Here is a 143,668-nt window from a genome sequence, read left to right as displayed (position 1 = left end):
CATTATTTTACATGTGGGGGTTTTCTGCACTATTTTGAAAATGAAAGGTTATTCAGCATCAATGATCGTGACTGAAAGTGATGAAAATTCTTTACAATAACGTTTTCAAGAATATTTCAAAATAGATCACTTTTTAGGGAGACAATTGAAGTTTATATTTTCCCATTCCATTTTCAAATGCTATGAATAAAGCCAGACGTGCTTCATGATTCATCGCAACTGGATAAAGGCTGGTGTGTGCTGCTCTAGAGAGAGGTGAGAGGAGGGGGTGCAGGGCTAAGTGTTTCATGGGGGAGGGGGATTCGTCCTGGGAGGGAGGGAACTAGGGGTGTGGAGCACCGAGTTTAAAAAGCCAGGCAGCGTTGCACCACTCACTCATACTGCCTGTGCTCTCCTCCAGTGACTGATGGGGACCATTCCTTAAATGTGACTTTTTCTCTAGTTTTCAGTGTTGACATTTGGTTTGTTTGAATTTTACTGAACCAGCTCTGGACTGTACAGAAAGGATTTTAAAAGTTTGAAATTATTTTCCATTTCATACTCATGACTTGGAACATGGATCCCACTGTGGAGTATAGAGATACCTATGATTATGATTATGGTGACAACGAAACTATGTGTGACTACTCTGAGTGGGAGCCATCCTACTCCCTTATCCCTGTCCTCTACATGCTCATCTTCATCCTGGGCCTATCTGGGAATGGAGTGGTCATCTTCACCGTCTGGAGGTCCAAGTCCAAGCGCCGAGCAGCAGATGTCTACATAGGCAACCTGGCCCTGGCTGACCTCACCTTTGTGATCACTCTGCCCCTCTGGGCCGTGTACACAGCACTGGGCTACCACTGGCCCTTTGGTGTGGCCCTGTGTAAGATCAGCAGCTACGTGGTGCTGGTCAACATGTACGCCAGTGTCTTCTGCCTTACCTGCCTGAGCTTTGACCGTTACCTGGCTATCGTCCACTCTCTGTCCAGCAGCCGGCTGCGGTCGCGGGGCACAATGCTGGCCTCCCTGGGGGCCATCTGGCTCCTCTCAGGCCTGCTGGCTGTGCCCACTTTGCTGTTCCGCACCACCGTGGACGACATCAACAGCAACCGCACCACCTGTGCCATGGACTTCAGCCTGGTCACCCAAAACGAGAGGCATGAGTCCCTGTGGATCGCAGGACTCAGCCTGTCGTCCTCTGCCCTGGGCTTCCTCCTGCCATTCCTGGCCATGACCATCTTCTACTGCTTCATCGGCTGCACCGTCACGCGTCACTTTAACAACCTGCGCAAGGAGGACCAAAAGAAGCGTCGTCTGCTGAAGATCATCACCACCCTGGTGGTTGTATTTGCTATCTGCTGGACCCCATTCCACTTGCTGAAGAGCATGGACGCCCTCTCCTACCTGAACCTGTCTCCCAGCTCCTGTGGGTTTGAGCGCTTCCTCCTGGTGGCCCATCCTTATGCTACCTGCCTGGCTTACGTTAACAGCTGCCTCAACCCCTTCCTGTACGCCTTCTTCGACCTGCGCTTCCGCTCCCAATGCCTGTGCCTGCTCAACCTGAAGAAGGCCATGCATGGACAGATGAGCTCCATGTCCTCCACGCTCAGCGCCCAGACACAGAAGTCAGAGATACAGTCTCTGGCCACCAAAGTGTAAAGAGAGGGGAGGGATAGGTGGAGTGGGACTGCTGGCTGGTTCCCTGCTGCCACCACAGGAACACTGACTTGTAAACACACAGTTTTTTGGTGTCCGTTACTCAAAAGCTTTTAAGGCGTAACAGACATTGAACAATGACTTTGTTTTCCGAAACATGGGTTTGCATATACAGTATGTTTTCATTCTTGTGTATATGTACATTTCTCACCCATTTCAACCCAACGGGTGCTTCAGTGGGTAGGGGAGAAGCCCAGGGAGTCCTCAGCCCTACAAAGGTTCTCTCTAACCCCTGGACTGTACTCTGGATCTGGGGAGAGTTGGCTGAGCTCCATATAGCTGCTTTTTCCCCCCACAACGTCTCAGAAAGGTAAATATACTTTTCAGACGGACTCTATTTTTCCTCTTCTCCCTTTCAACCGTTATTCTTTACTGTATAAGGGACCAGAACCCTGAACAAAAAGACAGATGGTCATTGAGGTTTTTATTCTGTTGTTGTTATGTATATCACATGCAAACCTGTTTACACTGGGTAAATCACAAATGTACAGTATTTTCATACTTTTGCTGTTTCAGATGTGTTGATATTTTGTTTTATTACAAGCACTTGTTAAATGAATGAAATGTAAAAGAGGGGAAAATGTGTTTGCAAAGAGACCATATCTTCTTCAGGTTGTTGTTTGTGAAGGTAGGAGACTGGGCAGAGGAGGGGGGGGGGGGGGGGTGTAAGAGGAGGGGGGGGGGGGGGTGTAAGAGGAGGAAAGGTGTTGCAGCTTAATTACAGAGTTTGAGGAGGAGACAGGGGCAGACAGGCAGATGGCAGCTGACAAATGTTGTCAGGGAAGTGGGTGGGGGCTTTACAGTGCCCTCTGGTGCCGGGGAGGAAAGGGGACTTCATGAATTTTTTATTGTATTGCATATATGTTTTCGACATCTGTGTAACTAACTACTGTATTAAAGAAATATGATCTATGAAATGGATCTCCTTGTTGATCTTTATGTGGAATTTTATCTCAAGGAATAGGGGTATGTGTATTCTCTTTAACTTTGATCCTGTTTGAAGTAACACACAAAGTTCAGTCTTTGAGGAATTAATCCATAATTAATCGTTATGGTGTGTTAATGCTTCATTCATTCTGCACATGTGAACTTTCACATTAGTTTCATCAGAGAGTATAGGATTTCAACATCATCCTGTTTTTTCAGTGATAAGGATGCCCAGAGGGCTGCAGCTCTGCCATGAATGTCTTCCTCTTGGTTTACAGCCCTGCACCAAACACTAGACCCTATTCAATCAAAACCAATATACAGATCTGCCATGAATGTCTTCCTCTTGGTTTACAGCCCTGCACCAAACACTATACCCTATTCAATCAAAACCAATATACAGATCTGAAAGATAAGGAAAAAACCTTTCTCCTGCGAATGTATATTCCATGCAGTGGTTTGAAAAAAAGTGTAGTACTTAACGGTGTCTAGAGATTATTACATCAAATACATTGTTTGTCACTTGCTTCGTAAACAACAGGTGTAGACTAACAGTGAAATGCTTAATTACTTGTCCTTTTCCAACAATGCAGAGTAAAAACAATTTTTTTATCATATATATATATATATATACAGTACCAGTCAAAAGTTTGGACACACCTACTCATTCAAGGGTTTTTCTTTATTTTTACTATTTTCTACATTGTAGAATAAGGCCTGATTTGCGCAGTCCCCTCTGAACAGTTGATTTCGAGATGCGTCTGCTACTTGAACTCTATAAAGCATTTATTTGGGCTGCAATCTGAGCTAAAGTTAACTCTAAATAATTTATCCTTTGCTGCAGCAGAGGTAACTCTGGGCTCCCGAGTGGCACAGCGGTCTAAGGCACTCAGTGCTAGGGGTGTCACTACAGACCCTGATTCAATTCCAGGCTATATCACAACAGGCTGTGATTGGGAGTCCCGTAGGGCGGTGAATAATTGGCCAGTGTCGTCCGGTTTAGGGTTTGGCTGGGGTAGGCCGTCATTGTAAATAACAATTTATTCTTAACTGGCTTACCTAGTTAAATAAAGGTTCAATAAAAAAATCGAATTCCTGTGGCGGTCCTCATGAGAGCCAGTTTCATCATAGCGCTTGATGGTTTTTGCGACTGCACTTGAAGAAACTTTAAAAGTTCTTGAAATTTTCTGGATTGACTGACCTTCATGTCTTAAAGTAATGATAGACTGTCGTTTCTCTTTGCTTATTTGAGCTGTTCTTGCTACAATATCTTTTACCAATAGGGATATCTTCTGTATACCACCCCTACCTTTTCACAACACGACTGATGGCTCAAACGCATTAAGAAGAAAATACATTGCATTCCAGGTGACTACCTCATGAAGCTGGTTGAGAGAATGCCAAGATCACACAAAGCTGTCATCAAGGCAAAGGGTGACTACTTTGAGGAATCTCAAATATAAAATATTTTTGATTTAACGTTATTTCATAGTTTTGACAACTTCACTATTATTCTACAATGTAGAAAAGTAAAAAATAAATAAAGAACAACCCTGGAATGAGTAGGTGTGTCCAAACATTTGACTGGTACTGTATATATGGTGACATGAGGAATAAATACACAGTAAATAACGAATAACAAAAAATACATACAGGGACCACATGTATCATGCCATACAAATAGAAACAAATATTGTCACATCGTGAATCACTGTCTACCCCATAGCACCAGTAGGGGAACCTCTAGTTCCAGTTCTACTGGACTGGGCTGTATTCACTGAGCAGTTTGCAGGCCAAGCCCCCACATGTTGGCTGAATAATGGGGTAATTACCAATGAGTGACTCCTCTAAGGGGCCCTTTGATTTGACAGTAATGAGCTCTGTTGGACATAATCACTAAGTTTAGATTGGATGGAAGGGGGGGTCTAGGTTCCTAATCCTGGCAGAAGTTGGGCTGCAGGACAAGTCAATGTTTGTCCCTATTGACAAGCGATTGCAGTTAGAAGCACTGAGTGGGGAGGAGGTGGGGGGAGGAGTGGGGTGTCTGCAGATGCTCAAACCAACAGACGCCGGTGATAAGAGCGGAGGACTCTTCCTGGGGTGATCAGAGGGGGAGACAGACAGAGAGATAGAGAGTTATTGGAAAGGATCATATATTTACAGTTTTGTCATATTTTATCCTTTAACACAGCCAAAACAAACTACATATGTGAAATAGTGAGAGAGAGAAGTAATTCATATTTTTGTGTGTGTGAGAGATCATATTACCCGTTTACCATCTGGGGAAATGGAAAATATTTGACAATGATAAAGCATGAAATAAATCACATATGATTGTTATTCTGTCCTTATGCCATAACCTCATCCCTTAAAGGACACAAGTAAATTCAAGCATTTAAGTTTGACAGACTAAGCATATTGATCATTACACCTGATTAGCTGATTATAAACAAATGACTGGTAAGGGATAATGTAATAAAAGATAGGGTGTAGTGAATCTTGCACATGGAAGACTGGCCAGACCTGTTGTTGTTATTTCGACGAATTGGACTGACAGCTTGTCTGATGGTGTTAGCCAGTAAGGCCCCTTTGGAATAACTCACCCAGAATACAAGCTGACCAAGGCAGCGTGGGGATATGAACGCTAAAGCCAGTGACAAAAACACAAATGTTAGCTCTTTAAAAGCACAGACATGCTTGCTGTGATTGCGTGTGCGTGAGCACATGCGTGTGTGCCTGAGTGAGTGTGTGTGTGTTTAGGTGCATCATACATGTTTACATTTATTTTGTATTTTAAAAAATAAAAAAATGTAACCTTTATTTAACTAGGCAAGTCAGTTAAGAACAAATTCTTATTTTCAATGACGGCCTAGGAACAGTGGGTTAACTGCCGGTTAAGGGGCAGAACGACACATTTGTCTGTGTTCTAAATGAAATCCTTCATGTTTTGTTGTTGTTCAACCTTTTTTTCAGTGTTCAAGACCCCAACCCAATGAATAACAGAAACGCCTCATCAGGGTGGGGGCTTGCTTGGGAGGACGGTTGTGTTTATATTCAACGGTCACACAGCTGTCACCTGTCACCTTGCCAAAATGGAGAAAACCCTGCAGCATATACCCTGCTTAATCGATGTTCACCACCAGTCCAACAGTTGTCTGTCTCCGAGTGGTGTCATCAGTGTGAGCTGCCACACCCAAATGGAGCATCTGAGCACCCCACAACTAAACACAACACAGACAGGCCGCTACTCCGGACCTTCCCTCAGATCTCCCTGCTTTCCTATCCCACCCACACTGTGACAATTGCACACACATTTCGAGCACACCCAAGTGCACAGAAACACAAAGTAATTCATGTGTGCGTGTAAACAGAGATGTGACACGTTCGACAGCCTGTCAACACTGTGCCTACATCCCCCCTAGCATCTGTCCACCTGTCTCATGAACATACATGCACACACAGTATCATATGTCAAAATAAAGTTCTAAAAAACACACTGAGATCAGAGAATATAGCCCATAACACATTTACACACATACATAGGCATATCAAAATACAAACAGTTCCTCAAATACTCAAATTTTCATTTTAAAAAAGCACTTCCCAAAGGCATGTCTGTACACACTAAGACTTACATCACAAAACCCATTAGTGAAGTTACCATAGAGAATGGAACAAGCTCCACCCACAACCGTAAGGCTCTCCAGAGGGTAGTGAGGTCTGCACAACGTATCACCGGGGGCAAACTACCTGCCCTCCAGGACACCTACACCACCCAATGTCACAGGAAGGCCATAAAGATCAACAACCACCCGAGCCACTGCCTGTTCACCCCGCTATCATCCAGAAGGCGAGGTCAGTACAGGTGCATCAAAGCAGGGACCGAGAGACTGAAAAACAGCTTCTATCTCAAGGCCATCAGACTGTTAAACAGCCACCACTAACATTGAGTGGCTGCTGCCAACATACAGACTCAACTCCAGCTCACTTTAATAATGGAAATTGATGTAAAAAAATGTATCACTAGCAACTATAAACAATGACACTTAATATAATGTTTACATACCCTACATTACTCATCTCATATGTATATGTATATACTGTACTCTATCATCTACTGCATCTTGCCATCTTTACGTAATACATGTATCACTAGCCACTTTAAACTATGCCACTTTTATATGTTTACATACCCTACATTACTCATCTCATATGTATATACTGTACTCGATACCATCTACTGCATCTTGCCTATGCCGTTCTGTACCATCACTCATTCATATATCTTTATGTACATATTCTTTATCCCTTTACACTTGTGTGTATAAGGTAGTAGTTGTGGAATTGTTAGGTTAGATTACTCGTTGGTTATTACTGCATTGTCGGAACTAGAAGCACAAGCATTTCGCTACACTCGCATTAACATCTGCTAACCATGTGTATGTGACAAATAACATTTGATTTGATTTGATTTAAAGTGAGCTGTGAGGACAGAGGTTTAGGGACCCCTCACCTCCCCCACTCTATCCACAGATCAAAGAGGCCTGGGGTGTCATCATGCTTAGCACAGGGTGAGGAGTACCTGTGAGCTGGAACACCCTGGATCTACTGTAGCCCACGATCAGGGGATCAAGTTAGGGGGACTTTAATGGAACACAATTTGGTCCCACTTGGGAGGGAAAGAAAAAGAGGGATAGATAGAAAGAATGAAAGGACAGGATATCTATCTAATGGAAAGTTAATATAAGCTAAATGTAGAATGACAGAGTGTGTCAGATTCAACAGATTCAACAAGATTTGAGTGACCATTTCAAAAATACAACCAACATCAGATATCAACATAAGCCACAGGTTTGATGTGAAGCGTGATGTAATTGGATGTACAGTATATTGACTGTGATCTCTAGCACAAGCAGTGTGTTATTGGTGATTATATAAATGTATGCTAGCTAATGATAAAAACAGGTTGAGTGGAGACTGTGGGCTTGTGGGGGGACTGATGTCTGCTTGTCCTTGAGGGGAAACCCTATCTGGCTGGAGGATTAGGACTCACACATCACTGTTAATAACTTAATGTGTCTGTGTATGGGCTCCACGCTAGTCTAGACAATAGAGCCTCTGATCCATCAAAACAAGTGGGCTCGCCATGACCAAGTCTGAGCTCTGGAAGAGGACCCCAGAAAGTAGCAGGTACACCTTTCCTGTCTGGGTGGGTTAAACTGTCTGATTTCATCTCTAGAAGATTGAGTTAGCTTTATCCTCTATAAGGACATATTGGTAATTCATTAGAAGTGCTTGTACAGCCTATATTTCAAGTTATTTGCAGTTGACCAAACCTTTAAACACACCCCTCCACTCTGTGGGTTGTCTCTCTCTTCTCTCACAGAGGTGCCCCCAAAGTGAGATCCTTTGATATTTTAGATATCCCCCCCCCCCCACCCCACCCAACCCTGCTTCTCTACTGTAACGAGCAGAAAGCCCCTTAAATTAAATTGAATAGAATAGAGAAAAGTACATTAGCTGAGGTTAAACACTTTAACAACACAGGAACCTACTCAACCAATGTCAACAATCTCCAACTTTACCCCAGTTCAAAGGAGCTGTCTATCCTTCTGTAAACGAGAGCAGACAGTGTCACAGTGTAATAAATATTCAAAGAGCTTACAAAGATAAAGTAAATAACTGACACTGAGAACAGTTCATCTTTTGGAACCTCAAAGTTCAATATCCTAATATCTCCTCTCAGATTTAAACCTCGGCTTGAGTCTTCATGATTACATTTCATCATTTTCCTCTAATTTCATGACATATACCTTTACACATTCTGGAAAATTCATTTGGCATTTTCCAAGGCAAGCTTCCATTGCAGTGCTTGAACAATTGTTCAGCTATGTCCGACGCACTTCAGCCTTACCAGCTGCCTTGTGTTGTGTGGAAACATCATTCTCTGTTGCATGCATTCTGATCACTCTCCCCCGTTCTTAACGTACGTGAAGCACTCACTCTGCACACATGCTCCCACCAGAGCCCTGACTCTGATACACAACCAGCATTCTCACCTGTGTGTGGCATATCCCAAGAAAATGCTGGTTGTGAGTGTATGAAAAGAGGAGAAACATAGATGAGCAAAACACAGATTGAGAAAATTCAGATTTCATTTGGTATTTTTCAACCCTCAGCAAAAGGGCAGGCAGGTGGGGATCCCGTTAATCCACCTGGCTGGTTCCAATCTGTTGGGATCAAAGGGCAGAACCCCTATACAGTCTGACAGTCCACGTCCACTCTGTCAGGACCCCCTCATAATAATTTTATGACTGCAGCACAAACCTTAACTAATTTCACGAGAGCAGATCCATCCACAGAGCTATCAGGGCAGATCTCCTCTATCCTCTGTTTGGACTCGATTCTCTACACTCTGAAAGGTCAGAGAGGACAAAAGGAACACCAGGCATAGATTATCACTGTTGATCAATACCGCAAGTTTATCTCAACACTCCTGTCGCTTATTTGAAGATTAGGTTTTTCATATGACCCAATGTTTCGTTTATAGATGTCACTATAGTTTTGAAATCGGTTTGCAGAGCAAAACATTAACACAAAGCTCCATTGATAATGATCGATAGGAATAACTATTCTTAAATAATACTGTCATGGTACTATCTGTCTTCTCTGTGAGACACTCGTGCTTTGATGAATGGGGACTAAAATAACAACCATAATGGACAATGGATGTTGAAAAATGAAGAGAGTGTAATTTATTAGAGGATGGGGGAGAATTAAAAAAATCACAACATGTCCAGCAAATTGTCAACTATCACTCAATGATTGGGATTTAAACCCAAACAAAGATGGCAATTAAAGATCCGGTACTCTAAGCTAATTGAAAAATGCAGGTCTTTCTGCATTACAATGGAACGGAGGGCCACTGGATGGCCAATACACACACATGATGTTACAGTCTAGAACCATTCTCTTCCCTTCTCCTCCCTCCCTCTCTGTCTCTCTCGATCTCTCACTCTCTCTCTCTATTTGTTTGTTTTTCTCTGTCGTACACTGTACTGTGTTTCTTTCTAGAAGTGTAATGTAAGAAGTTATTTTTCCAGATAGTCTCTGTGCCCCAAGGCTGTGTGTTGAGTAGTGATCCATTACAGAATCACCTGTCCTGCTCGACCAGGAAGTGCCCTGCCCTCACTAACCTGTTACACCAACACATTTTACAATACAGGTGAGATGGTCAAGACATGTGTACTGTTTACAGTAAGGCCGTAGCATTGGAATGATAATGGTAGTTTGGCCGTTTGGGCCTTCACTGGGTGGGAGATCTGAAAATTCACAAACAGGTATCTAATTAAAGCTGATTCTCTGAATGGACCGACATTGTTTTGACTTCTTGTTTTGTTCAGGCCCAGGACCACACCTTATTCCACCCAGTATCATACAGGTCTGTTTGGGTGAGAAGGATTTCAGTCAGTTCGACGAGTGCATAAGAGGATATAAACCATGAAGACTAAGACCCTTTCAAGTTATAATACAATAAGTGAAGCATAAAACACTAACTGTAAATAAGAAGGTATGGCTGCACCTCTAGAAGAATTCTGATGATGGACATTTTACAGGAAACTAGAATACTCTACATTTTAAGCAGCGTCATAAACTCAGCAATAATACGACCTATCTCAGTCAAATATGACAAGGTTTTTCTACACAACAGAAAGTACAACATGTGTATTCCTGAGAGACAGCTGTGTTGTAGAAGAGACTGATATAAACACAGAGGGTGACACTGATTGACCTCAAAATGGGGGACTTCCTTCCTCATTGTCCTTCTAATGGGTTGAGCTGTTAATAGGACCTGATCGTCCATTGGTGGTGTGGGTGTATGATAATTAGTAAAGCCCAAATTAGATATGCATAGAATAAAGCTTGACTCATTGATGATCTGTGTTCTTTGCTGATAATTTGATATATTTGTCACTTTTCAAATATGATTGAGAAGGTAAAAATCATGCCCCATTAAAAAAAGCTTCAGGGGGATCTTTTTTTAAAAGAAAGCAACTCTTGTATGAAGGAAGGGAGCAGTAAAATCACTCTTCTCCCATGTCAATACAACACGTCAACACCAACACAACACCAATAACTTTGTCATCAGTTTTAACTTTGCAATAAACATCAATAAGCAGTTAAAAAGGTTCAAAAAGGAGGAAGTGCATATGTGGTTTGAGGGAAATGAACAATGGGGAAGCGGGGTAATACGGATGGACAGACACGGTGCCGCCTGGATCCCTCATCCTGTCAGTTAATGACCATGTGGTCTTCAGTGAGCTTTCCTGTTTTTACACCTTGGTTTTCAAAATCATTGGGCAGGGATGGATGAAAAATCAACCTGGTCATAAAAATATTTTTTTAATGTTTGAAGCCCTGCTGACTTCTATTATTACTGAACTATACTGAGTGATGACTGAGTGATGACTGAGTGATGACTAGATTCCTTATAATATTAAGAAATGTCAAATAACCAAGGCATACAGATGTTAATTAGCATTGCTTTGGATGGACATCGTTAGCAGAGATGCGATGCTTCCGATGACAGCGCGCCTTGGCCAGAACTGAATGTGCTCGGCTCATGGTCCCCCGGATTTGGGCGTTCAGAGCTCATCCTCCCTGGGGTACAAAGCTCCTCTTCACAACATCTTCTATCCCATCCATTGTGAGAGAGGGGTGCCTCTGGGCACACGGCCCCCCATGCCCGTTACAGACTTAAATGCATCTCCTGTCATTGCCCATACCCAGTGCCAGTTCAGCTGGATGCATTCAGGTGCTCGGATCATGCAAAAATATTCAAAAAAGGAGAACTCTTGAATTTTTTTTACTTTAAACCAATTGTCTCCAAACTCAAATGATAAGTTCTGATATATACGAATTGGACTCATTCAGGAGATTTAGATAGTCTCACATGGCCAGCCTTCCATATCTCGTCTCGTTGAAGCGAAAAGCCTGGGCTTCCGAGGCTATGACTTAGATAGGTCATTATAATATATATCTGTGTTCTTCCATATTTCTCACCATGTCTCACCCAGTAGACCTCAAACGACACCATTAACATTATTGTCTCGAACTCTTGCCAGGTGCCCTTGACAGTTTCCTCGATTTGAGCAGATATCAATAGGGGCCATTGCTACACAAATATAACAGAACAAAGCTGCCTCAGTTATTACTTGGTGTGATGCTATGCTCTGTCTACACCTCCTTCCTCTCACATGCACCCTTCCATTCTCCTGCATCGTGAATCCTAGGGCCTGTAGAGACAACAAACCACCGCCATATAGCCCCTTCCCCCATCCTTTCTTCCTGACAGGTGCCCCAATGTAAGTTAGCTTCATGTGCGAGCTAAGGCAAGCAGGGAGCTTGGGACATATGGGGAAAGGGGGGATACCTAGTCAGTTGTACAACTGAATGCCTTCAACTGAAATGTGTCTTCCGCATTTAACACAACCCTCTCTGAATCAGAGAGGTGCGGGGGGCTGCCTAAATCGCATCCAGTTTGGGCATGGTGTTAATCGATATCCACATCTTCGGTGCCTGAGGAACAGTGGGTTGACTGCCTTGCTCTGGGGCAGAACGACAGATTTGTACCTTGTCAGCTCGGGGATTCGATATAAAGTATAAAGTAGTATAAAGTCATTACTTCAAGTTTATTTGATCTTTATTTAACTAGGCAAGTCAGTTAAGAACAAATTCTTATTTTCAATGACAGCCTAGGAACAGTGGGTTAACTGCCTGTTCAGGGGCAGAACGACAGATTTGTACTTTGTCAGCTCGGGGGTTTGAACTTGTAACCTTGCAGGTTACTAGTCCAACTCTCTAACCACTAGGCTACCCTGCCACCCCAAGTTGCAAATACAAACTACAAATTGCAAACACCTACTCCAATTACATTTCCAGCAGAAACTTTTCTGTTGATGAAAATACATGTATTTTATGAAGCTGCCATCTGCTGACCAAAAAGAGGTAACAGAGCAGTTTGCAAATCCCAACTTTAGTCAGCAGATGGCAGCAGAAGTTGAAGAAAGAAATCCTCCTGCACCCTCAGCGCGAGCCGCGAAACCATTTGAACCAATCAACGTCAATTTCCAGATTCCGACTGCGGTTAAACACCGTTGTACCACAGATGAGACGAGACAGAACGATGAGACAGAAATTTCACTGGATGTATAAATGTGAAACATCCGCTTGGTGTTTCCCCTCACTACCAAATATGGTAGTGAAAAGGAAGCCCACTGGTGGGGCAGAGGGGAGAACCTGGAACGAGATGCATTTTGTCCGACATTATGCACATTTTCTCATCGATGAAACATTTGATCTCAATACAGTTTTCTGTTCCCAAACTAAAATCTGTTATGAACAGAGTCGACTAAGGTTTGAAGACTTTACCCTACCCTAATATTCTTATTGTTTAGAAGGAGTGCAAAGGTGAATTGAGTCGTCGCACACGCAAACTTCACAGAGTAGGCGTTCCCTAACGGAAATATGTAAATGATGCTAGAACGCGCCAATAGGATCTCACTAGCTCGTGCTACCCCCCTTCTTGCTTGTTCTACCACTATGGCTCGTTTGTTCCCATTGGAAACGACAGGCTTTGTTCTATCTTGGTTCAGTTATAGAAAACTTTGGTAGTACAGTACGAAATATGTTAATTTACTTTCCGTTATGATAATTAGGTATTGGTTAGGAAAAGGGTGAGCTAAAATTCAACTGACTGAAATTATTTAAATATATAGCCCACCCATAATCCTGAAATGAGAGGATGACTCAGCAACAGTTTTCACATGCCACATCAACAGAATTTTAAAGGTGCAGCCTTGTACTTTTGGAAATCGGTTATTGATGGGTAAAATACATGTATTTGTCATTTTAGTAACCTAACCACTGAATGTGTATGCTAACTTGCATTGTCACTGATACCCAATTTTAAGCTATTTTAACAATTTATATTTGCCTTCTAAGTTTTATTGACTGTTTCAAGTAAAAGATTTGACAAGAAAAATATAGTAAATAAAGGAAATTCCTGAAAACCATTAGACAAGACAACTGACAACAGCTGTCTATGGTAAAGACAGCTGATGGAGACCAGTCAGTTTCGCTAATATGGTTGAGTTGTGACACGTGAAATTGCACATGAAAACAAGGATGTAAAGCAGAGTGAGCAATGGGTTGTTTTTAATGGCTGTTTTGAACAATATATCCGTGTTTATTGTTCACCTTGTGAAGTGTTTTGTGCTAATGATATTAAACTGTTAGCAGCAGCTACTCTTCCTGGGGTCCAGCAACGTTAAGGCAGTTACAGTGGGGAGAACAAGTATTTGATACACTGCTGATTTTGCAGGTTTTCCTACTTACAAAGCATGTAGAGGTCTGTCATTTTTATCATCGGTACACTTCAACAACTGTGAGAGACGGAATCTAAAACAAAAATCCAGAAAATCACATTGTATGATCTTTAAGTAATTAATTTGCATTTTATTGCATGACATAAGTATTTGATCACCTACCAACCAGTAAGAATTCCGGCTCTCACAGACTTGTTAGTTTTTCTTTAAGAAGCCCTCCTGTTCTCCACTCAATACCTGTATTAACTGCGCCAATTTGAACTTGTTACCTGTATAAAAGACACCTGTCCACACACTCAATCAAACAGACTCCAACCTCTCCACAATGGCCAAGACCAGAGAGCTATGTAAGGACATCAGGGATAAAATTGTAGACCTGCACAAGGCTGGGATGGGCTACAGGAAAATAGGCAAGCAGCTTGGTGAGAAGGCAACAACTGTTGCCACAATTATTTGAAAATGGAAGAAGTTCAAGATGACGGTCAATCCCCCTCAGTCTGGGGCTCCATGCAAGATCTCACCTCGTGGGGCATCAATGATCATGAGGAAGGTGAGGGATCAGCCCAGAACTACACGGCAGGACCTGGTCAATGACCTGAAGAGAGCTGGGACCACAGTCCCAAAGAAAACCATTAGTAACACACTACGCCGTCATGGATTAAAATCCTGCAGCGCACGCAAGGTCCCCCCTGCTCGAGCCAGCGCATGTCCAGGTCCGTCTGAAGTTTGCCAATGACCATCTGGATGATCCAGAGGAGGAATGGGAGAAGGTCATGTGGTCTGATGAGACAAAAATAGAGCTTTTTGGTCTAAACTCCACTCGCCGTGTTTGGAGGAAGAAGAAGGATGAGTTCAACCCCAAGAACACTATCCCAACCGTGAAGCATGGAGGTGGAAACATCATTCTTTGGGGATGCTTTTCTGCAAAGGGGACAGGACGACTGCACCGTATTGAGGGGAGGATGGATGGGGCTATGTATCGGGAGATCTTGGCCAACAACCTCCTTCCCTCAGTAAGAGCATTGAAGATGGGTCGTGGCTAGGTCTTCCAGCATGACAACGACCCGAAACACACAGCCAGGGCAACTAAGGAGTGGCTCCGCAAGAAGCATCTCAAGGTCCTGGAGTGGCCTAGCCAGTCTCCAGACCTGAACCCAATAGAAAATCTTTGGAGGGAGCTGAAAGTCCGTATTGCCCAGCGACAGCCCCAAAACCTGAAGGATCTGGAGAAGGTCTGTATGGAGGAGTGGGCCAAAATCCCTGCTGCAGTGTGTGCAAACCTGGTCAAGAACTACGGGAAACGTATGATCTCTGTCATTGCAAACAAAGGTTTCTGTACCAAATATTAAGTTCTGCTTTTCTGATGTATCAAATACTTATGTCATGCAATAAAATTCAAATTAATTAGTTAAAAATCATACAATGTGATTTTCTGGATTTTTGTTTTAGATTCCGTCTCTCACAGTTGAAGTGTACCTATGATAAAAATGACAGACCTCTACATGCTTTGTAAGTAGGAAAACCTGCAAAATCGGCAGTGTATCAAATACTTGTTCTCCCCACTGTATATGCAATTTAAAATATTACATGACATTACATTTCATAACACTTTTCACAACACATTCAAGCCACTACTCTATTATCACATATCTATATTTCAAAATCCATGTATACGTGTGTGTCTTATCATATGTATGTCTGTCTGTGCCTGTGTGTGTGTCTCTTCACAGTCCCCGCTGTTCCATAAGGTGTATTTTTACCTTTTTTTTCACATCTGATTCTACTGCCTGCATCAGTTACCTGATGTGGAATAGAGTTCCATGTAATCGTGGCTCTATGTAGTATCCTGCATCTCCCATAGTCTGTTCTTGACTTGGGGATTGTGAAGAGACCTGTGGTGTCTTGTGGGGTATGCATGGGTGTCTGAGCTGTGTGCTAGTAGTTTAAACAGACAACTCATGCATTCAGCATGTCAACACCTCTTACAAAATCAAGTAGTGATGAAGTCAATCTCTCCTCCACTTTGAGCCATGAGAGATTGACATGTAAATTATTAATGTTAGCTCTCCGTGTACATTTAAGGGCCAGCCGTGCTGCCCTGTTCTGAGACCATTTTTATTTTCTGAGGTCCCTCTTTGTGGTAGGTGCAACAAAATGAGGGCCTGTAGGACCTGCCTTGTTGTTAGTGTTGTTAAAAAGGCATAGCTGTGCTTTATTATGGACATACTTCTCCTGATCTTAGCTACTGTTGTATCAATATGTTTTGACCATGACAGTTTACAATCCAGGGTAACTCCAAGCAGTCATTCAAATTCAATCAATCAAATGTATTTATAAAGTCCTTCTTACATCAGCTAATGTCACAAAGTGCTATACAGAAACGCAGCCTAAAACTCCAAACAGCAAGCAATGCAGATGTAGAAGCACAGTGGTTAGGAAAAACTTCCTAGAAAGGCAGGAACCTAGGAATAAACCTATAGAGGAAACAGGCTCTGCAGGTGGCCAGTCCTCTTCTAGCTGTGCCTAGTAGAGATTATATTAGTACATGGCCACGATGTTCAAATGTTCATAGATGACCAGCAGGGTCAAATAATAATAATCACAGTGGTTGTAGAGGGTGCAACAGGTCAGCACCTCAGGAGTAAATGTCAGTTGGCTTTTCATAGCTGAGCATTCAGAATTAGAGACAGCAGGTGTGGTAGAAAGAGAGAGGGTTGAAAACAGCAGGTCCAGGACAAGGTAGCATGCCTGGTGAACAGGTCAGGGTTCCATAGCCGCAGGCAGAACAGTTGAAACTGGAGCAGCAGCACGAGCAGGTGGACTGAGGACAGCAAGGAGTCATCAGGCCAGGTAGTCCTGAGGCATGGTCCCAGGGCTGTCCTCCAGGAGGGGAGGGAGAGAGAATTAGAGGGTGCATACTTAAATTCACACAGGACACAGGATAAGACAGGAGAAATACTCCAGGCATAACAGACTGACCCTAGCTCCCCTACACATAAGCTATTGCAGCATAAATACTGGAGGCTGAGGCAGGAGGGGTCGGGAGACTAAACCTTAACCTCTGTAAATTTCCACATTGATTTATTACATTTATTATTCATTTAGTTAAGGTTTAGGGTTTAGTTAATGATTTGTCCCAAATACAATGCTTTTAGTTTTTGAAATATTTAGGACTAACTTTTTTCTTGCTATCCATTCTGAAACTAACTGCAGGTCTTTGTGTGTTGCAGTGATTTCACTCTCTGTAATAGCTGACATGTATAGTGTTGAGTCATCTGCATACTTAGACACACTGGCTTTACTCAAATGCCGTTAGTGAAGATTGAAAAAAGTAAGGGGCCTAGACAGCTGCCCTGGGGAATTCCCGTTCTACCTGGGTTATGTTGGAGAGGCTTCCATTAAAGAACACCCTCTGTGTTCTGTTAGACAAGCCACTCTTTATCCACAATATAGCAGGAGGTGTATAGCCAGTACACATACCTTTTTCCATCAGCAGACTATGATCAATAATGTGAAAAGCCGCAATGAAGTCTAACAAAACAGCTCCCACAATCTTTTTATAAATGTCATTTGTGTAAGTGCCGTGCTTGTTTAATGTCCTTCCCTATAAGCTTGCTGAAAGCTGTTTTTGTTTACAGTAAAATAGCATGTTTCTGGTCAAACACAATTTCTTCCAAAAGTTTACTAAGGGTTGGTTGGTCGGCTATTTGAGCCGACCAACCAACGGAGCGGAATTACTTTTGCTCCCCTCCAGGCTTGAGGGCACACACTTTCTATTAGGCTTAGATTGAAGATATGGCAAATAGGGGTGGCAATATCATCCGCTATTATCCTCAGTAATTTTCCATCCAAGTTGTCAGACCCCGGTGCTTTGAATCAATTAATGATTCAAAGCTTCTTACTATCATTCTTTATGTCATTTATCTTTGTTTCATAGTGTAGTTTCTTCTTCATTTTATTCAGTTTAGTCACATGATTTCTCAATTTGCAGTACATTTGCCAATCAGTTGTGCAGCCAGACATATTTGCCATTCCTTTTGCCTCATCCCTCTCAACCATATAATTTGTCCATTCCTCATTAATCCATGGGGATTTAACCGTTTTCACAGTCATTTTCACTTAATTGGTGCATGCTTATTAGTAACTGGAATTAGCCATTTATTAAATGTGTCAAGTGCAGTGTCTGGTTGCTACTCTTTACACACCCTTTAAGGTTGACTGATAACCTGAACCAGGTTGCAGACACTGGTTACAGTTTGAAGCTTTTTCTTGAGTGGCAACCTGATGAAAGCCAGTCAATAGTTAAATCACCCAGAAAATATAACTCTATGTTGATATCACATACATTATCAAGCATTTCACACATGTTATCCAGACACTGACTGTTAACGTGTGGTGGTCTATAGCAATGTCAAAAATAGCTTTAGGTAAGGCAGATTAACCTGTAGCCATATTACTTCAACAGTATTTAACATGAGATCCTCTCTAAGCTTCACAGACCTGTGGTTCTGAATATAAACAGCAACACCTCCGCCATTGGCATTTCTTTATTTTCTGTAGACGTTTATATGCAACCTAATATGCAACATTTATTTGCAACATAAGTGAAAGTACTATTTCACTTATAGTGAAAATATAATGTAAACAACTGCATCCCACCTGATGTTGAGCCCACCAACTCAACAGGTCTGTGTGGCTGGCTGCACTGACATCAGATAAGGCAGCTTATGAGAAGGGCAGGTAGGGGTAGAGGTCCACAGGACTGATGTGTTGTAATGGGGTCCTGTGTGTAGCTGGTGAAGAGAGTCAGGCACAGGACAGCTGACATGAGTAATCAAAGTACTTTACTCAAAATTCAAAAATACAAGCCAAATATACGAGCCCACAATAACGGACCGATTTACAAAGAACAATCACTCACAAACAAACATGGGGAACAGAGGGTTAAATAATGAACAGGTAATTGGGTGAGTGAAACCAGGTGTGTAAGACTAAGACAAAACAAGTGGAAAATGAAAAGTGGATCGGCGGTGGCAGGTGACGTCGACCGCCGAACGCAGCCCGAACAAGGAGAGGGACCGAATTTCCGCGGAAGTCGTGACAGGTGTTCAGAGATAGAAGAACAAAGAAGTCTGGATCCTTGAGGAGAAGCAGAGTACTGTTCTCCATGGAGGAGATCAAGGTCTCTGATTTAGAGCATGGCAAGAGGACAATCGGGGGACATGTCTTGGGGGTGAGATTTGTCGTGGTTCTGCTCAGAACTCTGGTCTTACCAGGGCTCAGTAAGGGTGCTGCTGGAAACTTCTTCTTCTCAAGACTTCTGGTCTCTGACTGTTCTGCTTGATACACAGTACACTGTGGGAGTATGTTTGCCTGTTCTGCACCTTGAACTCCAGACCCTTCAGAATCTGGCCTGTGTAGACTTGAATTCTATCTAGTTGAGTTATCTGCTCTTTAAACTCACCCCTCATTACCTCTTTACTGGTCTCCAGCTCCTGTTGAAAAAACGCTATAAGCTCCTCCCTTTTGACATCCATCTCACCTGTACACTCGTCTTCCAAAATTCTGTACCTGCCTTCTCAGTGTCATTGGGGCCGTTCACCTATGACATCTCCAGCTCTCTGTCATAGGAATACACTGCAATCTGCCTTATATTCAGTTATATGAATAGTTCTCACAAACCTGGAATTTGTCACAGGACTTTGTGTTTAAAGTGAACAATCACATTTGTATTTTTTAATAGTTTGGATACTTTAGACTTAGAAATAATAACAGCATTTGTAACACAGTCTAATTGATTAACTAGGCTAAGTCCCAATTCACTAAGTCACTGGACCGTCATACAGATACTGTACCTCACCCGATGTCACAGGAAGGCCGAAAAGATCATCAAGGACAACAATCACCCGAACCACTGCCTGTTCACCCCGCTATCATCCAGAAGACGAGGTCAGTACAGGTGCATCAAAGCAGGGACAGAGAGACTGAAAAACAGCTTCTATCTAAAGGCCATCAGACTGTTAAATAGCCGTAACTAGCACATTAGAGGCTGCTGCCTATATATATAGACTTGAAATCACTGGCCACTTTAATAATGGAACACTAATCACTTTAATAATGTTTACATACATGTATTTTGCATTACTCATCTCATATGTATATACTGTATTCTATACTACTGTATCTTAGTCTATGCCGCTCTGACATTGCTCATCCATATATTTATATATTTTTAATTTCATCCCTTTACTTAGATTTGTGAACATTGTGTGTATTGTTGTGAAATTGTTAGATATTACTTGTTAGATATTACTGCACTGCTGGATCTAGAAACACAAGCATTTCGCTACGCCCGCAATAACACCTGCTAAACACGTGTATGTGACCAATACAATTTGATTTGATACTTTCAGGAGCCATGGGGGATCCAAGTGATCCATTGACTTAGACATGAGGGAACAGGAGGAAGAACACTACTCTTATAGGCCAATTTCTATTTTGCCCTGTTTATCAAAAGTGTTAATCAACTGACTAGCTTTCTTGATGTCTATAGTATTCTCTCTGGTAATAAATATGGTTCCTGCTCAGGTTATGGATGTGTCACTGCAATCATAAATGTTGTCAAGGATGTCACTATTGCCCTTGATTCTAAGCAATGTTGTGCTGCTATTTTTATTGACTTGGCCAAAGCTTTTGATACGGTAGACCATTCCATTCTTGTGGGCCGGCTAAGGTGTATTGGTGTCTCTGAGGGGTCTTTGGCCTGGTTTGCTAACTACCTCTGTCAAAGAGTGCAGTGTATAAAGTCAGAACATCTGCTGTCTCAGCCACTGCCTGTCGCCAAGGGAGTACCCCAAGGCTCGATCCTAGGCCCCAAGCTCTTCTCAATTTACATCAATAATATAGCTCAGGCTGTAGGAAGCTCTCTCATCCATTTATATGCAGATGATACAGTCTTGTACTGAGCTGGCCTCTCCCCGGAGTTTGTGTTAAACTCTCTACAACAAAGCTTTCTTAGTGTCCAACAAGCTTTCTCTGCCCTTAACCTTGTTCTGAACACCTCCAAAACAAAGGTAATGTGGTTTGGTAAGAAGAATGCCCCTCTCCCCACAGGTGTGATTACTACCTCTGAGGGTTTAGAGCTTGAGTTAGTCACCTCATACAAGTACTTGGGAGTATGGCTAGACTCTACACTGTCCTTCTTTCAGCACATATCAAAGCTGCAGGCTAAGATTAAATCTAGACTTGGTTTCCTCTATCATAATTGCTCCTCTTTCACCCCAGCTGCCAAACTAACCCTGATTCAGATGACCATCCTACCCATGCTAGATTGCGGAAACATAATTTATAGATCGGCAGGTAAGTGTGCTCTTGAGCGGCTAGATGTTCATTACCATTCAGCCATCAGATTTGCCACCAATGCTCCTTATAGGACACATCACTGCACTCTATACTCCTCTGTAAACTGGTCATCTCTGTATACCCGTTCCAAGACCCACTGGTGGATGCTTATTTATAAAACCCTCTTAGGCCTCACTCCCCCCTATCTGAGATGCCTGCTGCAGCCCTCATCCTCCACATACAACACCCGTTCTGCCAGTCACATTCTCACAGTTTTGTCTCCATCTCTTCATTCAAAGATTACCATGCTGTGTTGTCATGTGTTGCTGCCATGCCTCAGTGCCTTGCAAAAGTATTCACCCCCTTGGCATTTTTCCTATTTTGTTGCATTACAACCTGTAATTGAAATGGATTTTTATTTGGATATCATGTAATGGACATACACAAAATAGTCCAAATTGGTGAAGTGAAATTTAAAAAATGTATTGTTTAAAAAAATTATAAAAAACAAAACATTTAAAAGTGGTGCTTGCATATGTATTCATCCATTTGCTATGAAGCCCCTAAATAAGATCTGGTGCAACCTTCAGAAGTCACATAATTAGTTAAATAAAGTCCACCTGTGTGCAATCTAAGTGTCACATGATCTGTCACATGATCTCAGTATATATACACCTGTTCCCCACAGTGAAGCATGGTGGTGGCGGCATCATCGGGGTTTTTCATCGGCAGGGACTGGGAAACTGGTCAGAATTTAAGAAATGATGGATGGCGCTAAATACAGAGAAATTCTTGAGGGAAACCTGTTTCAGTCTTCCAGAGATTTGAGACTGGGACGGGGGTTCATCTTCCAGCAGGACAATGACCCTAAGCATACTGCTAAAGCAACACTCGAGTGGTTTAAGGAGAAACATTTAAATGTCTTGGAATGGCCTAGTCAAAGCGAAGACCTCAATCCAATTGAGAATCTGTGGTATGACCTACAGATTGCTGCACACCAGAGGAACGCATCCAACTTGAAGGAGCTGGAGAAGTTTTGCATTGAAGAATGGGCAAACATCAGAGTAGCTAGATGTGCCAAGCTTATATAGACATACCCCAAGAGACTTGCAGCTATAATTGCTGCAAAAGGTGGCTCTGGGGGGGGGGGGGGGATGAATAGTTACGCACGCTCAAGGTTTCACTTTTTTAAATCTTATTTCTTGTTTGTTTCACAAAAAAAATATTTTGCATCTTCAAAGTGGTAGGCATGTTCTGTAAATCAAATAATACAAACCCCACAAAAAATATATTTTATTCCATGTTGTTAGGCAATAAAATAGGAAAAATGCCAAAGGGGGTGAATATTTTCGCAAGCCACTGTATGTTGTTGTCTTAGGTCTCTCTTCATGTAGTGTTGTGGTGTCTCTCTTGTCGTGATGTGTGTTTTGTCCTATATTTTCTATTTCTTTATTTTTTAAATCCCAGACTCATCCCCGCAGTTGGCCTTTTGCCTTCTGGTAGGCCGTCATTGTGAATAAGAATTTGTTCTTAACTGACTTGCCTAATTAAATAAAGGTTAAATAAAATGTGAGCATTTCACGCCCAATTGTCTCATTCTCATTCATTTTTGCAAATGACCCAAGCTATCAAACTGATGTTAATACAGTTGAAGTCGGAAGTTTACATACACTTAGGTTGGAGTCATTTTCAACCACTCCACAAATTTCTTGTTAACAAACTAGAGTTTTGGCAAGTTGGTAAGGACATCTACTTTGTGCATAACGCAAGTAATTTTTCCAACAATTGTTTACAGGCAGATTATTTAACTTATAATTCATTGTATCACAATTCCAGTGGGTCAGAAGTTTACATACACTAAGTTGACTGTGCCTTTAAACAGCTTGGAAAATTCCAGAAAATTATGTCATGGCTTTAGAAGCTTCTGATAGGCTAATTGACATCATTTGAGTCAATTGGAGGTGTACCTGAAGGCTTACCTTCAAACTTAGTGCGTCTTTGCTTGACATCATGGCAAAATCAAAAAATATCAGCCAAGACCTCAGAAAATAAATTGTAGACCTCCACAAGTCTTGTTCGTCCCTGGGAGCAATTTCCAAACGCCTGAAGGTACCACGCAAGTATAAGTACCATGGGACCACGTAGCCGTCATACCGCTCAGGAAGGAGATGCGTTCTGTCTCCTAGAGATGAACGTACTTTGGTACAAACAGGTACAAAAGTATCTATATCCACAGTAAAACGAGTCCTATATCAACATAACCTGAAAGGCCGCTCAGCAAGGAAGAAGCCACTGCTCCAAAACCCCCATAAAAACGCCAGACCACGGTTTGCAACTGCCCATGGGGACAAAGAGTGTGCTTTTTGGAGAAATGTCCTCTGGTCTGATGAAACAAAAATAGAACTGTTTGGCCATAATGACCACCATTATGTTTGGAGGAAAAAGGGGGAGGCTTGCAAGCCGAAGAATACCATCCCAACTGTGAAGCACGGTGGTGGCAGCATCATGCTGTGGGGGGGTACTTTGCTGCAGGAGGGACTGGTGCACCTCACAAAATAGATGGCATCATGAGGCAGGAAAATTATGTGGATATATTGAGGCAACATCTCAAGACATCAGTCAGGAAGTTAAAGCTTGGTCGCAAATGGGTCTTCCAAATGGACAATGACCCCAAGCATACTTTCAAAGTTGTGGCAAAATGGCTTAAGGACAACAAAGTCAAGGTATTGGAGTGGCCATCACAAAGCCCTGACCTCAATCCTATAGAAAATATGTGGGCAGAACTGAAAAAGCGTGTGCAAGCAAAGAGGCCTACGAACCTGACTCAGTTACACCAGCTCTGTCAGGAGGAATGGGCCAAAATTCACCCAACTTATTGTGGGAAGCTAGTGGAAGGCTACCCGACACGTTTGACCCAAGTTAAACAATTTAAAGGCAATGCTACCAAATACTAATTGAGTGTATGTAAACTTCTGACCCACTGGGAATGTGATGAAAGAAATAAAAAGGAAATCAGTAGGCATTGTGTCTAAACCATGAACAATCCTTCTTTATTTTAAAGGCATGCTCCATAACTTTAGTGACTAAACCTCCCGCTTTGGGCTAGGTGTGTCAATTTGTAGTTAATACATGCATTATCTATGAGCAGAATTACTGTTTGACTTCAATTAGCCTTGAAATCCCTAGCTGTGCAGTGCCATTTTCCCTACATTTTCCCCTAAGTGGGCCATCCCCCCAGCAATTCAAGTTCCAGCCAATGAGCTTCAGCCCCTCGCCATTTGAGTGACAGCTAGCAAGATGCACACACAGCAGTGCGAGAGAGAGAGTGCAATGATGTGGTGCACATATCTGCAAATATTTTTGACGAAGTACGCAAATTTCGGGGACCACCTTTTGCTCGTGAGCACTAGTTTTAGAATTTCTGGCTAAAAAGTATACAAAAGTACCAGAGAATCTCTTTAATGTACAGAATATGAAGAGTAACCATCTACCACTCCAACATCACACTGTTGTGTAAGCAGCACCATAATCATTTACTGTCTCTAATTGCATCTCTTGACAGCAAAAGGCCTCCTGGTATTAGTAAGAAAAACCAACCACATCAGGGACAGTTGCAGAGGGAGGGTGTCAAATGCTAATTAGTGTGACATTGGACTTTCATTCATCAAATCAAATCAAATTGCATTTATCACATGCTGAACACAACAGGTGTAGACTTTACTGTGAAATGCTTACTTACTAGCCCTTTCCCAGCAATGCAGAGTTAAAAAGTAAGAAACATTTGCTACACATAAAAAAGGTTACACAATAGTTACAGAATAAAAGAACAGTAAAGAGACTATATACAAGGAGGATCTGTACCGAGTCAATGTACAGGGGTATGAGGTATGAGGTCGTTGAGGTAATTGAGGTAATATTTACATATAGGTTGGGCTAAAAGTAACTAGGCAATCAGAATAGATCATAAACAGAGGAGCAGCAGCGTATATGAAGAGTGTGAAAGTGTGTGTGTGTTGGGTGTCAGTGTAGTATGTGTGAGTGTGTGTGTAGATTCCAGTGAGTATGCATAGAGCCAGTGCAAGAGAGTAAGTGCAAATAAAAAGGGGGTCAACGCAAATAGTCGTGACCAGCCTTTCAATGCATTTCATGGCTACAAATGTGAGTGCATGGGGCGATAGTCATTTAGACAGGTTACCTTGCCATTCTTGAGCACAGGAACATGCTTGAAACATGTAGATATTACAGACTGGATCAGGGATAGGTTGAAAATGTCAGTGAAGACACTTGCCAGTTGTTCAGTGCATGCTCTTGAGTATGCGTCCTGGTAATCCATCTGGCCCTGCGGCCTTGTGAATGTTGACCTGTTTAAAGGTCTTCCTCACATCGGGTACATATTGGGTACATATTGTTACACCAGAGAGCTTGCACGGTCAAATGTCAAATAGGGGTTGCTTATATTCCTCACCACTCTGGTTCAGAGGGGTTGAGTTAAATGCGGAAGACACATTTTAGTTGAAGACATTCCGTTGTACAACTGGCTAGGTATCCCCCTTTCCCTTTCCCTATATTTGTCTTGTTTCACACATGTACATGTGTATAACCTGTATAAGTGTGTTGGGGGGAAATGGTCATTAGTTTTTTGCATATACCACTCGCCCTGGGACTGGGGTCACGGACAGAGATCAGCCATTATTGATGGCAACCCTGGAGCAATCAAGTTTAAGTGCCTTGCTCAAGGGCAGATTGACAGATTTCACCTAGTCAGCTCGGGATTCTAACTAGCAACCTTTTGGTAACTGGCCCAACATTCTGGCCACCTGTCGGATAGTGTCACTTATTTCTCGAAAATTGAGTCCTATGAATACAAGGGGTCAGTCAGTGTAATGACCCTATGCTTGAAGGGAATTACAGAGTTATGAAATGCATTGTTTCATTGATGTATTTAATCCTTTTCACCCCCATTGGGACATAAAGCCAGATGGCTGTAAAAAAAAAAAACTACAATATAATAATCACTATGACAAGGTGCAACCTCTTGTTGTGTCGATCTGGTTGACTGAAACTTAAGCTGCTCACTATCTAGGAAACAATGAATAGCTCGATCGGTGTCTATTTCTGCTGTAGTGAAATTTGACAATCTGTCAAGTGTCATCTTCTGTAGGAATAATACATTTTTCAGCAGCCATCCCATTACATGTCCACACTAGGGTTACATGGTGTCCCCATTTATGCAGGAATTTAAACAATTTATTCCCATCACATTTTGAGACTATTTGGTCACTTGAGGAGAAGAACTGTAGTGTTGTAGTGTATCATATTCACTACTAAGTAAATCAGTTGTGCGGGCTGTCAATATTGGCACATTGGGAAAATGTACATTGTATTCACACACACAAATAGATCAATGAACATTTATGGAAGAACCATTTTCATACACATGTTGATGATAAAGGATTTATAAAGAATGATGCAAGAGGTATAAAACACTTTCTCATACATACTAATTAATTAACAGATTAGGCCACTGATTGTGAAAAGGGGAGGGGGGCTTATTGTAGCCTACCAATAGTAATTACTGCAATGGTCCACAATAACCATAAACTTGTTTCATGTCAAAATTGTGGATAACTGACTCCAACATACTTCCCAACGAACAGCCAATAGGAAACCTCAATGAGTGAACCTCCTCTCGAGACTAAATACAAACACATGGCCGGGCCTGACTGTTGAAATATAACATAAGTAGAGAAGGTAAGTGTGTTTGAGTAGAGAAGTGTGTTTGAGTAGAGAAGGTAAGTGCGTGCTTTTCTGATATTATATGTGAAGTACACACCTATAAGTTATGTGATTCACCCAATATAAACGTTTGGTATAAAATGTCTTCAAAGCTCTATGCAGAGTCAACGTTCGATAACTATGATTTGTTTATGTAAATTATGATGCGACATGATTGTGTAACCTAAAGTGAGCATCACTGTTATTCTCTCTATCTTTCTGTCTGTCTTTCTCCCTCGCTCCCACTCTCCTCCTCCTCGAAGACCGGGGGCGTGGAAGTTCAAACTTGATTCTGAACGTTTAAACACGCGACTTTATTGTACCGATTTTCTTTTCAAGCAGTTGAAAGGCTAAGGGTACAGGATGGTAAGATAAAATATATATTTACTCGAAAATTGTCTTATTCAATGTCTTATTTCAATTTCGCATTACAATATTTTTGAGCTATTGAAAGAATGGTCTTTAACGTTAATGCTGATGTGTAATGTTTTGTATCTATCTATTTAGACTACCTACATGGACAGAGGTGAAAAGGTTAGTTTTTTAATTACTAATATTTTTGAATTGCCCATAGACATTTAAATGAACACATAATTATTATTAGGACTTTCAACTGGTTCAAAGTATGATTCAGTAGTTGAGAAACTTAAACATTTATTTAAAATGTGTAATAAGCCTACCAAGATGTTTAAATGTACAATACTATTTATCTTACATCTAAGAATTTCTAATTGCTATGTCATAAATGAATGAATGGGCTGATGCTAAGTGTTTCCCCCCCTTACACACCGGTATTAAATTGTCCTGGAGTTGTTCATAGCACGACCACGGCAAGTTCGTCTGTTTCGACCACATCACATTCTGGGTTGGAAATGCCAAACAGGTATGAGAATCATGTGCCATTATAGTTGTTTTTCACTCTTTTTGCAGGTGGTAAATATTTTCCTGAACTTTCTCCAAGTTAAAGGAGTATTCACTGAGGGGTGGCTATTGGCTCTCTTAAGGGGTGGGGGAAATAGGCATGCAACCTCAGAGTAGACCCCATCATTCTTCCTGCTCTTAATTTGATCCAGAAGCCGTAGGTTTTCCACACCATCACCAGGAGGTGGCGCCCCCACCACAGTCCTTTACAGTTCACAACACACTATTATTACGTTTTTTTTCCTGATAGTAAATGTACAAATATTGTATTGCTTGGGGATTGATTGTGAGTGGCAATAGTGTTTTTTCTTCTGTTTCAACAGGCAGCATCTTACTATTGTAACAAGCTTGGATTTGAACCGTTGGCCTATCGGGGTTTAGAGACAGGCTGCCGGGATGTGGTGTCCCATGTGGTCAAACAAGACAAGGTGAGGAGAGTGGTGTCATTCTGAATTCATTATGGCACATATTTATAATAGCGAGGTAACTTGATACAAGTGATGGAGGTCCTTGGTTGTCCACCATGTAACTTTTTGGCTCTTTTTCTTTCACAGATTATTTATGTATTCGCATCCGCTCTCAATCCTGGAAACAAAGGTACAGTATGACACAAAAATGTCATCCTTCATGTGGTTAGATATGATGAGATTGGCTGTCACTGACTAGTGTGCTACTTCACTCACTCCGATTTGAGTATACTTTTGGCCACCTCTTTTATTCAGAAATGGGGGAGCATTTGGTCAAACATGGGGATGGAGCCAAGGACATTGCATTCACTGTGGAGAACTGTGATTACCTTGTGCAGGTACCATAGCAGGCTTACCATTTAAACCAATGTCACTGCTCTTTCTGGAATGAGGAGAATGCCTCTTTCCTAATGAGATGGGTTAAAATATTCTGTTGGATTGCAATCGTTTTCATTGATTTTATTGAAAATATTATTATTTTTGAATCTTCCTGGATCTTCATCGCATGCATATGTTTATCTGTCTATTATACTCTTCAGAAAGCCAGAGAGCGTGGTGCCATCATAGTGAAAGAGCCGTATGTACTGGAGGACAAATATGGCAGGGTAAAACTAGCTGTTCTCCAGACGGTAAGACGATCAATATCTGGTGAATCTGAGTGCCGAAAAGGAGATTTACAGTATGCTCAAGATTTGGGATGTTCTCTTATATCTCTATAGTATGGGGACACCACACACACATTTGTGGAGAGGACTGCCTACAATGGGCTGTTCCTCCCAGGGTTCCATACTCCTCTCCACCGGGACCCCTTGTTGGCCAAGCTGTGAGTATGAACTATTTTATCTGGTGTTAGAGATGAGAGTGCTCTTTACAGACCATTGTAAACAAGACAGAATTTGAGTGACTGTTTCAGTTAAACAGTTGACATCACTGTGAGGCCTTATCTAACGTTACAGACCCAGTGGATTACTGAACTTCATTGACCATGTTGTGGGGAACCAGCCGGATGATGAGATGGTGCCTGTAGTGGAATGGTAAGGCATTGTGGTAAGGGCATAGGGATGTATTAACAAACACACTGGCCTGTACATTTTATTCCAGACAAAAACATCCATGAACATCAGATGCTACTATGACTTAGCAGTTTTTGAGCTGGGTCACTGGGGTTCTGCACATCTGGAGTCAGTTAGAGCTCCACCATGCAGCTCTGAGATAAAAAAAAAAACAGGGATGGGTTTGATCTCTGAAGGGAAGTGCCAGGGAAGAGGGCTGTGGGATAGATATATTGTGGTCTTTCACCTGTCCATCCAACACACAGAGGTTCCTGAGGAGTAGGTTTTGTTTCCATAGGTACCAGAAAAACCTGCTCTTCCACCGGTTCTGGTCAGTAGACGACAAGCAGCTGCAGACAGACTTCAGTGCGCTGCGCTCCATTGTTGTGGCCAATTATGAAGAGACAGTGAAGATGCCCATTAATGAGCCAGCCATGGGTAAACGCAAGTCCCAGATCCAGGCAAGTCATCGCCATGTTATTCAATATAAAATATATTAACTATGTAAAGAGGTGTTTACCCAACGTAACAAAGTCATGCCATTGTCATCCATACACGTATTCAGTACCGTACCTTTAAAAAACACAGCATTACAAAAAGTAATGAGTAGAACTTGTACCTCGCTAAACTCACTGGACTTAGCAGGAGTATGTGGAGTACTATGGTGGCCCAGGTGTCCAGCACATCGCCATGAACACATCAGACATCATCACCGCAGTAAGTCTTTTCACACATAAAGGCTAAGCTCAACCCGGTTACTTTTACATACACATTAATGGAAGATTGAAAGATTGGTGTGGTTAGTATATTCTCTTTGTTGTAGATCCGTAACCTGAAGGAGCGTGGCATGGAGTTCATGTGTGTGCCAGACACCTACTACCAGCTGCTGAGAAAGAATCTCCAACAATCGCAGGTCAGGGTCACTGAGGACCTGGACATTCTGGAGGTCAGAGACACAACTTTCTCTGATGTTTTAATAAATGTTTCAATGATTTGTTATATTTCAATTATCTAAATACCTGATAGTTATTTGCATTATAATGATAATTCAGTTCATTTGAACTTCTATGGTAGGTTCTTAGCTACACAGCCTGACAAGCACTCTTATGTCCTGTTGCTCTGACAGGAGCTGAAGATCTTAGTGGATTTTGATGACAATGGCTACCTGCTCCAGATCTTCACCAAGCCTGTTCAGGACCGTCCCACAGTGTTCCTGGAGGTCATTCAGAGACACAACCATCAGGTGAGAGGAGCATGAGATTTCAGAGAGCCTTACCAATGAAACATTATATAACCAGATAGATTTTTAGGACTTTGTTAGTGTATTGAAAACAATTTAAAGTATGTAATGTTGATAAAGATTGATGTCCCGATCTACATTTAGACTGAAAACTATGTGAAAACATGTCTTTGTACTCTTCCTAGGGCTTTGGTGCAGGCAACTTCAAGGCTCTTTTCGAGGCCATCGAGGCAGACCAGAACGCTAGAGGAAACTTGACTATCCTGAAACCTAATGGAGTGTCTAACCAAATTTGAAGTACCGCTCTGATTTACACGATTGATATAATGTCCATCATCTCTGAAGCTTACATTTAATTTAGAACTATTGAAAATAAATAACCAGAATCTAGTTGAATGACTTTGATGGATAAATTGCTGCTCTATGCACACACTATTCAAATTTAAATTATGATTGACATGCCTTCTGGAGTCAAACATAGGAATGATTGTTACTTATTCAAATAATATAGTGATGCTAAAATAACATAAAAATATATTTGACTTGATGCCAATTTTAAATACAGTGATTTCAGAAAGTTTTCATACCCCTTGACTTATTCCACATTTTGTTGTGTTACAGCCTGAATTCCAAATGGATTAAAAAAATAATAATTGTCACCCGTCATATGAAGAGTGGTACTCAGTGATGTGTTGGATTTGCCCCAAACATAACGCTTTGTATTCAGGATATAAAGTACATTTCTTTGCTATATTTTTTTTTGTTCTACTTTAGTGCTTCATTGCAAACAGGATGCATGTTTTGGAATATTATATTTTGTACAGGCTTCCTTCTTTTCACTCTGTCCTTTAGGTTAGTATTGTGGAGTAACTACAATGTTGTTGATCCATCCTCAGTTTTCTCCTATCACAGCCATTCAACTCTGTAACTGTTTTAAGTCTCCATTGGCCTCATGGTGAAATCCCTGAGCGGTTTCCTTCCTCTCCGGCAACTGAGTTAGGAAAGACGCCTGTATCTTTGTAGTGACTGGGTGTATTGCTACAACATCCAAAGTGTAATTAATAACTTCACCATGCTCAAAGGGACATTCAATGTCTGCTTCTTTTTGTTTTGTTTTTACCCATCTACCAATAGGTGCCCTTCTTTGTGACACATTGGAAAACCTCCCTGGTCTTTGTGGTTGAATCTGTGTTTGAAATTCACTGCTCGACTGAGGAACCTTACAATTATCTGTATGTGAGAGATGAGGTAGTCATTTAAAAGTTAAACACTATTATTGCACAAAGACTGAGGCCATGCAACTTACTATGTGACTTCTTAAGCAAATTTCTACTCCTGGACATATTTAGGCTTGCCATGACAAATGGGTTGAATACTGATTGACTCAAGACATTTCAGCTTGACATTTTTAATACATTTGTAAACATTTCTAAAAACATAATTCCACTTTGACATTATGGGGTATTGTGTGTGGCCAAAATCTCAATGTAATAAATTCAGGCTGTAATGCAAAATAATATGGAAAAAGTCAAGGAGTGTGACAACTTTCCGAAGGCTGTGTGTTTGTTTTTGGCTTAGAAAACACATTTTTGTGACAATCAAAGTATGATCAAATATGTTGATGTACAATTCAAAGTAACAGAAAAAGAGCAGACATCATCATTAGATTTGAGCCAGCTATGTTATCAAATCTGGTATTAACAAGCAATTTTTAAGTATGACATTAACTCTGTTGTCTTAGCTTCACATTGTCTTATTTGCCTTACTTCTGGAAAAAAATCATATTTAAGTGGAAGGAAGTAATAAACCACAACATATGACTCAATAAGATGCACAATGACAACATGTCAGTTTATTGTATCCTTTCCATGAACTAAAAGTATTTTTTACACTTCACTTGTTCATTTTGATTCCCCCAATTGCTTTCGTAAACCTTTTTACTTTGGATACTTTCATACATTTTTAAGTGCATGTAATAAAAATACAACTGCATTGTGACTCCTTCCTCATTCACAGTGTTTGTGTGTGCGAGAGAGAACTTGTGAAAAAGACATAATGAACCAAATGATTTATAAATATAGTGACCACTCTGCCTAAAACAACCAACCTGAGAGAACAATTACCAAAATAACTTAATAAAATGCTTGACACAAGCTGAATACATCTTCATTAGCTCTCATGAATGAAAACATTTAACTTGTCATGTACACATTTGCACAAGAAATCACCTCTACAGGGCAAGGCAATATCATACCCCATCCTGTATCGTAATTTTAAGGGAGAGGAGAACAGCGCCCATCCCTGGTGCAGGGGGTGTGTGTTTTTTCCACAAACTGTTTTAACAATAAATAACTTTTTTTAAAGGAACTTCAATTGTCTGCCCAAGAGTTGCTGAACATCTTTGAATCTTCAGCTTGCTCCACTCTTCATGAACCTTGGTTGGAAACGGAGGTATTATTATTCCTATGTCAGGAACTGTAAGGCAGCAGGACAGTCAGGAATGCTTGAGAGGGGGGCTGGAGACAAGGGTTCAGAGTTCAGTTGAGGGAGCCCTGGCAGTTCTCTGCTCCACACAGACAGGGAATCTTCTCATCCTCAATGGGGAACTTGTAATCATACGTGATCTCCTCATTGACACTGATGGGCTGCCGGGAGTAGATCACTATCTTCTTCTGGGATTTCACTGTGATTATTTTTGCATAGCAATTAGGCTGAAGAGAGAAAATGTATTACTAAGTCATCAGTGTGATTAGAGTTGCAAAGCTACCGGTAATTTACCATAGTTAAAGTAATATTCAATCATTTTGGTAATTAACAGAAAATATATGGCAATCTATTATAACTTTGGTAATTTATACTTGAATAACTTTTGAAAAATGTAATAATGTGTACTATTCATTTTTTATATCTATGTCCATATTGTAAATGTGTATGTAGTAGATATAACATATGGCTAAAGAGAAAATATCCTAATTAATGAAAAAAGCATCTAATCAACAATGGCATTATTATCAATGAACTCTAAAACTCTTTCAACTATTAACTTTTTCACAACTGCCAGCAGTTTGACGCCAAAACATTTACAACAAACACATATTGACATAGTAAAATAAATAAGTCTGTAAAAAATATAAAGGATATTTCATGCTGAAAACTTTATATTAAACACCAATGGTATTAACTAAGTTGATGGTAAATATTTAGGATAATGTTTTACAGCACTCATCTTATTTAATCAATTATTTAATTAATTGAACACACAGAGGACCAGAGATAATTCAAATGCACTGAAAAGATTTGGCATGGGTCCTCAGATCCTCAGAAGGTTCTACAGCTGCACCATCGAGAGCACTGGTTGTTCACTGCCTGGTATGGCAACTGCTCGGCCTCTGACCGCAAGGCACTACAGAGGGTAGTGTGAATGGCCCAGTACATCATTGGGGCCAAGCTTCCTGCCATCCAGGTCCTCATTACCAGGCGGTGTCAGAGGAAGGCTCTAAAAATTGTCAAAGACTCCAGCCACCCTAGTCATAGACTGTTCTCTCTGCTACCGCACCGCAAGCGGTACCCAGAGCGCTAAGTCTAGGTCCAAGAGGCTTCTAAACAGCTTCTACCCCCAAGCCATAAGACTCCTGAACATCTAATCAAATGGCTACCCAGACTATTTGCATTGCCCCCCCCCCCCCACACACACTTTACACCGCTGCTACTCTCTGTTGTTGTCATCTATGCATAGTCACTTCAATAACTCTACCTACATGTACATATTACATCAACTAACTGGTGCCCCCACACATTGACTCTGTACCGGTACCCCCCATTATATAGTCTCGCTATTGTTGTTTTACTGCTGCTCTTTAATTACTTGCTACTTTTATTTCTTATTTTTATCCGTATTTTTGGAAACTGCATTGTTGGTTGGGGGCTCGTAAGTAAGCATTTCACTGTAAGGTCTACACCTGTTCGATTCGGTGCATATGACTAATACAATTTGATTTGATTTGAATTAGACACCTGTAATAATCTGAAGTATCCAAAAAGTGCCACTAGGTGTCTTGTGCTAGATTGAAAGATGCCCACAAAAATCTGGTATTTTAACGTTTCCAGTAATATACCCGCCATTTGCAACCCCTATGTGTGATAGTCTGACCATTGTATCTGTTTACAAAATGTTTCATAAATGATCAGTACTATAAATCAAACCATTTACAACACATAATAGTTCTGAAATGCAAAACATTTCCATAGACCATAATCCACTCACATTGCAGCTGTGGTTGATAAATCTGGCCAAGTTCCCATATTTAGTGGCGTCGATGATGGTATCCTGATCGACCCGGAACAGGTAGCTGCTCCCAATCCCCTCATCTTCATAGCGCTTCTCCCGCATATCTGCAATCACCTAAGGAGAGGGGTGGCGTGTCCATTCACACAAGTCACTAAGTTAAGAAATAGCTCTAGATGAATTGTACATGTAAATGAATATGTATCCAAATGTTACACCAGTCTGCTGTGCCCCTTACTTCATGTCCCTTATTGTCCTACCTATTTACTGGGTACTGTGGCCCAGTCTGTGTCTCACCTGTCTGATGCACTGGCCCACATACTCAATCACCATCTCATCTGCTGCTATGGGCTCCAGGGCAAACAGGCCCCAGTCATGGATGTGACTGCGGCAGAAACGAATCCTCTTCTTGCGGAACTGAAACACAGGAATATCGTCTGTGACTAAAGCCTCATGTCGTCTGCAGAGAGATACACTGAACTGTACTGTCTGTCTGGGCACAGATGAGTGGTTGACTGACCTTAAGCTGGTTAAACCTGAGCAGGTCACTGTCACAGCTGAAGGAGGAGAGCAGACGGCGTTGTTCAGACCTGAACTCAGACCCAGACCGCAGGGAAGGGTGCGGCTGGCTTGAAAGACCTACCCCCTGCAGAAATTAAATATTGTCCATTATCAAAGGAGTCAATTATCAGGTATGGCATACATTAACATGGGGGAAGAGCTGTTCCTCTCTGAATACCTGGGTGTCTGCAGAGGGCTGGTCTGTATTCAAACACGTGCTGTTGAGGTATTTTATTTTGTCATTCTTGCTGATTTTGTAAAAGCCCTCGCTACGGGCAGATCCTGTCACATGGTCCCACATCCAATCATTGAGCTCCTTCCTCTTCTCCGTCAAGACTCTGGTGAGTGCAAAGGGGTCAAGGGAACTAGACAATAATTCACTGATGTATAGAGGAATATGTATGCAATTCTTAATTCATTTCAATTTGCAACAGTTAGTCTATAAGAAATGAATTCTAAAACATACACAATAACAGTTGAGATCCCATTAGTGTATCAGTGTCCAGTGACAGTATGGTAATAACAGCTCTGTAGTAAAGGATATGAGGGTGGGGGACCCAGAGAGTGTCACTGAGCCAGCTGAAGCCATTGTCCTGCTGTAGCAGCCTGTCATAGGTGACCTGCAGCAGCTTGGAATCCTCCTCATCCAGGCCCTCCTTCCAGACACTGTGGAGGACAGTCATCTCCTCACTTCGTGACCGACGACAGGGACTGGCCGAGAAGACAGAGGGCATGGCTCTCTGCACTGACCTCATCCTTTGCCATCGCCTCATCCTCCGCCTCATCTTCCGCCTCATCTTCCGCCTCATCTTCCGCCTCATTCTTGGTTGTACCCTCCTCCAGGAGCACTTCTCCATCTCTCTCTGGTTCTCCACATCCGCCAGCCCTGACCAGTTCTCCAGGCCCTGCAGGGGTAACTTCCTCTGGGAACCAGGATTAGGATTAAGCCACACATACCCATGGCCAGAAGTCTCTGCTGATGACTCAGACAGGCTGCTAGGAGAAGAAGCTAAAACAGGTGCGTCTGTAAGCATTTCATCACAGGATAAAGGAGCACCATTAGTCCTCTGTGAAGAGGCCAACATAACGGTGGTATTCCTGTGTGTTCTCTTGGTTGGGATGAAGTCCCTCCCAGGAGTTTGTGGGGTCCTGATGTAGAGGCCGGTGCACAGGGAGGGGAGGGGGAAAGGGTTACAGGGAGTGGGACTAAACCCTGGGCCTCCCTCTGTGAGGCCTGACTCTCTGCCCGGTGTCACTGGCACCCTCCAGGGGGTAAGGGGATTCCATAGACCCCTCTCATCTCTCCCTGGTGTTTTGGGCATGTCCTCGTATGTTGGGTACGAGGCTAAGGCAGGGGGATGAGTGGGGCGGCTCTGGGACAAAGGCTCACTGTCTGTGGGGGAAAAGGAGAGGAGGTGGTCCATAGAGTCCTCCTCACTCTCAAGGAGGGCCTCTGCTCCCCGACCAGGAGTGTGTGGCAGTTCCACCTCCTCCACAGCAGGGGGGGTTGGTTTGCTCTTGAACAGTAGGTCTGAGTCGCTGTCCCCCAGAGAGCCAGTGGGGGTGAGAGGCCGGAGGTTCTCCACGTTATCTGGTGACTCAACGCTCCATTCAGGGCTATCTATCTCCACTGCAAAGTCAGGCTCCACCACTGCTGGTAGAGGAAAATAAACACTCTGTTTTGTTGAATCTAATCCCTGTAATTGCTGTCAGGCTTTAAATGCATACATAAGAGTTGTTTGAATGTTATTGAATAGCACTTTTATTATTATTTACCAATACATGCATGTATTTAAAATCTACCTGGCAGTCCTATGGGTGAGGGGGCCTGGAGATCATGGTGGTGCTCACTGGACAGGAGCTCCATCCCTGGGTCAGGTCGGCTTGTGCAGCTGGTGCGCCCAAAGACATCTCGAGTCAGACAGACTGAGTGCTTCTCCTCCCAAGGCTGATCCCTCAGGACCGGCTCTGACCCATCCAGTAGGTCCAGCTCTGTGCCTGGGGTAAGAGGGGCTGAGGGTGTGGCCGGGGGCTCCAGATCCATCTCCTCCTCATCTGATGACAACACCACACACTCTACCTCCCTGTTGACCTCATCAGCATCTTCATCTGTCTCCTCCTCTTCCTCTGTCTCCTGGTCAGAACTGGAGTCATAGTCTGAGAAGTCTTCACTTTCCTCAAAGGAGGAGTCAGAGGAGTCAGACTCTGAGAGGTATTCACTGTCTTCTGAGGAGTAAGACTCTACCTCTGAGAGGCTTACCCTGGCAACTTCTAGTAAATGAGAAAACAATAATGTGCATTTCAGTATGTGTAACAGATTTATTGAAGTAGATTTATTAAGCAACTATTAAAACCCCTTAAGACAAAAACTCAAAGCTTCCTAAACATTACCCTCATTCGGAGACTGTAATCCTCTTGTAACTTTAGAGAAGACCACATCTTCATCATCATCTTCATCATCATCATCATCTTCATCCTCGTCCACTTCTTCCTCTTTTTGTTCACTGTCATCATTTTCATCCCTCTGCTGAAAAAATATAAAAATAAACTGGTTAATGCAACTTAAACATATAATTTGATTAAATACATTTGGCATTTCGGTATTGCTGTTGATTGACAGCTGGAAACCTCTGTGTACCTGGCGTTGAGGAACCTTGTCTGCTTCCACAGTATCCTCCTCTTTGTCTCTTGTTGGCTCCCCCTCTTTCTCTCTGCTCTCCTCTTCCCCCTCACTGTCCAGCTCCAGTGGCCTTGCATGTCTTCGCCTCACAGCTGGAATAGTTCCAGTTTTTGGGGACCTGTCCAATGTGTGATTCGTTATATTACTCTCCAGCTCTAAGGGGAAAGAGAAAGAAAGCGTGCTAAGCATTCACAATATTGTCATTGTAAAACCAATTGAAATCATACTGGGGAGTAAATATGTTGCCTTGTCCGAATGCACAGCACTAACCGGCACTCTCATGTGCATCATTAACAGGTGTGTAGGGACACTTTCTTTTGGGGTCCTCTGAGGCAGTCGATTCGTCGGACTCTTTCTTCTTTACCTACACATGAACACAAGTCACGATCATCATGATAATCACCTCCACAGACACAGTCACACTGTATCTTGTTTGAGCTCCTTCATGATACGTTTAGTAGTAGCAGCAGAAGCCTACCTTGAAGGAAGGCAGGTTGGTGGCACCACGCGGGCCAATGTTCTGTCTTAGGGAGTCTCTTGGTTTGGCCCTCACCTCCACTCTACCCTCTCTGGCATTCACAAGACTTACAGCAATCTGAAAAATGATGAAATGAAGAAATGAAGAAGCATTATGAACATTATAGCAACAAACCACAAGTATCAAAACAGATAATTTGCTGTGGTGTAGAAGAGTTCTGTATCTTCAAGTATACTGAACTTCAACTAGGTAGTAGCTCACCTTAGCTTTCTGCTCCTGGCCATCCCACCACTCATCAAACGCCCTGAAGGCTACCCCCTCAACCATTTTACGGTTGATGTCTCTCTTCACGATGGACTTAAGCTCCTCCGTAATGACAGCCAGCACCTTTTCCACTGTGGCCTTATGATGGTACTCCTGCAGAGGCAGGTAGCCTGGCGGGGGCACAGAGGGGTTGAAGGTGGGCATGAAGGGAGGCAGGGGCCAGGGTTGCCCAGTAAAAGACACTGGCACACTCCCACACCCAGGCAGACCATTCACCTTGTCCATATGCACAGTGTGCAGCGTATTCAAGGGATATGGGTAAACTGGATGTAGGATAGAGGGAGGGGCTGCCATGGTTGGAGGAGGCCCAAGGATAGTGAAAGGGGGAGGAATGTGTGGAGGAAGCAGATGGAATCCTGGAGGTGGGATTGGAATAGAAAGAGGAGCAGAAATGGGATGGATGGAAGGGTGGATTTGAGGGTGAGGGTTGGAGGGAGAGAATCGAATGAGGAGGTTGGAGTGGGTGATTGATGGGGGAGGATTGGAAGAGGGAACTGAAGAGTGAGGACTGTAGGGAGGGATTGGAGCAGGGTGATTGAGAGAGGAGATTGGAAGAGGCTGTCGCAAGGAGGGAATGAAGGAGTTGACTGTGATGCTCCTGGAACAATGGCTTTTGAGATTCGACATTCCAGATTGCCCCACATTTGAGATGTCCTTGTCTTCCCCTGGCAAATGGAGACCCTGTGAAAGAAATGATAAATGAATAGATTGTAACCCCTCTCCCCAATGTGCAATGCAAGAAATCTATCCCTAATTCTTTATCTGTGATGTTGTTTGGTAAATCTGGTTAAACATATCAATGTGTTCATACTCTCTATTTTCTCCAATACCTGAGAAAATGATAAGGAATGGAGTGCCCGTCCCATATACTTTTCACTAGAGGTTGACTGATCTGCATGGTCCATCTCTGTTCCTTTACTTCTCTCCCTTTGAGTGAGAGAGAGCGTCCCAGGAGGCCAGGGGGGCTGTGAGGTCCATATTAGAGAAGGCATCACTGGAAGGGACTCGTCTCCTTCCCACTCAGGGAGGGGAGTGGGACTGACATCCTCCAGACCATCACTGGTGGTGGGGTGGGTACAGTTCACAGGAGATCCACTACGGGCTAGGGTGTGGTCAGACTCAGGAGAGTACATCGAGACAGGGGAGAATGGGGAAACAGGGCTGTCCTGAGAGTGCACTTCAGCATCCAAACCCCTTTCACCATGTAGAGGGAGGCAGGAACTCTGAGTCTTGCTGAGAAGCATCTCAATGCGTGAGTCCAGGCTGTGGCTCTCTGCCTCTGGGATGAGGCTTCCATGAGAGTTATTAGGAGGGGAAGGGGGCGGTTCTATAAGGCCCGCATCGGGTCCAGAAGGGGGAGACTGGGGTCTCTCCCTCAGAGGTACCACGTTCATACTTGTGGCACTGGCAGAGCTGCTGCTCAGAGGGAAAGCCTCAAAGGCAGGAGGTCGAGAGGGCACTCTCCAGGACTCCTGTTCAGGAAGGGAGAGGTGGAGGGGAGGCTCTGTGGCAGGGTTATCATCAGCCGAGGGCAGGCGGTTCTGATACCAGAAGACGGAAGATTTGTAGCTGCCGCTAGCAACCTGGGTTTGGGGCTGGAGAGGACGGTGATGTTGGAGGTGTTTGAGGAGAGAGCTCAGCTCTGAGCTCTGATGGTGGGATCTCATATAAGGTCTCCCTGGTTGACGATAGCAGACATCGCGCCTCAAGCGTCTGTGAGCACCGTATGAGGAGTGTTCACCCTGAGTGACTTGGTGGACTGGGGTGGTATGCTGGCTAGAGTAGCAAGAGTCCTGAGAGAGGGGGGTCCCAGACAGGCAGGGGGTATGAGGGGTGCCCTGAGAGAGGGGTGTCTGCCCAAAGCTACCCGGTGTGTCCTGCCAGATACTGGAGTAGGCTGTGTCTAGGGAGAGAGGTGTAGCCACGCTGGTGGGACTGGAAATAGACCTTGTCAATGATGAACTCCCATCAGTCAGTTTCTGCAGAGGTTTGCTGTCCTGAAGATGGAGGAAACAAAACAGAGTGGCTAAAATGAAGCAACAAAGCATCTCACATCGCTTCAGCCGAGTCTACTCACATCACCATAACCAAAAACAACTTAGAGAAGTTGTTTTTGAGCTATTGCTCAAGCTATTGCTCGCCTGAGGTAGAGTATCTCATGATAAGCTGTAGACCACACTATATACCTAGAGAGTTCTCATCTGTATTGTTCGTAGCTGTTTACATAACACCACAGACTAAGACAGAATTGAATGAGCTGTATTCAGCCATGAGCAAACAAGAAAACGCTCACCCAGAGGCCGCGCTTCTAGTAGCCGGGGACTTTAATGCTGGGAAACTTAAATCCGTTTTACCTCATTTTTATCAGCATGTTAAATGTGCAACCAGAGGGAGAAAAAAAACTTTGGACCACCTTTACTCCGCACACAAAGAGACATACAAAGCTCTTCCTCGCCCCCAATTTGGCAAATCTGACCATAATTCTATCCTCCTGATTCCTGCTTACAAACCAAAATTAAAGCAGGAAGCACCAGTGACTAGATCAATAAAAAAGCGGTCAGATGAGGCAGATGCTAAACTACAGGACTGTTTTGCTAGCACAGACTGGAATATGTTCCGGGATTCCTCCGATGGCATTGAGGAGTACACCAGATCAGTCATTGGCTTCATCAATAAGTGCATCGATGACATCGTCCCCACAGTGACCGTACGTACATACCCCAACCAGAAGCCATGGATTACAGGCAACATCAGCACTGAGCTAAAGGCTAGAGCTGCCGCTTTCAAGGAGCGGGACTCTAACCCGGAAGCTTATAAGAAATCCCGCTATGCCCTCCGACGAACCATCAAACAGGCAAAGTGTCAAAACAGGACTAAGATCTAATCGTACTACACCGGCACTGACACTTGTCGGATGTGGCAGGGCTTGCAAACCATTACAGACAACAAAGGGAAACACAGCTGAGAGCTGCCCAGTGACACGAGCCTACCAGATGAGCTAAACTACTTCTATGCTCGCTTCGAGGCAAATAACACTGAAACATGCATGAGAGCACGAGCTGTTCTAGAAGACTGTGTGATCGTGCTCTCCGCAGCCGATGTGAGTAAGACCTTTAAACAGGTCAACATTCACAAGGCTGCAGGGCCAGACGGATTACCAGGACATGTACTGCAAGCATGCGCTGACCAACTGTCAAGTGTCTTCACTGACATTTTCAACCTCTCCCTATTCAAGTCTGTAATACCAACATGTTTTAAGCAGACCACCATAGTGCTTGTGCCCAAGAACACTAAGGTAACCTGCCTAAATGACTACCGACCCGTAGCACTCACATCTGTAGCCATGAAGTGCTTTGACAGGCTGGTCATGGCTCACATCAACACCATTATCCCAGAAACCCTAGACCCACCCAATTTGCATACCGCCCCAACAGATCCACAGATGATGCCATCTCTATTGCACTCCACACTGCCCTTTCCCACCTGGACAAAAGCTCAGCGCTCAACACCATAGTGCCCTCAAAGCTCATCAATAAGCTAAGGACCCTGGGACAAAACACCTCCCTCTGCAATTGGATCCTTGACTTCCTGACGGGCCACCCCCAGGTGGTAAGGGTAGGTAACAACATATCTTCAACACGCTGATCCTCAACACAATGGCCCCCCAGAGGTGCATGCTCAGTCCCCTCCTGTACTCCCTGTTCATTCATGACTGCACGGCCAGGCACAACTCCAATACCATCATTAAGTTTGCAGATGACACAACAGTGGTAGGCCTGATCACCGACACCAACGAGACAGCCTATAGGGAGGAGGTCAGAGACCTGGCCGTGTGGTGCCAGGGCAACAACCTCTCCCTCAACGTGATCAAGACAAAGGAGATCCTCGGATGGGTCCACAGTGTCTCCTGACCCCTCCTGTCTCAGCCTCCAGTATTTATGCTGCAGTAGTTTATGTGTCGGGGGGCTAGGGTCAGTGTGTTATATCTGGAGTACTTCTCCTGTCCTATTCGGTGTTCTATGTGAATCTAAGTGTGCGTTCTCTAATTCTCTCCTTCTCTCTCTCGGAGGACCTGAGCCCTAGGACCATGCCCCAGGATTACCTGACATGATGACTCCTTGCTGTCCCCAGTCCACCTGGCCGTGCTGCTGCTCCAGTTTCAACTGTTCTGCCTTCTTATTATTCGAACATGCTGATCATTTATGAACATCTTGGCCATGTTCTGTTTTAATCTCCACCCGGCACAGCCAGAAGAGGACTGGCCACCCCACATATGCTCTCTCTAATTCTCTCTTTTTTTCTCTCTCTCTCGGAGGACCTGAGCCCTAGGACCATGCCCCAGGACTACCTGACATGATGACTCCTTGCTGTCCCCAGTCCATCTGACTGTGCTGCTGCTCCAGTTTCAACTGTTCTGCCTTATTATTATACGACCATGCTGGTCATTTATGAACATTTGAACATCTTGGCCATGTTCTGTTATAATCTCCACCCGGCACAGCCAGAAGAGGACTGGCCACCCCACATAGCCTGGTTCCTCTCTAGGTTTCTTCCTAGGTTTTGGCCTTTCTAGGGAGTTTTTTCTAGCCACCCACTGTTTGGGGTTTTAGGCTGGGTTTCTGTACAGCACTTTGAGATATCAGCTGATGTACGAAGGGCTATATATATAAAAAATATATATCATTTTTTTTGATTTGATCATTGTGGACTACAGGAAAAACAAGCCTGAGCACAGCCCCATTCTCATCGATGGGGCTGCAGTGGAGCTGGTTGAGAGCTTCAAGTTCCTTGGTGTCCACATCACACTAATAAACCATTGTTCCTGTTCCCAAGAAAGCTAAGGTAACTGAGCTAAACGAATACCACCCTGTAGCACTCACTTCCGTCATCATGAAGTGTTTTGAGTGGCTAGTCAAGGACCATATCACCTCCACCCTACCTGACACCCTAGACCCACTCCAATTTGCTTACCGCCCCAATAGGTCCACAGACGACGCAATCGCAACCACACTGCACTAACCCATCTGGACAAGAGGAATACCTATGTGAGAATGCTGTTCATCGACTACAGCTCAGCATTTAACACCATATTACCCTCCAAACTCGTCATCAAGCTCGAGATCCTGGGTCTCGACCCCGCCCTGTGCAACTGGGTACTGGACTTCCTGACGGGCCACCCCCAGGTGATGAGGGTAGGTAACAACATCTCTACCCCGCTGATCCTCAACACTGGGGCCCCACAAGGGTGCATTCTGAGCCCTCTCCTGTACTCCCTGTTCACCCACGACTGCATGACCATGAACGCCTCCAACTCAATCATCAAGTTTGCAGACGACACTACAGATGTAGGCTTGATTACCACAACGACGAGACAGCCTACAGGGAGGAGGTGAGGACCCTCGGAGTGTTGTGTCAGGAAAATAACCTCGCACTCAACGTCAACAAAACAAAGGAGATGATCGTGGACTTCAGGAAAAAGCAGAGAGAGCACCCCCCTATCCACATCGACGGGACAGTAGTGGAGAGGGTAGTAAGTTTTAAGTTCCTCGGTGTACACATCACGGACAAACTGAATTGGTCCACCCACACAGACAGCGTGGTGAAGAAGGCATATCAGCGCAAATTTGTCTTGTCACCAAAAGCACTCACAAACTTTTACAGATGCACAATCGAGGGCATCCTGTCAGGCTGTATCACCGCCTGGTACGTTAACTGCTCCGCCCACAACCGTAAGGCTCTTCAGAGGGTAGTGAGGTCTGCACAATGCATCACCGGGGGCAAACTACCAGCCCTCCGGGACACCTACACCACCAGATATCACAGGAAGGCCATAAAGATCATTGAGGACAACAACCACCTAAGCCACTGCCTGTTCACCCCGCTATCATCCAGAAGGCGAGGTCAGTACAGGTACGTCAAAGCAGGGACCGAGAGACTGAAAAACAGCTTCTATCTCAAGGCCATCAGACTGTTAAACAGCCACCACTAACATTGAGTGGCTGCTGCCAACATACTGACTCAACTCCAGCCACTTTAATATTGTAAAAATGTATGTAAAAAATGTATCACTAGCCACTTTAAACAATGCCACTTAATATACTGTTTACATACCCTACATTACTCATCTCATATGTATACACTGTACTCTATACCATCTACTGCGTCTTGCCATCTTTATGTAATACATGTATCACTAGCCACTTTAAACAATGCCACTTTTATATGTTTACATACCCTACATTTCTCATCTCATATGTATATACTGTACTCAATACCATCTACTGCATCTTGCCTATTCCGTTCTGTACCATCACTCATTCATATATTTTAATGTACATATTCTTCATCCCTTTTCACTTGTGTGTATAAGGTAGTTGTTGTGAAATTGTTAGGTTAGATTACTCGTTGGTTATTACTGCATTGTCGGAACTAGAAGCACAAGCATTTCGCTACACTCGCATTAACATCTGCTAACCATGTGTATGTGACACATGCATTTGATTTGATTTGAAAACTAACATGGTCCAAGCACACCAACACCAAACCTTATCCCCCCCAGGAGACTGAAAAGATTTGGCATTGGTCCTCAGATCATGGGTCCTGTAGAACCCTCAAAAGGTTCTACAGCTGCACCATCGAGAGCATCCTGACTGGTTGCATCACTGCCTGGTATGGCAACTGCAAGGCAGAGGGTAGTACGAACGGCCCAGTACATCACTGGGGCCAAGCTTCCTGCCATCCAGGACCTCTATACAAGGCAGTGTCAGAGGAAGGCCTTAAAAATTGTCAAAGACTCCAGCCACCCTATTCATAGACTGTTCTCTCTGCTACTGCACGGCAAGCGGTACCGGAGTGCCAAGTCTAGGTCCAAGAGGCTTCTAAACAGCTTCTACTCCCAAGCCTTAAGACTCCAGAACATCTAATCAAATGGCTACCCAGACTATTTGCATTGCCCCCCTCCCCTTTACACCGCTGCTACTCTCTGTTGTTATCATCTATGCATAGTCACTTCAATAACTCTAGCTACATGTACATATTACCTCAACTAACCAGTGCCCCCACACATTGACTCTGTACCGGTACCCCCCTGTATATAGTCTCGCTATTGTTATTTTACTGCTGCTCTTTAATTACTTGTTAACTTTATTTATTATTCTTATCTGTATTTTTTTAAACTGCATTGTTGGTTAGGGGCTCATAAGTAAGCATTTCACTATAAGGACTACACCTGTTGTATTTGGCGCATGTGACTAATACAATTTGATTTGATTTTAATGAGCAGTAATAAACATAAGATTGAATTCTGTCTGTCAAAGAACTATAAATGGAACACATTAGAACAGTAGAGCAGTAAAACTCTATTACCTGCAATCTCTCAGTTAGGCGTTGGAGGGTGTGCTCATCACTGCCCAGTGGCAATGTCGAAGGGGTGTAGAGTCCACTAACAAGAAGATGGAAGTACCGCATTCTGTTTTTACCTATAAAAGGATTAGAGTCAGATGGATCACTACCCAAAAGCCAATTGAAAATCATAAATCATAATCTATTACCACATTTATTGACATTAGTTATGTATGTGTAATTAAGCCTATTTTCAATGATCAATCAATTATATTAACCTACCCTTTGGATCAAGTTCCACGTGGATAATGTTCCCCATGACAGAGGTGTCATGAAGGTGTTCCACAGTGTCCTTTGCAGCCTTGACTGTGTCGAAGATGACTTTAGCAATTCCTAAATGCTTCTTGTTTTTAGGATTATACAAGATTTCCACTTCCTCAATCTGTCCGTACTTTATGCACATGTCAGTCAAGAAACCCTCCCTTACGTTGTCATTTAACCTGGCAAATGTCACTTCCTTGGGTGGGCCGACATAGCATTCATCAATCTATAAACATTAATCAGATAACAGATTGTCAGCTGGTAAACAATTATTATTATCCATCTAAGATTGCATTTCACATGACGTCATCACAGAAAATGAGGTGTTACCTTAAATTTGGGGACCAGCAGGTCAGTGTCTCTGAATTTGGTCCAAAGACGACAGATTCTGGGATCCCGGACAGTATCCACAGGAAATGCCCCTAAGTCCTGAACCTGATATAGCATACATCAAGGAGATAAGAACACTCATGTGGGAACAGAAAAAAAGTGTGTTGTCAAAAGAAGGTTTAGGTCAAGGGCAACAGTATCTGTAATAACATACAACAAGTAGCCTAACACAACTAGATGTAAAAATCTAAAATTAAATTTACTCACTGGCATGTTGAAATGATGCCCATCGTAACGATACACTTTATAAATCCCATTCTTCAACGCAGGGTCTACGATCAACTTGCAGCTCCTCCAGTGCTGAGGATGTTTTTCTCCGTGATTTACCTGATGGTTGATTTCCATTACATTCACCACACCTGAAAACGTAAACAGTAACATACGGCATACGCAATAGCCTATATTACACGCCATGTTTAAAATATTTATATAACAACATGTAAAACAAAAAAACATTGTTCTATGCGACACGATAAAATGCACAAATGTGATGGTAGACTGACTACTCGTTAGAGATTTTATCATCTGGTCCAAGCCATTGAAACACGCCCTGACAGGTGATGGAGAGATGGCGATTCACCTGTAGCTACCAATACAATGTTATTGTAATTCGTGATCTTTTACATGTTTTGCTAGTCTTGAGCACCTTTTTATCGCGCTTTTCTTTTAATCGAGAATAGGTTGCAATGTTTTTTATTTTCTCTTACCTGCACCGAAAGCTGCCTCCCACGGACCTACATTGTGCACCTGTTGTCATAGCACTTTTTTCCTTCCAGTTTACAGTATTGGGGACTGGGGACGGGAGCCTATTTATGAATCACTCCGCACATTCGATACTTTGAACTGAAGAAAATAATGTCAAGCTTCTGTCAATAAAATAGGCCTACATTAAAATATAAAAGGTTTACTATATGTAAGGTTATATAAATATGGAGAGTGTAGGATCTAGACGACGAATTGTTGGAGAAAGTACCTAAATCTACAATCATTCATCAGGAGGATAAAAAACCCAGTACAGGTCACCCACCTCAGTTACTGATCACTGTGTTTAATTAAATCATTTTTATAAAATATAAATTATTCAATTATTTTTGGATTCTACCTACGGTATATGGATTCTACAAACAAGCAGAGTATTCGTACATAAATTATCTACTATCTGATTGATGTACATACTTTAGCATTTGATCCACTAGGTGGCATATATATTTAATCTGTTTTGAAAGGGTGGAACAGCACCAATTGCAACAGACAGCCATAATACTAAAGGGTCTATTTCCATGACCCATATTAAAGCATTTCCATTTGTTCACTCTCCTGCAAAAGGTTGATTTTGTTCTGGAGCTAATGAACAAGGGCTTTCCAGGTTCTTTTGATTGTATCTCTTCTGGCTTTCATGTGTTCGTTGACAGGGTTGGTGAGTAACGGATTACATGTAATCTGTTACAAGTAAGGGATTACAAAAACCGATAACTGTAATCCGTTACGTTACCAGCAAAAGTATTGTAATCAGATTACAGATACTTTTCAAAAACTAGATGATTACTTGAGGATTACTTTTAAATTCAGAAAGGATGTTTTCTCAATGACATTCAAATCAACATTGAAAAAGGTGCAAATGTAAGTTTGTTCCACCTCAGCGAGTCTGACTGCAAGTCAGAGACCACTATGATGACACACCGAATGTGTTTTATGGATCGACTTTTGTAGGCTACAGTCCAAGCTATGTCTTCCAATGGTGCATCCAAATTTATCCAATTTGACTAAAAGTTTAGCTTGGGGGTATCAGGATGACAGCAATAGTGTAGTCTACTGTGATACGGATATCACGTATTATTGATATCTACATAGCGCATTGATGTGATCTGCTGCTCTCTCATTGAGCTATTTGAGCTTTATAGATTGTGGTTGTTGTGGATAGCTGTTCACAAATCTAAAAGTGTATTTGAACACACTACTGCTTATCAATCGTTGTTTTTGAAACCAGTGGACAGCCAGTGAAAATGCATTCTTGCAACAGCCACGTCGTGCGTACACCTGGCTGACCAGGGTGCTGGCATTGGAACTTAGAGATGAGGTCTGGGCCCAGGTTGTCCCTAGCGGGGACCCAGCAACTCTCCTCCGGGCCATAACCAATCCCAGTCAACCAGGTACTGGAATCCCCTGCCCCAAGGTCGAACCTTCAGGAGACGCCTCACCGTATACGCCGGTTGCCCATCGATGAGCCGGGGAAGAGGGGTGGGTCTGGAAACAGGAGACAAAGGGCTGTGAGACATGGGTTTGATTTTATACACATGAAAGTGAGATGTATATGGAGGGTATGGGGCAACAGAAGGTGAACAGCAGAGGGGCTAATGACCTCGGAGATGGGGAAGGGGCGGATAAACCTCGGGGACAGTTTGCAAGACTCCACCTGGAGGGGCAGATCCCAGGTTGACAGTCATACCATCTGCCCAAGACTATACCGGGGAGCCGGGGTCCGGTGGCAGTCTGCTTGTGGTTGATACCTGGAGCTGTTCTTCAGCGGCGGACAAACATCTGGTCCGAAGGTACGACAACATCTTCCTCTTATTAAGGGAAGAGCAGAGGCTGATAGCCCAGGGAACACTCAAAGGGCGAGAGACCCGTGGCAGAGCAAGGAATGGTGTTGCAGGCATATTCGACCCACACCAGTTGCTGACTCCAGGTGGTGGGGTTGGCAGAGACCAGGCAGCAAAGGGTCGTCTCCAAGTCTTGGTTGGCTCGCTGTGACTGGCCATTGGACTGGGGGTGGAATCTGGAGAACAGGCTGGCCGACGAACCAATGAGCATGCAGAACACCTTCCAAAACCGGGACAAGAACTGAGGACCCCAATCAGAGACCATGTCCACCGGGAGTCCATGGATCCGGAAGACGTGCTGCATGGCTGGGCCGTCTCTTTGGCCGAGGGTAGCTTGGGGAGAGGGATGAAGTTGGCGGCCTTGGAAAACAGGTCGACTACTGTCAGGATGGGGGTGTTGCCATCAGACGGGGGAAGACTCGTGACAAAGTCCAGTGATATGTGAGACCAGGGATGGTGAGGAACAGGCAATGGTTGAAGAAGACCAGCCGGAGCTTGCCGAGGAGTCTTGTTCTGTGCACAAACCGTGCATGATCTCAGTATATATACACCTGTTCTGAAAGTCCCCAGAGTCTGCAACACCACGAAGCAAGGGGCAGCACCAAGCAAGCGGCACCATGAAGACCAAGGAGCTCTCCAAACAGGTCAGGGACAAAGTTGTGGAAAAGTACAGATCAGCGTACTTTTCCTTTAAATCTATTATAAAAAAACTGAACGAATATGGCACCACAACAAACCTGCCACGAGAGGGCCGCCCACCAAAACTCACAGACTAGGCAAGGAGGGCATTAATCAGAGAGGCAGCAAAGAGACCAAAGATAACCCTGAATGAGCTGCAAAGCTCCACGGCGGAGATTGGAGTATCTGTCCATGGGACCACTTTAAGCCGTACACTCCACACAGCTGGGCTTTACGGAAGAGTGGCCAGAAAAAATTTGAATAGATATGCATGCTCAAGTATTCTGTTTTTTTTGTCTTATTTCTTGTTTGTTTCACAATAAAAAATATTTTTGCATCTTCAAAATGGTAGGCATGTTATGTAAATGAAATGATACAAACCCCACAAAATATTTATTTTAATTCCAGGTTGTAAGGCAATAAAATAGGAAAAATGCCAAGGGGGGTGAATACTTTCACAAGCCACTGTAGCTTAAGGTCCAGGGTTGAACGCTGGGACAGGACCGCCCCCACTCCTACATCAGAAGCATCTGCCTCCACCACAAACTGACGGGAATGGTCAGGATGAACCAAGATGGGAGCAGTGGCGAAGCAATGTTTGAGGTCCCAGAACTCCCGGTCAGCAGCAGGGGACCACGTGAACGGAACCTTGGGAGAGGTGAGTGCTGACAGGGGGGAAGCCAGTGTGCTGTAATCCCAGATAAAGTGGTGATACAAGTTGGAGAACACCAGGAAATGTTGCAGCTGCACCTTGGACGTAGACCACCTTGGACGTAGACCACCTCTCTCACCTTCCCGGGATCCATTTGGCCACTCCCAGCAGAGATGATGTAACCCAGAAAGGGGATGGTGGAGCGATGAAACTCACACTTCTATGCTTTTACAAACTAATGATTCTCCAGGAGGCGTTGAAGAACCTGTCGAACGTGGAGCACGTGTTTTTGGTGGGAGACGGAGAAGACGAGGATGTCATCAATGTAGACGAAGACGAACTGGTTCAACATGTCGCAGAGAACATCACTTTCCAGAGACTGGAACACAGCAGGGGCGTTGGTAAGGCCAAATGGCATGACAAAAATACTCGTAGTGGCCGCTGGTCGTGTTGAAAGCGGTCTTCCACTCATCCCCCTCTCCTATCGGCAGCAGGTGTTAGGCGTTCCGTAGATCTAGCTTGGAAAACATGTTGGCCCCCTGGAGCGGCTCGAAGGCCGAGGAGATGAGTGTTAGCAGGTAGCGGTTCTTCACAATTATGTCATTGAGTCCCCAGCACAGGCACAGGGTCTTGTGCTTCTTCTCCACACAGAAGAACCCTGCGCCGGCAGAGAGGAAGAAGGACGGATAAATGGTATTGTGGGTGACCCGACCAATAGAGCACCCATCCAGCGCTCTAACGTCCATGGGAATGGAGAGGGGCTGAGTGGGGATATCCAGCTCGGACGCCAGGGTAGTGTACAAAGAGCTCTCATCGGCCCCAGAGTCGACGAGGACCTGGAGAGATTTCGACTGGTTTCCCCACAGCAGAATGGAATGAAATGGAGTGCGATTAAGGGAAGCAGAAAAGTTCTCAATATGGCCCACCAGAGTACTCGCTCCTAAAGCTGAGCATGGTCTTTTAACGAACAAGAGGACACAAAATGACCACGAGTGCCGCAATTCAGGCAACTCTTAGTGTTGAACCTGTGTAGCTGTTCTGCTGGAAACAACCCAGCATCTTGTGAAACAGCGACTCAGTTGTCTTTGGCGACTCTCGGGGAACCTCTGGTAGCCTCTGGTTCTTTCCGCAATGGGGCCGTCGGGGACTTCCGGGAGGCTTCGGAGGCGAGGTGGAATCCTTGTACGGGCGAGCCAAATCTAATCTCCTCTCCCTCCGTTGTTCCCATAGTCGCCCATCCATCCTGATGGTCAAGGTGATGAGGGAATCGATATCCATTGGTAATTCCCGGGCTGCAAGATCACCCTTGACCTCCTCCGAGACTCCATGTAGAAACATGTCGAACAGCGCTTCCTGGTTCCAGGCACTCAGCAGCCAACGTGCGGAAATCCATTGCATAGTCTGCCACACTTCGGGAGTCCTGCCGAAGCTGGAGTAGCTTCCGGCAGCCTCTCTTTGAGAAAATGGGGCTTCAAACACCTTCTTAACCTCTCCCACGAACTCCTCCAGACTTACGCATATGGCCGGCTATTGCTCCCATACAGCTGTAGCTCAGGCGAGTGCCCTCCCGGACATCAGCGTGACAAGGTACGCTATCTTAGAGCGATCCGAGGGGAAGGAGGTGGGCTGAAGCTCGAAGATGAGGCCACACCGAGCTAGAAATGGCCGACAGGTGCCCGGCTCTCCATTGAAGCATTCCGGGGAGGTAAGCGGGGCTCCCGGGAAAGCGGAGGGGCCGGTGAGGTGGCGCTGCTAACAGCCGAGTTACGGAGGGGCTGTGAGGTTACCATCACAGTAGGCTGCCTCCCAGCCAACCAGCGGAATTGCTCCAGCAAGATGTCCAACGCCCGGTCATGGTGTTCAGCAAAGGTGTGGACCCCTTCCAATAGGCCACGAAGCAATTCCTCATGCCTACCAATGGTGGCTCCTTTGGAGATGGTGTTGCGCAGCTGGTCAGAGTCCACTGGGTCAGTCATGGCCAGTTCGTACTATCACGCCTCATGTAAGACCCACAACATCGAAGGAACAACAGTTTATTAATTGAACAGGGGAAGGCAACAAACAGGTCAAGGGCAGGCAGAGGTCAGTAATCCAGATAGGTGGGGCAAAGGTACAGGACGGCAAGCAGGGTCAGGGTCAGGGCAGGCAGAGGTTAGTAATCCAGATAGGTGTGGCGAAGGTACAGGACGGCAGACAGGGCCAGGGTCAGGGCAGGCAGAGGTCAGTAATCCAGATAGGTGGGGCAAAGGTAAAGGACGGCAGGCAGGGTCAGGGCAGGCAGAATGGTCAACACTGGGAAAACTAGGAAACTGGAACAATCAAGAGACAGGAGCAGAGGGAAAAACGCTGGTAGGCTTGATGAAACAAAACGAACTGGCAACAGACAAACAGAGAACACGGGTATTAATACACTGGAGATGATGGGGAAGATGGGTGACACCTGGAGTGAGGTGGAGACAATCACAAAGACAGGTGAAACAGATTAGGGTGTGACATTGAGAGTGGTTAACTTCTCCAGACACATCCCTCAGCTTTTTACCAAAACAGAGTGACTGGAATTCTGATTTTAATGTAAAGATATAATTGTATTATTATATGTAGTAGAAAGTGAATGGTTAGAAAAAGCCTACATAACCAACCCATTAAGTAAAATGTAATATCCATATATGGCCAGCTATGTAATCTTTAACATTGATTTATCCTGCAATAGATGTCGTTCAATTGGTAATACATTTGGTCTTCTTCTAATGCCTCTTAAGGGGAAAGCAATCGAAAAGTAACTGAATGCAATCAGATTACATTACTGAGTTTGGGTAATCCAAAAGTTACGTTACTGATAAAAATTATGGACAGGTAACTAGTAACTGTAACGGATTACATTTAGAAAGTAATCTACCCAACCCTATTCCTGGATAAGGCATTGGTGATGTGCCCATTCATTAATAAATGGGTGGGGTGGGGCAGAGAAAAGGGGAGGTCCTACTTTTCTGTCGTGGGAGGGGTAAGTACTCAACCAAGAGGAGCTATTCACACTACGTTAAGCTAGTTTTCTCACTCAGGGTTTGTTGTCATTTATTCTTATCTCAAGTGTCTGCGGACATTATCCAGATAACCAAATCTTCTTCAACAAGAGGAGGCTCTTTGCCACATTTTCATCTAGCTTCTCAGAAAGAGGCATGCCACAGAACATGTCAGGCATGAGCAGTGGGCATACCAGGCGGCGAGAGGAGTTGAAGGTTGTGATAGTAGGTGATGGTGGATGTGGGAAAACCTCCCTCCTCATGGTTTATACTAAAAAAAGACTTTCCAGAGGTAAGACAATTGACAAAGCCAGCTCATCATCTGGCTGCTCCTCTTCTCTTTCTACACTTGCTTTAATTAAGTGAAAAGTGTCTATCTATTTTTATTCGTTTTTCAGCACTATTTTTACTCTGCATGTAAGCAAATTATAGTGAGAAGTGCTTGACTGTATGTGACAAAAATAATATGTACATATCCAGAGAAAATGACGAAAAGAGCAAAGTTAATTTCAACCTTTTTAGCTATCATATCTGAAATAAAAATAAATAAATACAGGACTTCATGGCAGAATAAAAATGCACATCCATCTGTTTCTGTGTATTTCAGGTCGAGAGGACTATGACCGATTACGGCACCTGTCCTATCCGAATGCCAACCTGCTATTGATCTGCTATGATGTAAGTTGCCCCTCAAGTTATGACAATGTCCTAATAAAGGTACTGCACTGCCTTCTCTTCATACTTTACTGCTTGTTTGTCTGTTTAAATCCCCAGAATGAGGAAGAAACCTTATTAACATACATGCCATATAAAGTTTTATGACATTTACAACAGAATTAATGTCGCTGAAGATGTCAGTATCATACATGAATATGATATACAAGTATGTATATGAAGATATGTCAGTACCAGAAATATATTTGAATACTTGCTCAAGCAAGTATTTATCAGGTTCATGGTGAATTATTTTTGTACGGTAGATGCAGTCACTCTCACAAGAATGCATGACGTAGAATGTTTATAATATCTAACTCTGTTTACATATATTTCAGTGGTACCCCGAGGTGCATCACTTCTGCCATGGCGTGCCCATTATCCTGGTAGAATGCAAAACAGATCTGCGGAAAGACAAGGCCTTGGCAAGGAAACTGTGGTCCTCAGACCAGAACCCCATCACATACATCCAGGTAGATTTCATACATAGCCATACATTATGTATGTATAACTTATATATATTGAATGTACATTTGCCATGCCACTTGCATAATAATAAGTCATTAGTATTGGGTTTATTGAAAATGTGGTTGAATTAGGGTTGTGTGATTGGAATGGGAGACTGATCAGAAGTGTTTGAACAAAAACATTTTCAAAAGATCAAGAGCATTGATGATGTTAGGTTTGTGACAGTAATTACAAGACAAATCCCCACATTTGTGAGTGGTAATTCAATTTCTGAATAACCCCTTTACATGGACTCAATTTATATATCTGCCAATTGCTTTTTGACAACAGAACTAGTTCATGTCAGAGAGGGAATTTTTGTCATACAATATTTTTCTTATAAACAGCATGAGCTGGCGCATACCCAGGGAACATTATTTAGTGTAGAGGTGCTGACTAACAGAGAATAAACTGTAAGTTATAAAAACAGAGAGTCGCAGACTCCATATATATAACCTCCCAGTTATTTACTGGTTCAAAAAACACCAATGTTTCAGCATCACTGTGCCTTCAGGTTTTTTTTCTAAAAACACCTAACAGGAAGAGTTACCTCAGAGTAGGACAAGGTTTATGTTTTTTTGGCCTCTCAATTAGGAATATCACAACTTTTTTCATAATCTGAGCAGGGTGAAGAGACCAAAAGGAAGATCAAAGCTGAGCTCTACTTGGAGTGTTCAAGTAATACAAGGAGAATGTGGAGGACATATTCAGAGAGGCTACCAAACAAGCCCTTGCAGCAACAAGGAAATCCAGAAAGGCAAAGAGGAACGGATTCTGTGCCCTTCTGTGACCCAAGAGATAATGCTATCCACCACCGTGAGCTCCTGATACAGACAATACTCTAGCCCTACTCAGGGAAAACACAGATGATGACAGACTACTTCTCCCTACGAGTCCTCTTATAATATTGTTGCTGCATTTTACCCTTCTGCTAACCGACTTCCTTTGTTGTTCCTTCCTGCTAATTCTTGACACATTGTCAAAATGTGTTTCTTTAATAGAAATGAACAACGCCCTCAAGTTATAGAACCACAAATGGGGACATTTGGTCTTAGAAAGTTAAGGAGGCATGAGGAAGAAGTTGAAGGTACCATTGTATAATAATTGAAGGTTCCATTGTATTTTTCATTTTGATATATCCAAATCTTTTAATTTATACAAAAGAGAAGGTTGACTCAAACAGTAATTCACATAGTACTATCTCATAGATGTAAAAAAAAAAAAAAACATGATTAAATGAAGCAACATAAATCTGGATTAGCTTGTAGAATTCATTCTTCCATAAGCCTAGGGTTGTTATGCATAATAACAACTGCACTTTGACTCCAGTCCTTCTAATGACAATGAATGTAATCAGATATGACATACAAAATATGTATAATGTATTTCAGAAATGTTAATGATGGCCTAATAAAGAGGTTTTCTCAATCCAATTCACTTACCTTTGGGGAGACTCAGCACATTGTAACAGATTTACAGTATACGACTATAAAACTATTCAACCCCTTGGATTTGGCAACAGACACAAGGCAGTAGTCAGAGTAAACATAATTAAGTGGAGCTTAATAAGCCCTCAAACAGAACATCTTAAAAACATCAAATGGCATTTAAAGGGGATGTTTTAAAAAAGGCATCAACCATCATCCAATATACTGACGCATAAAATAATTAAAAAACGCAAATAATCATGCCATTATTTTATTAAAGTAATATGTGCACTTGGATCACATTCAAAGGTTGACGATAAAGATCTGAAGTTTTGCCTCCATTTAAATTAATTTAGAAGTAGCTACTTGTGACTTCACATAAATGCAAAACAATCAGTGCTTTACAGTATTGTTAAAAGGAAGTACATTATGTTGAGGACAATATTTCAGCCTAATATTTTCACAACCACAGTATAAGAGTTCACCTATCATGTAACAACAGTATGAGGAGTGTGCTTAAAATGCATTAACTTATCAAAAAACCATCAGAGCATATATTTAATTATCAATAATGTTGAGTTTAAAAAGTTGAAATATAAATACTCCAACCCTGATGGACAGATTAAGGTCACCTGACTAAAAAATATCTGAATTCTGCACTTCGCTTGCACCATAACTATTACAGCAGTTAATACATGTTATACTCTCCTGAGGAGTTTTACTTTCATGGAAATTGGCCGGTTATCATTTGTAAATGAATAATTCTAGCTACTTCACAAAATGTTCATCCCACACTTTTAGTGTTCCCCAGCCGCCATAGACAAAACTTTGTGATATAAATACAAATATCATCTATTTAATGAAGATATCCAAAAATATTCAACTACAAATTTCACACTCACATTCAGATCTGTTTCTGAACACATAAGGAAGACAATAGACATGCAGCAAAGTAATAAAAAAATAAAAAAAGTTGCTTGAGTCCAATCGAATGAACAATACAAAGCTAATTCTCCTGACCTCTCCACAACCATTTTAGCAAATAGAAAAGGCCTAGAGCAGTCCAAATCCCAATACAAAACATCTGTAGAAATGATATATTATTATATAAAGTATCCTTTCTCATGGTGCTCATGCAAATAGATAAAAAAAAAAAAGCTTCATTATAGATTTCTTACAGCTGTCTAATTCCCGTTAGGGGAAGTGGACAGAGGAGGGCTGCAGACTGGTCGTCTCTGCCCTGTGGTCCAGCTGGTTCTGCAGCCGGGTGATATTGGACAGCTCCTCCAGCTCCTGAAACTGACGGTCAGTTTTGTGACTGACCAGAGAGCGGTAGAAGTGCACAGCGAAGACGATAAACACCAGTCCAAATGGCACCATGATGGAGGTGGAGGCAATGGCTGCCGCCTCACCAGAACTGATGGTGCCATTATCAGTTGGGCGCCTGAGGGGCAGGAACTTGACCCAGCACAGCAGAACCACCTCGGTCAGGAAGAGCAGGGTACCAATAACAGTGGAGAAGGCCCAGGCCAGCTCAATGTGGCGGTGCATGCGCTCATGGGGTGACTCGTTGACCGAGTTCAAGTTGTGAACGTTGCTGACGGCCTCCAGGTTTGGCAGGATACAGGTGCTGATCATCAGGGCGAAGAGGTGCACTGCCACTAGGACAGTGGTGCAGGCGCTGAAGGCTATCAGCAGCCCTGGGGGATACACATGATCTGGCTCCAGCTGCACCTCCACCATAGCCACCTGAAATACAGAGAGGCATTTTAACACGAAACACTGACCGAGAGAGCAACGACCAGGATTTGATTCAGAACAATTTGAACAGAGACAATTATCTATTTTATAGCTCAACCACTGCAAGTGACAATTCCATGTTTTTCTCTGTTGGGTGCCGGCTGTACAGAAAGATGTAGCCTAACCCCTGTGGCCAGGTGACATTTGTACTGGGTCTAACTGTCTGTTGGGTGAGTGACTGTCAGATTAAATGTTATTGGCTTGTATGGTACGGTAGGATATTCTGTAGTTAATTTGTGGTAGGTTAAGGTTTAGATAGAACTCTGACTCACTAATGGCATCCTTACTTTGTATCTGGCCTTGCATAGAGGTTTAAACTTGCAGAAACATTTCAATGCATTCAACGATGCCCCAAATCTATGCGTCACAAATTGCAATGTATCCGGTTTCATACAGATGTATTTAAATTTTATAATTGTATCGTTAAATCTGTCCACCGGTTATTTTCAATCAAAAAGTTGTGGTTTATCCAGCATTATAAACCAGGTAGCTTGGGTCCAACATTCCAGCCATGTGTAAATCAGAAACTAGTTGTTTACTATTATATTTATGTTGGTATCCTGTTTATAATAGCAACAGGCACCTCTGGAGTTTGTGATTTATGGCCAATACGACACTGTTAAGGGTTGTATCCAGGCACTCTGCTTCTCCTCATACTTAATAACAGCCCTTAACTGTGGTATATTGGCCATATACCACAACCCTTGTGCCTTATTGCTTAAATATAATATGTCTGTTCTTAAGCATGACGCAACGCGGAGTATCTGGATACAACCCTTAGTCGTGGTATATTGGCCATATATCACAAACCCCCGAGGTGCCTTATTGCTATTATAAACTGGTTACCAATGTAATTAGAGCAGTAAAAATAAATGTTGTCATACCCGTTGTATATGGTCTGATATACCACGGCTGTTAGCCAATCAGCATTCAGCACTCGAACCACCCAGTTTATAATGGCCATGACAAATCAGGTGGTTAAAGCCCTGAATGCTAAAAACAAGATCAAATCATTCAGGTCTAGAAAGATGCCTGAGTTTCCGACTTGTATGATCCATCAAATGGCTTTTTCTTGAATGCACTGTAGTCTGAGATTTCCAAGTTCCCAGTTGATTTGAATGAGACATCATCCCTGAGCCCCGACTTCTCCCACATGCTGACCTCTGACTTCACCTACTAAGGGAATGACCTCGATAACATTTTCAGCAGATATATTTAACAACAAAATATTATTTATAAAAACGAATCTATTAATTATGGTTTTTGAACACTATAATTTGTTTATAGACATGATAGCTGTGAGCCCACTTTCAGTTTATGGTTGACACGGCTTGTTGGCCATTACATTATCCAATCGGCGTTTCTCAACAAGTTCAAAGCACTTGAATTGGTATTTACAACTGGTAATTACTACCTTCCCACTCGGTTACGAACGCTACATTATTATATAGTCAAATAGGCCGGTAGGTGTCATGTGTCAAGAAATTGTGCGTCATATAACTCAATTTTGGCAAAGTTGCCAGAATCCTCTCCAATCTCTGAGTCCAGTACTCACCATCGCGAAACCCGACAGGAGAGCTGAAGTTCTGCTCGTAGCCTTCAGCTTTGCTCGACTCAAGTAAAGTTTTCTCCATGACAGAGCTTGCAAAGAGTGTTCGTTCAAACTCATTGCTGGCTACCGTTATAACTTTTCAAGCAGTCAACCTGTAGTTCTACACAAGATGCGGTCTCATGCGAATTGACATATAATTGAACTTCTAAACTAAAGAAAAAAAACGTTATTTCTATAAACGTTAACCTTCTGCTACGTTTGCCATAACTAATTCAGGAAACACAAGATATTATTTTACCCACAATCCAATGCTGTTTCTGTGTGCGGCGCAGTTTACTGCTTGCGGTAGTTGTAGTGCGCCTATGAACATTCCTGTAGATTTCCTCGGTGGGGTTGTATGTCTAGATCTGTGGGTGCACTTTTGAATAGGTCACATCAACTTCGCCTTAAGAATGCAAACAACGTGTTGAATACCGTGGGATGATTATATTTAAATGTGTGTGTCCATAGCCTATAGTATTGCATAAATGCTACCATACTTTTTCACTTGCATTTCAGCCATATAATATTGACAATATTCTAGTACCAGAATTCCATCTGTAATAATTCGATGCATCTGTGACATTGAACGTGTTGGTAAACTATATGTGCAATATGTGCTGTTGGATGGTCGCATTCTTTAAGGCAAACTAGTACGTTTTTATGGATTAATTATCCAATTAATGGATATGATGGAAGACGTGCTATTGAGCAGCCATCTTTGACTGACACCTAGTGGATGCCATAGGCTATTATGACAACTCGATGAAGCCCTGAGAATAAAGGCCTAGAAATAATTTTGTAGGCGAGTGCTTGTTATCAATTATTTTCATGTGTTTAACTTCTTTATTGGTATCCCTTTTAATCTATTTGATGAACATTTTCTACTAGTACAATATGTTTTGCCCTTTTTATTGCTCTGATTTTATGTGCGCTGGATCTCAATACTTGTCTCTTCCCTCACACACAGGTGCTGCTGGCTTTGAGTATCTGCACTGTGAAACTTCTCATTGGTCTTGGGAGCAGGTTTCTGCACTGACCAGGTATTAAAGACAAGGTAGGTGAGGACACAATCATGTACTATGTCCCTGATGTCAGAGAACATTTCACTGCATTTCACTGTCTACACCTGTTGTATTTGGCACATGTGACAAATAACATTTTATTTTTGATTTGAACAAGGCCCATCTGGGCATGTAGAACATTCTAATCACAACTGTTAATGCCAGTTGTGACCAGATTATACTGCCCCCAAGAAAATCCCGTAAATCTTTCTTACCTCTTACCTAAACACACTCTTTAGAGGTTTGTAGAATTGTTGTCCAGTATAATGCATATTATACAGAGTATACCAAATATTAAGAACACCTTCTCTTCCTATTACATAGACTGACCAGGTGAAACTAAGTATCCGTTACTGAGGTCACTTGTTAAATCCACTTCAATCAGTGTAGATGAAGGGGGGGACAGGTTAAAGAAGGATTTTTAAGCCTTGAGACATGGATTGTGTATGTGTGCCATTCAGAGGGTGAATGGGCAAGAAAAAAAATTATGTGTCTTTTGAACTGGGTATGGTAGTAGGTGCCAGGCACACCGGTTTGTGTCAAAAACTGCAACGCCACTGGGTTTTTCCATGCTCAACAGTATCCCGTGTGCATCAAGAATGGTCCACCACCCATAAAACATCCAGCCAACTTGACACAACTGTGGGAAGCATTGGAATCAACATGGGCCAGCATCCCTGTGGAATGCTTTCAACAGCTTGTAGAGTCCATGCCCCAACAAATGAAGGGTGGTGGTGGTGGGGGGAAGGAGTGTGCAGCTGACTCTTTGTCCATCATATGTTAATCTAACAATTGTATTAGAATCTCCTACTGTGTAATCTGTTCATATGCATAGATGCAAGAATTTCACAAAATGTCAACAAGAACAAATAGGGTTCTGGACATTATTAGATCAGACTTAAACATTATAATGATGGTCATGATGACACTCTTGTTAAATTGGTAATACTTGTGCAGAAATGAGATGTAAATCTTCCAATGAAAGTACTCAATAATGTCCTACATGAGTATTTTAGTTACTGACAATTCATTATTTCTGCTTTGAACTACCAAGAAATCATGAGTTGGGTACTTTGTCATCTAGCGGTAGACATTAAGGGCAGAGCAATCAAACCCAGAGCAGCTGATTGCTTCCTGTGTCTGTCGCAGTTTAGAGTTTTTCTTCATGAATCTTGTTCTGGAGGCAGCTCTGCAGAGTGGTCACTAGCTGGCACAGCCACTGTCATAACATCTGATTTTAAACCTACTCTTAACCACACTGCTAACCCTAACCTTAAATTAACACCAAGAAGCATATGTTTTGTTTTCATGAATTTTTACAATAGAGCCAATTTGGATTTTGCAGCAGGCCTATCTAAAGGGAAATCACTCAATTCTGCCTCCAGGACAAGACTTATAACAATAAACGTCAACCTGCGTATCTGTCACTGTAGTAAAGTGAAACATGTCCTCAATCATTCAGATTTTTTTTGTGTGATAACATGCCACTCCCTTTATTCCCAAGGAGCCAGATGTCTTCACATTGCCCATCTGTACTATTCTTGACCATTCCCTCCCTACCACCCTCCAGTCCCACTCTGACTCTGGGTGCCCTTTGTAAGCAACCCTGTAAGCAAATGCAATCTGCCTCTCCATTGGCTTTGCCTGCCCCCTGTCTCTCCTGACCTTTCCTGTGCATATTCATGAGGCTTCCTGTCGCCGTGTGTGTGCCTGTACAGCTGCTTGGTTCTGAACTGTGTGTGGAGAGAGGGAGGGAGAGAGACGGAGAAAGGGGGACGAGTGAGCAGGGAACAGCAGCAGGGCTGGAGGCTTCAGCCATGTCAGTTTTCTCTACAACGCTGGACAGACGATGAGAAGAGAGGAACCATGGCCTTGTCACTGAGTGCAGACGAAGAGGATTATGATTCAGAATCTGAACAGGTCAGAGAACAGAACATTAGCCACGTTGGGTTTCTAATCTGCATGCTGTTTTGTCTTTCTCGGGGGGGGCTTTAGACCAGTAATCCTGTGAGTAGAATGTATTTTCTCTCCCTGCCTTCTATCTCTTTCTTTTCTCTATCCCCACTCACTCAGTACCATAAGCAGGAATAGGATAATCATTTGACTAGGGAATGGATGGAAAAGGGAAACATGGTTTGTTGTTTTGGTAAGATAACTAATCCACTGGGCAAGAGAGAGCTATTTAAGTGGTCATACAGACACCTTCTCCTGTCCCTGGCTCATGTTGTTGTATCCAGATGACCTATCTCAGACACTAGCAAGAAAAGAATGAGCTGCTCACCAAAGTAGTTAGTTGATCCCAATAATTGCTTGGCTTTAAATGTGATTCAGAATCCTCTCACCTTTGGAACACACCTTTCTCAACAAAAACCCTGAAGAGGACACAATGAATATACATTGTCCCCCTCTGTTGTCTACCAGCTATTTGTCACACACTGACCTGTCAGATTGTGTTCTTGGTCAAGTTACTGTGATCATGGAAGAGGATCGTCATTGTGACTGGTATTTTTGTGTGAACAGTCAGGGTGTGGGAGAGTAGTGTAGCATGACTATACATGTGAGGCCTTTCACTACACTTCACCTGAGGCTCAGTGTTGACTTTTTCTAAAACTAAAGTAAATAGATTACGCTAAATCAGACCATGCCTGATGTAGCACCATTGTCACATTCAGGTCTAGCTCTCTGGACAGACATACTTATTCCTTCCGTGTTTAACTGCTCATACTCACACCTAACCATGCTCTGTGCCTTTAAGAGGGCTGGAGGCAATGTTATTTTGCAGGAACTGAACTGGGGAGGGGGATGGGGAGAGGGAACAATGAGCTGCTCTTACAGCGGTTGACCGCTCTTGCCTGTTTGGAGACTTTTAGTTGTACATTACGCGACAATAGTGTTGAATGATTAACCGATATGTCGTTTTTTTCGGTTATTAAACAACAAATTGAGCGACATTGGTTCAGTTACTTGAATTCAATTTAGTTATGTTTATTGTGAGCCCATGGTGTCTTCTCAAGGGAAATAAAATAATTTACGAGAGAATTCAAGTCAAGAACTATGCGGGACGCTGGGTTGAAGGGAGTTGTAGTTTTCATGAAGCAAATAATCAACATAGTTTAGCGTATAAACATGGTATTTAACTACACACAGTAGCTAGGTTTCCATCCAATTTGCGACAGATTTAAATGCGAATATTCTAATATTCAGTATGCACATTTTCCCACCAGAGATGTTTATATCAAACGGACTTTTTGCGGATAAGAGGCTGGGCGTCATGACGTAGCGCACATACAAATAATTTACCATCAGTCCTATGTACCGAATGAAAAAGTTAAATGGGTTTGCATCGCATTTTCAACTCTGAGGGCTTTTTCAAAACTGTTATTATATAGCAAATGTGACCACTCTTGTCTTGGCATATGCGCTCTAGCTAACATCTCGCAGATACAGTGCGTGTAGGCGACCTACATTGAGATTATTATGGATGAGCGCTATTATTTGTATTTGTCAAACGGCAGCCAAGCATCGATCATCATGTCACCAGGATAAGACCCTAGATATTTATTGTAAAGAAGCATCAAGCTCATCACCTTGCACATTTACTACCCTGTGAAGTTCATAATGTGTCGACGCCTTTCTGTGTTTACAAACATTGCCGTTTGTGGCAGAACAAGGGAGAGTTCTAGAACGCCGCAAAAAAAGCCTTTATTTACATCTTGTTTGAGTGCATTTCATAATACAATCAAGAACCAAAACTTAATTGGAAGGGTATGAGAAACCCCCCCAAAATATTTTGTTTAGAAGTAATAACATAAATGTATGTTGAATGGGTGCAGATGGAGATGGTTTCTTACTGCCGCCAAGAGTCACATGCATCTGTGTACTGGAAAAGTGTATATTATTCCAGCTGTAGCCTAATAAACTGCATCCTTTCCCGAGTCGTAATGGGAGGACCACACATCATCACGAGACTCCAAGTTTATTTCCATGTGATGGTTGTTATATCAATATTTGCGCATAAAGGCGTTTCCACCGACATTTCTCAGTGTCAGATAACTTTAACGCCTGCTACAGGTTTGATACACACAGACCGCATAGACTTTGAGAGAGGAAAGTACACAATAGGATGATGAGAGGGACAAACATTTCGTGAAAGTATGTGTAACAGTATAACTTTAGTCCGTCCCCACGCCCGAACCAGGGACCCTCTGCACACATCAACAACAGTCACCCACGAAGCATCGTTACCCATCGCTCCACAAAATCCGCGGCCCTTGCAGAGCAAGGGGAACCACTACTTCAAGGTCTCAGAGCAAGTGACGTCACCAATTGAAACGCTATTTAGCGCGCACCACCGCTAACTAGCTAGCCGTTTCACATCCGTTACATATGCCTCATCTATTTGATGAACAAGTCTAATTATTTGTCAGACAGCTCTGCAGCATAGTTAGGCATGCAACCTAGCTAAGGGTTAGTTCGAATTTTACCCCCCCCCCCCCCCCTCAGAATGAACTCAAAATAATATTTATGACCACAAATAACAATATCGATCCTGTGTTTATAAACGTGGATATCGACTATGCCACTTCAGCATGCTCACAGTTGATGGCACACAGGGTTATGGGCCAATGCGCCAAACAACCAATAAACTGAGTATACTGACCATGTGTGCTTCAATATCATGGTTTGTGTTGTCAGCACCAAAATACATTATTGATCATATCGATAGTATGCTGATGGAAAAACGTATGTTATGGCTTTACACCCCCTGCTGTATTGTCGATAAAGGGTTACCTGTTTAACAGAACACAGATGGTGTTCTTTAATGGAAGCGCCTCTAACATAATCCAGGAAGACTCAGGTATTCCCCAGGGCAGATGTTTAGGCCCCTTTACTTTTTTCAATCTTTACTAACAACATGCAAGTGTGTTGTATGCGGATGACTCAACACTATATACGTCAGCTACTACATTGAGTGATATGACTGCAACACTTAACAAAGAGCTGCATTTAGTTTCAGAATGGATGGCAAGGAATAATTTAGTCCTAAATATTTCAAAAAATAAAATCAATTGTATTTGGGACAAATCATTCACCAAACCTGAACTAAATCTTGTAATGAATAATGTGGAAAATGAGCAAGTTGAGGTGAATAAACTGCTTGAAGTAACCCTGGATTGTAAACCTGCATGGTCAAAACCTATTGATACAACAGTGGCTAAACTGGGGAGAAGTCTGTTCAAAATAAAGCACAGCTCTGCCTTCTTAACAACACTATCAACAAGGCAGGTCCTACAGGCCTTAGTTTTGTCACACCTGATTATTGTTCAGTAGTGTGGTCAGGTGCTGCAAAGAGGGAATTAGGAAAATTACAATTGGCTCAGAACAGGGCAGCACAGCTTCCCCTTAAATGTACACGGGGAGCTAACATCAATGATATGCATATCAGTCTCTCATGGCTCGAAGTGGAGGAGAGATTGACTTCATCACGACTTGTTTTTGTAAGAGGTGTTGACAAGCTGAATGTACCGAGCTGTCTGTTTAAACTACTAACACACAGTTCGGACACCCATGCATACCCCACAAGACACCAAAGGTCTCTTCACAATCCCCAAGTCAAGAACAGACTATGAGAGGCGCACAGTACTACATAGAGCCACGATTACATGGAACTCTATTCCACATCAGGTAACTTATGCAAGCAGTATAATCAGATGTAAAAAAAACAACGGGTAAAAATACACCTTGTGGAACAGCGGGGACTGTGAATAGAGACAAAAAGGTACAGACACGCATACGCACACAAGCGCTAGCACACGCCCTCTACACACACGTACATTGTAATGTTGTTGTATGGTGGTATTATACATATTGTAGATATGTAGTGGTGTAATAATGTTATAATGTACAGTTTATCTTATGTTTTATATGTAATGTAAGTGCCTAAATGTGTTTGGACCCCAGGAAGAATAGGCAGCAGCTAATGGGGATCCCTAATTAAAACAAATAAAAAGACTGTCATTCTCGACAAACAGAACATTTATCCCACCCTACCTTGAAGGCCTACCCAGTATCGAAGGATTGGCTTGACAATCTCTGAATATCATTAAACATTTTGGTGTTTTTTAACAGATGTTTATTGCCATTCATCAAATGATCGTGATGCACAATTTGGATTGATTAGTATTTTATTTGCTAGTAAAAAATAAAAATGCACAATACAGAGTACAACTATTTTTTAAAGTGACTGGGATTACACCATAAAGTCGGGGCTTATTTCCATTGTGGTCCCTATTTGTTTTCACATAGACACATTACAGACATTCTACTGTTCACACATAAGCCAGCTTTTGACATTCTTTTAAAAAGTGGTTATGGTTGCTATGACTTTGAGTTCCTGTGGTAGTTTGTTCCACTCAACAGTGCCAGTATATACAAATGTGTTCTTACCAGTTAGACTCTTACATTTAAAACAGTGAATATTAGTGTCTCTGGCTCTAGTATTATGCTGATGGACATCTCTGACAAATTTAAACATTTTTGGTTAGTACCAGGGGGCTGGGTCTGATAATTCTGTGGACCAGACCAAGTTGAATTAATTATACTATTTCTTTCTACAGATAGCCAGCCTAGCTGCTTGAAATGCTCAACCTCCAGATGGGGGGAGGGGGAGTTTAAGTACAATTCTTACATGCTTGTTTTGGCTGGTCTGTATCTTATTCTTTAGATGTTTGGGGCTGCTGGTGAACCATGATGTTGCAGGCATTATCAACGCGACACTAGACTAGCGCACTTGGCAGAGTCTTTAGGGTGTCTATAGCTAGGGCTCCATCCAATTGGCAGCAGATTTTCATGCGAATATTCAAAAATCTGCATAAAAACAATATGCACATTTTCAGAGTTGTTTCCATCAAATTGACTTGTTGCAGATAAAAGTCTGTGCGTAAATACATAGTGCACATGAAAATTCCTTTTGCGGTTACATTCCCATGTACGGTTAAAATTAAATAGGTTTCCATCGCATTTGTCACAAAAAAATGTGTCGGTATAGCAAATGTGCCCAGCCTGGTATTGGCACTTTGTATTTGCCAACCATTGATCATCATGTCACCAGAATAAGACCCTAGATATTTTTGAGCATCATGCTCATCCCGTGAACTTTCACCACCCTGTGAAGTTCATCATTTATTTAATCTGTAGTCTAATAAATTACAACCGTTCCCAAATCATAGTGGGAGGACCACACAACATACCATCACGTGACTCCAAGTTTACTTGTATAATATGATAAAATAATCATGTCTAATCCTGTATAAACCTTGCTGTCTGTCTCTCCAACAATTTGCTACATTGTTTCAATATTCAAATTCGATCTCCAGCTGTCCAAAAGTAATGAACTCAGGAGTCGGGACTAGACAAGGCAGGCAGCGTTTCTTAGCTAGTCAAATTCATGAATCAGCTGGCATAATTTTTATGGATATATACAAAGAAATGTCAATTGTAAAAAAGTCCAACGAAAGGAAGTGCAGCTAGTTTGCAGTCTTTCCAGCTTCAGTTTGGAGTGATTTTGTTATCTGTGTTGGTTAGCTGTTGTTGGCTAGCTCCTCTGAACAACAGTGTCCTGACGAGTGAGCACATTTTCTATGCAATGCAAAATTGTGCCTCATTAGCTCATTGTTATGGATGTATCCATATAAATATTGGCACAGTTAGCAAAATGGCTTGACAAAATGTAATTCTAGCATCCTCAAAATGGCTTCAGATTAACCAGGTTTCCATCCAATATTTGTATGCGAGTCAAGTACATGCCGGATATAAAATGGCACGACAGTCCTGATGGAAGCAGCAAATGTCAGTATTTTGTTGACAAAACAAAATATGCTAGACAAGGTGGGATCTTTTTGTGTCAGTAAAATGTGTTATGTGCAAAATAGTGGTTATTTAAGTGATAATTCCCAAAAAGACATGTTTGGAGGATATATTGGCATGGGTGTTGCAAACCGCTTGCCTACATTAGACTTTTGAAGCAGCCTAATCAGATTAAAACATTGACTGGTTGTGTGTTTATGCCACACACAAAAGGTAATACATTTAAAAGGTAAATTACAAATATTTAGCTTATTTTGAAGCATTAGGTTCTAGGTGTGCTAGGAGTAGGTGCTCGTATTGGAGGAGGCAGAGTGCACGTTATGCTTCCGACAGGCCCAGTTATTCAGATACCATGCTGACCACACCGCCTGCGTCTCGTGCGTTGCAAAATAAATGTACACATACATGTTAATCAATCATTGCACCCACACTTCTCGCGCGTTTCAATAAGCGTCTGCGTAGCCAGGCACTTAAATAGAACTTGGTTCTATTTGTGATGCTTGACGTGTTGCAAGTCACACCTCTCCCATCTCCTCATTGGTTTTTATTATACATTATACCCACGTGGGTGATTGAAAGATGAACTGCGGTTCACACTCCAGTCCAGTTGGTGATGGTAATGCACCTTGCCAACCGCCATATAAAGTCAGAAGAAGAAGCCTGGCTGTGTCAGTCAATTGTAAGTTAAACTTAGGCATCACACTACCCATGAAGGAATACCTAAGACACATTTTTACTGTCAGTCATTAGCGTCCATTTTGAATCTATGTTCCTTTTTTGTCGGAATAAAACAGGATATGATGAGGACTAGATAAAATATGTCTTGCATGTAATGGACATAAACTGGTCTTGTATGTGTATATAGTTGAAGTCGGAACTTTACATACACCTTAGCCAAATACATTTAAATTCAGTTTTTCACAATTCCTGACATTTATTCCTAGTAAAAATTTCCTTTCTTAGGTTAGTTAGGATCACCACTTTATTTTAAGAATGTGAAATGTCAGAATAATAATAGAGAGTGATCTATTTCAGCTTTTATTTATTTCATCACATTCCCAGTGGGTCAGAAGTTTACATACACTCAGTTAGTATTTGATAGCATTGCCTTTTAAATGGTTCAACTTGGGTCAAACTTTTCGGGTAGCCTTCCACAAGCTTCCCACAATAAGTTGGGTGAATTTTGGCCCATTCCTGCTGACAGAGCTTGTGTAACTGTGTTAGGTTTGTAGGCCTCCTTGCTCGCACATGCTTTTTCTGTTCTGCCGACAAATGTTCTATAGGGTTGAGGTCAGGGCTTTGTGATGGCCACTCCAATACCTTGACTTTGTTGTCCTTAAGCCATTTTGCCACAACTTTGGAAGTATGCTTGGGGTCATTGTCCATTGGGAAGACCCATTTGCGACCAAGCATTAACTCAATCAATCCCAGAACAGCAGCAAAGGATACCACAGACACTGATGTCTTGAGATGTTGCTTCAATATATCCACATCATTTTCCTATCTCATGATCTCTATTTTGTGAAGTGCACCAGTGCCTCCTGCACCCCCACAACATTATGCTGCCACCCCCGTGCTTCACAGTTGGGATGATGTTCTTCGGCTTGCAAGCCTCCCCCTTTTTCCTCCAAACATAACGATGGTCATTATGGCCAAACAGTTCTGTTTTTGTTTCATCAGACCAGAGGACATTCAAAAAGTACGATCTTTGTCCCCATGTGCAGTTGCAAACCATAGTCTGGCTTTTTTATGTCGGTTTTGGAGCAGTGGCTTCCTTGCTAAGCGGCCTTTCAGGTTATGTCGATATAGGACTCGTTTTACTGTGGATATAGATACCTTTGTACCTGTTTCCTGCATCTTCACAAGGTCCTTTGCTGTTGTTCTGAGATTGATTTGCACTTTTCGCACCAGAGTACGTTCATCTCTAGGAGACAGAACGTGTCTCCTTTCTGAGCGGTATGACGGCTGCGTGGTCCCATGGTATTTATATTTGCTTACTATTGTTTGTACAGATGAATGTGGTACCTTCAGGCGTTTGGAAATTGCTCCCAAGGATGAACCAGACTTGCGGAGGACTATAATTTTTTTCTGAGGTCTTGGCTGATTTCTTTTGATTTTCACATGATGTCAAACAAAGATGCACTGAGTTTGAAGGTAGGCCTTGAAATACATCCACAGGTACACATCCAATTGACTCAAATGATGTCAATTAGCCTGTCAGAACCTTGTAAAGCCATGACACCATTTTCTGGAATTTTTCAAGCTGTTTAAAGGCACAGTCAACTTAGTGTATGTAAACTTCTGACCCACTGGAGTTGTGAAATAATCAGTCTGTAAACAATTGTTGGAGAAATTACTTGTGCCATGCACAAAGTAGATGCCCTAACCGACTTGTCAAAACTATAGTTTGTTAACAAGAAACTTGTGGAGTGGTTGAAAAACGAGTTTTAATGACTCCAACCTAAGTGTATGTAAACTTCCGACTTCAAGGTCCTAAACGATATCATAACCGCCATCGATTAGAGACATTACTGTGCAGCCGTATTCATCGACCTGGCCAAGGCTTTCGATTCTGTCAATCACCACATTCTTATCGGCAGACTCAACATCCTTGGTTACTCAAATGACTGCCTCTCCAGGTTCACCAACTACTTCTCTGATAGAGTTCAGTGTGTCAAATCAGAGGGCCTGTTGTCCGGACCTCTGGCAGTCTCTATGGGGGTGCCACAGGGTTCAATTCTCGGGCAGACTCTCTTCTCTGTATACATCAATGATGTCGCTCTTGCTGCTGGTGATTCTCTGATCCAACTCTACGCAGACGACACCATTCTGTGTACTTCTGGCCCTTCTTTGGACACTGTGTTAACTAACCTTCAGACGCGCTTCAATGCCGTACAACACTCCTTCCGTGGTCTACAACTGCTCTTAAATGCAAGTAAAACTAAATTCATGCTCTTCAACCGATCGCTGCCAGCACCTGCCCGCCCGTCCAGCATCACTACTCTGGACGGTTCTGACTTAGAATATGTGGACAACTACAAATACCTAGGTGTCTGGTTAGACTTTAACCTCTCCTTTCAGTCTCACATTAAGCATCTCCAATCCAAAATTACATCTAGAATCGGCTTCCTATTTCGCAACAAAGCCTCCTTCACTCATACTGCCACACATACCCTCGTAAAACTGACCATCCTACCTATCCTCGACTTCAGCGATAGCCCCCAACACTCTACTCAACAAATTGGATGCAGTCTATCACAGTGCCATCCGTTTTGTCACCATAGCCCCATATACTACACACCACTGCGACCTGTACGCTCTAGTTGGCTGGCCCTCGCTTCATACTCATCGCCAAACCCACTGGCTCCAGGTCATCTACAAGTCTCTGCTTGGTAAACCCCCGCCTTATCTCAGCTCACTGGTCACCATAGCAGCACCCACCCATAGCACACGCTCCAGCAGATCTATCTTACTAGTCACCCCCCAAAGCCAATTCCTCCTTTGGCCGCCTATCCTTCCAGTTCTCTGCTGCCAATGACTGGAACGAACTGCAAAAATTACTGAAGCTGGAGACTCATATCTCCCTCACTAGCTTTAAGAGCCAGCTGTCAGAGCAGCTCACAGATCACTGCACCTGTACATAGCCCATCTGTAATATAGCCCATCGAACTACCTCATCCCCATACTGTATTTATTTATTAATCTTGCTCCTTTGCACCCCAGTATCTCTACTTGCACATTCATCTTCTGCACATCAATCACTCCAGTGTTTAATTGGTATATTGTAATTACTTTGCCACCATGGCCTATTTATTGCCTTACCTCCCTTATCTTACCTCATTTGCACACACTGTATATACATTTTTTTCTACGGTGTTATTGACTGTATGTTTGCTTATTCCATGTGTAACTCTGTTGTTGTATGTGTTGAACTGCTTTGGTTTATTCTTGGCCAGGTTGCAGTTGAACTTGTTCTCAACTAGCCTACCTGGTTAAATAAAGGTGAAATACAAAATGAAAACCACACACCAACTCAGTCAATGTTTATGAAGTGGGTTATTTTAATGTTATTCTTTTGGCGCAGTTGTGGAGATGTCATGGACTTCCCTCCCTTTTGTGTGCATTGTTGTGGTGTGCTGTGGTCCACTGAAGCCAGGCACATGGTGAACCCTGTGACTTCCTCCCACAGCACTGGGATCCACAGTGAAACTGATCAGATAAGGCCCCCATCTCGGCCTAGTGTTTTAGGGCCTCATCAAACAAACCTAACATTCCTAGCACATTAGTCAGCCAAGTTACAGTAAGTGTTGGTAATCAGTCTGGGTCTATTATAGGTCAAGATGCTTTTGTAAACAATCAACACATTAGTGTTTCATAGGTCTACTTTTGACTCAGACGACTTTTAGTTTAAAAAAAAAAGACGATACACATGTCTTAAAGATTGGAGTTAAGATTTCTTGGAAGAGAGGCATAGGAGGAGGATCACTCCTCATTTTAGCCACCATATTTAATACTTTCTCCTGTAATTCAGAGGTTTCACATAACATGGCCTGGATGGACCATACACTTGTTGATTAAACCAAATAAAAGATAAACAAACTCATTCCCCCTTGGCAGAACAGATATTTGAAGAACATCACTCTTTTCATAACTCACATACACAGAACACTTTGTTAAGCATTTTGTCATGCTAACGCTGTTGCACAATTAACTTGAATATTTGGAACAAGAGGGTATCGGCTACTTTATTCAAGGACTCCTTCAGGGTGAACAGGAGTTTGTTTGAGAGGAAAATAGGTCATATAGCACACGTGGGTTTCTAATAGTCCCACATTGATTGCTTTGGTGATCTGTTGTGTTGGATATAATGTTGTAGAGATTTCTGTTTAAAGCTCTCTAAAAATTCAGAGGAATTTCAACATTTTAAGACAATGCCAGGAATGTGCCAATCACACTTGAATGTTGCGCAATGCTGATAGTCATAGCATTTGCAGCCTCAGCCCTCCTTCTGATGTCTTCCTTGTACACCTTTCCATACACTCCTTGGTTGAACAGATTTCTTTGGAAAACCATCAGATTGTAGTCTGTTTCCCATTTCCAGTTGGATGTTGCGTCAACAACAACCGTGTATGCTTGAGAATCTGTTTAGGATCTGGAGTGATGCTTGAGGATGGCCAAAGATGAGATGAAGGTGAAAGGTTATTATAACAACTCTCTTTCCAGACCTGAAGAAAAGCTTTCTGGTGAAGGATCGTCTTGTGGTATGTCTCTCCAGGGACATCTTATTCTAGGATTCATGAAGGAACACTTTGTTCTCAATGACCCTGGTCTAGGGGTTTTCTTCTCTCTCTTTAAGCCCTCTGCAAGAATTCCATCTGCTTTTATATGATGGCGGTTTGGTCCTTATTAGCTATATCTGTTCCAGGAGGATGGTTATGTAAGGGCTGTGATGTGGCAATGTTTCTCAGTATTTGTTTGGGTGTGGAAGGTTTTCACTGTTGTGTATTAATCCTTAACTGAGGAGCATTGCCAGGTGGTAAGACATCTTTTGGGGACCTGTGTGTGTTGCTGTCTTGTGATTTAGTTTCTTTAATGGATGGACCTACTGGCTCACACAGTGTTAGATCATTTTGCCAGAAATACACACGCAAACCTCCAGATGAAAACATTCCTATTTTACACCATGCAATTGGTTGTACCTTTTATTTTGTGGAGTAGGTTGTGTAAACAGCGTATCAGCCTTATAGATGTTCTTTGCAGGAGATCAGAGGCAGGACATAATGCTCGACTGGGACTGAGTGACAAGCAGCAGATTCTACACTACACTAATCGATCTCACCTCATAAACAGTGTTTTTATTGCCAGTAAGAACAGCTTCCAGAGGAATGAATGACCCAATCTACAGTAGCACATTCAACTCTGTTTTTCCAGTGTGTCTCCTAGGGCCTGAAGCGATATTTGTACTTTATGAGAAAATAAAGTAACAGTTTTAGTACTGCCAGAGGAGCCATGAAAATGTTCAATTTCAAAACAATCCTAACCTCTCCACAGCCCTCCCATTTAAAGCTAAAGTACAATATGTCTCTGCTAGTTCTCATCTCCTTTCATTATTCTATTCAAATGGTTAGGAAAAGCAGGGGAACTGTGTTGCCAAGGAAACACTCGCCTCTGCAGCAAAAAATACATTTCTCAGTAATGGCGTAGGGAATATCTCATGTTTATTGTTCTGGTGGCTCTAGGCTCGGGTAAAGAGCATTGAAATTAATTTTTACCTGTGAACCTCTAACTATTTGTGGTGTCACGGGGTGGGAGAGAATCTTTTTATTTTCTTGGACAGAGGCTGATTTACAGATTTGGCATTTAGAAAGGTTTAGAAAGGTACTGTATGTGGCTCGCAGCCGGTGGCTTCAGTGCAGTACTGTTTCACTAGCTTTATGACTGTCAGGAGTAGACCATACTAGATGTTTTGTGTTCCATAATGATCAGAATGTAGGTTACTGTCTTAGGCAATAGTGCCCATTTGAATTTCCTTTCTAAAGTAGTTTCCAAATACTCAGGTTTGAATATTGGTTGGAGAGGACCAGGGAGCCAATGACCGGACTCAAGAAGTCTACTTCCAGGGACAAGAGCTAATGGATGTTTTAACAAAATTTTTATTATTTTTCTCTCTGCAGCAACGAGAAGCCAACCGGCCAAAGCCCAAGATGGGGACTTCAGCAGCGGTCAAGCTGCCGTCCAATCGCAGTGCGTCTGGCGCCAGACGCAGGAGAACACGCTGCCGAAAGTGTGAGGCGTGCCTCCGAACTGAGTGTGGAGAATGTCACTTCTGTAAAGACATGAAGAAGTTTGGAGGACCTGGGCGCATGAAGCAGTCCTGTATCATGAGGCAGTGCATTGCAGTGAGTAAAGCCATAGTAACCACACAGGCTTTTCATCATTCATACTATTTAGCAGATCGTTCAGTTAGCCTATATTGTCTTATCCAGTGCTACAGTGCTGTGTCACAAATGCAATGAAAACCATAAGACAGGTTCACAGTTCAGGGTCTGAAAGAATGGTCAGTGTAAGCAAGAACCAACTAGAAGTACAATGGTACAGAGCGAGACCTCAGGAAGTGAGTGCTAACATTTTTATTTTTGCAACAGTATGACTCATTCATGTGTCAAAGGTCTCTCGATTCTGTTGAGTCCATTCAGTGGATATTTGTCTACGGTTTGGCATAGTCGCCAATGTCTGTTAATGATTTTCCTAAAACAGGAAACAGAATGACCAGTAGCAGCTTATCAACACTATTTGCAAATATTATTGCACACCGGCATAATGGAGACACTGTGTGTGTTACTGTCAATGAGTTTGACAGTTGTCAGTGAATGTGTTTTTGTATTTGTCCTTTGCAGCCTGTCCTGCCCCACACAGCTGTGTGTGTGGTGTGCGGAGAAGCAGGGAAGGAGGACACATTGGAGGAGGAGGACAAGTTCAACGTCATGCTCATGGAGTGCTCCATCTGCAATGAGATTGTCCACCCCAACTGCTTAAAGGTGAGACAGGATGAGCATGTCGAGTCGTGATTGAACACAACCATGACGGAACACGAGGCCAAGCCTCCACCTGATGAGTTTGATGATTCCTTATTTGTGTGAGTGAGATTCACCTGAATGTTTATGATACGGTTGAGTGATTTATATGCTTTGACACACAAATGAAGGCAAAATCCTGGAATGTTTGCCTTTGTACTAACGGCAGGTGATTCACTGTGTTTTGACTGTCAAATAGTTTTACAAGGCAACTTGATGAGTCATTGGTGTGGTGGGGACTTCCTGTTGTTGTTTGACACTGAATCACCTCATCACTTTCCCTCCTCCAGCCAGACTTGCAGTAGGCTGTGTCCAGTTGAAATCACATGATGCTTGAATTCGACTTTGCAGTGTTGTCGACATTGCTGGGTGGAGCCGGATGCAAATAAAATGCAAAGCTGCCCATGCACTCTTAGGAGCCATTCAGCCAAAGCATAACATGTCATAGCATGTCCTTGCTCGAACCTGTTCTAATGAAGTGAAGTTGTGAACTACATCAGATATTAGGAACACAGCCTTTGTGTTTGTTGTATTCCAGGCACATAACACACTTATGGTAAGGTATTTCTGAAGAATATTGATTTTTCATTGTTAGAGGAGGTTGTTTGCTAGAGTTTCTCACTTTTTATATGTGTCAGAAAATAAAGTGTTAAACTGCCTCACACAAAGAGGTGACAACAGTCACTTTCAGTTCCCTGTTAATTTCTCTCTGTGCTGAACACATTGTACATTAGACTGACTCCCCTTCTGCCCTTTTCATCTTAACTCTCTCTTTTACTTCACGCTTTTCAGGTAAAAGATGCTTCTGGCGTGGTGAACGATGAACTTCCTAACTGTTGGGAATGTCCCAAATGCAACTACGCTGGGAAAACCGGAAAAGTGAGTACCTACAAATGTAGGATCTTAATTTGAGCCAGTTTGCTACAGCAGGAACTTAATCCTGCAGCTAAAGGATATGTGGATTATACTTAATTGATACTTTGTAGCGGTTGATACATTTGAAATTATAAACTTCAGAAGACCTTTTAAACCTCAAATTCTTTGCAGGACAGTTCTCCTGCAACAGGATGATCATACATCTGTATATGAATGCATCATTTTAAGGACTTACTGTAGGCAGCCCATCATAGAATACTATATATTCTCAAGTTCATAAGCATTAATATGAAATTGTTATTTTAGTTTCCCCTTTCTCCAAAGATAAAGCACACACCAATTTTGTCATCTGATGTTGGATTAGGAAACAGTGCTGTGAACTATCTTTGGAAAACTCTCCAAATAATTATTCTTTAACGTCAGAGGCATTTCATAATGTCTTTACTTTGTGGTTTCTTACTTCCTGTTCATCTACTTACTATATCACATGGTTCAATGCCCTGTGTCTGTTACACGGGAAGGAAACAAACATCTAATTCTCTAGTAGTGGCACAGTCACAGTCTAAGTAGTTTACAATGTCTTGTTGTTTCACCATTGAAACAAGTACAGTATCTCAGTTTGGTGACCCTGTCGTGATAGGCGAAATATATAAAGTTGTCTTCCCTGATTTTCCACCTTTTGGTCTGCAAGCAAAAAAGGGGACCAGGGTTCAAGTATGCGTCTAACCTCCCTGGCTCCCTGCTGAAGGAGCAGAAGGCAGTCAAGGAGGAGGGTGAGGCCACATCTACGTCTACAGCCAAGAGAAAGCCTGAGGGGGATGATATCTCAAGACACAGACCTGAGGAACGGGAGCCCCTCCACAGACACCCCCCTGTCCTGACCCCCAGCACCCTGCCTCGGCCCAGACCTGAGGACAAACTGAGGAAGAAGAGGAAGCTCTTCGACGATGACGAGGAAGAGGACTTCAGTGTGAGGAAGAAGGTAGACTCCGATTTCATAATGTGGTTTATGTTTGTGTCTGTTAGTATAATGTTACTCATTGACTATGCATGGCAATTTTCATGCTGTGCCAAGCAACTCCTTTTGTAAAATGTTTGGATGTTGATATGTGCTCTGGTATCCATAGTTGAACATGCTCTCTAACTAAACCTCCCTCTCCTCCACAGGGAAAGGCAGATGAACCTCTGTTCCCCAAACTCCTTCATCAGATCAAGACTGAGGAGGAAGACCAGGAGGAGGAAGTGGATGAGGAGGAGACGGACTCTCTGTTCTGGCGAGGCCTGGAGAGGAGAGATCATTTAGAAGATACAGAGGACTGGGCAGAGGACGGGGATGGCAAAGACACAAAGACAAACTTTCCAAGGCCTCCTCTCAAAACTCCTGTTCTAGACAGTGACCAGTCTCACTGCAGCTCTCCACAGGCTGGCCCCAGCAGCGAGGGTGGCAGTGAACCCCAGGAGAAGGGCCCACGCCCCAAAGCGCGCCGCAAACGCCGTTTACCCAACAAGGAGCTGAGCAAAGCACTGAACCAGGAGATCCAAAAGACTGAGGACTGCCTAGCCAATGAGAACCGCCAGCCCCTCAAGGTGGAGCCAGAGAGTGAGAATGAGGAGCCCAAGAGGGGCTTCCGCATCGGCAGTGACCTGGGAGGGGAGCGCCCCCACCTCCGGACCAAGGAAATGAACGGCACCCCCTGGGAGCTGCGCCACTTCTACCCCAGCCAGATCACCCCTCTGGGCTTCAACAGGAGCTCCCCTGGCACCCGGCCTCTGCCCCCACGCTCCCCACCCAAGTGCGTCCAAATGGAGCGGCACGTAATCCGGCCACCCCCCATCAGCCCCCCGCCGGACAGACTGCCCCTGGTGGACGGGAAGACCCATGCAGTTCAGCGAGAGGTCTGGATGAAGCTCTTTGGGCACTTCACACACAAGGAGCTGTGTGTCTGCATGCGTGTCTGCAAGACATGGAATAGATGGTGAGAGCTCTTACTATTCCCACTCATATTTTTACTTTACATTTAAGGGCCTATAAAACATCAAATAAAGATGCGTTCTAAAAGTTGGGTCCCTGATAATTGTGCACCATTGTGCACGTAATCCATTTCGTATGATGTGTTACGTCCTGCATAAAAAATGGTAAGGAATTCCAATTCGTAAAATATGTTACTAATTTGTAAGTGCTTAAGATCCTGTTCAATCTCTTTAACACTCACATTCAAATATACTAATTATCTAGAACATTGTGAATTTTAGTCCAAGCCAGATAGACAATATAAATACACACTCACTATCTCTGACAGGTGCTGTGATAAAAGACTGTGGACCAACATCGATCTGAACCGCTGTAAATCTATCACTCCCCTCATGCTGAGTGGCATCATCCGCAGACAGCCCCTCTCACTGGACCTCAGCTGGACCAACATCTCCAAGAAGCAGCTGAGCTGGCTAATAAACCGCTTACCAGGTACATAAAAGGACCACGTGAACCTGTGATCTATGGGAGAGGAAAATGTTTTGGTCAGACACCAGAGACTGTCCATATGTGATTGTGTCTCAGCGTTGAAACCCGTCTGACAGTACTTCGCTCTGTGTCCTGCAGGTCTGCGGGTGTTGCTGCTCTCAGGGTGCTCGTGGGTGGCTGTGTCTGCCCTCTGCACCTCTAGCTGCCCTCTGCTGCGCACCCTGGATGTGCAGTGGGTGGAAGGGCTCAAAGATGCCCAGATGAGGGACCTGCTCTCGCCCCCGACCGATAACAGACCAGGTAACCACCTGCAACAAGAGGGGAGAGTTAGGTGAAATTGACATGAGTGTATTATAGCAACCTCTGGTGGTTCTCCTGGGTGTGACAGGACTGGGAGGCTTTTCTTTCTAAAAACCCATTAAGAAGAAAAATGAGTATCTTAAGATAGTTCACGTTTAATTAAAGGATGTTAACGAAAATGTATGAGATTACTCGCCATGTTTGACTACGAGATGAGAAATCACTCCTGTTTTGTTCCTGCTCTCCACCCTCAGGTCAGTTGGACAACCGCTGTAAACTGAGGAACATCCTGGACTTGCGTCTGGCCGGGCTGGACATCACAGATGCCTCTCTGCGTCTGATTATCAGACATATGCCGTTACTTTCCCGACTGGACCTGAGCTACTGCAACCACATCAACGACCATTCGGTCAACCTGCTGACGGCCGCAGGAACCACAACCAGAGATTCACTAACAGAGATCAACCTGTCAGGTAGGAACCCTCAGTCAATCACACCACTCTCACAACCTCAGTATTAGCACTAGGGGCTAGAGTAATACAACAGCTGTTTTTATTTACTCTGCTGTCACTTGTTTATTTTTTTGGGCTACCTTCGGAGGACAAAATGTAACTTTTTAAAGCTTTTTCTTTTGTTACATGTACATTCTAAACACATTTTAGATACATACCACTTATTTAAACTTTATTATTATTTTTTTTTTTACAGTAGTTACATTATACAATTTTACATTATACATCGTGTTATCAGTCATAACTATTATAGAACAACCTATTTCACTTATTTTTCTCTTAATATTAAAGAATATCGAAGATGTATTTATTTTCTGTCTTATCTTGATTTCAGTTATTTCTATAAGTCTTTATGTTGCAAGTCTTTATGTTGCATTTAGGCTTCATAATATTCAATCCGGCTCTTCAGTTTCCTCATACCTGGCTCTGTTTTTGTCTCCACCTCAAGTTTGTAATAGGGTGACAGACCATTCCCTTACCTTCTTCAAGCGCTGTGGAAGCATCTGTCACATTGACCTGCGCTATTGCAAACAGGTGACCAAGATGGCCTGTGAACAGTTCATAGCAGAGATGTCTGTGAGTGTACAGTTTGGACTCAAAGAGGACAAATTACTGCAGAAACTCAGTTAGATATTGACATCAAGGCCATACAGCAAAAAAGAACTACCCTTTGCACTAACTGGAGCAAGACAAGGTTTCCCCCATCAAGCCTGCACTGGTTGGTTTTGTATGTTTGTTTCTTCTTCATTGGAGAATCTACTGTGTTAGATTTGTGAACGAACAATGTCACATGAGTTGATGAGAGGAGCAGAAGTATGTAAATTAACAAACAAGGGGGATGGTCAAAATGTTTGCATCAATGTCTTTCTGGATGTTACAAACCCATCCTTGTACTGAAAGGCAAAGATGTCCTGGACAGGAGATGGGGAGGGAAAACAAAGCATGCATTAGTTTCTTTTTGTGTTAAGATTGTACCTTTTTCAAAGGCTTGTGTTTGTTGGATTTAATTTGTTGGGGGATTTGTTTTCTATTACTTATACATGTTAAATGTTTAAGACATTTTTTTGTACAACAATAATTCACGCATTGGGATAACATTTGAGGTTATAGTGAAGCTTTATGTATGCAGTACCATACACACCCCAGATTTCAACTCTTACATCTGAATATTGACCTACAGTACTTTAAATCAGCTTGCCTTGACACCGATGGTAATATGTATTTTTGGATGCTATTTTTTTTACCTGATATCATGTGCCAAATTCTGAAGGTGACATTACAAGTTAATGGTAGTTACTGACTTGGACTGGAATTAATTTAATACTTTACTTTAAAAAATGAACATAAGACTATTATTATGAAATAATACATGTTTTAAATGTTTAAGTAAATAAGAATTAAATAAATGTTGCAAATATGGTTAGGATAATGAATATATCTTGAAATTAATCAGTCAATAAATATTGACATAAGGAATGTTAGTCAAATGTATTTTTTCAATCTCTCAGTACCTTCTGCATTTTCCTATGTTTCGTACATATGTCAATCTGTTGTTTCACATGTTTTAGCACTCGAGCCCATAATGTGAGATTCTGTCAAGTAATTGAATCATCTGCTTTAAAGGGCCAATCCACATTTAAAACAATAACAAAGTGGCCCCCGCCTCTGTTTTGGTAAAAGGCTGAGGGCTGGGCCTGGAGAAATGTAATCCCTCTCAAATCGAAGACTTACAAGAATGCAAAGACTGACCATCCATGATATCATAATTATAGTTTTAACCATGTTTTGAGGCAATACAGTTTGTTTACATTTGTTTACAAACATTGGAGGAATACAAGCTTATATTTTGAGTTCTGATGGGATACGATAGTTGAACTAAGCTCATGAGGCATTTGTAAGGTATATTCAAGAATCAATGAGTATATATCATGAATTTCTAATCCAAAAATGAGTGTAGTAACTGCAGACTGCCCCTTCACTGTTTCCACAGGTGCATACAGTCACAGTGGCCTCCACAGACTTGGCATGTAATGAGTTTCTTTGAAAGAGCATTTGATCATCCTATTTTTAATTCAAGATCGACTATCTATTCATTTTGTATTTATTTATATTAGTTATCATCCATAATTGTGATGTAATTATAATTTGCCATTTTCTGTTGACCGTTTTCTGTTGACAGCTACCTGGGGTGGCAGGGTAGCCTAGTGGTTAGAGCATTGGACTAGTAACCGAAAGGTTGCAAGTTCGAATCTCCGAGCTGACAAGGTACAAATCTGTCGTTCTGCCCCTGAACAGGCAGTTAACCCACTGTTCCTAGGCCGTCATTGAAAATAAGAATTTGTTCTTAACTGACTTGCCTAGTAAAATAAAAAAATAAAAAACCTACAATGTCACAAGTGAATGATATTGGCCACCTTGAATACAGATGCACATGATGTAGTTGTTTATATTTGTAAATCTAAAACCTAGTGCTATGATTGTCATTAAAAGTAGATTTCTATGTATAAAATGTATTTTCATATACTATAACATTTTTTTTTTTACCCTGTTGTGTGGCCTTTTGATAGGGCACAGCAGAGAATTTCCTAAATGCCAGGGTAACTGGTGACCTCGGGTGGCTTAGCTTTCAATGAGCAGGAAAGGACATTGGTATATGGTATATGGACCTTTCTGGAACCCACCTCACCCAACTCGGGTCATGTATTAACCATGTTTTTTAGTTTTACATTCAAACGTCTGTCACATGGAAGCTGCTGTCTGCAGCTGTCCTCTCCTAGACAAAGGCCTAATCTAGCACTCTAAACACTAGTTCAACCTACAGCAGGTATTCCCAAACTGGGGTAGGCGCAATGCCGTCGGGGGTACGCCAAATAAAAATGTGCTTCACATAAAAATGTTACGTTTTTTTTTTTTTTTAAATCTTCACATTTTCAAACAGTCCATTTATATATTCCAACGGGGCTATACATTTTGGTGAGTTTTTTTTTCTCAACTGAGTAGCCTCGTTTCACTGCCAAAAATAAAATTTAACCATCTAGTGTTCAGTGAAATAACAACAATGTCAAATACAGGTAGCCTAGTCAAATAATTAACATCCAATCACATTAACCGTTACTCTCTCGCAGGAATTCCACTAAAGGTCCATATGTAGCCAAATGTAGCTGCTGCTCATTCAGTTTGCTCAAAAAATGTATAAATGGTTAAAAAAAAGTAAGGCCCTCATCCATAAAGACACATACCAGCTCTACTGGTAGTACTGCTGGTAGTAGCAGTACTGCACCTGTTGACGACACAAGTTGTTCTGCTTCCACGAGCACATCCAATGCTAGCACCAGTAATTCTACATTTGTTGTTAGCCCAGCTAGCATGGACACTGACAGTTGTGAATCTGATGCAGCCGAAGAGCTACTGCCCCCTTACCCGGGAAAGCACCAAACAACAGACAGGGATGTTGGATCATCGAAGAGGCTCAATTATGATGAGAACTACATTGATTTGGGGTTCACTTGTATTGGAAGTAGTGCCTTTCCTTAGCCACTGTGTGTTATAGTACTTTTGCACATAACTCACAACTCGATGAAACCTTCACTCTTGCGCAGACATTTAGAAACAAAACATGCCAATTTGAGTGAGAATTAAGATGAATTTTGAGTAGTAAGACATGTATAAAACCAACAGATACCATTAATAAGAAGGGGCTCGAAGCGTCTTATATGGTGAGCTACTGAGTGGCTAGGACATGCAAGCGCCATACTATTGTGGAGGACTTCATTCTTCCTGCTACCGCGGATATGGCTGGGACAATGCTGGGGGAAAAGGTCCAAAAACCTATACAGACAATGCCATCAAACAACACTGTTTCACGACGCATCAGTGACATGTTTTGAAACAATCACTGCTTCACATACAAGCTAGTGAATTCTGTGCTTTACAGCTGGAGTCAACAGACATGGCGGGCCTGGCACAGCTCCTGGTATATGTCCGTTACGTTTATGGGGGGTCGGTTAAGGAAGACATCCTCATCTGCAAACCACTGGAAACCAGGACAACAGGAGAGGATATTTTTAAAGTACTGGACAACTTTGTGACATCAAATGGACTTTGATGGTCAAGATGTGTTGGTATCTGTACTGATACAATACAGGGAGACATAGTGGAGTGGTAATGCGCATGCAAGCAGTTGCTCCCGACGCCACTTGGGTACACTGCAGCATCCACCAAGAGGCTCTCACTGCCAAGGGAATGCCTGACACCTTGAAAGATGTTTTGGACACTACAGTGAAAATGGTTAACTTTGTTAAAGCAAGGCCCCTGAACTCTCATGTATTTTCTGCACTATGGAATGATATGGGCAGCGACAATTTAATGCTTTTACAACATACAGAAGAAGAGCGCTGGTTATCATGGTGCAAAGTAGTGACACGTTTTTTTGAATTGAGAGAAGAGCTTAAAGGACAACACACAGGTCTTTCCATCAGTGTATGATTTTTTGTGTGCAAATTAACTCAAGCTTACCGGACAATGTCAAATGTGATATAGCGAAGCACCTGAGTGAGTTGGGTGCGCAATTATGGAGGTACTTTCCCGAAACGGATGACACAAACAACTGGATTCGTTTTCCGTGTCATGCCCTGCCTCCAGTCCACTTACCGATATCTGAACAAGAGAGCCTCATCGAAATTGCAACAAGTGGTTCTGTGAAAATGTAATTTAATCAGAAGCCACTGGCAGATTTCTGGATTGGGCTGCACTCAGAGTATCCTGCCTTTGCAAATCACACTGTTAAGACACTGATGCCCTTTGCAACCACGTACCTATGTGAGAGTGGATTCTCGGACCTCACTAGCATGACAACGAAATACAGGCAGACTTTGTGGAAAAAGACACTCTCTCCAATACAGCCCAGAGTTATGTGCATCCTTTCAAGCACACCTTTCTCATTAACCTGTGGTGAGTTATTCACAATTGTTGATGAACAAATAAGGTTTTATATGTAAGATGGCTAAGTAAAGAGAAACATTTATTATATTTTGTACCCTGGTCCTATAAGAGCTCTTTGTCACAACCAGGCTAGGGGGAAGTGACAAACTCACACTCATTCTTATGTTTAATAAATGTATCTTATAGTGTGTGCGTGTGGCAGGCTTACAATGATGGCAAAAACAACATTTGAGATTGTGCTGACCCTGGTGCTAGGGGTCAGAGTACCACAGCTGGAGGTTGAATGTTTGAAGGGGTACAGGACTATAACATGTTTGGGAACCACTGCCCTACAGGATTGCTTTAATTTTCCCAATGCATTTCCCCATTAATCTAATTATGTTCATTACATTTTTCGAAGGGGTGCCAAGAACAAGTGATCTGCGCATCACAGCATACTAGACAAGTAAACAGTAATGTATTTTAATAAAAATATTTAATTACCAAAATAAAAAGATCAACATTCCCAAAGACCAGACCTTACACACTGTTTAGCATACCCTTCCAAAGTGAAGTACAACCTGCTCAGCTACTCTAGGTGCTTGCATGTGACATTTTCTGAAATAGCAGCAATGTTGACTTTGTATGATACAGTGCTTAGTATTTTAAAAGGGTAGAAAACAAACAGATCGGTATGCAAATAACATCTCTAACCCTATGTAAGAAATGGCACCCTATTCCCTGGCCTATATAGTGCACTACTTTTGACCAAAGCCCCATAGGTTCTGCACTTGATAAGGAATAGGGTGCCATTTCAGACGCAACTGTGCATGTCTTTATACTCTGCTTCTCATTTGGGAACACAGCTCAAGCAAACCAATGCAGTAACAACACATTTCAATCCACCTGACAGTGAAACAACTCTTTAATTATAAACTTGCCTAATCTGAGGGCCATCTTAAATAATTCAATATTACACGTTCAAATCAAATGGAAAAAAATATAGATATGAACATCTCATAGTGATATGAAACATATGCAAATGTGCAGCAAGTCACCTCTCTCTCACTTGCACTCTGTTTGGACACACCTACTCATTCAAGGGTTTCTTTATTTTTTACTATGTTCTACATTGTAGAATAAGTGAAGACATCAAAACTATGAAATAACACATATAGTGTAGTAACAAAGAAAAGTGTTAAATCAAAATATATTTGAGATTCTTCAAAGCAGCCAACCTTTGCACACTCTTGGTATGTGTTATTTCATAGTTTTGATGTCTTCATTATTATTCTACAATGTAGAAAATAGTAAAAAAAGGTTCCAAGAGTGTGCAAGGCAAAGGGTGGCTACTTTGAAGAATATCACATATAAAATATATTGATTGAACATTTTTGTTGTTGTTACATGATTCCATGTGTTATTTCATAGTGTTGATGTCTTCCCTATTATTCTACAATGGTACTAATATATATATATATATATATATATATATATAGACACACTTTATATTCCAGTGTCAGTTAAGTTGTAGCTCTCTTTGATTAGTTAGTTCTGTGTTAACTACAATCATTTATCAATTAAAAACAAACTATTCCTTCCACTTTCAAAAGAAAATGGAAAATATTAATGAAAGAAAATACACCATTTTTAAGTTGGAAAAACATTTGAATGTATTTAGCACCTGTTTTTCTTTTCCATCTTAACACTCAGTGCTAAGACATGACAAAAGAGCAAATTACATTGGATATTGCTGTTTTGAATCCAAATAGACCTCTAATTTGCTCATCCCCCATCCTGTTGCACAGTACAGTATTTTCTTCAGAATTACTAAGATATGCAGTTATTTGCAGCAAATGCTACAGTTCATAGCAGGCAGATTCAAAAGTGATACGTCATGTTAGACAACAATGCACATGTGATTGAATAGCTCACATTCTTGATAGGAACAAGTCAAGGATGTGTTTAGTAATGGAATAATACGAGGGTAGACTGCTGCCCTTTTTTCCTTCAAATACTGATTAGTCAGACTAAATAATACAAGGTAAAAAGAGAACACTGCATTTTTAATAGTCACGTTTAAGTGTGCAAATAATGTAAGCGTTTGAAAACATGAAAACATGAACACCCACAACAAGAAGTACTGGTGGTGAGAGCATGGAGGCAGTCTCCCAGTATGGACTGTGACGGAACAGATTTCCGTTTCTCTGGAGATGAATGTTTTGTTGAAGATGTTCTGAGACGGTGGTGATGGGTTCAGACATTAGGACTTGAAGACGTGCACAGCTCTCACAACGTACTGCCTGCAGATGGGACACTCGCTCATCCGCTTACCACACTTGGTGCAGGTGACCATGTGACCACACTCCAGAAGGACGCAGTCAATCGCAGCATCCATGCAGATCCTACACAGGCTGTTATCCAGGTTGGTCAGCTGGGCCTTCTCCCGATCTGGAGGAAGACAGAGGGGAGGAATCAGAAAAAAGTAAAAGAACAACATGACATACAGATGAGAGTAGAGGAGAGCAATGATGATGTCATGCCCCGAAGAGGTAGAAGAGAGTGACACTGCCTTGAAGAGAGATCCCAATATCTCCTCTCTCTCTCTTATCTAGGGTGCCTTATCATAGGAAGGTCATGGCTGGTACAAAGCAGAGGGCAAGCTCCATACAGGCTCCTGGAAATAGCAGGGCTGGATAAAAAGGCTTCCATACGAGGAGTTTCCATGACAACGAGACCTCTTCCTCATCCTGACGGTGTATCAGTGGATGTTTGAATTCAGACATCATGCAGCCGGACATATTTAGCTTTATAGAAATACAGTGCCTTCAGAAAGTAAATTGAGACTTTGTGTCAATGCCCCATAATGTCAAAGCGGAATGTTAATAGATTTTTTTTATTTTTTATTAAAAATGAAAAGCTGAAATGCCTTCAGTCAGTAAGTATTCAACCCCTTTGTTGTGGAGAGCCTAAATAAGTTAAGGAATAAAGCATTTCCTAAGTCACATAAATTGTGCTGATTCACTGTGGGCAATAAGTGTTATAACATGATTTTTTAAATGACTACCTCATCTCTGTACCCCACACACATATAATTATCTGTAAGGTCCCTCAGTCGAGCAGTGAATTTCAAACAAAGATTCAACCGCAAAGACCAGGGAGGTTTTCCAAAGCCTCACAAAGAAGGGCACCTATTGGTAGATGGGTAAAAAAAAAAGAAGCAGACATTGAATGTCCCTTTGAGCATGGTGAAGTTATTAATTACACTTTGGATGGTGTATCAATACACCCAGTAACTACAAAGATACAGGCGTCCTTCCTAACTCAGTTACCACAGAGGAAGAATACCGCTCAGAGATTTCACCATGAGGCCAATGGTGACTTTAAAACAGTTACAGAGTTTGTAACGGCTGTGATAGGAGAAAACTCAAGATGTATCAACATTGTAGTTACTCCACAATACTAACCTAAATGATAGAGTGAAAAGAACAAAATACAAATATAACAAAACATGCATCCTGTTTGCAATAAGGCACTAAAGTAAAACTGCCAAAAATGTGGCAAAGAAATAAACTTCATGTCCTGAATACAAAGAATTATGTTTGGGGCAAATCCAACACATCACTGAGTACCACTTTTCATATTTTCAAGCATGGTGGTGACTGAATCATGTTATGGGTATGCTTATCATCGGCAAGGACTAAGGAGTTATTTTTATTAGGATAAACAGAAACAGAATAGAGCTAAGCACAGGCAAAATCCTAAAGGAAAACCTGGTTCAGTCTGCTTCCTAGCAGACACGGAGACAAATACACCTTTCAGCAGGTCAATACCCTAAAACACAAGGCCAAATATACACTGGAGTTGCTTACCAAGACGACATTAAATGTTCCTGAGTGAACTAGTTACACTTTTGAATCTGCTCCAAAATACACTGAGCAAAAATGTAAACGCAACATGTTAAGTGTTTGTCCCATGTTCCATTATCTATTTTTTTTTAATTATTTTTTTAAAATAAATCTCTGTACAGATGAACATTCTCTGCATGGTACTTCACTGCCTCAAACCAGCTGGAGCTCAGTGCTTCAGGAGGAGCCTTGTCCTGCACAAACTACTTCATAATGAGGAAGCTCACCCATCTTCTCTTTCTGGCAGACTTCTCGAAGAAGACAGATCTCATCCATGTCACAAGTGATGCAACTTCAGAGAAGTATTTGTTGTGCTGTCAGGTCTCACCCACCAGATTGATGACATGGCAGAGACAGGTTACATGGACACTGTTGGGTGTAACTCATTTCAGAACCTCCTTGTATGTCTTCAGTCAGTAGGAGGCATTATCTGTGACCAACGCCCAGGCATCATTCAGGTTCAGATGGTTGCTGTGGAGGGAGGCTAGTAATGATTGGGAAAACGTTGAGTAGTTGCATTTGTCCATGAAAATGACATCCATCAGAAAGTACTGGTTTTCAACACCTGTAATTAAAGATAAGGAAAAACTTTGATTTAACCTAAAATAATATTGTGACAAAATAAAGGTCTTATTGAAATTCCAAGTGTAAACACAATATAGATACAGCGATAGTTAGCTAGATGGAGAGGCAGACAGCTGCTGACATTATGCATCACTATATTTCAACACGATAGCTCGTCGTTTGGAATATCACAATTTGCATGCGGACAATTCACATTGCAGAATGTAAATGTAGGCTATTACAATGGTATATTAATAGGCTGGTAAGTTAACTCACCAATGACGATGTTTAGAACGCTGTAATCCCTTGCATCTGTTGTCTCGTCAACAACAACCACCGCAAACTTCATGCCACGGATCTTCTGTAGAACCGCAGTCATATGTTGGTCGAACACACAGGCAGGTGAGTTTGACAGGGGCTGCTCTCATTTTCGGGCAACGCTCCTCCCTGTTTGCAATGCTTCACTAGAAAGGGCTGTAGCTTTCTTAGCTTTTCTAACATGCTGACCACACAGCTCGCGTAGGAAAATACATTTACACAAACTTAGCAAAGAAAGAAAAGTCCGCTTTTCAGGACACTGTCTTTCAAAGATAATTCGTAAAAATCCAAATAACTTCACAGATCTTCATTGTAAAGCGTTTAAACACTGTTTCCCATGCATGTTCAATGAACCATAAACAATTAATGAACATGCACCTGTGAAATGGTCGTTAAGACAGCTTACAGACAGTAGGCAATTAAGGTCACAGTTATGAAAACTTAGGACACTAAAGAGGCCTTTCTACTGACTCTGAAAAACACCAAAAGAAAGATGCCCAGGGTCCCTGCTCATCTGTGTGAACCTGCCTTAGGCATGCTGCAAGGAGGCATGAGGACTGCAGATGTGGCTAGGGCAATAAATTGCAATGTCAGTAATGTGAGACGCCAAAGACAGAGCTACAGGGAGACAGGACGGAGAGCTGATCGTCCTCGCAGTGGCAGACCATGTGTAACAACACCTGCACAGGATCGGTACATCCAAACATCAAACCTGCAGGACATACAGTGGCGAGAACCTACCAACCAGTAAGAATTCCTGCTCTCACAGACCTGTTAGTTTTTCTTTAAGAAGCCCTCCTGTTCTCCACTCATTACCTGTATTATCTGGACCTGTTTGAACTCGTTACCTGTATAAAATACACCTGTCCACACACTCAATCAAACAGACTCCAACCTCTCCACAATGGCCAAGACCAGAGAGCTGTTGCCAGAATTATTAGAAAATGGAAGAAGTTCAAGATGACGGTCAATCACCCTCAGTCTGAGGCTCCATGCAAGATCTCACCTCGTGGGGCATCAATGATCATGAGGAAGGTGAGGGATCAGCCCAGAACTACACGGCAGGACCTGGTCAATGACCTGAAGAGAGCTGGGACCACAGTCTCAAAGAAAACCATTAGTAACACACTACGCCGTCATGGATTAAAATCCTGCAGCGCACGCAAGGTCCCCCTGCTCAAGCCAGCGCATGTCCAGGCCTGTCTGAAGTTTGCCAATGACCACCTGGATGACCCAGAGAAGGAATGGGAGAAGGTCATGTGGTCTGATGAGACAAAAATAGAGCTTTTTGGTCTAAACTCCACTCGACGTGTTTGGAGGAAGAAGGATGAGTACAACCCCAAGAACACCATCCCAACCGTGAAGCATGGAGGTGGAAACATCATTCTTTGGGGATGCTTTTCTGCAAAGGGGACAGGACGACTGCACCGTATTGAGGGGAGGATGGACGGGGCCATGTATCGCTAGATCTTGGCCAACAACCTCCTTCCCTCAGTAAGAGCATTGAAGATGGGTCGTGGCTGGATCTTCCAGCATGACAACGACCTGAAACACACAGGCAACTAAGGAGTGGCTCCGTAAGAAGCATCTCAGGGTCCTGGAGTGGCCTAGCCAGTCTCCAGACCTGAACCCAATAGAAAATCTTTGGAGGGAGCTGAAAGTCCGTATTGCCCAGCGACCGTTCCGAAACCCGAAGGATCTGGAGAAGGTCTGTATGGAGGAGTGGGCCAAAATCCCTGCTGCAGTGTGTGCAAACCTGGTCAAGAACTACAGGAAACGTATGATCTCTGTAATTGCAAACAAAGGTTTCTGTACCAAATATTAAGTTCTGCTTTTCTGATGTATCAAATACTTATGTCATGCAATAAAATGCAAATGAATTACTTAAAAATCATACAATGTGATTTTCTGGATTTTTGTTTTAGATTCTGTCTCTCACAGTTGAAGTGTACTTAAGATAAAAATTACAGACCTCTACATGCTTTGTAAGTAGGAAAACCTGCAAAATCGGCAGTGTATCAAATACTTGTTCTCCCCACTGTATATGAATTGATTGCCCCCTATCCATCTTCAGAGTTCGTTCTGTTAGGTGACCTAAACTGGGATATGCTTAACACCCCGGCCGTCCTACAATCTAAGCTAGATGCCCTCAATCTCAAACAAATCATCAAGGAACCCACCAGGAACAACCCTAAATCCGTAAACATGGGCACCCTCATAGATATTATCCTGACCAACTTGCTCTCTAAATACACCTCTGTTTTCAACCAGGATCTCAGCAATCACTGCCTCATTGCCTGCATCCGTTATGGGTCCGCGGTCAAACGACCACCCCTCATCACTGTCAAATGCTCCCTAAAACACTTCTGCGAGCAGGCCTTTCTAATCAACCTGGCCTGGGTATCCTGGAAGGATATTGACCTCATCCCGTAAGTAGAGGATGCCTGGTTGTTCTTGACAGGTAATTTCCTCACCATCTTAAATAAGCATGACCCTTTCATAAAATGTAGAACTAAGAACAGATATAGCCCTTGGTTCACTCCAGACCCGACTGCCCTCGACCAGCACAAAAAAATCCGGTGGCGTACTGCACTAGGATCAAATAGTACCCGCGAAATGAAACTTTTCAGGGAAGTCAGGAACCAATACACACAGTCAGTTAGGAAAGCTAAGGCTAGCTTTTTCAAACAGAAATTTGCATCCTGTAGCTCTAACTCCAAAAAGTACTGGGACACTAAAGTCCATGGAGAATAAGAGCACCTCCTCCCAGCTGCCCACTGCACTAAGGCTAGGAAACACTGTCACCCCAGATAAATCCATGATAATCGAGAATTTCAAGAAGCATTTCTCTACCACGGCCAACAGCTCTGCACCCCCCGCAGCTACTTGCCCAAACCTCCCCAGCTTCTCCTTCCCAAATCCAGATAGCAGATGTTCTGAAAGAGCTGCAAAACATGGACCTGTACAAATCAGCTGGGCTAGACAATCTGGACCCTCTCTCTCTAACATTATCCGCAGCCATTGTTGCAACTTCTATTACCAGTCTGTTCAACCTCTCTTTCGTATCGTCCGAGATCCCTAAAGATTGGAAAGCTGCCGTGGTCATCCCCCTCTTCAAAGGGGGTGACACTCTAGACCCAAACTGTTATAGACCTATATCCATCCTGCCCTGCCTTTCTAAAGTATTTGAAAGCCAAGTTAACAAACAGATCACCTACCATTTCGAATCCCACCGCACCTTCTCCACTGTGCAATCCGGTTTCCGAACTGGTCACCAGTGCACTTCAGCCACGCTCAAGGTACTAAACCGCCATCATAACCGCCATTGATAAAAGACAGTACTGTGCAGCCGTCTTCATCGACCTGGCCAAGGCTTTCGACTCTGTCAATCACCGTATTCTTATCGGCAGACTCAACAGCCTTGGTTTCTCTAATGACTGCCTCGCCTGATTCACCAACTACTTCTCAGAGAGTTCAGTGTGTCAAATCAGAGAGCCTGTTGTCCGGACCTATGGCAGTCTCTATGAGGGTACAACAGGGTTCAATTCTCGGGCCGACTCTCTTCTCTGTATATATCAATGATGTCGCTCTTGCTGCGGGTGATTCCTTGATCCACCTCTACGCACCTCTTCTGTATACATCTGGCCCTTCTTTGGACACTGTGTTAACAAACCTCCAAATGAGCTTCAATGCCATACAACACTCCTTCTGTGGCCTCCATCTGCTCTTAAACGCTAGTAAAACTAAATGCATGCTCTTCAACGGATCGCTGCCCATGCCTGCCCGACTAGCATCACTACTCTGGACGGTTCTGACTTAGAATATATAAATACCTAGGTGTCTGGCTAGACTGTAAACTCTCCTTCCAGACTCATATTAAGAATCTCCAATCCAAAATTAAATCTATAATTGGCTTCCTATTTCGCAACAAAGCCTCCTTCACTCACGCTGCCAAAAATACCATCGTAACACTGACTATCCTACCGATGCTTGACTTTGGCAATGGCATTTACAAATTAGCCTCCAACACTCTACTCAGCCAACTGGATGCAGTCCATCACAGTGCTATCCGTTTTGTCACCAAAGCCCCATATACTACCCACCACTGCGACCTGTATGCTCTCGTCGGCTGGCCCTTGTTACATATTCGTCGCCAGACCCACTGGTTCCAGGTCATCTATAAGTCTTTGCTAGGTAAAACTCCTCCTTATCTCAGCTCACTGGTCACCATAACAACACCCACCCATAGCACGCGCTCCAGCAGGTATATCTCACTGGTCATCCCCAAAGCCAACACCTCTTTGGCCGCCTTTCCTTCAAGTTCTCTGCTGCCAATGACTGGAACGAATTGCACAAATCACTGAAGTTGGAGACTTCAATCTCCCTCACTAACTTTAACCAACAGTTATCTGAGCAGCTTACCGATCACTGCAGCTGTACATTGCCCATCCGGAAATAGCCCATCCAACTACCTACCTACCTCATCGCCATATTGTTTTTATTTACTTTTTTGCTCTTTTGCACACCAGTATTTCTACTTGCACATCAATCACTCCCAGTGTTAATTAGCTTATTTGTAATTACTTCGCCACTATGGCCTATTTTTTACCTTACCTCCTTACTCCATTTGCACACACTGTATATACATTTTTCTATTGTGTCATTGACTGTACTTTTGTTTATCCCATGTGTAACTCTGTGTTGTTGTTTTTTGTCGCACTGCTTTGCTTTATCTTGGCCAGGTCGCCAATGAGAACTTGTTCTCAACTGGCCTACCTGGTTAAATAAAGGTGAAATAAAAAATGTAAAGAAAAAGGTACAGGATGGCAACAACTGCCCGAGTTACACCAGGAACGCACAATCCCTCCATCAGTGCTCAGACTGTCCGCAATAGGCTGAGAGAGGATGGACTGAGGGCTTGTAGGCCTGTTATAAGGCAAGTCCTCACGAGACATCACCAGCAACAACGTCGCCTATGGGCACAAATCCACCGTCACAGGACCAGACAGGACTGGCAAAAAGTGCTCTTCTCTGACGAGTCGCGGTTTTGTCTCACCAAGGGGTGATGGTCGGATTTGCGTTTATCATCGAAGGAATGAGCGTTACACCAAGGCCTGTACTCTGGAGCGGGATCGGAGGTGGAGGGTTTGGAGGTGGAGGGTCCATCATGGTCTGGGGCGGTGTGTCACAGCATCATCGGACTGAGATTGTTGTCATTGCAGGGAATCTCAATGCTGTGCGTTACAGGGAAGACATCCTTCTCTCTCATGTGGTACCCTTCCTGCAGGCTCATCTTGACATGACCCTCCAGCATGACAATGCTACCAGCTATATTGCTCGTTCTGTGCGTGATTTCCTGCAAGACAGGAATGCCAGTGTTCTGCCATGGCCAGCAAAGAGCCTGGATCTCAATCCCATTGAGCACGCCTGGGACCTGTTGGATCGGAGGGTGAGGGCTAGGGCCATTCCCCCCAGAAATGTTCTTGAATTTGCAGGTGCCTTGGTGGAAGAGTGGGGTAGCATCTCACAGCAAGAACTGGCAAATCTGGTACAGTCCATGAGGAGATGCACTGCAGTACTTAATGCACCTGGTGGCCACACCAGATATTAACTGTTACTTTTGATTTTGACCCCCCTTTGTTCAGGGACACATCATTCCATTTCTGTTAGTCACATATCTATGGAACTTGTTCAGTTTATGTATCAGTTGATGAATCTTGTTATGTTCATACAAATATTTACACATGTTATGTTTGCGGAAAATAAACGCTGTTGACAGTGAGAGGACGTTTATTTTTTTGCTGAGTTTACATGTTATGCAATCATTGCACCCACACTGGTCGCGCAAGCCAACGAGCATCTGGGTTGCCAAGCGCTAAAATAGAAGTCAGTTCTATTTGTGACGCTGAACACGGTGCAAGTCCTGCCTCTCACATCTCCTCGTTGGTTTATAGAAGCAGATCCCCATGTGCCATCTCCTCATTGGTTATACCCAAGTGAGTGATTAAAAGATGAACTGAGGTCGGTTGGTCGTGGTAATACTAGGAGATTAGATGCCAATCGCCATATAAAGTCCAAAGAAGAAAAAGCCTGGAAGGAGAGATGACTAGAAACGATTCGGTTGACCGTTTTATGTGTAGATTAACTGTCGGAGTAGAGGACCTTGTGCATTTCAGATAAAATATTTGCGCACGATGGCACGCGTGCGTCCAGTTTGGGTACGGTGTAAGGGGATGTCAGATTCAGCGCACACAGCCACAAAGTCCTGAATAAATTCTCATCTTGAATCTGCTGATGCGCATAATAGGTCGTTTGAAGAGGCATGCTCAGAGGCATGCTCTGGCTAACACGGTGCTTTTTCTTGTTCACATGAGCTTTACACTAAGTGGTCATCACACATATTTTTACAGGTCCAATCAATACTATGTTGACAGAATTTGCAAAACAGCTTATCACCTGACTCATAATAGTCCTTTGAGCATAGCTCTGCTCTGAATTTAGGGGTTAGGGTCAAATCATTCCATTTTTTTTGACGACTTGGACGTCTTATACGACCTCTTCGAAATGTTTCTCAAAATGACAGCCAAGTTGTGAGGTGACGTAAGGGTCTCACGCACGACCGACCACCCTCTCAAAACACCCCAATCGAAAATGGAATTATTTGTCTAGGCCTACTCACCTGTAATTTTACAATTATTAAATAATTTAGGTCACTACAATAATTAGGCCTACTTTATTTTATTTTTTAAATACATTTCAGGCAAATTATGGACAATTCTGCAATATTTCACATTTTACAGTTGATTCCATTTTTAATACCAAATTCAGTAATTCCATGCGTCTTTTCCACATTGTGGAAATCATAGGGCCCTAATACTTTCTGAAGGCACTGTATGTGTGTGAAGTTATTAAATACTATCTTGGGCTTTCCAAGAAGTAATACACTTAAGGATTGCACTTGGGTGACCGGTTCTTATACACCAATGGAAAGGGGCAAAGATGGCGTCCAAATAGCTAAACATGCTCAAAATGCATGGAGGTACCCTTGGTATGGATGAGATACAAAAACACCATGATTGATGTGCAGCAGGAGTAGTAGTGGTGGTGGTGGCAGATGCAGTAAGTAAGGTGAAACTCCTGCATGCATCACTAAGGGCTGTATATGAGGATGGATGCCTGTGTTACGTGCATGCGGAGGGGCCGGGCCATGAGATGGTAAGAGTGACCAGGTCAACAGTTGGAGTGACCAGGGGAACACTTGCCTTTTTCAGATACCTTACCTCCAATCCCTTCAATGCAGATGGGAGGAAGGGGCAAGGCCACCACTTGAAAGGAAGGAGTAAAGCAACTGTCAATAAATACTGATTCAGATTTTTTTTTTAAAAACACTACAGAAATCAACTCTGAAGGAACTCTGAAGGTACAATATTAAAGGCAGCTACAGTAATGAACATACTGTACGTCAGGAGCTAGAATATCACTGACGAGACAGAGACTGAAGGGTTACATGTTAAGTAGCTGTACTTTCCATTCCTGTTCCAAACTTTACATATCATCATGTACCATCACAAAAGACAGACAGAGCAGTGATTTCTTACCTGAAGTTACAGCTGTGTTCACGTTTTCCACTAGAGGAAAGTAAGAAAAAACATTTAGGTACTCAAGCTAATAAAACTATCGTACACCATTTTAATTGGCAAACATGGCGTGGTAATGACCATAGGAGTTGATGGGACAGCTCAAACAGATCTGGGACCAGGCTCACTGCTACTCACATGACTTCCTGTTCTCCTCTGTCTCTCTGTACAAGTGGCTGACGCGCTCTACCAGCTCCCACTTCTCGCAGCAGCCTGAATAGTTGACAAAATTCCTGGCCAGGATCTCCTTTAGTTGTCTGACGGACAGACCCTCGATGTCCCTCAGGCAAGAGATGTCTGAGAGAGAGGCCCGTGCTCGCTGCCCCGTCTGAGGGATCACCTACAGGATGAGAGAGGGGAGCCATTAGCCATTACATACAGTTGAAGTCGGAAGTTTACATACACCTTAGCCAAATACATTTAAACTCGTTTTTTTCACAATTCCTGACATTTAATCCAAGTAAAAATTCCCTGTTTTAGGTCAGTTAGGATCACCACTTTATTTTAAGAATGTAAAATGTCAGAATAATAGCAGAGAGAATGATTTATTTCAGCTTTTATTTATTTCATCACATTCCCCAGTGGGTCAGAAGTTTACATACACTCAATTAGTATTTGGTAGCATTGCCTTTAAATTTTTTAACTTGGGTCAAACTTTTCGGGTAGCCTTCCACAAGCTTCCCACAATAAGTTTGGTGAATATTGGCCGATTCCTCTTGACAGAACTGGTGTAACTGAGTCAGGTTTGTAGTTCTACACATTTTCTATGGGATTGAGGTCAGGGCTTTGTGATGGCCACTCCAATATCTTGACTTTGTTGTCCTTAAGCCATTTTGCCACAACTTTGAAAGTATGCTTGGGGTCACTGTCCATTTGGAAGACACATTTGCGACCAAGCTTTAACTTCCTGACTGATGTCTTGAGTTGTTGCTTCAAAATATCCACATAATATTCCTTCCTCATGTAGCCATCTATTTTGTGAAGTGCACCAGTCCCTCCTGCAGCAAAGCACCCAAACAACATGATGCCGCCAACCCTGTGCTTCATGGGTTGGGATGGTGTTCTTCAGCTTGCAAGCCTCCCCCTTTTTCCTCCTAACATAACGATGGTCATTATGGCCAAACAGTTCTATTTTTGTTTCTTTAGAACCGAGGACATTTCTCCAAAAAGTATGATCTTTTTCCCCATGTGCAGTTGCAAACCGTAGTCTGGCTTTTCTATGGCGGTTTTGAAGCAGTGGCTTCTTCCTTGCTAAGTGGCCTTTCAGGTTATGTCGCTTTAGGACTCGTTTTAGTGTGGATATAGATACTTTTGTACCCATTTCCTCCAGCATCTTCACAAGGTCCGTTGCTGTTGTTCTGGGATTGATTTGCACTTTTCGCACCAAAGTACTGTAACGACCCTGGATTTATAAGCGCGGATATCGACTCTGCCGCTCGAGCATGCCTTTGGGGCACAGTCGATAGCGCGCTGGACTTCAGGCTAGAAGGTCGAGGGTTCGAGACCTGCTCCCTGCCTGTTTCACTACATTGGTGTCAGAAGTGGGATCGGACCTTGCATCCACGACAGTGAGTGTGCATGGCCTGTGAGCGTGTTCCTGTAAGACGTAGAGTCGCAAGCTAGCGCGAGGACGCGCTCTTTGAAAGGAGGGAGTAGTGTAACGACCCTGGGTTTGAAAGCGCGGATATCGACTCTGCCGCTCGAGCATGCTTTTGCATGCTTTTGGGGCACAGTCGATAGTGCTCGGGGCTAGAAGGTCGAGGGTACGAGACCTGCTCCCTGCCTGTTTCATTACAGTACACTCATCTCTAGGAGACAGAACGTGTCTCCTTCCTGAGCGGTATGACGGCTACGTGGTCCCATGGTGTTTATACTTGCGTACTATTGTTTATACAAATGAACTTGGTAACGTTTGTCACGTCCTGACCTTAGTTCCTTTTTTATGTCTCTATTTTAGTTTGGTCAGGGCGTGAGTTGAGGTGGGCATTCTATGTTTTTGTTCTATGTTTTGTATTTCTGGTTTTGGCCTGGTATGATTCCCAATCAGAGGCAGCTGTCAATTGTTGTCTCTGATTGAGAACCATACTTAGGCAGCCTGTTTTCCCACTATGGGTTGTGGGTAGTTATTTTCTGTTTAGTGTGTTTTGCACCTGACCGAGCTGTTTCGGTTGTTTCTTGTTGTATTTAGTGTTCAGTTCATTAAAATAATGATGAACACTTACCAAGCTGCATCTTGGTCCTCACCTTCTTCCATCAACGGTCGTTACAACTTTAGGCATTGGGAAATTAATCCCAAGGATTAACTATACTTATGGAGTTCTACAATTTTTGGCTGATTTATTTGGCTGATTTATTTGGATTTTGGATTTTTCCTATTTGGATTTTTCCTATTTGGATTTTTCCTATTTGGATTTTTCCTATTTGGATTTTTCCTATTTGGATTTTTCCTATTTGGATTTTTCCTATTTGGATTTTTCCTATTTGGATTTTTCCTATTTGGATTTTTCCTATTTGGCTGATTTATTTGGCTGATTTATTTGGATTTTCCCATGATGTCAAGCAAAGAGGCACTGAGTTTGAAGGTAGGCAGGTACACCTCCAATTGACTTAAATTGTCAATTAGCCTATCAGAAACTTCTAAAGCCATGACATCATTTTCTGGAATTTTCCAAGCTGTTTAAAGGCACAGTCAACTTAGTGTATGTAAACTTCTGAGCCACTGGAATTGTGATACAAATGAATTATAAGTGAAATAATCTGTCTGTAAACAATTGTTGGAAAAATTACTTCCTAACCAACTTTCCAAAACTATAGTTTGTGAACAAACAATGTGTGGAGTGGTTGAAAAACGAGTTTTAATGACACCAACCTAAGTGTGTAAACTTCCGACTTCAACTGTACATGACACATACTGCATTGTAGAGAAAGTTGCACCCCTCTGAATAAGCTCCAGATGCTGTAAGAGGTAGAGCCTACTGGGTGATGTTAATTATTTACCTCTGGTGTGTGTTCACTGGGTTCCAGGTTCAGGGTGGAGAGAGATGTAGCGTCTCCTATATCCTATACAGCCAAAACAAACACAAAAACACATGACTCAGACGGAAACCTCCACAGAGAACTATAAATACTTACTGTACAGTCCAGGCAGGGATTAGGATTAGTCACCTGCTGCTTAGTCCATAGATACCTCGGGGACTACTATGTTTACCTTCCATTCATAGTAAAGCTTCTACTGCTGTCTGCACCAGCTGAGCTTTTTGTTTACAGGAATAGAAAAACAGGACAGGGCTACTTCCTACAACTTTGAGAGAGGAGGCTAGGGGAGAGTCCAAGAGGAGGCCTCATCTCTCTATGGGGGGGGGGGGGGGGGGGGGTCCAACAAGATGCCTCATCTCTTCAAAGGGGGAGACACTCTAGGCCCAAACTGTTACAGACCTATATTCATCCTGCCCTGCCTTTCTAAAGTCTTTGAAAGCCAAGTGAACAAACAGATCACCAACCATTTCGAATCCCACCATACCTTCTCCGCTATGCAATCTGGATTCCAAGTTCCTAAACGATATCATAACCGCCATCGAAAAAAGACCGTACTGTGCAGCCGTCTTCATCGACCTGGCCAAGGCTTTCGACTCTGTCAATCACCATATTCTTATCTGCAGACTCAACAGCCTTGGTTTCTCTAATGACTGCCTCGCCTGGTTCACTAACTACTTCTCAGATAGAGTCCAAACCCCTGGCCATCTCTATGAGGGTGCCATAGTGTTCAATTCTCAGGCCGACTCTCTTCTCTGTATATATCAATGATGTCGCTCTTGCTGCGGGTTATTCTTTGATCCACCGCTACGCAGACGACACCATTCTGTATACTTCTGGCCCTTCTTTGGACACTGTGTTAACAAACCTCCAAACAAGCTTCAATGCCATACATCACTGGTTCCGTGGCCTCCAACTGGTCTTAAATGCTAGTAAAACTAAATGCACACTCTTCAACCGATCGCTACTCGCCCGCCCGTCCAGCATCACTACTCTGGACGGTTCTGACTTATGTGGACAACTATAAATACCAAGGTGTCTGGCCAGACTGTGAACTCTCCTTCCAGACTTATATTAAGAATCTCCAATCCAAAATGAGTATCTAGAATTGGCTTCCTATTTCGCAACAAAGCCTCCTTCACTCACGCTGCCAAAAATACCATCGTAACACGGACTATCCTACCGATCCTTGACTTTGGCGACGTCATTTACAAAATAGCCTCCAACACTCTACTCAGCAAACTGGATGCAGCCTATCACAGTGCCATCCGTTTTGTCACCAAAGCCCCATATACTACCCACCACTGCGACCAGTATGCTCTTGTTCGCTGGTCCTCGCTACATATTCGTCGCCAAACCCACTGGCTCCAGGTCATCTATAAGTCTTTGCTAGGTAAAGCCCCGCCTTATCTCAGCTCACTGGTCTCCATAGCAACCCCCACGCGTAGCAGGCGCTCCAGCAGGTATATTTCACTGGTCATCCCCAAAGCCAACATCACTTTGGCCTCCTTTCCTTCCAGTTGTCTGCTGCCAATGACTGGAAAGAATTGCAAAAATCACTGAAGTTGGATACTTTTATCTCCCTCACTAACTTTAAGCGTCAGCTGTCAGAGCAGCTTACCGATCGCTGCAGCTGTACATAGCCCATCTGTAAATAGCCCATCCAACCAACTACCTACCTCATCCCCATATTTGTTTTTCTGCTCTTTTGCACGCCAGTACTTCTACTTGCACATCCTCATCTGCACATCTATCCATCCAGTGGTCATTTCTAAATTGTAATGACTTCACCACTATGGCCTATTTATTGCCTTACCTCCTTACTTCATTTGCACACACTGTATACAGATTTTTCTATTGTGCTATTGACTTTACGTTTGTTTATGTGTAACTCTGTTGTTTATTTTTTGTCACACAGCTTTGCTTTATCTTGGCCAGGTCGCAGTTGTAAATGAGAACTTGTTCTCAATTGGCCTACCTGGTTTAAAAAAATAAATAATAATAAAATCACTCTATTGGGGGCGGGGGGAATCCAACAGAAGGCCTCATCTCTCTATGGAGGGGAAGAGTCCAACAGGAGGCCTCATCTCTCTATGGAGGGGAAGAGTCCAACAGGAGGCCTCATCTCTCTATGGAGGGGAAGAGTCCAACAGGAGGCCTCATCTCTCTATGGAGGGGAAGAGTCCAACAGGAGGCCTCATCTCTCTATGGAGGGGAAGAGTCCAACAGGAGGCCTCATCTCTCTATGGAGGGGAAGAGTCCAACAGGAGGCCTCATCTCTCTATGGAGGGGAAGAGTCCAACAGGAGGCCTCATCTCTCTATGAAGGGGAAGAGTCCAACAGGAGGCCTCGTCTCTCTATGGAGGGGAAGAGTCCAACAGGAGGCATCATCTCGCTATGGAGGGGAAGAGTCCAACAGGAGGCCTCATCTCTCTATGGAGGGGAAGAGTCCAACAGGAGGCCTCATCTTTCTAAGAGTCCAACAAGACGATGGGTCTATTAAATCAACAGAATTGACCAAATCACTCCCATCAATTTTAGTCACCAGGGGTTGACAGTCTGATAAGGACAAGCAAAATAAATGCTTTCTAAAGCTGACATAAGTAGAAACGAACTGTGAAGCTCCATATTTCAGACGTCTTGAATGTACTTTCACACACAGAACATCCACAGTCAGTGTTCACCTGCTCTTTGCTAGTCTGAGTACCAGACATTCCGGATTAATCCATAAGAATCACAACCCTGAAATGTATACCTCAGTCAGAGTTTGAGAAGTCAATGAGAAAAGTGAAAAGATCTTCCTTAGTTGTTAATTTTCTTGAAATCTAAAGACACAATTCAATTCGAGCCAATTTCTTAAGTAGTTTTACATGTTATTACTCAAACCTCTTGAACGTGTCAAACTGACCCGTTCTCATTTTTGTAAAAAAAAAAAACTATATATTGAAGGAATGCCTTTGATTTGAAGGCCTACACATGCGTAGTTCGGTGTGAGACGACCGTTAGACCCGATGTACGTGTTTCTGTACATAAGCTTTGAAAGCGGACGTCGCCAAGACATCGCCTACAAGTGTGATCAGGATTTCTATTGGAGAAGCAGTTTCTGCCTATCTTCATACTGTACTGTCTTTGCCTCAGTCACTTCCAGAGCAGACCTAATACTTTTACACATTATCTGCATGACGTACCTGGTTGGTAGTTGGGGAGGGTGTAGAAGAAGTATGTGTACCTGGTTGGTAGACCCTGAGCTGTCGCTCCTGCTGAGCGCTTCCCCCTGAGAGGCAGAGAGAGTAGACAGCTCGGAGGCGGAGCGTGTGGTGGAAGGGGGCGGGGTGTAGAGGGAGCGGGAGGTGAAGCTAGCCATGTCGGGGTCCCCCTCCCTTTCGGTCCCCTGGTGACACAGCACCAGTTCCACCAGATCCTCCTTCTCCCTGCATGTGTCTGTGGGGACGTTGCGTAGCAGCAGGTACTGCCGCAGGTCTCTGACCCTCAGCCGCATCAGCTGTGGTCTCTGGAAGGCTGTCCCCTTCAGCAGGTGACATGTGGCACATATACGCAAGTTCTCCTGAAGCATGGAGCACAGCGTGCAGAAGCTCTTCTTACAGTCGCAGCAGATATACTGGGGGAGAGAGTGATAGAGAGCGTGTAGGCATTAACCAAGTAGAAGATACAGGAGAAGTGACATTGACAGTAATGTAGGCTCCAGGGCACACTGTGCCTTAATAGGATCTGCAAAGCCTGCCCAATATTCAGCATTTAGAATGTATCTCCATTAAAACAATAGTGCGGAAGGAAGATTCAAAATGATTAAATCTCAGATAAGAAATCACCTCCCTCATCTGGCTCTATATACAGTACCTTGAACAGTCGTTTGTTCTTAACAAAGCTACACTCATGTTTAATATTCAATAGAACCTTCACCGGCTGTAGTGGACAGATGAGAGGAATGTGGGGTATTGGAGCTCAAACAAGGCATGAGGAAGCAGAATATCAATGTCTTGATACTGTTACTGTATTTTTCAATCTTGTGCATCTGTTCCACTCCCTCTCTAGACAGTCGGACAGGAGGCAGGCAGTTAATTTATTTCATGTCACAAACATCAAACAGTAATAACATGCAAGCCTCGGGATTAGACGCTGTATTGGCATGGTGACTCAGGGCATCAGAGGGACCAAACCAGACAAGTAATGGAATTCAACCCTGCAATATGGAGAGGATCTCTCCCTCTGTCATAACAACAGAACAATTCCTCCCCCCCCCCTCCCAAATCACAGACAGGTGTGTCTCACCAGTGGGAGGGGACCCCCACACATTTTATTACATTCTGGCTAGAAATTTGATGAGGCATGATCTCACACTCATTACCTGCCAATTCTTACTTTTTAATTTTCGACGATGTCAGTTACAAAATAGCCTCTAATACCCTACTCAATAAATTGGATTCAGTCTATCACAGTGCCATCCGTTTTGTCACCAAAGCCCTATATACTACCCACCACTGCGACCTGTACGCTCTCGTTGGCTGGCCCTCGCTTCATACTCGTCTCCAAACCCACTGGCTCCAGGTCATCTACAAGACCCTGCTAGGTAAAGTCCCCCCTTATCTCAGCTTGCTGGTCACCATAGCAGCACCCACCTGTAGCATGTGCTCCAGCAGGTATATCTCTCTGGTCACCCCCAAAACCAATTCTTCATTTGGCCACCTCTCCTTCCAGTTCTCGGCTGCCAATGACTGGAACTAACTACAAAAATCTCTGAAACTGGAAACACTTATCTCCCTCACTAGCTTTAAGCACCAGCTGTCAGAGCAGCTCACAGATTACTGCACCTGTACATAGCCCATCTATAATTTAGCCAAACAACTACCTCTTTCTCTACTGTATTTATTTTGCTTCTTTGCACCCCATTATTTCTATCTCTACTTTGCACATTCTTCCACTGCAAATCAAACATTCCAGTGTTTTACTTGCTATATTGTATTTACTTCACCACCATGGCCTTTTTTGCCTTTACCTCCCTTATCTCACCTCACTTGCTCACATTGTATATAAACTTATTTTTCTACTGTATTATTGACTGTGTTTTGTTTTACTCCATGTGTAACTCTGTGTTGTTGTATGTGTCAAACGGCTTTGCTTTATCTTGGCCAGGTCGCAATTGTAAATGAGAACTTGTTCTCAACTTGCCTACCTGGTTAAATAAAGGTTAAATAAATCAAGTGTATTCGAAAAGTATTCAGACCCATTGACTTTATCCAAAAATTTTTACTTTACGGTCCAATTCTAAAATGGATTTAAATATTTTTTTCCCTCATTGTAAGAATATTTCCAAGATAAATACAGGTCAATAGAGTACTAAAGGTCAAGAGGAATAAAAGTAAATAGAGTACTAACGATCCATGGAAATAGTTTTTTTTTTCCGTAATAGGGGATTAATGATTAATGGGTCAGAGACATGGGAGGAATTTCAGTCTGGGACTCATAGCTACATGGCAAGTTCTCATTGGTCCAAATTGTTTATACATTGAACCTGAAATAGGATACTTGGCCCAGTTTTATTGCAAGGAATTCTTACTGGTCAACCACAGGCTAGGGCTGGGTTATAAAACTACATCCTGTCCCTTTGTTCTGAGGAGAGAATCACAGGACAGAATCACAGTTCAAGTATTGTGGAGAGGGGTGTGAGGAAGGCAGGCGGGGCAGTTACTACAATGGACAATGTGATAATGACAGGCACGTTAGATTTGAGAAAAGCAGACGTTCACTTTATGAGTGACACAATGCTTAACTATTGCATACTACTCTCTAATGCAGTAGGGGAAGCAGACAGACAAGTAAAATAGGCGTGGGGAATAACTCCCGAGGGGGGACATGACATAGTGCCAGGACAGTGGGTGATGGTAAAAAAATATGTTAGACATTCTAGCCAAAATGGGAAGGTCCTTATCAAATTTTGCTCATAACGAGGTCAGCAGTAAAAGTCCAGGGAACATCGCGATGGATACATCATTACAAGGTTGTCCATTTTGATGACACGCGGGATTGATTAGCAACCAGGGGTGAATCTCGGTTGAAGAAGCATAGTAAGATGATCAGAACCTGATAATCTTCTATGTTGTACACAGCAATCGTCATATTATGGATATCTAGGTGAAACGTCCAACTTTTTCCTGTAAATTGGGACATATTTAGTTAGGGAAATCTGTGAAATATCTATTTCTCTTGAAACCAGGACATGTTAGTTATTTTCACTTTTTTGTTTCCTTCTTTACAGGTTATAAGAATATATTGCCTGAAGCTGCAGTAATATCCCTTGACCCAAGGACTGTACCTGAAACGACACAAGATCACCAGTGAAGTGTTCATTAGAGAAGTCCTTATCAACCAGCGGAATGGAAGAATAATTCCTCACTACTGGCAGACTGTCAGAACATAATCTCTAATAGTTCTCCATTTGGGACTGATACCAGTGTGGAAGACCTGGTCACTTTTAAATGACTTGGTGAATGATTACCTTGTCTACAAGAAAATAATATTAAATCGTCCTATTGGGAATCATTTTTTGTGTGAGTTTCCTCCTAATACAGGATGTGGTAGGAATCGTAAGGGACATCATCATTACACCTGTTTAATACTTATTTTATATAACTTTGTTTGAAATCAATTTCTTATTGTAAAAAGTCAAATAAGTAAAATATGCCCTTTGTGTTTTATAGAAATGCAATGTGTTTAATGTAAATGATTTTATGTTTAATACTAATGTTTTTTTTTAATTCATGTTTTCTAAAAATACATTTTAAGTATATATATTTTTTAAATGGTCTAGCGGGGAGTGTAAGAAGATTTCCAAGTTCTCATTGGTCCAAATTGTTGATACATTGAACCTGAAATAGGATACTTGGCCCAGTTTTAATGCAAGGAATTCTAATTGGTCAGCCACAAGCTAGCGCTGGGTTATAAAATTACATCCTGTCCCTTTGTTCTGAAGAGAGAATCACAGGAGAAAATCACTGAGGACAGGGGAGAAAGAACATCTACCTCCCCGCATGATTTGTCCTATTTGAATAAACCTATTTTCCTCCCCCGATTTGGGTTGGGGTCTGTGTTATTGAAGAGTAACATCAACTGCTAACATCATCAATCTACACACAACACCCCATGATGACAAAGCAAAAACAGGTTTTTAAACATTTTTGCAAATGTATTAAAAATAAATTACAGCCGCGAGTCTTCTTGGGTATGACGCTACAAGCTTGGCACACCTGTACTTAGGTGTGCCAAGTACAGGTGTACTTTTCTCCATTCATCTTTCCCTCGATCCTGACTAGTCTCCCATTCCCTGAAAAACATCCCCACAGCATGATGCTGCCACCACCATGCTTCACCATAGGGATTGTGTAAGGTTTCTTCAAGAAGTGACACATGGCATTTAGCCCAAAGAGTTCAATCTTGGTTTCATCAGTCTTTAGGTGCCTTTTGGCAAACTTCAAGCGGGCTGTCATGTGCCTTTTACTGAGGAGTGGCATCCGTCTGGCCACTCTACCATAAAGGCCTGATTGGTGGAGTGCTGCAGAGATGGTTGTCCTTCTGGAAGGTTCTCCCATCTCCAGAAAGGAACTCTGGAGCTCTGTCAGAGTGACCATAGGGTTCTTGGTCACCTCCCGGTGGCCAGCTCTAGGAAGAATCTTGGTGGTTCCAAATTTCTTCCATTTAAGAATGATAGAGGCCACTGTGTTCTTGGGGACCTTCAATACTGAAGAAATGTTTTGGTACCCTTCCCCAGATCTGTGCAAAAAATAAAAATGTAACGTTTTTTGCTTTGTCATTATGGGGTAGTGTGTGTAGAATGATGAGGGGGAAACAAACAATTTAATCAATTTTAGAATAAGGCTGTAATGTAACAAAATGTGGAAAAAGTCAAGGGGTCTGAATACTTTCCGAATGCACTGTAAATCTACACTAAATACATAGCCTAAGTCATTGTCTATTTTTATCCCACTTAATTAAAACATGTGGTTTTCACAAAATACCTATGGTGGTGGAGTGTAGCAATTACAACTGATGTGCCCCAGGCCTGTAGTAAGTGCAGTCTCATGACGTAATTGGCTGCTTTTGGCGTCTCTTATCTTGGCTCTCTGCAAGGACAGTTAATGTATTAGGACGTAACTAATCAATACTGGCCCTCACTTTACAACATGTCCTGTAGTAGAGTGTGTCTGTTTGAGGATGAGTGGCAAAATAAACATGATGGCTACTCAAAAGCCTACTCAAATAAAATCTCAAATAATATTGGTGTATTGAATGGAATAGTCTCTCAGTCCATACCAATTCATAAATTATTCCTTGGATCAAAAACCCTATCAGGTTCCTTCTTGATCACCCCAAGCCTATCAAACAACCCCTAACCATCACCCCAAAGCCCATCAAACAACCCCTAACCATCTGGGACTGGCCTACAATCATATAGGACATTCACAGTCAGTCTACTAGCTACCCCAATAGTCCCCAAACCAAACACCTACCTTCCTCCTGAAGACCGAGAATGCCTGGCCACAGGCCTTACATACAAGGCTGGGGCTCCCTGAGGTTGTGGGCGGGTATGTGGAGTATCCTGCGCTGGGGGCAAACCGGAAGGGTCCAGCACTGGCTCCGAACCCGGGCTGCTGGCCTCTCACTGCCCCTGTGCCCATGACTTCATTCAGCAGACCACAGCATGAAGCCCACATGGACGAGGCCCCTGCCTGGAGAACACAAAACACAGACAGCAGTTTTCAGACTGCAGAGCTCCACAGATGTGTGAAGGGGTCTCCCCTTCCTCTCCTTTAGCTGAGACCTATCTGTGCAACACCACACAGCCTATAGTCATTTTCACAGTGATACCTACAAACGGATTGGCTAGGTTCTGCAATGTATTGCAACGGTTACTGCAAGTCTGATAACATTTCCTAAAAATAGAGTGGTCATGGAAACACAGACTATTATACTATTATGCAGCCACATGAGAAACATCACGTTGTTATGGCTGAGGAAATTAAAAGCATAAGTTGAGAATGGCACAACAGAATAGACATGCCCAGGGATCGCATGCAGACCAGCCCTAATAGACCTACATCTAGCACATCCTATCATTCTTTCCCTAAATTGGATACTTTGTCTGCAGGGGAAAATTTGTGAGAAAGCAAAGGCATGTAGTGGAGAAATGATTAATGTATCAGATAAACTAACCTCGATGAGTGGCTGCAAATTCTAACTCCATATCTGTTCCCGGGAAATATAACACGAGAGAATGCATTCCCCTGTATTACCAAGGGAAGATAATTCCACATACTCAATTTCAGTTCAGCTCCTATCTCTATCAATGTTTCCGAACTAGGCTCTATCAAATGGCCATTGCATATTATAATGGTCTCTGTTACATGAACAATAGTACAGTCGTGGCCAAAAGTTTTGAGAATGACACAAATGTTAATTTTGACAAAGTCTGCTGCCTCAGTTTGTATGATGGCAATTTGCATATACTCCAGAATGTTATGAAGAGTGAAGAGATGAATTGCAATTATTTGCAAAGTCCCTCTTTGCCATGTCAATGAACTGAATCCCCCAAAAACATTTCCGCTGCATTTCAGCCCTGCCACTAAAGGACCAGCTGATATCATGTCAGTGATTCTCTCGTTTACATGTGTGTGTTGACAAGGACAAGGCTGGAGATCCCTCTGTCATGCTAATTGAGTTTGAATAACAGACTGGAAGCTTCAAAAGGAGGGTGGTGCTTAGGATCATTGTCCTTCCTCTGTTAATCATGGTTATCTGCAAGGAAACACGTGGCGTCATCATTGCTTTGCACAAAAAGGGCTTCACAGATATTGCTGCCTGTAGATTGCACCTAAATCAACCATTTATTGGATCATCAAGAACTTCAAGGAGAGCGGTTCAACTTCAGGGCGCCCAAGAATGTCCAGCAAGCGCCAGGACTGTCTTCTAAAGTTGATTCAGCTGCGGGATCCGGGCAGCACCAGTACAGAGCTTGCTCAGGAATGGCAGCAGGCAGGTGTGAGTGCATCTGCACGCACAGTGAGGCGAAGACTTTTGGAGGATGGCCTGGTGTCAAGAAGGGCTGCAAAGAAGCCACTTCTCTCCAGGAAAAACATCAGGGACAGACTGATATTCTGCAAAAGGTACAGGGATTGGACTGCTGAGGACTGGGGTAAAGTCATTTTCTCTGATGAATCCCCTTTCCGATTGTTTGGGGCATCCGGAAAAAAGCTTGTCCGGAGAAGACAAGGTGAGCGCTACCATCAGTCCTGTGTCATGCCAACAGTAAAGCATCCTGAGACCATTCATGTGTGGGGTTGCTTCTCAGCAAAGGGAGTGGGCTCACTCACAATTTTGAAAGAACACAACCATGAATAAGGAATGGTACCAACACATCCTCAGAGAGCAACTTCTCCCAACCATCCAGGAACAGTTTGGTGATGAACAATGCCTTTTCCAGCATGATGGAGCACCTTGCCATAAGGCAAAAGTGATAACTAAGTGGCTCGGGGAACAAAACATCGATATTTTGGGTCCATTGCCAGGAAACTCCCCAGACCTTAATCCCATTGAGAACTTGTGGTCAATCCTCAAGAGGCGGGTGGACAAACAAAAACCCACAAATTCTGACAAACTCCAAGCATTGATTATGCAAGAATGGGCTGTCATCAGTCAGGATGTGGCCCAGAAGTTAATTGACAGCATGCCAGGGTGGATTGCAGAGGTCTTGAATAAGAAGGGTCAACACTGCAAATATTGACTCTTTGTATCAACTTCATGGCATTGTCAACAAAGGCCTTTGAAACTTATGAAATGCTTGTAATTATACTTCAGTATTCCCTAGTAACATCTGACAAAAATATCTAAAGACACTGAAGCAGCAAACTTTGTGAAAATATATATTTGTGCCATTCTCAAAACTTTGCACCACAACTGTACTATGCGGTAGTAAAAAAATTACAATCAATAAAAAAACAAAAAAAGGAATATGACCAAAAGTGGACACCTGCTCTCATTCCAAAATCATGGGCATTAATATGGAGTTGGTCCCATTTGCTGCTATAATAGCCTCCACTCTTCTGGGAAGGCTTTCCACTAGATGTTGGAATATTGCTGCAGAGACTTGCCTCCATTCAGCCACAAGAGCATTAGTGAGGTCAGGCACTGATGTTGGGCAATTAGGCCTGGCTCGCAGTCAGCGTTCGAATTCATCCCAAAGGTGTCCAATGGGGTTGAGGTCAATGCTTTGTGCAAGCCAGTCAAGTTCTTCCACACCGATTTCAACAAACCATTTCTCTATGGACCTCGCTTTGTGCGCGGGAGCATTGTCATGCTGAAACAGGAAAGGGCCTTCCCAAACTGTTGCCACAAAGTTGGAAGCATAGAATCATCTAGAATGTCATTGTATGCAGTAGCTTTAAGATTTCCCTTCACTGAAACTAAGAGGCCTAGCCCGAAACATGAAAAACAGCCCCAGATCATTATTGCTCCTCCACCAAACTTTACAGTTGGCACTATGCTTTGGGGCAGGTAGCGTTCTTCTGGCAACCGCCAAACCCAGATTTGTCCGTCAAACTGCCAGATGGTGAAGCGTGATTCATCACGCCAGAGAATGCGCATCCACTGCACCAGAGTCCAATGGCGGCAAGCTTTACACCACAGCAGCCGACGCTTGGCATTGTGCATGGAGATCTTAGGCTTGTGTGCGACTGCTCTGTCATGGAAATCCATTTCATGAAGCTCCCGACCAACAGTTATTGTGCTGACGCTGCTTCCAGAGGCAGTTTGGAACTCGGTAGTGAGTGTTGCAACTGAGGACCGAAGATTTTTACACGCTACAAGCTTCAGCACTCGGCGGTCCCATTCTGTGAGCTTGTGTTGCCTACCACCTCACGTTTGAGCCGTTGTTGCTCATAGACATTTCTACTTCACAATAACAGCACATACAGTTGTCCGAGGCAGTTCTAGCAGGGCAGAATTTTTACAAACTGACTTGTTGGAAAGGTGGCATCCTATGACAGTGCCAAGCTGAAAGTTACAGAGCTCTTCAGTAAGGCCATTCTACTGCCAATATTTGTCTATGGAGATTGCATGGCTGTGTGCTTGATTGTATACACCTGTCAGCAATGGGTGTGGCTGAAATAACCAAACCCACTAATTTGATTTTGTATATATTAGTGTAGTTACTCAGGCAACAGGTCAATTGCTATATTACGATTGTTACTAATGTTCTAATAACTTTGCATTTTCTGCTCTCAAGTTGTTAGTCTAAATGGGAGTCTGTATTAACTTATTTTTTTTATGGATGTGTTGCCAGGGTGTTTCTCTTGAAGATGCAGTTTCTCCTGGTACATTGACCTGTATCTGCATTGAGTCCCCTGCTGATCTAGTTCTACCAATAATCATTCATTCATATCAGCAAACTGCCTCAGTTGTCTCTCAGTTTTAGATTGTATTATGATGAAATTAAATACAGTACTTGTTCAATAATCTTTACTAATACATATTGATTGAAGAGAGATAGTACAACAATTACAAAATTGCATTAGGTGGGCAACAATGTGATGATTGTTTTTGAACATTATAACTCCCGCTATAAACTTGGCTAAACATAATTTGATAGATGCACACACACACACACACACACGTTCATGTTTTTAAATGTATGTAAATTGTGAAGTCTTTTGTCTGTAATGTTTTTTTCATCATGTGTCGGACCCCAGTAAGACTAGCTGTCGCCATTGGCGTCAGCTAATGGGGATCCTAATAAATCAAGTCAAAATTATGCCCAATGAATGAACTTCATGATTTCTACAGATGTGCAACCAAACAGCCTACAGACAATGGTAACATACATTAAACAAATATAATCATTCATTGACAGGAAGCGTGCTTCCTAGGAGGGAGGATTTGAACTATGCTATAAATATCCATTCAAATCACAAATATCAGTCACAAGCAAGGAATGATTTCAATCAATCTGCTGTGCTTTCACAAAGCTGGCTACAACTAGCAGTAGGTACAGATGCAAAACATCAAGCTACCCTTGGTCTTGGGGGCAATCTTCAATAGTACTGATATTGCAAATTAAAGCTGGTTAATGAGAATTTCCTAGATGAGTAGATAGTGTAATCTAGCTAGCTCTTACAGTTAGAAAATAAAATCTAGCTAATAGTAGCTAGCTAACCTTATTTTGGCATCATTGTAACTTAGCTAGCTACAGTGCCTTCTGAAAGTACTCATACCCCTTGACTTATTACACATTTTGTTGTGTTGCAGCTTGAATTCAAAATTAATTTAAAAAAATTAAAAATTATCTCACCCATCCTCACACAATACCCATTATTGACAAAGTGAAGAAAAAAATGTATACGTTTTTGCAAATGTATTGAAAATGAAATACAGAAATATCTCATTAATATAAGTATTCACATCTCTGAGTCAATACTTTATAGAAACACCTTTGGCAGCGATTACAGCTGAGAGTCTTTCTGGGTAAGTCTCTAAGAGCTTTCCACATCTGGATTGTGCAACACTTGACCATTATTCTTTTCAAAATGCTTTAATCTCTGTTAAATTTGTTGTTGATTATTGCTATAGAACTATTTTCATGTTTGTCATAGATTTTCAAGTAGATATAAATAAAAACTGTAACTAGGCCACTCAGAAACATTCAATGTCATCATGGTAAGCAAATCTCATTATGGTAAGTAATATCTGGCCTTGTGTTTAGGTTATTGTCCTGCTGAAAGGTGCATTTGTCTCTCAGTGTCTGTTAGAAAGGAGATTGAACCAAGTTTTCATCTGGGATTTTGCCTCTGCTTAGCTCTACTCTACTTTCTTTTTATCCCCAAAAACTCCCTAGTCCTTGCCGATGACAAGCATACCCATAACATGATGCAGTCACCATGTGGTACTCAGGGATGTGTTGGATTTGCCACAAACATAACACTTTGTATTCAGGACATAAAGTATATGTATTTGTCACATTTGTGCCTTATTTCAAACAGGATGCATGTTTTGGAATATTTGTATTTTGTACAGGCTTCCTTCTTTTCACTCTGTCATTTAGGTTAATATTCTGGAGTAACTACAATGTTGTTGATACATCCTCAGTTTTCTCCTATTACAGCCATTAAACTCTGTTTTACCATTGGGCTCATTGTGAAACCCTGAGCCGGAAACTGAGTTAGGAAGGACGCCTGTATATGTGTAGTGACTGGGTGTATTAATACGCCATCTAAAGTGCAAATAATAACTTCAACATACTCAAAGGAATAGGTGCCCTACTTTGCGAGGCTTTGGAAAACATCCCTGGTCTTTGTGGTTGAATCTGTGTTTGAAATTCACTGCTCGACTGAGGGACCTTTCACAGATAACTGTATGTGTAGGGTACAGAGATGAGGTAGTCATTCAAAAACCATGCTGAACACTATTATTGCACACAGAGTGAGTTCATGCAACTTATTATGTGACTTGTTTAACCTATGTTCACTCCTTAACTTATTTATGCTTGCCATAACAAATAGTTTGAATACTTACTGACTCAAGACATTTCAGCTTTTAATTTTTGATTAAAAATAATCGAAAAACATAATTCCACTTCGACATTATTGGGTTTTGTGTGTTGGCCAGTGACACAAATTTAAATGTAATAAATGTTAAATTTAGGCTGTAACATAAAATGTGTAAAAAGGACAAGTGATGTGATACTTTATTTAGGCACTGTACATACTGACAGTACAGTAGCTGGCAATAACGCTGCATTAGCTAGCCAAGAGCTACAGATGATTGAGCTCAGATCATTCAACATAGCTAGCTAGCTATATCTATCTGGGTAGATAGCTAGAGCTAGCTAGCTAGCTAACACATTTGCTGACAGTCAACTAGCTTGGCAGCAATCACCTAATGATTATTGAGGAAAGTATAATTTCAACTACAAATAATTGTGAAATAATTGTACCTTCATAGCAACTCCGAGTTGTGGAATGTGTGGCAATAAATGGATAGTCTGACCATTGCAAAAACTCAGGAATCCTCACTTCATGTACATCTTCCTTCTTTCCACCAGCATTTAGAGCATGAAACTAGACAGCGAGAGTAATTTGATGGACATAAATTCCACCAATTGAATCGAAGTCTCGTGCAGCAGTATCCATAATGTCCAATCACAATTTTAAGGGCGTTAACTTTACCGCTGCTGTTCACTGCTATCCACCATTGTACGTTTTAATAATTTAGCAGACGACGTACAGTAGCGATTAAGGTTAAGTGCCTTGCTCAAGGGCACATCGATAGCTAGTCGGCTCGGGGATTCGAACCATAACCGCTAGGCTACCTAAAATTTGCGCTCGTTTAGTAGAGAGACGACTTAAACTTGATTTGTGTAGGTATGTCTTCTTCACATCCAATTGTCGACAGATTTTCATGCGCATATTTTCAAATCCGCATAAAAACAATATGTACATTTTCTCATCAGAGATTTGTTTCCACCAAATGTACTTTTGGTGTTACATTTTCATGTACCAACTCAAAATATTTCCACCGTCATTTCTTGCATAACTAATTGTACCACAACAAAAATATCCCGTCAAGTCCAATAGTGTACAACTGCAGGGCGCAATTAGGGGCGTTTCTGCATGTGGGCATCGAACATGAACAGTGTCCTTCGCTCCCAACTGCCGAACACCTGCCCTCACTTCGTTTCATCCAACCATACATTAATCCCTCCATCCATTAGGTCTTCCACCCCTGTATCCTTACTTTATTTATCTATCCAGTCATAACTTTGTTTTAACAGCTTTATCGTTTGATTACGAAATTAATGTATTTTCGAAGTAAAGGATAACGTTTTTTAAAACTTAAACTTGGCTTAAATTGTATTTTAGGGGGTTGATCAGCTTTAATATTGCATATAAATTGTGGCTTCTATCAATGTAATGTCTGCATCATTTCCAAACCCGCATATATATATACTTTTTGTAAATATATCTATATAAAATATATACTTTTAAAATGTATGTATGTATTTTCCTTTATTATTTCCCCTAACTCGACCCTAATTGGAGTAAACTAATGGACAACGACACTTAGGCTTCTACTTCCAGCTTATACATACTATATACATTTTACAGACAATATGTTTTACAGTAGTCATCTTTTGTTTGTTTTTAGTCCTATCCTTCAGCTCCACTCAACCCCTCCCATTCATATATCGCTGAACAAATCAAATCAAATGTTATTGGTCACATACACGTGTTTAGCAGATGTTATTGGGTGTGTAGCGAAATTCTTGTGCTTCTAGTTCCTACAGTGCAGCAATATCTAACAAGTAATATCGAACAATTTCACAACAAATACCTAATACACACAAATCTAAGTAAATGAATGGAATTAAGAATATATACATATATGGATGAGCAATATCAGAGCGGCATAGACTAAAATACAGAAGATAGTTTAGAATACATATATGGATGAGCAATATCAGAGCGGCATAGACTAAGATACAGAAGATAGTTTAGAATACATATATGGATGAGCAATATCAGAGCGGCATAGACTAAGATACAGAAGATAGTTTAGAATACAGTATTAAGAGCGTCGGACCAGTAACCAAAAGGTTGCTGTATCGAATCCCTGAGCCGACAATGGAAAAATCTGTCGTTCTGCTCCTGAACAAGGCAGTTAACCCACTGTTCCCTGGTAGGCTGTAATTGTAACTAAGAATTTGTTCTTAGCTGACTTGCCTAGTTAAATAAAGGTACAACATAAAACAATAAAAAATAATACAATGAGTAATGCAAGATATGTAAACATTATTAAAGTGACATGAATAAAACACCATCCAGTTTTAATTTATATTTGCCATATATTGTGATGTTTCACAAAAGTTCTGAACCTTCCTTTCTCATAGTTTCTACCGATTGTAAATTAAAGATAAATATGCTTTCTACTAAGCATATTATTAGATTTTTGATCCAGGTACAGTAAATGTTCCAATTCTTCAACCGTTGCTGAACCTGCGAACCTTCTAACGTTTTTGAATTTATTTTAAACTTCAACAATGCCTACTTATCTTCTGTACTCTATTATTACAGGTTCATATACTGTGGTATTCTAGTAGGATAGTTTATAAAAGTGTGGTAGGCTAGTCTGAGTGTAGTTATTTGTGATGTGATCTAAGTGCCCCACAATCCAAAGTAATACGGTTGATAGTGTAGTCTATCAAACGAATCAGACCAATTATTTTACTAAATGTAACTTTGACTATATTTAACTGCTTGGCCTTAAAGTTTAAAAAAAATAAACTTCTACCACTACCAGAGAAATACTTAAAATACTTATTAATTTTCTATTATTTCTCTATTTTCTCTCTCTCTGCATTGTTGGGAAGGACCAGTAAGTAAGCATTTCACTATTATTTGACACTTGTTGTTTACGAAGCATGTGACTAATACAATTTCATTTGAATAATCTGTAATCGACACTACAGTATGTACTGACATTTAGGGGCGTGGCCATATAGCACGTCACTAGGTAGGGACAGAAAAAGGGCAGGGTGTTTGTTGCGTTAGACAGAGCAGTATGGTTATTTTTTTGTTTATTGCTTTTTAGTTGTTGTTGAATAAGCATATAAGGGAGTTATAGTCCAATATAGTAGGTGGCAGCAATGGAACATTTATTGGATGCCAACCGCCGTTCAAACTCATCGAAGAAGTTAACATCTAGATGTTGTTCGAATTCATACAAGTACTACTGTCAATAATGCCATATGTTGCAGACTTTAAAATTGCTCACTACAGTATAAGATAGTTAGCCAGTCTCTCAAGTAGTTAACTAACAAGCAAGGAAATCAGTCTAGCTATCTAACGTTAGCTAGCTACAGTAGCTTGATAACATGGTTTGCGAACTGTTGCATGTTTTTCTTGATTATTGGGCTTCATACAACGTTGTTGAAAAGTAACTTTATAATATTTAGAAGCTAATTTAGCTAGTTACCTTTTCAATTTAAACAATGTCAAGCGTACATGAAAGTTTGTATTTCAACCCAATGATGACCAATGGGGTGGTCCATGCCAATGTGTTTGGCATCAAATATTGGGTAACTCCGTACATCTCCGTTCTGGCCTACTGTTAACTCACACACACTTTCACACTCACCACATACGCTGCTACTACTTCCTATTGTCTATCCTGTTGCCTAGTCATTTTATCCCTAGCTATTTCTACATAGCTACCGCAATTATGTTGTACCCCTGCCATGTTATTTTTACTCATTATTGTTATTTGTTGTTCACTGTGTAATAATTCCTCTTAACACAATTTTTCTGTAAATATATAAATATATATATTTTAACACTCTGTATTGTTGGAAAAGGACCCGAAAATAAGTCTTTCACTGTTAAGTCTACACCTGTTTATGAAGCATGTGACAAATAAAATAGTTTTCAGAGGGGCTTTCCTTTTCATTTGATTTTCTCTCCTCAGTATTTGGCATATCTGGTCATTCATTCCCTGGTCCAGCAGGGGGCGATCCAGGGCAAGACAGCCCATGAGCTCATGGATGCTCTGAAGGACACAGACATTCTGCAAAGTGCTGGAAGCACAGCCTGTCAGAGCTCATAGACATCAGTCTGGCTCAGACTTCATCCATATGGATGATGTATGGCAAGAGGTGGGTCTCCTTCACTCATTCTGACATTCCCTGACATAAAGAGTCCATACTAAAAATAAAAGATTCAAACTGCAATGAATTTAATATAAAATAACAAAACCTGGTTGTCACTCACATATTTGGCAGCAATGTGAACCACAATTCCCTCTGCCACCTGGCTGAGCTGCATGCTGAACAGATACTGTAGTTAGTACACCTCTTCCCACCTCTGTCTCTGGCTCCACTTCTGTCTCTGGCTCCACCTCTTATCTGTCTTCTGTCCCATCTCCCTCAGGGCTGTTTCACAAGCATTGATGTGATCCAGATTACATCTCAGGAGATGTGCACTGGTACTGTCTGAATGAAACTTGTTTTAGCTCCTGTTTCTTTCTCTCCAGGGCCTGTATGGGGCTGTGTCTGAGGTCCTGAAGCATCTGAAGGAGCAGTTTCCCCCTCACACCCAACATGCCAAGGTGAGGCAATCTGAACTCCTACTCATCTCTATCCATCAACTTTAGACTTGACCCCCCCCCCCCCCCCCCGAGCATGCGCTTCGTCTATTTCTATAGGCACTGTTCATGACACAAACTGTTCACACCCCTCTTGTTGGTGAAGAGAAGTTTGCCGGTTTAAAGCTTATTTCCTGAAATTCTACAGAATTTGTCATGGGGTGTAAAGAAAATTGTGCAAATTTTCTATGCATTTTGCCATGTCTACTGTGTATTCATGTGATATTTGAGTCACAAACAAATTACAGCAATATCTATGGGCTAAAAATTTAAAAAAAGAAAAAGAATAACATTAGCTGACATGGGCTAGTTGATCTGGACTTTTCTGACAAGTTATAAATAGCTCTTTAAGGTATAGAATGATTGACATGACAAGAGGAAAACTGATGATGCACGACCCAATTTCGAAATTGCACCTTGTACATTCTACTATTACAACTTTCAAGAGTAAGTTTAAAACCATGCTGAGTCCCCCCCTCGGTCCCACAGTTTGGGAACCACTGTTCTAGTTAACTGTATGTACAGGTACTGCCAAAATAAGGGAAACACTTGAGTAAATTAGGGTTCTGGCGGCTCTGTTATGGTGTGGGGTACATTTTTCTTGAATTGTTTTGGTCTACTCAACCCCTTAGTGGGCAAGTTAAACGGCAATACATTCACAGCCATTCTGAGTGATCACCTTTTAACCTATGGTGAATCATTTCTATACTGATTGGAGTGGTCTCTTCCAGGATGACAATGCCCCCATCCACAGGGCACGAGTGGTCAATGAATGGTTTGATGAGCATGAAAACTATGTAAACCATATGCATGGCTGTCTGTCATCACAACCTAATTGAACACTTATAGGAGATTCTGGAGAGGCACCTGAGTTCTCCACGACCATCAACAAACACCAAATGATGGAATTTCTTGTCAAAGAATGGTGTCGCATCCCTTCAATAGAGTTCCAGACTCTTGTAGAATCTATGCCAAGGTGCATTGAAGCTGCTGGCTGGTCGTGGTGGCCCAACACCCTGTTAAGACACTTTATGTTGGTGTTTCCTTTATTTTGGCAGTTTACCTGTGTATGTGTTGTGTTAACAGGAAAGCTCAAGTGCCGAAGGCGCTGAACCGGACCACTAAAGCGTACGGTATCCTGCAGAGGCTGCAGCTGTACTGTGAGAAGACCAAGTACTCAGAGATGAGCATCAGGTGGGCCAGGACACTAAATAAAAACACCAGACCTCAACTGTCGATGGAGTCCTAGAATGTTGTTTGAATATGTGTTTATCAATTTGTCAAAGCTACAGTATTTGTTTGGCTAAGGGTTGTGTGGCTGTGTTTTTATATTTGTGTGTGTGCCTTGTGCAGGGTGATGCTGGCCATTGCAGAGTTGCATTGAGAGTTGTCAGGTGTTGCCACATCCCTTGCTCTCTTGCTGCAGGCCCTGGCCAGACAGCACCATCTACATGCCCTGGTCTCTGACTATCCTGCACCTGGCCTTCACTCAGGTCAACACACGCAATATGTAAGCCTGGTATGCTTGGTGTATACACACATATTCTCAGATATACAAATCTTTAATCTCTTGACCTTAGACGGAACTGTATACTGCATGCAAAGCATACTCCCACATGTAGGCAAAACAAGGAAATTCATACTGGGCTATATTTAAAAACTCCATCAATAGTTTGTGTTGTTTTCTGTCTCCCTGTCCAGTTGATACTGGGAGTGCTGGAACAGACTCTGTGTGTCCTTTATTATCCCATCCTGGCCCATGAGCCGTCATGGATAAGGGAAGAGCTCTGCTGCTGCCAGCCCGCTGTCAGGTGGCCACTGCTGGGTCCCAGCCCAGTGTTCAGAGGCATGCAGGTACCACACATCCCCAACAGCAAAGCTTCATATCACTTTCTCAAAGAAATGTACATGTTTGTTGGTGGTTAGGAGGACTTTATCATTTGAGTATACATAGGAGTCTTTCCGCATTGTATTTTCTTTTGAGTCACATGAGCAGTATCAGCAATGAGAATTACACTACAATTTTGGATATTTACACAACCCAAACATCTGATTCCCTGTTGTCTCCCTCCAGGTCTGGGCCTGGCTATGCAGACTCTGGTTGAGGCTGTAGCCTACTTCTCCATGCTGGACTGTAAGGGGCGTCTGTGGGACATCCACTACCTGCAGGCCCGAATGCACCACACCCTAGGCCAAACCCCCCCCAATGCAACAAATGTGCCAAGCTGTTCCACCTGCTGGAGCTGCAGCCGTCGCCATGCGACTCTGAACAGTCATCACCACCCTAACACAGACCGGTACATATACTGGTGTACTCTCTTTGTCATGAACTTCACATTTCATGCTATCTTTTGTTTCAAATTGCTGCATTAGTAGAGAAACAACTGGTTTAGGCACTCCCAATTTTACATTGCAAACGTGTATCATTTTTATACAATATAAAGATCAAACTTCAAGTCTCTATAATCTTCCAAGTTTGTTGTCCTTTTTTCTTGTGAAACTGCGAACCTGAAAATCACTAATTTGTTCCACCTGAAAATGTTTCTGACTACACTACCACTAGATGGCGATCACAGCTATTGGAGAAAAAGTGCAGCCTGGCTGGGCCTCCCCACAACCTTTGTGTATTTAATTTGCATACATAACACCCACATAGTATTTGAATTTCAGCATAGGGTACATACCAGTAGTCAACAATGAGTTTGACCTTATTCAGGAAAGAATCCTTCCGAGGTTGTCATTGCCTCTGAAGGATGTCAATAGAATAGATATCATCAACATATTTTTCAAAGTCCCAGTGGTGGGATCTCATCAGAGGTCAAGACAGAGATGTCTAGCATAGAGCATCTAATCATCTATGCTTAGAGAATGAGGAAGGCTTAACCGAGCTGTCAGGGAGAGCCAGTTTTACCCACCGCGATATGATGAATGACTGTAACATCAGAGCCGGGCAGAAGATGAATACATTTTAGAGAGCAAGGTGATTTTTCTTCAGTTGGAGCATGCCAATGAACAATGTAATTTCAACTATTTAAATGAAGTGAAAATATTTCCTAATTTTAATGGGATAGTTCTGAGATGAACTGAAATTAGATCTCTGTGTGTGTGCCATAACGTAACACATTCTGTGGGAAACTGAGCTAAGCAATGACACTGCATATTGTTTTGGTTAGTCTGGTGTAGATTTATGCAACCTCTAAGAGTGGTCATTTTTTAATGTGCCAGTCATGAGCGCCACTACGTTCACATTATCTCTTCATAATGACACTGATCTAAGAAAAGGTCTTGTGAAACAATTTGGATCTTTTGAATATCCTTAATTGCCCTTTGGTTTGTATACAGAAGAAGCTTAGTCTAATAGCATTTAAAACATTACCTAACGTTGGTTTGCAAACACAGAAGTCTTATTACTGAAAGGAAGCAGTGACATGCTGAAACAGCCCTGAGCCTTCAAATATTTCATTCTGGCCCTTTAATAATTTCAGAGGTACAAACTAGAACCAACTTAGGTAAAAGGCAATTGACTAACGTTTGAGTGGGTTCGTTTTTGAGAAATTCCCTCTCGCAAGGAAAAATACATTGTCATCATTACTTGAACTTTTTTGGTTGATTTCAACAGTTTACATTAGACAGGAAGAATGTTTTTCTGTTCAATTGCACAATAACTCTTACCATTAACATGCAGGGTTAGTCCAGGTGTTGAAAGTTCGACAATTTAAGTTGTGTGTTTCTGAATGTTTGCACAGGAAGCACTCTGTAAGGCCCCAGGCGTGTTTAGCTACCTCACTCTATAAACACACAGATGGTGGGCCTCGTGGAACAGAAACGGGACAGAGCCTGTGTAAATACACACAGTAAATATACACACGCTGCATAATTCACTCTGCTCTTGTGTGTGTGTGTGTGTGTGTTTATATCTCTGGAGATGGAGGGAGCTGCAGCCGTGGGATGGCTGGTCTTTTCATCAGACAACTCTAGATGGGCTATGTGATCATTGACGCTAGATGTTCTCTGCACCAGTGGCCTCCCCTGTATGTGAGCACTGAGCCTCAACGTTGACACTAGACTCTGTTCAGGCCTGTGCTGTCATAGGGATCACAGTAGTCGGGGCATGGGATATGTTCCATTAGTTACAGTTAAGATGAGTTAAGATGAGCTGTGTCAAAGGATTGAAAAACACTTGCTTTACTATTTATGTATATAATGTACAGCTTCATTAGCCATCCTTCCCCATCTGCCCACAGGCTGAATGCTGTCTGAATGAATATGAATCATTTCACTCTCACAAGGAAGAAGAGAGTAGAGTATACACAGATAGTGTCTCAGGCCACATTCCTTTAACCTGTCTCCTCCCCTTCATCTACAATGATTTTGAAGTGAATTTAACAAGTGACATCAATAAAGGATCATAGCTTTCACTTGGATTCACCTGGTCAGTCTATGTCGTGGAAAGAACAGGTGTTCCTAATGTTTTGTAAATTTAGTGTATATCATTCTCATGGAGATTTTCACATCTATGTTAAATTTTTGACTCTTTATTCAACTGCCAAGTCACCAACTCTGCCACCTATAGTCCTACTGGTGAGGTCTATTAGCGTGCTTGTCTTTTCAGTTATTAAGAACTTCATAAAAGAGAAGAGCGGTTTGATAGAGAGGAAGTATTTAGGGTGAATCCTATGTGTGATTTATTGTCTATTTAGCTTCTTATACTTCACTGGTCTATGGAAGCACAGGCAGTTCAATGGCTTCAGTGATTAATCCAATTGGAGGTTTTTGTAAAAGCCACAGTTGGTGCCAAATGCCACATCTTGCCAAGATTTGTCAGAAGGAAACTGCTGGGTATTTTGTTCTTCAAACTGTTAAAGGAAGTTGAGCCAAATGTTTTTGTATGAAATGGTACTTAAGTCAGTTGGATAGACATAATGTAGCTGTTGTTAACATATTGTGTACTGTAAAACATTCTGCTACAACCTTGCTTCAATAATTTGATTTCATACTACAGTAACATTCGTTCAGCAGTTAGGTTACAGTTATCCAAGCAGAGAAGGATGTCCCTCAGAATATGTGGAACAGGCAGAGTAATGTGAAATATGTATTTGTTTAAAATGTTTAATAACAAGCATGGCAACACGCATGGCAACAAGCATGGCAACAAGCATTGCAACAAGCATGGCAACAAGCATGGCAACAAGCATGGCAACAAGCATGGCAACACGCATGGCAACAAGCATGGCAACAAGCATGGCATGAGAACAATGCAAGTTTAAAAAAATATATCTGCACATGTATTTTTTTAAATACACTAAATTCACTTACTCGATATTAAACATTAAAAATGTGTCTTTCTTAACAATCCTCATCACAAAAAATATATAAAAATACCATTTGAATAGGTCAATGGCAGCCATATTTGAGCCCTTATTAACAGCAGGCCCCCATGGGCAATGGGCAGAGTTGAGATGAAATCAGTAAAAACAGAAATCACTGTTTTAGAGTTACAGATCAGAATTCTCATGAAAATAAAAATGTAGCTACCTGTGACCAACATCTTCATAAGGCAGATGGTAGACCTGTAGCCTGGTTGACAGATCTGTTTGTGCTTTAGCCAACCCATAAAGCACCAACAGATCTGACAACCTGACCTGTTAAGACCTGAGGTGGAAGTCGAGGAGTTTTCAGTGACCAACTGTGGTATTTTACATGGTTAAAACATACAGACCATTTTTCCTTGATGGAGAGACAAAACAGTAATTTCTCTATATTTGATTTGTTCAATGGACAGAGACAAACTACTTTGACAACCTTTCATATTGGTGTTCACATTATCCCCTAAAACATGACCTTTCTTAAATCTCAGATAAATGGCTATTTTTCTGTCAAACAGAATGATTGCTCATCATCACAGAGTAATTTGACTAATATGTTGGCTAATATTTCATAAGCAAACTATTTCAGAATGTACATCAGGTGATCCATGGTGTCCATTTCAGTTCTGGCCCATTGGTATTTACAACCAGCAGGAAATGACAGTTTCAGTCCAGCGTTCTGCTACCCCACTGCATTGCATAAATAAACTTCTTTCTTTAGGATAATTGACAATGATCTCTTGATACAGCAAGGATTTAAAAAATGCCACTCTCAGAGTTGCAATCGCACTTCTTTTTCAAAACACAAAAATAAATAATGCTGAAATAAAAGCAAATAAAAGTTGCCGATTATTTGGTGTGAAGAGAGGAGGTATTGATGTGGAGTAAACTCATTTTCCATGTCTTGAAAGGAATTTAGGCTGAAGAAAAAGTGTCTGTGCCTCCTTGAGGAGCCATTGTTTCATTGCAGATACATGGCCTCTCTATGGCCCTGTCTCTTAATGGCCCTGTTTCTTTATGGAGACTCAGTAGCCCGCTGGATAACCCCCTTTTCTAGGGTCGGACTCAGCACAGAGCCGCTCCCCCTGTCGCACCACCGCCTGAACTACTGATCCAGGAGTCATCAGCAGCTCTGTTACATGGTTCTTCTGTGCCAGACCATCTAATACGCTCTATTACACACACGCACAGATTACATTTCAGTTAGCCAAAAGCTTTTTCAAATTAATTTGTATTTTTTCATCAAACAATATTCTATGCAATATTGTTCAAAATTACCCACCTTTTCAAAGCCATGCTCCACTACTGTCATATTTGGGTTGAGTTGATTGTGAATTCGAGGTTGTGTCACAGCTTTTTTGAGGTCGTAGTCAAAGAACAAGGAATTCAGAATCACCTATGTAAATGAGAAAAGGAAGCTACTTATACTCTGATTCATCACAATATCACAATGTAAGGATAGATGGCTGTCATGTGTAGGCTTTATCTGTTTTACATTATCAATTTATTTGTATGGCTCAAGACTTACTAGGGCAGTCGCTGTGGTGATCTTTGTTCCACCAGAGGCTCCCACCACCATTTTAACTCTATTGTCTTTGTCCAAGATAATAGTTGGGCACATAGAAGATAGAGGCCTTTTACCTAAAACAGAGAGACAGCTAAATATTCAGACAAAGTTATTCTCAGAAAACAAACCAGCCAAGGCTCAAATTGGGGCCATGTGTAAATTGAGAACTTTCAGTAGCTTACCGGCAATAAGGATATAGATTTTAGTTCCTATAATATCTCACCAGGCTGGATGAAGTTGTTAGGAGATGGAGGGATTCCAAAGCCATTGGTGATGTGTGGAGAGCTGAAGTCATCCATCTCATCATTGAAAATGATGCCAGTTGATCGGGACATGACTTTGGAGCCAAAACTGAAGATGGGAAATGATAGGAGTTACATATCCTATGAATGTTATTTAACGGTTAAATGAAAACAGAGAATCCTCAGTAAGACCATCGGCAAGCAAAGGGTGTTTAGAGTGTATGCTATATTAATGATCTGTCTCTGGATATCTATAATCTACCCTGTAGCATTATGTATTCATTAGTCCTATTGTCTCAGGAGGTCTTGCCTTGTAGGACTCTTACTATAGATTGATTGTACTGGTGGCAGCCACAGCACTTCCATCCTCTGCTATGACGGACAGGTGTGCTGTTCCGTGATTGTCAGGGACAAAATAATCTGGCTCATAGTAGCTGTCGGGATGAGTGGTGTCATCTGTGATCTTACTCCTGATCCCATCAGCAAAGTAGTCTGAGGTCATGTTGTGGATGAGCTGGAGAGAATATTAAATCATCAGTAAAAAAAAAAAGGAATTCAGTTGGTGAACAGCCTATTCTTTAAACAACTACAAACCATCTTTATTTCAAAGTCAAATATATATTTGTGAGTGAAACTGTGTACTTGAAAAATGGGAATCAGGGTTCTCACATCAGTGATATTGAGATAGCGTGGGTCCCCTAGTCTGCTCCTCTTGGCATAAGCAAATCGGAATGCTTCCACGATGCGGTGATATGTCAACGTCTTTTTCTCGGCCGTAGAGACACTCGTGCCAGTAAAATTATACCCTGAAGAAAAAAACACAAAAAATATTGATGTAATATTTCAGCCTAAAAAATAACTAGTTGTTAATTTATCAGAGATACAGTAGATTTAATGTACAGTACCAGCCAAAAGTTTGGACACACCTACTCATTCCAAGGTTTTTCTTTATTTTTACTATTTTCTACATTGTAGAATAATAGTGAAGACATCAAAACTATGAAATCATTCATATGGCATAATGTAGTAGCCAAAAAAGTGTTAAGCAAATCAAAATATAATTTATATTTGAAATCCTTCAAAGTAGCCACCCTTTGCCTTGATGACAGCTTTGCACACTCTTGGCATTCTCTCAACCAGCTTCACGAGGTAGTCACCTGGAATGCATTTCAATTAACAGGTGTGCCTTGTTAAACGTTCATTTGTGGAATTTCATCCTTCTTAATGCATTTTAACCAAGTGTTGTGAGTGAGTGTTGTGACAAGGTAGTGTTGGTATACAGAAGATAGCTGTATTTGGTAAAAGACCAAGTCCATTTTATGTCAAGAACAGCTCAAATAAGCAAAGGGAAATTATAGTCCATCATTACTTTAAGACATGAAGGTCAGTCAATACGGAAAATGTCAAGAACTTAGTTTTTGCTCTTCTCACTAACAGCAAATTATTGCATATTTTTATTATATTTAGCTACCTGTACTTTTTGTAATGAATAAGTCATAATTTATTCCCCATTTGGACAAGTCTACTAGGCTACTGTTGCCTTCTTGCAATGCAATAATTCAACCACTGCAAACTGTGCCTTCGTATGGTCTAAAGGTGGGAGGATAAGCACATTCTCAGTCAATTTCAGTTTTTAATAACGTCCACTTTTGAGTGAAAACTGGCACACGCATGTTTTGGGACATATTTTGTGCATATGCAACATTTATAAATGAGGCCCCTGGTGAATTAACTGTGGCTGAATTAGTGTAGAGGGTTGGTGGTGGTTACGGAGGGGGAGGAAACAGTGTCCAAGCACAGGGGAAGGAAACCTGAAATCCTCTGGTCTGCATGGCTGAGTTCAGACTCAGAGTTAGCTAGGCTGCTGCTCACCGTCCACTATGTTGAGTATGAGTGCCAGGACTGGGCCGCTGGAGGGGGCGTCTGGGACGTGCATGGTGTACTCTCCCACGGTCAGCTTCAGTGGGTTCTCATTCAACACAGGCCGGTACTCCAGCAGGTCCTCCAGGGTTATAATCCCTCCTGAGAAGAGGAAATAACTGCTCAAGAAGCACATCGACACACTGCCTATAAGATCTGTCTCGCTTGATCATCCTCATAGTGTACAACAAGAATGAAGAGATGTAATAGGATTTTATAATGCACAAATGTAAAGACCTGCTGCCTGGATGTCATCCACAATTGTCTGTGCCATTGTCCCATTGTAAAAAACATTCGGTCCCTCCTCTGCTATCCTCTCATAGGTGTCTGCTAATTTGGGAAATTTAACGATGTCATTTTCCTTCAGGATGTTTTTCTGGGAGTCACAGAACACTTCACTGGAGTACAAAATCAAGAACAGAGAACTTATTAGCAGGAGTTATTCAAGCAAACCCATAGAATAAAAGGACCAGAATTCCCATGGCTTTGTCATCATAGGTTTTACAGTGGCCAATCAAATAAATCATCAGTGGTCATAATAAATCACAGAGGAAGCCATGAATGACATCAAAATAATCACATTTTATTGGTTGAAATATGGGGTACTCTGTGATAAAATCAACTTATCCTATTACAGCACTTCATAGAGCATTACATTCACGCTGATATAAAAAGGTACATTTGTAGAAGTGGTTGTAGTAGTAATATAGAATTTACAGATAAAATCAACAACATTTCAGTGTTTGTCCTGTCCTCACCACATATTGGCATCTCCTTGAATAGCGTCCTTGTTCTTGAAGATGGCTTTGGCCAGGGCTTTGCCTATAGGGAAACCGATGCGTGCCAAAGCAATGCTTGGCTCAAACAGATCCTTCCATGGCAGCCTGCCATGTCTCCTGTGTGCCATTTCGTAACCACGGATCTCCCCAGGAATGGCAATAGACAATCCACCTGTTATGCAGAGACGACTTTACCACCATTTGCACAAAGTTGAAACCCTGCTCACAAAGGATTTGAAATACATATCAGTATATTTCCTCATTTTGACAGGTGAAACAGTTGCCCCCTTGTTGTACCCATGCATATGATGCAGACAGTTAGACCTAATGTTCCTTAGAATGATGGAAAACCAGGGAAGAGGATGCCAGAAGGTTCATACTATTTTCGCAGTGTCATCTTCTCTCTATCCCCATCTCACTGTGATACACTCCAGCTACCGTATAACTGTTCAGCTGTTATCTTGAACCACAGAACCTGCCTAACCTATCCTGTACCTGACGTACATTCCAGAACAGTAGAACTGGTACCTTTCCGAGAAAGCTGGGTGTTATTGCCAAACATGTCTTCTGTCGCGTTCATGGGTGCTGTCTCCCTCGCGTCAATGGTTTCAACCTTCCCTGTCGAGCAGTGATAGAAAATGCAGACATGGATGTGTTTATTAGCATTTTGTCATTTGTGGAGGCTTGAGGACACACTGACTCACCTGTGGAAGCGTTATAGATCGTGAAGAAGAGCCCCCCTCCAATGCCCATGCTGTGAGCGTTCAGGAGGCCAACACACAGAAGGGCAGCGATAGATGCATCCACCGCTGAGCCATTCCTCTTCAGAATGTCCCTAGGTACACACACACACACACACACACACACACACACACACACACACACACACACACACACACACACACATACACACACGTAATTCTCCTTGTAGAGCTTAATCATGTCCTGTCATTTGATTGCCTCCATGAATCATTGTATCAAAGGGAATTAGTTGTCTAATGTAACGTTACTTACCTCCCCACCTCAGAGCACGTTCCAGCATCTGCAGCCACGGCAGCTTTGGAGTAGAAATGGTCTGAGGGGGAGATGGGGCTCTTGTTTCCCATCCCCATGAACACCCCCACGAACACTCCCACTGCAGCCACCAGCAAAACTACCAGCCCAGCCACCAGGGATTTTCTGACCATTTTCCTGCCCAGGGGAACCAACACACCAACACATCTTACAGTTAGACAGGAACCTTACAGGTATATTTATTCTTGATTGATTGAATTTATTAGATCATTAAAAGTAGTAAGCTGCGGGTGGGTGATCTAGCAGTTTAGCCGCTAGATGCACATGTCTCCGGTGCACATGTACTGTTGCAGCATGGGTTCCAATCCAGCTAACTGCTATTTCAGCACTCTATATTTCACCATAATCTCTCTATCAAATAAACAAAGACTTAAAAAGAAAAATAGATACAAAACAATATATATACAATATCATTCAAAAGTTTGGACACACCTACGCATTCAAGGGTTTTTCTTTATTTTTTACTATTTTCTACATTGTAAACTATGAAATAACACATATGGAATCATATAGTAACCAAAAAAGTGTTAAACAAATCAAAATATAAATAGATTATTCAAAGTAGCCACCCTTTACCTTGATGACAGCTTTGCACACTCTTGGCATTCTCTCAACCAGCTTCATGAGGAAGTCACCTGGAATGCATTACAATTAACAGGTGTGCCTAAAAGTTCATTTGTGGAATTTCTTTCCTTCTTCTTGTGTTTCAGCTAATTAGTTGTGTTGTGACAAGGTATAAGGAGACTATGTGAATCAGGCCGTCATGGTCGAATTGCTGCAAAGAAACTACTAAAGGACACCAATAAGAAGAAGAGACTTGCTTGGGCCAAGAAACATGAGCAATAGACAGTAGACCAATGGAAATCTGTCCTTTGGTCTGATGAGTCCAAATTTGAGATTTTGTATTCCAACCGCTGTGTCTTTGTGAGACACAGAGTAGGTGAACGGATGATCTCCACATGTGTGGTTCCCATGGTGAAGCACGGAGGAGGAGGTGTGATGGTAGGGGGGGTGCGTTGCTGGTAACACTGTCAGTGATTTATTTAGAAATCAAGGAACACTTACCAGCATGGCTATCACAGCTTTCTGCAGCAATACGCCATGCCATCTAGTTTGTGCTTAGTTGGAGTATCATTTGTTTTTCAACAGGACAATGACCCACAACACACCTCCAGGCTGTGTAAGGGCTATTTGACCAAGAAGGAGAGTGATGGTGCTACATCAGATGACCTGGCCTCCACAATCACACGACCTCAACCCAATTGAGATGGTTTGGGATGAGTTGGACTGCAGAGTGAAGGATAAGCAGCCAACAAGTGCTCAACATATGTGGGATCTCCTTCAAGACTGTTGGAAAAGCATTCCAGGTGAAGCTGGTTGAGAGAATGCCAATCATTTGCAAAGCTGTCAAGGCAAAGGTTGGCTACTTTGAAGAATCTCAAATTTGTTTAACAGTTGTTTTGGTTACTGCATGAGTCCATTTGTGTTTTTTCATAGTTTTTATCTCTTCACATGAGTAGGTGTGTCAAAACCTATGACGGGCACTGTGTATATAAATAAAATGAAGTCCTTGTATGCACCGGAGGCAGCGGCCTAGACCGCTAGACCACCCTATGCCACATACAGTGCCTTGCGAAAGTATTCGCCCCCCTTGAACTTTGCGACCTTTTGCCACATTTCAGGCTTCAAACATAAAGATATAAAACTGTATTTTTTTGTGAAGAATCAACAACAAGTGGGACACAATCATGAAGTGATATTTCAAACTTTTTTAACAAATCAAAAACTGAAAAATTGGGCGTGCAAAATTATTCAGCCCCCTTAAGTTAATACTTTGTAGCGCCACCTTTTGCTGCGATTACAGCTGTAAGTCGCTTGGGGTATGTCTCTATCAGTTTTGCACATCGAGAGACTGACATTTTTTCCCATTCCTCCTTGCAAAACAGCTCGAGCTCAGTGAGGAAGGATGGAGAGCATTTGTGAACAGCAGTTTTCAGTTCTTTCCACAGATTCTCGATTGGATTCAGGTCTGGACTTTGACTTGGCCATTCTAACACCTGGATATGTTTATTTTTGAACCATTCCATTGTAGATTTTGCTTTATGTTTTGGATCATTGTCTTGTTGGAAGACAAATCTCCGTCCCAGTCTCATATCTTTTGCAGACTCCATCAGGTTTTCTTCCAGAATGGTCCTGTATTTGGCTCCATCCATCTTCCCATCAATTTTAACCATCTTCCCTGTCCCTGCTGAAGAAAAGCAGGCCCAATCCATGATGCTGCCACCACCATGTTTGACAGTGGGGATGGTGTTCAGGGTGATGAGCTGTGTTGCTTTTACGCCAAACATAACGTTTTGCATTGTTGCCAAAAGGTTCAATTTTGGTTTCATCTGACCAGAGCACCTTCTTCCACATGTTTGGTGTGTCTCCCAGGTGGCTTGTGGCAAACTTTAAACGACACTTTTCATGGATATCTTTAAGAAATGGCTTTCTTCTTTCCACTCTTCCATAAAGGCCAGATTTGTGCAATATACGACTGATTGTTGTCCTATGGACAGAGTCTCCCACCTCAGCTGTAGATCTCTGCAGTTCATCCAGAGTGATCATGGGCCTTCCTTCCATTTCAATATTATCGCTTGCACAGTGCTTCTTGGGATGTTTAAAGCTTGGGAAATCTTTTTGTATCCAAATCCAGCTTTAAACTTCTTCACAACAGTATCTCGGACCTGCCTGGTGTGTTCCTTGTTCTTCATGATGCTCTCTGCGCTTTTAACGGACCTCTGAGACTATCACAGTGCAGGTGCATTTATACGGAGACTTGATTACACACAGGTGGATTGTATTTATCATCATTAGTCATTTAGGTCAACATTGGATCATTCAGAGATCCTCACTGAACTTCTGGAGAGAGTTTGCTGCACTGAAAGTAAAGGGGCTGAATAATTTTGCACGCCCAATTTTTCAGTTTTTGATTTGTTAAAAAAGTTTGAAATATCCAATAAATGTCGTTCCACTTCATGATTGTGTCCCACTTGTTGTTGATTCTTCACAAAAAAATACAGTTTTATATCTTTATGTTTGAAGCCTGAAATGTGGCAAAAGGTCGCAAAGTTCAAGGGGGCCGAATACTTTCGCAAGGCACTGTATATACAGTGGGGAGAACAAGTATTTGATAACCTGCAAAAACGGCAGTGTTTCCTACTTACAACACATGTAGAGGTCTGTAATTTTTTATCATAGGTACACTTCAACTGTGAGAGACGGAATCTAAAACAAAAATCCAGAAAATCACATTGTATGATTTTTAAGTAATTATTTTGCATTTTATTGCATGACATAAGTATTTGATACATCAGAAAATACGTTTCCTGTAGTTCTTGACCGGGTTTAAACACACTGCAGCAGGGATTTTGGCCCACTCCTCCATACAGACCTTCTCCAGATCCTTCAGGTTTCGGGGCTGTCGCTGGGCAATACGGACTTTCAGCTCCCTCCAAAGATTTTCTATTGGGTTCAGGTCTGGAGACTGGCTTGGCCACTCCAGGACCTTGAGATGCTTCTTACAGAGCCACTCCTTAGTTGCCCTGGCTGTGTGTTTCGGGTCGTTGTCATGCTGGAAGACCCAGCCACGACCCATCTTCAATGCTCTTACTGAGGGAAGGAGGTTGTTGGCCAAGATCTCGCGATACATGGCCCCATCCATCCTCCCCTCAATATGGTGCAGTCGTCCTGTCCCCTTTGCAGAAAAGCATCCCCAAAGAATGATGTTTCCACCTCCATGCTTCACGGTTGGGATGGTGTTCTTGGGGTTGTACTCATCCTTCTTCTTCCTCCAAACACGGCGAGTGGAGTTTAGACCAAAAAGCTCTATTTTTGTCTCATCAGACCACATGACCTTCTCCCATTCCTCCTCTGGATCATCCAGATGGTCATTGGCAAACTTCAGATGGGCCTGAACATGAGCTGACTTGAGTAGGGGACCTTGCGTGCCCTGCAGGATTTTAATCCATGACGACGTAGTGTGTTACTAATGGTTTTCTTTGAGACTGTGGTCGCAGCTCTCTTCAGGTCATTGAACAGGTCCTGCCGTGTAGTTCTGGGCTGGTCCCTCACCTTCCTCATGATCATTGATGCCCCATGAGGTGAGATCTTGCATGGAGCCCCAGACCGAGGGTGATTGCCGTCATCTTGAACTTCTGCCATTTTTGAATAATTGCACCAACAGTTGTTGCCTTCTGACCAAGCTGCTTGCCTATTGTCCTGTAGCCCATCCCAGCCTTGTGCAGGTCTACAATTTTATCCCTGATGTCCTTACACAGCTCTCTGGACTTGGCCATTGTGGAGAGGTTGGAGTCTGTTTGATTGAGTGTGTGGACAGGTGTCTTTTATACAGGTAACGAGTTCAAACAGGTGCAGTTAATACAGGTAATGAGTGGAGAACAGGAGGGCTTCTTAAAGAAAAACTAACAGGTCTGTGAGAGCCGGAATTCTTACTGGTTGATAGGTGATCAAATACTTATGTCAAGCAATAAAATGCAAATGAATTACTTAATAATCATACAATGTGATTTTCTGGATGTTTGTTTTAGATTCCGTCTCTCACAGTTGAAGTGTACCTATGATAAAAATGACAGACCTCTACATGCTTTGTAAGTAGGAAAACCTGCAAAATCGGCAGTGTATCAAATACTTGTTCTCCCCACTGTATATAGATGTACACTACCGTTCAGAGGTTTGGGGTCAATTTAAAATGTCCTTGTTTTTTAAATAAAATATATTTTTTGTTCATTAAAATAACATCAAATTGATCACAAATACAGTGTAGACATTGTTAATGTTGTAAATTACTATTGTAGCTGGAAACGGCAGATTTTTTATGTAATAGCTACATAGGTGTACAGAGGCCCATTATTAGCAACCATCACTTCTGTATTCCAATGGCAAGTTGTGTTTGCTAATCCAAGTTTATCATTTTAAAAGGCTAAATGATCATTAGAAAACCCTTTTTCAATCATGTTAGCACAGCTGAAAACATTTTTTTTTATTATTAAAGAAGCAATAAAACTGGCCTTCATTAGACTAGTTGAGTATCTGGAGCATCAGCATTTGTGGGTCGAGTACAGGATCAAAATGACCAGAAACAAATAACTTTTTTCTGAATCTTATCAGTCTATTCTTGTTCTGAGAAATGAAGGCTATTCCATGCGAGAAATTGCCAAGAAACTGAAGATCTCATACAAAGCTGTGTACTACTCCCTTCACAGAAAAGCACAAACTGGCTCTAACCAGAATAGAAAGAGGAGTGGGAGGCCCCGGTGCACAACTGAGCAAGAGGAGAAGTACATTAGAGTGTCTAGTTTGAGAAACAGATTCCTCACAAGTCCTCAACTGGCAGCTTCATTAAATAGTACCCGCAAAACACCAGTCTCAACGTCAACAGTGAAGAGGCGCCTTTGGGATGCTGGCCTTCTAGGCAGAGTTCCTCTGTCCAGTGTCTGTGTTCTTTTGCCCATCTTAATCTTTTCTTTTTATTGGCCAGTCTGAGATAAGGCTATTTCTTTGCAACTCCGGACAGCTGATGAAACTGGGTTTGCACAACCAAAGAACCCGTCTCATCTGCATGCTCATCATCCTTACCAGTGTCTTGACCTGGCTGCAGTTCGGTGTATTAACCGACTGTGGGCAAATGCTCACCTTCGATGATCTCTTCAAGGATGAATCCCAGTTACAACTGTACCAGGCATGGCGTCGTGTAGCAAGGGTTTTGCTGATGTCAACATTGTGACATGAGTGCTCCATGGTGGCGGTGGGGTTATGATATGGGCAGGCATAATGCACGGCACCATGTCGCGAGAATCTGTACATAATTCCTGGAAGCTGAAAATGTCCCAGTATTTCCATGGCAGCATGTTCCAGTTCCAGTTCCAGTTCCACCTCACACAGCCATTGAAGAGTTACACTTCTCCTAATGCACATTTTTCTGTATGATCCTGCTGTCTGTTTAGACATATTCTGCCATGCACCTCACAGGCCTGTCAAAAGTACAGTTGCACCAAGGGGTAACAGAAGTATCCAGAGTAGCAGCCAGCTTGTGATGTGGTCTGTTTTGATTATTCTGCCTGTGTCCTTAGTGCCATTGAAATGCTTGAGTAGTCACAAAGCACACAGATATAAACTGGCAGCAGAAGTGAAAGAAGTATCTCAACATCCCCCCACCACCACCACCTCTAAATTCAACCTCAGTAGCTATTCCAGAATGCTGGTGTGTCTGCCTGATGAACCACTGTCAAATGAACCCGTAGAGCACCCCAGCTATTGTGTCTGATCTCATCACTGTCATCCCAATGCAGAGGTTCCCCATGGAGCACGCTGTGAATTTTTTATCACATATATTTGAGTCAAATCTAAACTGTTGAACAAGAGGCTTCATCCTACCTTTCGTGTGGATTTCAGAGGCTGTCCCTTGAGTCTAGTGCATGTCACTCACTGTTTTTTGGTGCTGAAAAGGTGATTTTTATTTGACAAGCTCCATTAAAGTCAACCATTATAAAAGAACTTAGATTTACTGAGTGTACAAAACATTAGGAACACCTGGTCTTTCCATGACAGACTGACCAGGTGAATCCAGGTAAAAGCTATGATCCCTTATTGATGTCACCTGTTAAATCAACTTCAATCAGTGTAGATGAAGGAGAAGAGACAGGATAAAGAAGGATTTTTAAGCTTTGAGACAATTGAGACATGGATTGTGTATGTGTACCAGTCAGAGGGTGAATGGGCAAGAGAAAAGATTTAAGTGCTTTTGATCGGGGTATGGTTGTAGCTGCCAGGCGCACAGGTTTAAGTGTGTTAAGAAAAATCGAATCAAATTATATTTGTCACATGGGCCGAATACAACAGTTGTAGACCTTACGGAGAAATGCTTACTTACAAGCCCTTAACCAACATTGCAGTTAAGAAAATATTTACTAAATAAACTAAAGTAAAAAATAAAGTAACAATAAAATAACAATAATGAGTCTATATACAGGGTTCAGAAGAGACAAAAAGACACAAGTTATTTACTCAGTAACATTTAGTCCTGTGTCCAGCAGCACAACTGATTTATTTAAAAAACTCCAAAGAATATGATTATCTACTTACTTTCGACCTCAACCACATGTTCTGTTCACGGTAATTGTCCGGTAATCAACATAATCAGCATGTGTAACCATTTTTATACCCACATTAAATTGCCAGAACCAGATTTGGCACACAGCAACAGCACCTCAATCAGATGACATGTTCAGTGTTCAGTAATGTTGATTTGGCCAGACATACCATACTTGTCCAGACAAACACTGGAGGATGACATAAAAGGGAGTTGGATAGGACTTGCTGGGAATGGGTGTAGCCATCCTATACTAGACAGAACAGAGGGTTAAACCCCAGATAATGATTTAACTAGCAGTTAACAAATATTACTTAAAAGGTTTTTGAGACAAAAATATTTTTCACATTGAATTTTAAATGTGTAAAGCTACTTTTAATAAATTATTGGATGTATAATATAATTTCTGAAGGAGCCCACAATGATTAGAATTTAATCACACAGTGGCCCATTGAACAACGAATTGCACCTTATTTCATCATTGCCAACCATGTCATAACACTTGACACAATTCCAATTCCTAAAAATGAATCTCAATATCAAACAATTTGATAGCATAAATCACACAGCTTATAGTTGATAAACTTACTTTCATAGTGCGCTCAAAAGAAGACCCGTTTCAAGAACCTAGGCGTATTTAATGCACAGCATATTGATTCCGTTTCTATTTCATTTTTTTTATTTCACCTTTATTTCACCAGGTAGGCTATTTGAGAACAAGTTTTCATTTACAACTGCGACCTCGCCAAGAATAAAGCTAAGCAGTTCGACACATACAACAACACAGAGTTACACATGGAATAAACAAACATACAGTCAATAACACAGTAGAAAAAGTCTATATACAGTGTGTGCAAATGGGGTAAGATAAGGGAGGTAAGGCAATAAATAGGCCATGGTGGCAAGTAATTACAATATACCAATTAAACACTGGAGTGATTGATGTGCAGAAGATGAATGTACAAGTAGAGATACTGGGGTGCAAAGGAGCAAGATAAATATATATATATATACAGTATGGGGATGAGGTAGTTGGATGGGCTATTTACAGATGGGCATGTAGTGATCTGTGAGCTGGTGCAGGTGTATTGATCTGTAAGCTGCTCTGACAGCTGGTGCTTAAAGCTAGTGAGGGTGATATGAGTCTCCAGCTTCAGTGATTTTTGCAGTTCGCTCCAGTTATTGGCAGCAGAGAACTGGAAGGAAAGGCGGCCAAAGGCGGAATTGGCTTTGGGAGTGACTAGTGAGAGCGCGTGCTGCTGGAGCGTGTGCTGCTATGGTGACCAGTGAGCTGACATAAGGCGGGGCTTTACCTAGCAGAGACTTGTATATGACCTGGAGCCAGTGGGTTTGGCGACGAGTATGAAGTGAGGACCAGCCAACGAGAGCGTACAGGTCGCAATGGTGGGTAGTATATGGGGCTTTGGTGACAAAACGGATGACACTGTGATAGACTGCATCCACTTTGTTGAGTAGAGTGTTGGAGGCTATTTGTAAATGACATCGCCGAAGTCGAGCATCGGTAGGATGGTCAGTTTTAGGAGGGTATGTTTGGCAGCATGAGTGAAGGAGGCTTTGTTGCGAAATAGGAAGCCGATTCTAGATTTAATTTTGGATTGGAGATGCTTAAATGTGAGTCTGGAAGGAGAGTTTACAGTCTAACCAGACACCTAGGTATTTGTAGTTGTCCACATATTCTAAGTCAGAACCGTCCAGAGTAGTGATGCTGGACGGGCAGGCAGGTGCAGGCAGAGATCGGTTGAAGAGCATGCATTTAGTTTTACTTGCATTTAAGAGCGGTTGGAGGCCACGGAAGGAGAGTTGTATGGCATTGAAGCTCGTTTGGAGGTTTGTTAGCACCATTTCCAAAGAAGGGCCAGAAGTATACAGAATGGTGTCGTCTGCGTAGAGGGGGATCAGAGAATCACCAGCAGCGAGAGTGACATCATTGATATATACAGAGAAGATAGTCGGCCCGAGAATTGAACACTGTGGCACCACCATAGAGACTGCCAGAGGTCCAGACAACAGGCCCTCCGATTTGACACACTGAACTCTATTTCAGAAAAGTAGTTGGTGAACCAGGCGAGGCAGTCATTAGAGAAACCAAGGCTGTTTAGTCTGCTGATAAGAATGTGGTGATTGACAGAGTCAAAAGCCTTGGCCAGGTTGATGAATACGGCTGCACAGTAATGTCTCTTATCGATGGCGGTTATGATATCGTTTAGGACCTTGAGCGTGGCTGAGGTGTAGCCATGACCAGCTCTGAAACCAGAATGCACAGCGGAGTAGATACGGTGTTAATCTGCTAAATTGTAATTACCTCGCTACTATGGCCTATTTATTGCCTAGCTCTTCACGTTATTTGCACACACTGTATATTGATTTTCTTTTTTTCTATTGTGTTATTGACTGTACGCTTGTTTATTCCATGTGTAACTTTGTGTTGTTGTTTGTGTCGCACTGCTTTGCTTTATCTTGGCCAGGTCGCAGTTGTAAATGTGAACTTGTTCTCAACTAGCCTTCCTGGTTAAATAAAGGTGAAATAAAATAAATCAGAAACGGTGGTATTCGAAATGGTCAGTGATCTGTTTGTTAACTTGGCTTTCGAAGACCTTAGAAAGGCAGGGTAGGATAGATATAGGTCTGTAGCAGTTTGAGTCTAGAGCGTCTCCCCCTTTGAAGAGGGGGATGATCGCGGCAGCTTTCCAATCTTTGGGAATCTCAGAAGATACAAAAGAGAGGTTGAATAGGCTGGTAATAGGGGTTGCAACAATTTCGGCAGATCATTTTAGAAAGAGAGGGTCCAGATTGTCTGGCCCGGCTGATTTGTAGGGGTCCAAATTTTGCAGCTCTTTCAGAACATCAGCTATCTGGATATGCTTGCACCCATTACGGATGCAGGCAATGAGGCAGTGATCGCTGAGATCTTGGTTGAAAACAGCAGAGGTGTATTCGGAGGGCAAGTTGGTCAGGATGATATCTATGAGGGTGCCCGTGTTTACGGATTTGGGGATATACCTGGTAATTTGATAATTTGATCATTTGTGTGAGATTGAGGGCATCAAGCTTAGATTGCAGGATGGCCGGGATGTTAAGCATGTCCCAGTTTAGGTCACCTAGCAGCACGAGCTCTGAAGATAGATGGGGGGCAATCAATTCACATATGGTGTCCAGGGCACAGCTGGGGGCAGAGGATGGTCTATAGCAAGCGGCAACAGTGAGACTTGTTTCTGGAAAGGTGGATTTTTTTAAGTAGAAGCTCCAATTGTTTGGGCACAGACCTGGATAGTAAGACAGAGCTCTATGAGCTCAGCGGTGGTGACCCGTCATTCAGGGCAGAGCCCCACCTGTCTTGAGCCCCACCTGTTTTGCATGCCATTTTTGCATGAATACATCACATATCAGTTTGCAAACAATGTAAAAAAAAACACAACAACATTGAGTTAATAAAACCGCATACAAACATGGTCTCTTTTTTGTTTTCTTGAGTAAGGCATCTCTAAAACGCAGGTGTTTCAGCCTAGCTCAGTGCTTTCTGTGGTGGTGGGGCAGCCAGTTGAAAACACGGAGCGTAAGGGTCGGTAATGTACTCTAGGTGCCCAATGATTGGCTCAGTGTTCTGTTACTCATGGGGACTCTATGTCACTACACGATCTACGGAGAGAGCTCGGAAATTCAAAACTGCTTGGGTGCTCACATAGAGTTACATTAGACGTGCCCATCCAAGGAGGCTCAAGGTCATTGGCCACAGATAAAATTATGTCAAATCACATACTGTAGCTTTGATTAGACTGATTACGTCAACATCATACTATCAAAATCTTAGCTAGCAAGCTAGACAAACAATCATCATCATGAATCAAGTCAACAATCTACTGGCAAATCGTTTTCAATCCTTGTCATATGAAGAGAAATTATAGATAAAACATATCAGTGCTCATTGGCCATTGGACATAAACATTACACAACAAGTTGGAAATCACAAATTCAACAATGAGTGGTTTGGAAAGAATCAGTGGCTATCTGCAAGCATTGCAAAGCAATCACTAGCCTGCTATTCAGTAGAGAGGGTGTGTGGTCCAAGTCTAGGTTGAAGGGTCTATTTTCCAAGCTTAAAAGGATAAACATTCACATGTAACACCATGATCCAGAAAAGGTTGACTACATTGGCCATGCTGTAAATCCAGCATGACGTTTGCCGCATTCAAAACAACTGGAAATTCGGAACTGGGAAATCTTAGACTTCAGTGAGTTCAAGACAACTGGGAACTCTGAAAAAAAACGAGCTCCGACTGGGAAAATACGTTTTGAACGGTCATCCAACTTGGAATTCCAAGTCGGGAACTCTGACCTCTTTCTAGAGCTCCGACCTGAAGATCATTATTCAGCGTGTTTTTTTTCAGAGTTCCCAGGTGTCTTGAAAGCACTATAAATCCAGAGAATGTCAAACTTTGATGACAAAGTTTGATTAGATAATTTGCCCACAAGAAGAACCGCCACGCAAATTCCTGTTTAAGTGAACACAACACAACAAGGTGAGTCCAAAAGTGCATTGTACTGTATGCTGCTGCATAAATGATGTAACATACCAGGGAGATATGTATACTGTAGCTAAGAAAGTAACACTAAGTGTATGCTGTGTAGTAAGTTGTTAGTAGGTCATCTGCCTCACCCTAATAATGTGGTCCCTTTCCCCCTCATAACTTAGCCTACTGTTCTGACTTGGTGGTGGACATGTAGCCTATAGCCTGTTTTAGAGAAATGTAATCATAAAATATTGTAAGAGCTTTCATTGTCTGCATATGTGCTCCCTGTATTTATCCTACAGTTCTGACTTGGTGTACAGGGAGAATAATGTAAGAACTTTACATATTTTTGTCACTCTACATATCAAAAGTGCTGAACAAATATTTATATTGACCAAGTCCGTCCTAGCTCGCTCAATAACGTCTAAATCAAAATTATGGATTGCCTCTTATCTGCTTGTTGTCCCCTTACGCCATTATATGTATCTCAATTTTCAGTAGAAACCACATTTGTTTAAGCAAGTCAGCCATATCAGCTATGTTTTTTTAAAGCAGTAAATGAGGCTGAATGAACTGTTTCGCTGACAGACAAGGCTCCGCTGAAAGCCAGGCATAGCAGTGGTAAGGTGTTGGG

The 143,668-nt window shown here is 42.3% G+C and overlaps 8 protein-coding genes and 2 long non-coding RNA genes across 14 annotated transcripts; 5 read left to right on the top strand and 5 right to left on the bottom strand.

Moving 5' to 3' along the window:
• The first annotated feature begins 379 nt into the window (after window positions 1–379).
• On the top strand, window positions 380–2,619 carry LOC109878671 (apelin receptor A-like). The gene has a single exon (XM_020470883.2). It carries the CDS (start codon window positions 544–546, stop codon window positions 1,639–1,641), a length of 1,098 nt encoding a protein of 365 aa, XP_020326472.1. The 5' UTR covers window positions 380–543; the 3' UTR covers window positions 1,642–2,619.
• Window positions 2,620–27,377: 24,758 nt separating this feature from the next.
• LOC109873492 (4-hydroxyphenylpyruvate dioxygenase-like) lies at window positions 27,378–32,800 on the top strand. Its single transcript, XM_031819457.1, has 14 exons — window positions 27,378–27,494; window positions 27,636–27,662; window positions 27,949–28,011; window positions 28,373–28,477; window positions 28,604–28,646; window positions 28,772–28,854; window positions 29,056–29,145; window positions 29,236–29,339; window positions 29,473–29,550; window positions 29,867–30,029; window positions 30,214–30,285; window positions 30,392–30,514; window positions 30,695–30,811; window positions 30,994–32,800. The coding sequence occupies exons 1-14, from the start codon at window positions 27,492–27,494 to the stop codon at window positions 31,102–31,104; spliced, it is 1,182 nt and encodes a 393-aa protein (XP_031675317.1). The 5' UTR covers window positions 27,378–27,491; the 3' UTR covers window positions 31,105–32,800.
• Window positions 32,801–32,883: 83 nt separating this feature from the next.
• LOC109873484 (histone-lysine N-methyltransferase SETD1B-A) lies at window positions 32,884–47,958 on the bottom strand. The gene is made up of 18 exons (XM_031819459.1): window positions 47,896–47,958; window positions 47,396–47,547; window positions 47,129–47,233; window positions 46,760–47,024; window positions 46,502–46,614; window positions 39,967–41,133; window positions 39,074–39,817; window positions 38,813–38,929; window positions 38,605–38,698; window positions 38,293–38,489; window positions 38,046–38,181; window positions 37,458–37,925; window positions 36,179–37,305; window positions 35,833–35,979; window positions 35,614–35,739; window positions 35,391–35,510; window positions 35,073–35,210; window positions 32,884–33,519 (listed from the first exon to the last, which is right to left on the bottom strand). Exons 2-18 carry the CDS (start codon window positions 47,531–47,533, stop codon window positions 33,346–33,348), a joined length of 5,376 nt encoding a protein of 1,791 aa, XP_031675319.1. The 5' UTR covers window positions 47,534–47,547; window positions 47,896–47,958; the 3' UTR covers window positions 32,884–33,345.
• A 6,194-nt stretch (window positions 47,959–54,152) lies between these two features.
• On the top strand, window positions 54,153–56,796 carry LOC109878660 (rho-related GTP-binding protein RhoF). Its single transcript, XM_020470873.2, has 4 exons — window positions 54,153–54,430; window positions 54,746–54,816; window positions 55,191–55,325; window positions 55,986–56,796. The coding sequence occupies exons 1-4, from the start codon at window positions 54,295–54,297 to the stop codon at window positions 56,202–56,204; spliced, it is 561 nt and encodes a 186-aa protein (XP_020326462.1). The 5' UTR covers window positions 54,153–54,294; the 3' UTR covers window positions 56,205–56,796.
• Window positions 56,797–57,041: 245 nt separating this feature from the next.
• Window positions 57,042–60,506, bottom strand: LOC109878651 (calcium release-activated calcium channel protein 1-like). The gene is made up of 2 exons (XM_020470866.2): window positions 60,142–60,506; window positions 57,042–58,535 (listed from the first exon to the last, which is right to left on the bottom strand). The coding sequence occupies exons 1-2, from the start codon at window positions 60,253–60,255 to the stop codon at window positions 57,981–57,983; spliced, it is 669 nt and encodes a 222-aa protein (XP_020326455.1). The 5' UTR covers window positions 60,256–60,506; the 3' UTR covers window positions 57,042–57,980.
• Window positions 60,507–62,940: 2,434 nt separating this feature from the next.
• LOC109878626 (lysine-specific demethylase 2B) lies at window positions 62,941–83,250 on the top strand. Of its 4 annotated transcripts, none has more exons than XM_020470850.2 (10): window positions 62,941–63,161; window positions 75,782–76,006; window positions 76,505–76,645; window positions 77,474–77,560; window positions 78,249–78,539; window positions 78,725–79,533; window positions 79,858–80,021; window positions 80,157–80,318; window positions 80,573–80,791; window positions 81,279–83,250. In XM_020470850.2, exons 1-10 carry the CDS (start codon window positions 63,108–63,110, stop codon window positions 81,458–81,460), a joined length of 2,334 nt encoding a protein of 777 aa, XP_020326439.1. In that variant the 5' UTR covers window positions 62,941–63,107; the 3' UTR covers window positions 81,461–83,250. The 4 variants fall into 4 exon arrangements, with proteins under 4 accessions (XP_020326439.1, XP_020326433.1, XP_031675295.1 ...); XM_020470844.2 differs by having other exon boundaries at window positions 78,240–78,539; XM_031819435.1 differs by lacking the exons at window positions 62,941–63,161; window positions 75,782–76,006; window positions 76,505–76,645 and adding an exon at window positions 76,997–77,237.
• Window positions 83,251–86,227: 2,977 nt separating this feature from the next.
• On the bottom strand, window positions 86,228–86,896 carry LOC116369299 (uncharacterized). Its single transcript, XR_004208620.1, has 2 exons — window positions 86,576–86,896; window positions 86,228–86,484 (listed from the first exon to the last, which is right to left on the bottom strand). It is a non-coding gene; the product is annotated as an uncharacterized LOC116369299 (long non-coding RNA).
• A 903-nt stretch (window positions 86,897–87,799) lies between these two features.
• LOC109878611 (E3 ubiquitin-protein ligase RNF34) lies at window positions 87,800–116,325 on the bottom strand. 2 transcript variants are annotated; one of them, XM_020470832.2, is made up of 8 exons: window positions 116,206–116,325; window positions 109,733–109,951; window positions 104,440–104,829; window positions 101,175–101,237; window positions 98,316–98,517; window positions 98,139–98,168; window positions 97,803–97,865; window positions 87,800–88,201 (listed from the first exon to the last, which is right to left on the bottom strand). In XM_020470832.2, exons 1-8 carry the CDS (start codon window positions 116,209–116,211, stop codon window positions 88,014–88,016), a joined length of 1,161 nt encoding a protein of 386 aa, XP_020326421.1. In that variant the 5' UTR covers window positions 116,212–116,325; the 3' UTR covers window positions 87,800–88,013. The 2 variants fall into 2 exon arrangements, with proteins under 2 accessions (XP_020326421.1, XP_020326425.1); XM_020470836.2 differs by having other exon boundaries at window positions 97,821–97,865.
• A 2,454-nt stretch (window positions 116,326–118,779) lies between these two features.
• Window positions 118,780–122,876, top strand: LOC116361420 (uncharacterized). Its single transcript, XR_004207583.1, has 6 exons — window positions 118,780–119,919; window positions 120,297–120,371; window positions 121,494–121,601; window positions 121,761–121,917; window positions 122,109–122,261; window positions 122,482–122,876. It is a non-coding gene; the product is annotated as an uncharacterized LOC116361420 (long non-coding RNA).
• A 2,629-nt stretch (window positions 122,877–125,505) lies between these two features.
• On the bottom strand, window positions 125,506–131,480 carry LOC109871799 (glutathione hydrolase 1 proenzyme-like). The gene is made up of 12 exons (XM_020462816.2): window positions 131,296–131,480; window positions 130,986–131,116; window positions 130,810–130,899; window positions 130,261–130,453; window positions 129,740–129,900; window positions 129,455–129,604; window positions 128,252–128,388; window positions 127,909–128,096; window positions 127,564–127,691; window positions 127,302–127,414; window positions 127,056–127,169; window positions 125,506–126,945 (listed from the first exon to the last, which is right to left on the bottom strand). The coding sequence occupies exons 1-12, from the start codon at window positions 131,466–131,468 to the stop codon at window positions 126,799–126,801; spliced, it is 1,725 nt and encodes a 574-aa protein (XP_020318405.2). The 5' UTR covers window positions 131,469–131,480; the 3' UTR covers window positions 125,506–126,798.
• Between the last annotated feature and the right edge of the window lie 12,188 nt (window positions 131,481–143,668).

Source organism: Oncorhynchus kisutch, linkage group LG3, assembly GCF_002021735.2.
Source record: "Oncorhynchus kisutch isolate 150728-3 linkage group LG3, Okis_V2, whole genome shotgun sequence".
Classification (NCBI taxonomy): Eukaryota; Metazoa; Chordata; class Actinopteri; order Salmoniformes; family Salmonidae; genus Oncorhynchus; species Oncorhynchus kisutch.
This window is presented reverse-complemented; position numbering and strand designations above follow the sequence as displayed.

What these genes read in the sequence shown, in the direction of transcription:
- LOC109878651 (XM_020470866.2), bottom strand. Translation starts at nt 60,255, where the DNA reads ATGAGTTTGAACGAACACTCTTTGCAAGCTCTGTCATGGAGAAAACTT. An exon ending in TCCTGTCGGGTTTCGCGATG is followed by an intron (nt 58,536 to 60,141) that starts GTGAGTACTGGA and finishes TCTGTATTTCAG; the next exon opens with GTGGCTATGGTGGAGGTGCA.
- LOC109878671 (XM_020470883.2), top strand. Translation starts at nt 544, where the DNA reads ATGACTTGGAACATGGATCCCACTGTGGAGTATAGAGATACCTATGAT.
- LOC109878660 (XM_020470873.2), top strand. Translation starts at nt 54,295, where the DNA reads ATGCCACAGAACATGTCAGGCATGAGCAGTGGGCATACCAGGCGGCGA. An exon ending in TAAAAAAAGACTTTCCAGAG is followed by an intron (nt 54,431 to 54,745) that starts GTAAGACAATTG and finishes TGTGTATTTCAG; the next exon opens with GTCGAGAGGACTATGACCGA. An exon ending in TGCTATTGATCTGCTATGAT is followed by an intron (nt 54,817 to 55,190) that starts GTAAGTTGCCCC and finishes CATATATTTCAG; the next exon opens with TGGTACCCCGAGGTGCATCA.
- LOC109871799 (XM_020462816.2), bottom strand. Translation starts at nt 131,468, where the DNA reads ATGGTCAGAAAATCCCTGGTGGCTGGGCTGGTAGTTTTGCTGGTGGCT. An exon ending in ACCAGTACAATCAATCTATA is followed by an intron (nt 127,692 to 127,908) that starts GTAAGAGTCCTA and finishes TCCCATCTTCAG; the next exon opens with TTTTGGCTCCAAAGTCATGT. An exon ending in TGGAGCATGGCTTTGAAAAG is followed by an intron (nt 126,946 to 127,055) that starts GTGGGTAATTTT and finishes TGTGTGTAATAG; the next exon opens with AGCGTATTAGATGGTCTGGC.
- LOC109878626 (XM_020470844.2), top strand. Translation starts at nt 63,108, where the DNA reads ATGGCCTTGTCACTGAGTGCAGACGAAGAGGATTATGATTCAGAATCT. An exon ending in ATGATTCAGAATCTGAACAG is followed by an intron (nt 63,162 to 75,781) that starts GTCAGAGAACAG and finishes TTCTCTCTGCAG; the next exon opens with CAACGAGAAGCCAACCGGCC. An exon ending in AACAGAGATCAACCTGTCAG is followed by an intron (nt 80,792 to 81,278) that starts GTAGGAACCCTC and finishes CTCCACCTCAAG; the next exon opens with TTTGTAATAGGGTGACAGAC.
- LOC109873484 (XM_031819459.1), bottom strand. Translation starts at nt 47,533, where the DNA reads ATGGAAATCAACCATCAGGTAAATCACGGAGAAAAACATCCTCAGCAC. An exon ending in CGTGGAACTTGATCCAAAGG is followed by an intron (nt 46,615 to 46,759) that starts GTAGGTTAATAT and finishes ATCCTTTTATAG; the next exon opens with GTAAAAACAGAATGCGGTAC. An exon ending in CTCACCCATAGGACTGCCAG is followed by an intron (nt 37,306 to 37,457) that starts GTAGATTTTAAA and finishes CTCTACCAGCAG; the next exon opens with TGGTGGAGCCTGACTTTGCA.
- LOC109878611 (XM_020470832.2), bottom strand. An exon ending in GCTCAGGGTCTACCAACCAG is followed by an intron (nt 101,238 to 104,439) that starts GTACACATACTT and finishes TTGGCTGTATAG; the next exon opens with GATATAGGAGACGCTACATC. An exon ending in AGAGGAGAACAGGAAGTCAT is followed by an intron (nt 98,169 to 98,315) that starts GTGAGTAGCAGT and finishes ACTTTCCTCTAG; the next exon opens with TGGAAAACGTGAACACAGCT.
- LOC109873492 (XM_031819457.1), top strand. An exon ending in GACCCCTTGTTGGCCAAGCT is followed by an intron (nt 29,340 to 29,472) that starts GTGAGTATGAAC and finishes CTAACGTTACAG; the next exon opens with ACCCAGTGGATTACTGAACT. An exon ending in TTCAGAGACACAACCATCAG is followed by an intron (nt 30,812 to 30,993) that starts GTGAGAGGAGCA and finishes TACTCTTCCTAG; the next exon opens with GGCTTTGGTGCAGGCAACTT.